The sequence below is a fragment of the Onychomys torridus genome, chromosome X (genome assembly GCF_903995425.1).
Source record: "Onychomys torridus chromosome X, mOncTor1.1, whole genome shotgun sequence".
In the NCBI taxonomy this organism is placed as follows: domain Eukaryota; kingdom Metazoa; phylum Chordata; class Mammalia; order Rodentia; family Cricetidae; genus Onychomys; species Onychomys torridus.
Genome location: NC_050466.1, coordinates 23,493,181 through 23,597,727, shown reverse-complemented (window position 1 = coordinate 23,597,727; position 104,547 = coordinate 23,493,181). Strand labels below are relative to the sequence as shown.

The 104,547-nt window shown below is 40.6% G+C and overlaps 2 protein-coding genes and 1 long non-coding RNA gene across 8 annotated transcripts; 1 reads left to right on the top strand and 2 right to left on the bottom strand.

Annotated features, from left to right (window-relative positions):
* Window positions 1-3,532: 3,532 nt before the first annotated feature.
* Window positions 3,533-5,831, bottom strand: LOC118574303 (cyclin-dependent kinase 11B-like). The gene is given in 3 exon segments (XM_036175140.1): window positions 3,533-3,627; window positions 3,630-3,659; window positions 3,662-5,831. Coding segments are annotated over 3 exon segments (2,295 nt in total).
* Window positions 5,832-43,382: 37,551 nt separating this feature from the next.
* On the bottom strand, window positions 43,383-75,056 carry LOC118573844 (X-linked inhibitor of apoptosis). Of its 6 annotated transcripts, XM_036174298.1 has the most exons (10): window positions 74,868-75,056; window positions 74,454-74,574; window positions 74,144-74,230; window positions 61,436-61,654; window positions 55,976-56,881; window positions 54,729-54,828; window positions 52,706-52,784; window positions 51,399-51,441; window positions 51,004-51,204; window positions 43,383-45,439 (listed from the first exon to the last, which is right to left on the bottom strand). In XM_036174298.1, exons 5-10 carry the CDS (start codon window positions 56,847-56,849, stop codon window positions 45,246-45,248), a joined length of 1,491 nt encoding a protein of 496 aa, XP_036030191.1. In that variant the 5' UTR covers window positions 56,850-56,881; window positions 61,436-61,654; window positions 74,144-74,230; window positions 74,454-74,574; window positions 74,868-75,056; the 3' UTR covers window positions 43,383-45,245. The 6 variants fall into 6 exon arrangements, with proteins under 6 accessions (XP_036030191.1, XP_036030190.1, XP_036030192.1 ...); XM_036174297.1 differs by lacking the exon at window positions 61,436-61,654; XM_036174299.1 differs by lacking the exon at window positions 74,144-74,230.
* On the top strand, window positions 74,874-103,844 carry LOC118573846. Its single transcript, XR_004943679.1, has 5 exons — window positions 74,874-75,159; window positions 76,142-76,305; window positions 91,562-91,659; window positions 94,354-94,490; window positions 103,294-103,844. It is a non-coding gene; the product is annotated as an uncharacterized LOC118573846 (long non-coding RNA).
* The last annotated feature ends 703 nt before the right edge of the window (window positions 103,845-104,547 follow it).

Below are 104,547 nucleotides of genomic sequence, written 5' to 3'. Positions count from 1 at the left end.
TACAGAAGATTGACAACACAGGACGTGCACAAAGGAGAATGTGGCAGAGTCCCCAAAGGAAGGTAACAATTGGGATAGCGTAGTATCCACTAAAGAAATAAAAGACAGAGCACTTGTCCAAGACGGAGTGTGAACAAAGATGTGAAACCCGAATGCCCATCTTCCCCTAGAAGTGTAAGACCTGTAGTTAATTTGGGCAGTGGAGATGCAAGGGCAGGGAACACGGTTAAAAGAACTGGAGGCAATGACACTATACTGGTGGGGACATACACAGCTTTATATGTTGGTGGTGGGAATGTAAACTAGTCAGCCACTACAGGGTAAGTGTGCAGATTTCTCAAAAAAGTTAAAATAGATCCTCCCTATGATCCAGCTCTACTACCCCCTGGGTAGTAGAGCATCACAATGACTCCAAGTCAGCAACATATCAGAGATACTTGAGGAGAGGCAGGTGGGAGGCCCAGTCACCAAGGTTATATACAGCACCGATTCTACTTATCAGTATTAAGTAATTAAAATAACATGGGCTTTACTTGTGTAGAAAAATGGCATGAGAATTATTTTTAGTGCCAGTTTACAAGAAATAGTGACCAAGGGAAGACCTATCAACTCAAACTCACGAACTACTTTTAAAGGTACTATTTTGACACAGACTTTTTTAAAAATAGGGTCTAGTACACCCCAGGCTGCTTCGAATTAACTATGCTTTTGTTCTTACAAAAATGACAATCATAATATACAAATGAAAACATGTTCACCCTTACTAGCTGTCAGAGACATTGCAGATTGTAATTGCATTAAGATTCCATCCCACCCCAATAAGTATGGCAGTTGTTAAGAAAACAACACATGCTTGTGAGTTTGTGGACAATGAGAGGGACTCTTACACACCGAGGGAGGGAATTATAACTCGTCCGGCCACTCTGGAAGTCCATATGGGGGTTCTTGAAACAACTAAAAATAGCTCTACCATGTGGTCCACTTGTAGATTATTACTCAAAGGACCCCAAGTCCACGTCATGGAGATTCTTGCGTATCAATGTCTATTGCAACACTATACATAATAACTACATTATCAAACCAACATAGGTATCCAACAAAAGAGGATAGATACATAAGGAAAATGTGTGTGTTAGATCAAAGACGCTTACCCTGTAAAGGAGATCTGCCACACTTTATTTATCCTAGCTAGAACCTTCCCTAAACTGCTAATCTCCTAGCTTGTAACATCCCCAAGGTAGGGTGGGACAATACGATTAATTTCCTAAGGTACTGCTTTATATCCTATCTAGTGACTTTCCTAATCTGCTAAATTTAGAGACTCATATCCTCCAAACACAGAGACCCCTACGCTGTAGGACAGTGACTCTCAACCTTTCTAATGTTTTGACCCTTTAAATACAGTTCCTCATGTTGTAGTGACTGCCAACCATAAAATTATTTTCGTGAATGGGTCACGACCCACAGGTTGAATGAACACTCTTGTAAAAACTATCGATGTTAAGAACTCCCCCCATTCTGAGAGGTGCTGAGTGACCCCATCCACCTTATTCCAGTTTCCTCCTATTGAGTGGCCAGTGTTATTAAAAGATCCCTTCACCTAAAACCCATCTCAGCACATGTCTCTACTGTACCTGGAAAGAATCTTTATTATTTAAAACTCTGTGTGTGTGTGTGTGTGTGTGTGTGTGTGTGTGTGTGTGTGTGTGTCTTTTTTCAGCTGCAAGAATGATGCTGAATAGTATGCAGGAAATTGGGAGGCAACTAGAGATAATCTCATTAAATAAAATAAGCCAACCTCAGAAAGATGTTTTCTCTCACCGCGGTTCCTAGATCTTATAGTGATACATAAAATAACATGTATATAAGACATGGAAGTGAAAGGAAAACTAACTATGGTGCCTGAGGACTAATGGGAAGAGGAAGGGTGAGAACAGGGAAGAGAGGGGACTGTGCTCAATATGCGATATTGTACAAAAAATGATAATTTTTTTTTGAGCTGAAGATCAAACCCAGGGCCTTGTGCTCTACTACTGAGCTAAATCCCCAACCCAAAAAAGGTATTTTTTAAAAAAGGAAATAGCAATCAATTTGGAAGCAAAATCATATGTTATGCTTAGGCAGCAAAGGTCCTTGTCACCCCAACCCCAAAACAAGCATCTCTTGCCTATTTCCCTACAATACTGCAAGGGATTTGCTTAAAATTAGCACATCCTAGGAACCTCCAGAAAGATTGTTTTGTTAGCACACAGACAAGCTTATAGCTCAAAGGTCATATTAATAACTATGAGAGACACTAAACAGCCACACAGACTACTTGAATTTAAGTGCAGTATTTGTTACACATTAACCACCAACATTAACTAAAATGTTCGAACAGCAGAACCACGGCCGGCATGCTTGCTGTTTGATGATAACACCTCTAATGTTAGACACTAGACATTAATGTGGTAGTGAAGAGAAGGAGTGGCTGTTTGCCAAGTACAAGAGGGCTAGAGATAGACAATACTCATATTATTCTTTTTGGGTTTTTGTGAGGGGGTGTGGTGAGGGTTTCTCTATGTAACAGCCCTAGCTGTCCTGTAGACCAGGCTTGGCCTCGAACTCACAGAGATCCGCCTGCCTCTGCCTCCCGAGTGCTGGGATTACAGGTGTGCGCCACCACCGCCCGGCTTCAATTTTATTCTTTATAACAGCTATTCAGGACATTCCTAGGGAAATGGACAAACTTTGGGTGACTTATAGTGGATTGTATTCCTGTGGTTATGTTAACCGGTATGTTTAGTCTTCAGAAATATGAACTCAAAGGAGACGGGCTATGCATTGTAGTCTCAACTACTCAAGAGGTTGTGGCAGGATCTTGTTTGAGCTCAATAGTTCCAGACCATCCTGGGCAACCTGGTTGCAAAAAAGAAAGGAAGTCAAGTGAGACAACTTAGCCTCTATTTCCCCCATTTCAGAGCCTGAGGTAGGAGGACAGTAAGCCTCCATTTCAGAACAAAATAAGAAAAGGAAATACACCCTGAAGTATGTTTTTTCTTTCTTTCTTTTTTATTTGAACATAAAAACAGGTTATAATTCAAAAGTCCAACACCCTTAAGTATTTAAGGCTAATGGGAGCTTTTTTTTTTTTTTTTTTTTTTGGTTTTTCAAGACAGGGTTTCTCTGTTTAACTTTGTGCATTTCCTGGAACTCACTTGGTAGTCCAGGCTGGCCTTGAACTCACAGAGATCTGCCTGCCTCTGCCTCCCAACTGCTGGGATTAAAGGCGTGTGCCACCACCGCCTGGCTGGGAGCATTATTTCTTTAAGTTACATACAAATGATTCACAAAGAAAGCGTGAATATAATCCTTGTGTATACTTTACATTAGTGCACTGTGGTGATACATTTATTTTTTTTGTGATTTAATTCTACAAATTTACAAGCTGCCCCAAAACAAACAACAACATGGAGAAAACACAAAACAAGGTTGTCCTGATTCAGCAGGTCTGCCTGTCCCACCTAGCTGGCCAGGGTCAGTCAATCTTAACTTAGAACTTGAGGCTGAAGCCAGGGCCGGCAGCTGAGGCTCCCTGGTTGGTGGTGGTGAGGTGGAAGCCCGTCTCCTTCAGGCCATCATCACCAGCTGACTGTAGCCCAGGCCGCCCTCGGGGGGGCCATGAACTCATGCTTCACCCTCTGCTGTTTGCCCTTGGCTGGCCATGTGGGAAACATGGACGGGTCAACGGGGAGGGGAGTCTCTCGGAAATACTCATGCTTGAGGCCATCTTCTGCATTGATCCTCCTCCCAGGATAGTATGTCAGGAACTTGTTCATGAGCTCAAAGCCCTGATCTGATAACAAAGCCCCAAATCGCTGGCGGAGGTTGTTATAGGGATACTCGCTGAAGGTCATCTTCTTTACTGCTGGGAGGTCATTATAGCCAGGCCAGATTTTCTCACTGGGAGTCCCCAGGTCCTTGAAAACCTTGTTGATCTGATCAATCTCTGACTTTCCAGGGAACAGAGGTTTCTGTGTTAGCAGCTCCCCAAAGATACAGCCCACTGACCACATGTCCACAGCTGTAGAGTATTCCTTAGCACCAAGCAGCAGTTCTGGGGCTCGATACCATAGGGTTACAACAACTGGAGTGTAGGCCTTTAGGGGTGAACCATACTCACGAGCCATTCCAAAGTCACCGACCTTGAGAATGCCAGCGTGGCTCAGCAGAAGGTTAGAGGTCTTAAGGTCACGGTGCAGGATCCAATTGTCATGGAGATACTTCACCCCACTCAGCAGCTGGACCATTAAGGTCTTCACCTCCCCTGGCAGAAAGGGCTGCTTCATGGTCTCCATTAGGCTCTTGAGGTCATGCTCAACATAATTCATCACAATGTAGATCTTGTCCATGTTGCTTCCCACAACGATTTCTCTGATAGTGATGATATTGGGGTGCCGGACCTTCAGGATGCTGTTGATCTCCCTCAGTGAGGTGATTGGGAAGCCTTCCTTCGCCTTCTCCATCTTCAGCCGCTTCAGAGCCACAATTTCATCTGTTTTCTTGTCCTTTGCTCTGTAGACTACTCCATAGGTGCCTTCTTCAATTCTGTTCAGGCACTGGAACTCCTCTACACTCCGGCATCCCTGCAGGGCTGGCAGGTACTTGGGCAGCTCCTGTTTTAGCTCAATGGGCGACAGGGCTGGAGAGGCAGGCACATAGTCTCCTTCCATTGGGGCGCTGTTTTATGGGGTCCCCTCACCCACTTCTTCCCCTTCTTCACTGTCCCCAGAATCTCGCGACTCTGGAACAACCATGTTGTGGTGTTCATTTTCTCTCTCTTCATCTTCATTCATTTCTTCATCACTCACTTCTTCCACAGACTGTTCTGAGGCTTCCTCAGAGTTGCTCCCAGTCTCTTCTTCCTCTACTTCCTCTGATTCTACACTGGTGCTGCCTTCTTCCTCTTCTTCTTCCTCCTCAGAACCTGAGCCTGATTCTGCTGATGAAGACTCGGCTGAGCTAATCTTCCTCTCACTGTCACCGATGTCCTGTAGGTCTGACAAAAGGTCTTTTTCTTCTATTTTCTCCTCTCTTACTAGCTTACGGTTGTCTCCCAGCTCAAGGCGCTCTTGAGGTGGCCACAGAGGGCTGCGGCTCCAGTGACCAACCTTTCCTTCATCACTGTAGTCTTCCCTCATGGTCCGGTGATGTGCAGAGACTTCCCTACATGCTTCTCTCTCTTTGTGACATTCTTCTGCCCTCCGTTCCTGCTCCTTTTGTTCCCGCTGTTCCTTCTGTTGCTCCCTCATCTTGCGCTCCCGCTCCCTCTTCCTTTCTAACTGCTCCAGGACGTCCCTTTCTCTCCTGGAATGTTCTCTTGTCATTTTTCTCCTCTTCTGTCTTTCCCATTTTCTGTGAGCTTTATCTTGTTCTTCTCGATGGCGTTTCTGACGTTCATGTTCTCTTCCTTTTTCTTTCACTCTAGCGTGCCTCCCTCCCTCTGCTGAATGGCTACAATGTCTAAGCTTCTTTTTTCTCTTCTCATCTTTTCTGTGATGGGCTTTTTCTTTCTGGGACATTTGCTGGGGTGGTTTAATGGCCAGAGAATTATCTTCCTCTCTTCTGTCTTCCATAGAATCGTTTCTTCTATATGGTAAGTTCCTGATTGTGATTTCCATTCGCTGATCTCTCAGCTCCCCCTCCTCAAGGGAATACCTTTTGGAATCCCAGTCATCAGAAAATTTTAAGCGTTTTATCTCTGCTTCCTCCTTTTGTTCTTTCCTTTGTTTCTTTTCCTGGAGAATTTCTTCTAACAGTTTCATTTTCCAAGAGTCCTTTTCATCACCCATTTGAGTGCTGCTACCACCACCATCGGTCCTGGAGTCAGAGAAGCATATTTGTAATCTAAGAAATAAAGCTTGCCTGAAGATCATAGGACAGAGCCAGGCACAGAGTTAGGCATAGAGATCAGGTAGTGATGGCACACACCTTTAATCCTAGCACTCAGGAAGCAAAGACCTTCTGGATCTCTGAGTTCAAAGCCACCCTGGACTACACGAGATTAATCCAGTTTAAAAGACAAACAGCCAGGCAGTGGTGGTACACACCTTTAATTCCAACACTTGAGATCACACACCTTTAATCCCACTACTTTTCTAGTTGAGGCAGGAAGTTATATGGCTAGGCAGAGAAAGGAATATAAAGCAGAGGAGACAGGAATTAGACCCTTTAGTCAGAGGACTCAGAGGCATTCTGTCTCAGGATTTCTGGAGACCGGATCTTCACATTTTGACTGAGGAGTTGGTGAGATAAGAAGTGGCTGTGGCTTGTTTCCTCAGATCTTTCAGCATTTACTCCAATATCTGGCTCCAGGTTTTTATTATAAGACTGTAGTACGAATCTTCAGTGGTCTTATTAATAAAAACAAATCCGGGGGCCAGCTATTGGGTGAACACTAAAAGATCAGAGAAACACAACAAGCCACAGCTGACCTCACCTAGCCAATGCTTCAGCTGATCTCGTTTCCTCCAACTGGAAGCCTCTGTGTCCTCATCCAAATGGATCTCAGCTGAACTGCTGTTAAAAGCCCAAAAGCTCTAGTTACTGGTCCTCACGCCTTATATATCTTTCTGCTTCTTGCCATCACTTCCTGAGATTAAATACGTGAGTCACCATGCCTGGCTGTTTCCGTTGTGGCTTTGAACTTACAAAGATCCAGATGGATCTCTGCCTCCTGAATGTCAGGATTAAAGGCGTGTGCTACCACTGCCTAAACCTATGTTTAATATGGTGGCTGTTCTGTTCTCTGACTCCCAGATAAGTCTATTGGGGTGCACAATATATCAACCACATAAGATCATTTAGGATCTTGCAACAGTGCACTGGTCTGCAAAGGCCTGCTAGCAGCAGCTCACAAAAGTTGATTGTGAGCCGGGTGGTGGTGGTACATGCTTTTAATCCCAGCACTCGGGAGGCAGAGCCAGGTGGATCTCTGTGAGTTCGAGGCCAGCCTGGTCTACAAGGCAAGTTCTAGGAAAGACGCAAAACTACACAGAGAAACCCTGCCTCAAAAAAAAAAAAAAAGTTGATTGTGCAATTGTCTTCCTAACTCTGGTCCCATGATCTCACAATAATACCCCCATGGAAATCAGCAAGCACAGTGGATCAATGCTACCCATACTATGCATGGCCAATCATTAAAATATTAATAAAATATCCATCTGGGTTCTGATTAGTGGCACATGCTGATAGTCTCTGCACTGAGAAAGCTGAGTAGAATGGATAGCTAGTTCAAAGCCAACCCAAGCTATAAAATGCTATGGGATGTCTTTTTGTATGCTGTTAATATGTGTAGCTCCCATTGGATAATAAATAAATCTGTTTTGGCCTATGGCAAGAAAGCTTACAGCCAGGTGGGAAATCCAAGCAGAGATACAGAAAGAAGAAAGGCCGAGTTGGGAGAGACACCAGCCACCACCACCAAAAGCAACAAGATGCCAGCAGACTGGTGATGCTATGGCCTTGTGGCAACATATAGATGAATAGGAATGGGTTAATTTAAGATGAAAGAGCTAGCTAGTAAGAAGCTAAAGCCATAGGCCATACAGTTTGTAATTAATAAAAGCCTCTGAGTGATTATTTTATAAACAGCTGCAGGACCATTGAGGTGGACCTTGGGCCCGGGCAGGACTGGAGAAACTTCCCACTATAGTAAAGACCCTGTTTCAAATTCAAAACAAAACAACCCACCAGTGTGGCTAAATACACAACTACTAATAGTAATATGCTATCCTCTAATCATCTGGAATTCACTTTGAAATGTATCTTCCCAAGACAGAAAATATATGCATTATTCTAACTTTGTAGTAATTTATCATATAATGGCTCTGTTCAAGCATACTGCTTTCCTTTCAGGCTTCCATTGCTTCATGGGACTTTGAGAAGGCATGCAGAATGAACACATTCTGTCTCTTGTCCCTTCATTCCAGCTCCTAGAACTGTATGGAAGATACACAGAAGAGCATCTAGAGCTGTCCTTCTTACTTTTAGAGAAATTCAACTGTCAAGAAATTAACTTCTCACCAGGTGGTGTTGGCACATGTCTTTAATCCCAGCCTGATCTATAGAGTGAGTTCAGGACAGCCAGGACTGTTACACAGAGAAACCCTGTCTCAAAAACAAGCAAATAAGAATGAACTTCTCATACACAGCATGATGTCCCAGGTAAGAGTTAGAAGCAGCACCCCTCTTCTTTTCCCTAAACCCTTCCAGAACAAATTTTTGCCAGGCACAGTGTCACACCCCTTTAATCCTAGCACTCAGGAGACAGAGACTGATGGATCTCTCAGTTCAAGGCCAAACTGAATATTGAGTTCTAAGGCAGTCAGGGATACACAGCAAGAATCTGTCTCAGAAAAAGAAAGGAAAAGTAAACAACAAAAGAACACATTTTCCAGACTGACTTCAGATACGTGAACATTCCCCTCTGCATCCTGGCAAAACTTAGTATGTTTATTCATGTAATAAATAGGGTTGGAGCAGGGCAGTGGTGGCACAGCCTTCAATCCCAGCACTCGGGAGGCAGAGGCAGGTGGATCTCTGTGAGTTCGAGGCCAGCCTGGTCTACAGAACAAGATACAGGAAAGGCTCAAATCTACACAGGGAAACCCTGTCTTGAAAAAGCCAAAATAAATAAATTAATAAATAAATAAATAGGAACATCTATCTAATATAGTAGATACTCAAAAACATAAAATCCCATAATCAACAAATACTTGTTATAACTAGTAGTTTAGACTCTTTGTTCAAAGATGCTTTTGATTTAGCAAGTTATAAAATCTGCCATGTATTTTCTTGGATTTATTTATTTATTTATTTATTTATTTATTATCAGCTATATACACTACAAATTTTTATCCTAATAGTGAAATGTTTCACTGAAGCTTGCCCAGTGATTTAAACCAAAACCTCAGTCATCCTAGGGTCCCCCCCTGCTATGTAGCCTCCTGGTTCTGTGGGTTGCAGTCTGATTGTTCTTCGCTTTATATCTAGTATCCACTTATGAGTGAGTACATACCATGTTTGTCCTTCTGAGTCTGGATTACCTCACTCATGATGATATTTTCTAGTTCCATCCATTTGCCTGCAAATGTGATGCTGTCATTGTTTTTCTCTGCTGAGTAGTACTCCATTATGTGTATGTACCACATTTTTTAATGGTCTCATAATGGCTACATTCAGGCTCACAAATTATAAGGTATCTTTAAAGGGGGCTAAATGAATTTCAGGAGGCCAATAAATGTTGCACAGAGCCACTCCTGAGAAGTAGGTACTACACCAGCTTGAAGAGGATTGTGAAAATGCAAAGGCTTAGCTGGCAGCTACTGTTAACAAATGGAGGTCAGTGACCTTCAGGGTTATCCTTAATCTCCAAGGTGTCTGGGTGACACATTCTCAAATATACTTGAAAAAACAAATACCAGCTGGGCAGTGGTGGTGGTGCACACCTTTAATCCCAGCACTCGGAAGGTAGAGGCAGGTGGATCGCTGTGAGTTCGAGGCCAGCCTGATCTACAGAGCGAGATCCAGGAGAGGTGCAGAGCTACACAGAGAAACCCTGTCTTGAAAACCCAAGAAAGAAAAAAAAAGAAAAAGCAAATACCATATATTACCTTTACAGTTCCTAGGCTTATGTTAATGCTTGCCAAAACTGGCCATATTGGGCTCTCAATTCCCATTGGCATCAGAAGGGGTGAGTTTTTCAAGAAGGCCCAATAGGTCTCTGCCACGTTGGACTTCAGCAGCAGCCACAGGGCGCACACAGGGCTCAGGAACCCAAAGAGGAACCTCATTGTCCTGAGGAAAGACACAAACAGAACCCTGGGCCCACGCCAACACCAGATCAGGCCCCCTCCAAGTGCCAGTAGAAAGATCCTTCCATCACTTCAGAGGGTGATTTGCAACAGGAGCCCTCCAGTGCTTATCTGCAGTGGATACTCAGTCAAAATCCACCAATACAAAAATTTAAAATATATAAAACAAGGAAAAGAATAGAATGTACCACATTTTCTTAATCCATTCTTCAGTTGACGGGCATCTAGGTTGTTTCCAGGTCCTGGCTATTATGAATAATGCTGCTACGAACATAGTTGAGCATGTATCTTTGTGGTATGATTGAGCATTCCTTGGGTATATGCCCAAGAGTGGTATGGCTGGGTCTTGAGGTAGATGGATTCCCAATTTTCTGAGAAACCTCCATACTGACTTCCACAGTGGTTGTACAAGTTTGCACTTCCACCAACAGTGGAGGAGAAGTGTTCCCTTTGCTCCGCGTCCTCTCCAAGACTAAAGTGGATGGTTTTTTTGACAGAGTGCAGTGGCCTCTCAAATGCCTTGGTGCCAAATTATAAACTTCAATCAGCCTTGGCATACCTACTGAGATTTCATACTTTTAGATTCAAATAAGGCTGTGGAACACTTTGAGACTCAATCTAAAGCCACCTTACAGAATGAAACTCTGAAAGGTGAATCTGTATGTAACACAAGGAGCTAGACAGAGACATAGATGTAGATTGCTAGGAGAAGCAACTGGTCCCTATTTCTTCAGTGCTGAACCTAAGGCCTCACACATTCCAGACAAGCACTCTACCACTGGGATATATCCCCAGCTTTGTCCTTGTTTAAAAATAACATTTTGGGGCCATAAAAATAGTTTAGCAATAAAGGCACTTGCTGCCAAGCCTGACAACCTGAGTTTGATTCCTAAAACTCACATGGTGGAAGGAGAAAACCAGTTCCTACAGCTTGTCCTCTGACCTTCAGGTCCATGATATAGCACATGCATGTGTATGTGTGCACACAACACTAAATAAATAAAAAGTTTTTAAATGACATTTTGATGGGCTGGAGGTTTAGATCAGTAATAGGAGCACGTGCTTACCCGGAGGCTGTGGCGCACACCTTTAATCCCAGCACTCAGGAGGCAGAGGCAGGAGGATCTCTGTGAGTTCGAGGCCAGCCTGGTCTATAGAGTGAGTTCCAGGAAAGGTGCAAAAAGCTACACAGAGAAACCCTGTCTCAAAAAAACCAAACCAAACAAACAACAACAAAAAAACCTTCATTTTTGAGCCAGGAGGAGGATGCAGCCATCACTGAGCAAGACTTGGAACTTATTAAGGGGAGGGAAACAGCGATTTGGCAGCTGGAGGCTGACATTTTGGATGTAGATATTTAAAGATTTAACCATTATGATCCATGACCAAGGAGACCTGATAGATAGCATAGGAGCCAATGTGGAAGCTTAGAGGTCCATGAGAAAGAGCCACTGATCAGCTGCAAAGAGCTGCTTACTATCAGAAAAAAAAAAAATCTCGCAAAAATGTGTATTCTGGGAGTGGTTATCTGGCTTGCTTCTAAATGAGCTGTGGTTGCCTCAGAGCCTTCTCCTGCTGAATTGTTTTCAAGGGCAAGTGCTCCATGGAGTCTTGCCAGAACAAACTGACCTCAGAAGAGAGTGTGTACCAGAGTGTCCTGTGATAATTTAGCTAGAAACTAACTACTAACAAGTCCTTGGAATTAGTGACCCATGGAGACAGTATTTATCATTTATGCATACATTCTATTGATTTATCAGATAAGGAATTAACTTATGTGTGTTTTCCTTTCTCTTGTATTTTGATTGCTTGTATTGTTTATTGCCAGTTCTATTGTGGATATTTTTTTTTAAAGGTGACACTACAGTCTCATAATATTGTTTTTTTTTTCTGTATATACACAAACTTTACCTTTTTATGAGCATCTGAGATAAATTTCTTTCAGGAGCCAGCCTATTGAAGTCTGAGAAACTGTACAATACGCCAGCAATTTTATTTAACATTTTGATTTGAGTTTCCGAGGGGTCTGCTCTTTGTTTTGCAAGATTTTGGCACTATATGTAACTGGGGACTAAGACTCTGCATCTGCGTCTTCAGGGGAAATGAGAAGAACCTGTCTGTCAGAGTGGCCCATTGCCGGGGAGTGTGTAAGTTAAATTGAGGCTGGGTTAAATTGACTTTATTGTCTGCTGGTGCTGTTTACAGACTCCACCCCCACACTAAGTCATCCCACTCTGTTTTATTTTTATTTTTAGCATTTGTTTTTTGTTGCTTTTTTCTCCTTTTCTTTTTCTTTTTTATTTATTTTATTTTATTTTCTATCAATTTGATACAGTACAAATTCTTATCCTAATAGTGAAATGTTTCACTGAAGCTTGCTCAGTGATTGAATCATCCCACTCCTGTTTTAAAGAGGTTCATTTCATTGACATTGTTATAACCAGTGGGCCCCCCTCTTCCACCTGTCTGCATAGAAAGGGAGAATTAGGCACAGCATGATTTTGGAAAGCAAATAGGGATTGTTTGGAATGATTCTGTCTTGTTCGCTTGTGGCTTACATTCCTGGTGAATGATTAATGTTGCTGTCAAAGGCTGTTCCCGAGCCTTGTAAGGGTTGCCTGGCTTTGATAGCAAGATTTTAAAATTTAGACTGAAGTGGGGTTTAAAACTTAGGTCTGTGACCCTATTGATATAGCAAAGAAAAGGTTCATTACATAATACTGGTTTAGTAATGTGAGACTTAGCCTAATTTATGAACAAGAGATCAAACTTGGCATAGTTTTAGACAAAAACAGTTTAATAAAAGGTTGCTGTCTTGTAATATAAATGTTGTCCACTGCCCTTTTTCACAGGCCTAGAAACAGGTAGAGAGAGTGTATAATTGGTTTAGGCATTCAGATAAATGTGAATTGAGTCTGAAAATGTCAGCTCGTCCTTCACTGAATTGGAGGATGTGGCTACTGTTGGTGTATTTATGTTTATTTCCTCTATTCCTCTTAATGTTACTTCATCTTCTTCTGCACTGATGTGATCGGTAGCGAAACAAGGCCAAGTGCATAAGCTCCTTTGCACTTTTGCACCATCCCACCTACTTAATACAAATAAACATTTAAAAGCTTAAAAAAAAAGAGTGCCTGCTTACTGAACACCAATGTGGCAAAATATTAATAAGCAAATAAATAAATAATCCCTTTCACAACATCTTTAGGAAGACTATAAAATTTGAATATGACAAGGTTTCAAAAGAACTCCCAGAAGAAATGTAATGAGGTTAGTAATCTCTTTAAGGTCTCAATCATCAGAGACATCTTAACCAGGGTCTTTATTCCTTTATGAGTTGCTGAAACATTCTTAAGGTTTATAGCCTACCATTTGAAGCAAGTTAAGACCAATAAAACACCCACTTGACAAACTCAGGCTTATTTCCCAAGAAGAAACAACAAAACAGAATTTGAAAAGGCATTCATTTTTACGACTGTTGAGACACAGTGCTCAAAAACCTTTGAAGTACAATGATCAATCGGTATTTTTATACATTATATAAAAATAGTATGCTGATTGACTGGAGGTCAAGATCTAGCCTTCCATCTGCAGGTAGTAGCACATGAAAATCAAAAGGCAATTGAAGATAAGACCAGTGTTTGTTAAGACATCATTACTATATTAAAATAGGATTTTGATGCCCAAGAGGATGGCTGCACACCTTAGAAACACATAAACACTACTGATTTTGAGAAGATTAGAAAAGATGAGACAGTTTCTTTGCCCATTAAAAAATGAAAACAAAGCCATCATTGTAATATGTAATATCTAAAGAACTCTAGAAAGATTCTCATACTCATATGCACATAAGAACATGTGCAGGGGAGCTGGATAGATAGCCCAGCGGTTAAGAGCACTGGCTGCTCTTCTAGAGGACCCAGGTTCAATTCCCAGCACCCACATGGCAGCTCACATCTGTCTGTAACTCCAGTTCTAGTGGACCTGACACCCTCACACCAATGCACATAAGATAAAGTTTAAAAAAATATTCTTTTAAAAAAGAACACGTGCATATGTTCATTGCACTGCTGTCATATTGGAGACCACTTATGTGTTAGTCAAAAAAGTGACTAAATGGACTAAATGGATAGTATAGTGAAAGGAATTGGTGGCACATGTATCACTATGGATAACACTCAGAAATATTAAAAAAGCAAAGTACAGAATACAGGCTAACATATAGTGTTTAATTTTTAATGCCATATGCATGAATTTATATATTTTTCAGTCTTCAAAACAACCTTATGAGGTAGGTATAAACTCCTAGTTTCTAGGAAAAATGAGGTGCGTGATTAATTTCTATAAGGTTATTGAAGTAGTAACATATATAGTATGTACTACCGACCAGGTCTGGTGCCAATGTTTGTTTTCTTCCTCTCTATTGTTTATTGTACAATACTATTTATATAAAGGTCACACCATGTAAAATAGTGTCATTTAAAATTTATGGTTAAATACACGTGTAGTAAAATATGAGAGCATGTATGGAATCGAAGGTATTGAATCCATTATGGTGGCTACTTCTGAGAAAAGGAAATAGAGGAAATGAAAGGGAACAGGAAGTTTTGATTTTTATCTACAGGTTTGATTTCCTTTTGAAAAAGTTCTCCTGTAAATATGGAAAAATTTAAAAATCTAACAATGCTGAATGGTAGGTATATAGAGATGTATAATAATATTCTTTATTTTTTCTTACATCCAATATATCTTATGATTTTTTAAAAGGTATGATTTTGTTTGTTTGTTTTTGAGACAGAGTCTCAGTATGTATCCCTGGAATTTCCTATATAGATCAGGTTGGTCTTGAACACACAGAGATCTACCTGTCTCTGCCTCCCAAATGTTGGGATTAAAGGTATATACCAACATACCCAGCCTAAAAGGTATAATATTAAGCCAGAATATCTGTTTGGATCTCAAATATAATGAACAACTCAGATTGTAATTTAAACATTTATCAAAATGCAAAACAAAGATTCTATGACAGTCAGAAAATCCCTAGTACTTCAGTTGAAATGCACTTGGATATTTAATGAAAGCTCAATGACAGCCTGAGGAAAATCAGATCCTACAGAGAGAAAAAAAGAAAACTTCATATTAAAATCTTTTTTTTTCCTTTGAGACAGGGTTTCTCTGTGTAGCTTTGGTACCTGTCCTGGATCTCACTCTGTAGACCAGGCTGGCCTTGAACTCACAGAGATCTGCCTGGCTCTGCCTCCCGAGTGCTGGGATTAAAGGCATGCGCCACCACTGCCTGGCTTACATTACAATTTTATTAGCATACATTTATGTAAGCACTACACATAAAGTCTCTTGAAAGACCATGTCCAAATTTAAATGAGAAGTCCATACAGGCATTTTGGGATTACTGGAGTACAATATTATTGTTCTATGCATAAATATTCTATTGCATAAAGAAAATCATATCAAGAAAACAGAAGGATTCTGAAAACAGTTCCAAAAGTGCTCCCAACAAATCCCCAACTTCCAGAAACCACACAATTCTACTGAATAATAGGGTACTTGGTGTAGCAACCAATAACATTTTTAATTTAAAGGTCAAACAACTGATTTAATGTGAGTGAGAAGAGAGACAGTTCTACCTCTCTGTTTCCAGACATTTAAGTAGTTACATAAGAAGCCTTAAGTTTAACATACAGTTGCTGCTCCTGCTGAGGCTTCTATTTCACTGCGAGACTGGAGGAATTTAAAAGGGACGCTGAGGATCTTGAAGTGTGACTCAGTAATGGAGCACTTGCCCAGCATGTGCAAGGCCATCCCAAGTACCTATCCGAAGAAAACAAAAACATAATAAAAATTGCTGTTCACAGTTGAGTGAGAAAACATTTTATTCCTTCTTTGTACCTCTTTTAAGTAAAACAGAAAATAGATTTTTATGTCAATATATATTTCCTAAGAACGACAGTCAAGTGAACTCTGGATTTTATAAATATTCATGTGAAAATTTTCCTCCTTTTAACATTTTTGTGCCCTTCCTCTCACATATTTCAATGCGTGTTTTCCCATCCAGAGTAATTATCCCATCCTTTAACCTGAGTGAGAGGAATTTTCCACCTTGAATGCTACTGTGTAGCCACTGTGCCCACAAATTACGTTTCTACTATATTACTTCTCAAGAGTAAGGGTGGAAGCCAGCGGTGGTGGCGCACGCCTTTAATCCCAGCACTTGGGAGGCAGAGGCAGGTGGATCTCTGTGAGTTCGAGGCCAGCCTGGTCTACAAAGCAAGTTCCAGGAAAGACGCAAAGCTACAGAGAAACCCTGTCTCGAAACACCAGAAAAAAAAAAAAAAAGTGAGGGGGGTGAGGAGTGGAGCATGGACCTGGGAAGAGTTAGAGGGAGTAGTAGGAGGTGAATATGATCAAAATACATTGTATGAAATTCTTAAAGAAATAGTAAAAATGTTTTTTTAAAAGAAAGCATATTCTCACAGGAAAAAATGCTGTTATTTACCGGAGTCTCTGCACATTAGTTGGACTTCCAGTATATACATTATTCATTACTCAGCCACACCTGTTGTTACATATCATACCAGCAGGATACAAACCAGATTTGACTTTGACCTGCAATTCTTTTCAGTTCTATATCAAGGTGTTAGCTTGATTTGACTTGAATTACCTCATTATTGACTCACACAGAATATTTTAATTAGAGAAGGTTCCAGTACATGAAACTACAGGCTAGCAGTTTTTTTTTTCCCTTTTACTCTCTCAGGAAAAGAATTCCCTAACAGAATATCAAAGGCTACAAGTCAGATTTCTTATGTCACATTGATCTTGCCCACTGGCCCTTTTTTTTTGCTGTTGGTGGTCAAGTGTGCACTTGTGGTCTGAATACTAAATGTCTCCCGGAAGCTCCTGTGTTTGACCACTGGTTCCCAGCTGCTGCTAGTCTTTTGGAAGGTCCTAGAAGTAGAGCCTTGCTGGAAGGAAGAGCTGAAGGCAGCCTTGAGGCTTGCTGCCTGGCCCTACTTACTGTCTGCATCCTCATGGAGAAACAATGTGACCAGTTACCTCATGCTCTTGCCACCATGTCTCCCTCACCATGGTGGCATCTACCTCTTTTTAAACCATGAAACCCCCACCAAAAAAAAAAAAAAACCACAAAACTTCCTCAATTAAGTTGCCTCTTGTTGGGTATTTGACCACAGCAGCAGCAACAAAAATAACTACTACAGTATTCACAACCTATACTTGTGCTAGGATGTAACTCAGTGGGGGAGTGCGGATGTAGCATATCAGAAGCCCCAGCCTGATAATCCTCAACCCTGCCTAAAATTGAGTGGTGGAGGCGCAGGAGCCTGTGATGCAGTCCTTGCTATACCATCAGTGGAAGCTGAAGGATCAAACTTAAAGCTCATGCTTGGCCTCAGCTGGCTAGTGAAGTAGAATAAATTGTCCTCTGATCTCCTCACATAATCCATTCATGCAGTCCTACCACCATACATCCTCTCTCCCTCTCTCTCTCTCTCTCTCTCACACACACACACACACACACCCCAAACATAAAATAACATTTTAGACCCACATTTTCATTTTAAATAAAGCTGTAGGTGTAGCCCAGGCTGGCTCTGAGTACATTAGGTAGCCAAGGATGACCTTGAACTCCTAATCCTCCTACTTCTACATCCCAAATGGTGGGATTATAGGTATATACCATCACACTTAGTTTTATGTGCTGCTGAAGACAGAGCTTAGGGCTTCATGAATGCCAGACAAACACTCTATCACATCCCCAGTTCCTGTTTCATTTTTTAAAAGATTTCCTGGCCTTGGTGCGGTGTTGCATAGCTTTAATTCCAGCATAGGTGGATCAATGTGAGTTCAAGAGAAGCCTGGTTTACATAGGGAGACCTTGTTTCAAAAAATTCTTTAATTACAATGATTTATGTCAGTGTGTGTGTGTGTGTGTGTGTGTGTGTGTGTGTGTGTGTGTAAGTGAATAGCATGGTGCACATAAGGAGGTCAGACTAGAGAGACCAGTTCTCTCCTTCTACCATATGGGTCCTAGGGGTAAGCATTGTACCCTTTTGCTGTGGATATCGCTCTGTGTAAATAAAGTTCTGATTGGCCAGTGGCCAGGCAGGAAGTATAGGCGGGACAAGAGAGAAGAGAATTCTGGGAAGTAGAAGGCTGGAGAGACACCGCCAGCCGCCGCCATGAGAAGCAACATGTAAAGACACTGGTAAGCCACAAGCCATGTGGCAAAGTATAGACTAACAGAAATGGGTTAATTTAAGATAAAAAAAAGTAGATAACAAGAAGCCTGCCACAGCCATACAGTTTATAAGCAATATAAGTTTCTGTGTGCTTTCTTGGTTGGGTCTGAGTGACTGTGGGACTGGCGGGTAAGAGAGATTTGTCCTGACTGTGGGCCAGGCAGGAAAACTCTAACTACAAATGGCGCCCAACGTGTTGTCAAGAGTTTCCACCTAAAACCTGAGAAAAAAAGATTCTAAACAGGAGCTAAAAACAGCTTCCTAGTTCTCTTTCTTAAGTTAGCGGCAGCCCGCCGGTTTCAGCTACTATGGCGGGTTCCTGGCGTGTGCATCTGACCTGCAGTGCGATGGGAATGAGGAGTCTACAAGCAGCACTTTACTCTGCTGCGTGGTAGATTTAGCCTTTGCTAGTTTAAAAAAAAAAAAAAAGGTTTCTGGGCTATGCGCTGCTTTGATAGAACTGCTTCTGATAGTTGATGGTACACATGGCTCCAGACCCAAAGCTGGCGGTAAACTGTCCCACCACCATGTTGGGAAGCTGAGGTGGGCGGAGCCAGCAGCCACATCAGCGTTTCAGTCTTACAAAGATGGATATTACACAGAGAATCTGGTTTATGTTGTCTTTGGGATTTTTAACTGCAGAAAAAGATTTGATCGTAAAAGATGTTGAGTTAAACAAATATGTGAATTTTAAAGGTACCTTGACTTCAAAATTTGGATATAAGGATATGTTGCTTTGGAAAAGAGTCTCTGCTTTTGTTTCCACAGAAAGCCAGAGGCTGTGGATTTGTTCCAGATTAAGATACATCAGGTTTGATCAGCCAAGACCACCTGAAAGGTCTCTGATGACACCATGGTCCAGATGATCTGATATCCAGAATGGTTTCAAGGCAACTGGCTCAGAGGTTCACCCTAATGGACTACTCTATAATCCTAAAATTTTCTTTGTATCCCCATAAGATACAGCGCCCCCCTCCAGCAGGAAGTAGTAAGAGAAACTACGCCCACATTCCCAAAATTATCAAGCTGGCTTTGGAGATGGAATTGGCTCACTCCTTCTCTAAACCCAGACATATTGCTAAAAGAAATGGTTAAGAGATTCTTGTGTCCCAAATCAGAAGAGCCCTCTGGTGTGGGACAGAGAAAAACCAATATTTTTATTTAAAGCAGGTTGATTATAATGAGATCTCTTTCTAAAGAAGAAAGGGGGATATGATATAGATATAATAGGATGAAAGTGTAGATTAGGGAACTTACTTCTAAAGAGCAACAACTTGTTTAAAATGTTTTACATTGGTTTAGATTTTAGTCTATTGATACAAACTTAAAGTTAATTTTGTTATACTGTGTATATATTTCTACTCTTGTTTAAGGTATTATGTTTGTATAGCTCATTTAAAATTATAATGGATAATTAAAAATAGATTAATAATTAATCATCTGTGATAATCATACTCATAGCCATGTTAGTTAAGTCTTCTGGGTATACATAGAGATATTTCAGATAGATAGGTAATCTTCAAATACTTCAAAGACCTTCAGAATATGGCATTTAAAATATTTTTAAAATTTAGACTTTCTGGACAGTGAGACATGTCTGCTCCTGGCAATGCCAATTTACTTCAGAGAGGAGGATGGGCATTGAAGACACTTCATATGGAGTTTATCTTCACCTTGGCAAAAATAGCCATTTGGGCAAGAAACTGTTCTTGCCTGGACTGCTCGATCAACTGGACATGCAGGACCTATAGAAAGGTGACCACTGAACTTTGCTTGACAAAATGGTCCTTCAGGTTCCTGCTTCTCAGAGGAAACTGCCAGACATTCTACAGGACACTGAGAGAAGTGACCAAGAGACTCTATCCCTGTGGGCTGAAGACAAATGCCCCAACTTTACAAAGGAACATTAGGTGACTGTTTGGGTTGCCAGCTGTCTCTGTCTACCCTGCAAGACTTCCGAAAGTTGCTTGCATCCTTCTCCCGGTTGTCAGGTATATCCTTCTGAGGTCTTTGATGTGGTTGAAGACTAGATAGTTATAATTTCCTCAGTTATGATACAAGATAAGTTAGATATAAAACCTTAGACTCACAAATATAAGATAGATAGGATATCTTCTTTAATATTGTAACTGTAATTCTTGCTTGATAATTGTTTTGTTATATGTAATTGTACTATGTAAAAGTTAAAACCTTCCTTAAAAAAAAAAAGAAAAGGGGAAGTGCTGTGGATATCGCTCTGTGTAAATAAAGTTCTGATTGGCCAGTGGCCAGGCAGGAAGTATAGGCGGGACAAGAGAGAAGAGAATTCTGGGATGTAGAAGGCTGGAGAGACACCGCCAGCCGCCGCCATGAGAAGCAACATGTAAAGACACTGGTAAGCCACACGCCATGTGGCAAAGTATAGATTAGCAGAAATGGGTTAATTTAAGATAAAAAAAGTAGATAACAAGAAGCCTGCCACAGCCATACAGTTTATAAGCAATATAAGTTTCTGTGTGCTTTCTTGGTTGGGTCTGAGAGACTGTGGGACTGGTGGGTGAAAGATATTTGTCCTGACTGGGCCAGGCAGGAACAGCCATACAGTTTATAAGCAATATAAGTTTCTGTGTGCTTTCTTGGTTGGGTCTGAGTGACTGTGGGACTGGCGGGTAAGAGAGATTTGTCCTGACTGTGGGCCAGGCAGGAAAACTCTAACTACACCCTTTTAGCCACTTGACTATACCAGGCTTTTTCTTTTGGGACACCAACAAACTCCCATATCATGATGTAGGGACTTCTTATTACTCAGCCTTAGCTTATGCTCATTTCTGGCTAGCTTTTTCTTTCTTTAACTTAAATTAAACCTGTTTCTCTACATCTACATTTTACCTTGGGGCTTTTTGCCTTTCTTTCTGTATGTCCTACTCTGTGTCTGCTGGCTGGCAGCTGCCTGGCTAACCCTGGGCATCTTCCTCTTTTTCTCCCTTATTCTCTCTTCTCCTTTTTTTCCTCCAATTTGTTCTCTCTGGTCAACAGCCCTGCCTCTCCATCTCCTGCCTAGCTGTTGGCTGTTCAGCTTTTATTAGACCAATCTGGTGCCTTAGGCAGGCAGGGGAGGCAGCAACACATCTTTACATAGTTAAACAAATGCAGCATAAACAAATGTAACACACCTTTACATAGTTAAATTAATGGTCCACAGCATAAACAAATGTAACATATCTTTACAGAGCTGAATATTCCACAACACCTGACCAGGCCTCCTGATTCATTTTTAATAGAAATTTTTATTGAGGTAATTGTAGATTAGCCTACAGCTGTAAGATACAACAAGGAAAATTTGTACATTCTGCCTAGTTTTCCCCCAGTAATAACACTTTGCAAAACTATAATATAATGGGCTAAGGAGATACCTCTGTTGATAAAGTGCTTGCTGTATAAGCTTCAGAATCTGAGTTTGACCACAGAAACCACATCAAAAAGCTATGCATTGCAACATGTGCATATAATCCCAGTGGTGGGAAAGTGGAGACAGCATTTCAAAACAAAAAACAAAAGCAAGGTGGACAGCTCCTGAGAATGACACCTAAGGTAATCTATGGCTTCCATATGCACACCTGTACACACACACACACACACACACACACACACACACACACACACACACAAACCACATAGTATAAAATCAATTAGAATACTGACTGACATTGATAGAATCTACTGGTCTTACATTTCCCTAGCTTTACTTACATGAATCATGTGTATGCACATGTATGTGTGTATTGTGTTGTATTTCATTTTTATATTCTATCACTTTTATATTGATTTTGTATATAATTCATATATCTACCACCTGTCAAGATTCTGAATTGGGCTAAGAATGCAGCTCAAATGTGAGCATACTCTTGCCTGCCATGAGTTCCATGTAGGTGGGACCTGTACAGTTTGAGCACCACAAATAATCTTCTTGTTAAGGGATCATCAGACGAGGAAGGGGACAACAGAGGGTAAGGGGAGTGAATATGATTACAACAGATAATACAGATGTAGATGTAACAGTCGTATTAAATAAGAAACACAGAGCCAAATACAGAGTTAAAAGCCCAAAAGGTCAGAGCAGTAGCTCAGAGCTGATACTAAAAACCTTTCTTACCCTTCACTGTTGCTCTTCCCCTAATAAAGAGACCTAATTCCTGTGTGTCTGTCTTTTTATTGACTTTCTGTTCTGCCTTCTCATTGGTTGTAAACCCAACCACATGACCTCCTCCTCACTGCCTGTTTGTACAGACCTCCAGGTCTTCTATGGTTGGTATTGAGATTAAAGGTGTGTGTCTCCATGCTGGCTGTGTCCTTGAACACACAGTGATCGGGATTAAAGGTGTGCGCTGCCGCCGCCGCCACCACCACCACCGCCACCACTCGGCTTCTGCTATGGCTAGCTATTATCTCTGACCCCCAGGCAACTTTATTTATTAACATACAAATAAAATCACATTTCAGTACAAATAAAATATCACCATATACACATGTATGTAAATGACATTACAAAACCCATTATACATGTAATATGTTATACTTGTAAATTAAACCTGGGTATGATGGCAGACATCTGCAATGCCAGAGATGAGGAGATAGAGAAAGGAACATCCCTGGGGGGTGCTGGCCAGCTGATCTAGCCAAATTGGTGAGCTCCAGGTTGAGACACACACACACACACACAAACACACACACACACACACACACACACACACACACACACACACACATATATATATATATATATATATATATATATATATATATAGAGAGAGAGAGAGAGAGAGAGAGAGAGAGATATGGATAAGGGGCTGAAAAGACATCAGCAGTTAAGAATGCTTATTGCTCTTCCCAGAGGACCAGAGTTTGTGTCCAAACACCCACATTAGGTAGCTCACAAACGCCTGTAATTCCAGCTCCAGGGGATCTGAAACCCTCCTTTGGCATATGCATACACTCACACACATATACATAAATGGATTATTTTGAAAGATATTTGGGTGCAAGATGGCTCCATGAGTAAAGGCACCTGTCATGAAACCCGATGACCTGAGTTTGATCCCTGGGACCCACATTGTAGAAGAAGACAGCCAACTCCTATAGGCTGTCCTCAGACTTCCATATATAAATAAATAAAAGGTAAAAATGTAAGGTGGAAAATGAAAAAGACAACCAATGGTCAATGTCTGGCCTCCACACTCAAACACATACATGAGCACACACATACAATAAAAAAAAAATCTTTAGAAAGAAAAGACAATTTTCCTGCTGCCTTTATTGTTGCTTTTTTTTATAATCACACCCACCTTCCTCCATTCAACCTTCCTTAATCCTCTATTTCTTAATTTCTATTTTTTTTCCAGAGCTGAGGACCGAACCCAGGGCCTTGCACTTGCTAGTCAAGTGCTCTATCACTGAGCAAATCCCCAACCCCCTTATTTTCTATTCTTGAGAAACTTTCAAGTTTTCTCACATGTGAGAAACATTCATAGTCCTTCATCTGAAGAAAAATATTTTGTTTTTATACTTTTATTTGTGTGTATTTGTGTATGTGTGTTACATCTGGTGGCTAGAGAGGACGTTGGAATTCATGGAGGTTGAATTACAGGCAGTTGTGAATGGCTGTGGGTGCTGGGCATTGAACTCAGGTCCTCTTTTCTTTCTTCCTTTCTTCCTTCCTTTCTTTCTTTCTTTCTTTCTTTCTTTCTTTCTTTCTTTCTTTCTTTCTTTTTTTTGAGACAGGGTTTCTCTGTGGTGTTTTGGTGCATGTCCTGGATCTCCCTTTGTAGACCAGGCTGGCCTCCAACTCACAGAGATCCACCTGGCTCTGCCTCCCAAGTGCTGGGATTAAAGGCGTGCACCGCCACCACCCGGCAAGTGAGTGCTTTTAACCACTGAGCCACCTCTCCAGACCTGAAAAATATTTTCTTAAAGCAAATTCAAATAGTAAAGCTGATCAACTCAGGATGCTGTGTCAGTTATAATTTTCTGGAGGAACAGAACTGGCATATGATTTATTAGAATGGTTTACAGGCTGTGGTCTGACCACTTCAACAATGCCTGTCCTTGGATGGAAAAGCCAAGAATCTGGTAGCTGTTCTCAGCTGTTCTACAGTCGACCTTGGAATACCAAAGATGTAGGTATGCCTCAGCAGCAGCGTAGATGAACTTGCCAACCAGAGTGAGGTCAAACAGGCAAAAAGCCAAAGCTTCCTTCTTCCGTGTCCTTTTATGTGGGCTGCCACTAGAAGGTGTGGCCCAGCTTTAAGGTGGGTCTCCTTACCTCAAATGATCCAAGCAAGGAAATCTTTCACAGGTGTGCCCAGATACTTGGGTTTTAGTTGATATCAGAGGGACTAAAGTTGACATCCACAATTAGTCACCACTGACACAGTTCCAGTTGATAATGGTAACTAGAGCCCATTAGCAATGGGAACTGATTCAGGAAGTGGTTTCTAGTTAGGTGTGGTCATAAATCTGTCACCCCAACTTGGAGGATAGAAGCAAACAGATCAGAAGTTCAAGTCCAGCCTCAGCTATGTGGTGGGTATTGTGTTCCCTGAAATATTGTGTGTTCCCCGAAATAAACATATCTGGGGTCAGAGAACAGACAGCCACTAGAACAAAGCCAAAAATGGTGGCTAGAAAATGGGAAGAGTAAGCCATAGCGGAAGTTGGGCGGTAGTGGTACACGCCTTTAATCCCAGCACTTGGGAGGCGGAGCCAGGTGGATCTCTGTGTGTTCAAGGCCACTTTAGAAACAGCTAAACTTGGTGACCCCACGCCTTTAGTCCCAGCAACCCAACCTTTAATCCCAGGGAGTGGGGGCAGAAAGAGAAAGGTATATAAGACGTGAGGACCAGGAACTAAGGAGTAAAGCATGTAGTGAGAAAAGCATGTAGTTAGTTAATAAGCATTTGGTTGGTTAAGCGTTCAGGCTTTGGAGCAACACAGTTCAGCTGAGATTCATGTGGAGGAGGACTCAGAAGCTTCCAGCCTGAGGAAACAGGATCTCCTGAGGAACTACCAAGGTGAGGAAACTGTGGCCTGTTCTGCTTCTCTGATCTTCCAGCATTCACCCCAGTAACTGGCCTCAGGTTTGTTTTTATTAATAAGAACCTTTAAGATTCATGCTACACAGCTACACAGCCAATTCAAGCTCCATGAGACCATGTCTCAAAACACACAAAAAAAGTAGTAGGCTCTATGAAAGGAAACCAGTTTCTTTCCCTCAGATACTTCACACATAACTTGGGGCTGGGGAGAAAGAAAAGAAAGTATTTTGCTTCAGCTATCTTTTTCTTAGTGTAGCCTTGGCTGTCTGGAACTCACTTTGTAGACCAGGCTGGCCTCAAACTCAGAGATCAACCTGCCTCTGCCTCCTGAGTGCTGAGATTAAAGGTGCGCGCCACCACCTCATGGCTTTTGTCCAGGATTCTTGTATCAAAGTTTTTACACTCATTTATTCCAAACAGCTGAAACTTAGCTTAAGGGGAAGGCTTGATGCTTTAGTCATGATTTCCCATTCTATTTCAAATTCTTTGAGGGGACCCAACAATCTAATTAGGAGGGGAGTGTGTTTAGAGAGGGCGTGCTTTCCTGGAATGTAAAGCTGTTACTATGTATCCAAGCATACTAGAAGAAGTAAGCTTCAGAATGTTTTTGCTTGTCCTTAGAAGGAATGCTATTCTTTCGCATTTCTCTGAAGTGGGGAAATAGTAAAAGGTGCTCATGGGAAGGTTTCGTGAGTTCGAGGTCAAACTCTTCCTTTCCTCTGCCTGTTTTGTGGTTCCAGGTCTCCCTTCATAGAGGCACTCATGTTGTCTTAAGTGCCCTCTTTTGTTTTCTGTTTCATGAATTTCAGCCCCTTTCTTTCCCCAGCTCAACAACTCAATATTCTTACTTCAGCATCTCGTTTCTTGTCCTGCTTCGGTGTTATCTACCTAGAAAAATCACTGGCTGTGGGTTTCCACAAAACAAGACTAGAGAAGAAAGAAAAAGGATACAGATAAGCCCAGTCAATAAGCAATGAAGGACACTTGCCATTCTTTTTTAAAGACAAGATGTGTCACCATACTGTTAACTATTTACCCCCAAATACACACAATACATGTAAGTCAGTGTTTAAATACACATATATAGCTTCCCATGTGGACTGACAATGCTCCCTCTAAAAACCAAAGAGCACCTAACAAAAACCTCAGTATCAGCCATGAGAAGCCCTCTTTTTTTTTTTTTAAGCTGAGGATCGAACCCAGGGCCTTGCACTTGCTAGGCAAGTGGAGAAGCCCTCTTTTGAGCTGATGGTCAAGGTTGTCCAAGAGACTCCCCAAGCATTACAGTGCTGTGGATATCGCTCTGTACAAATAAAATGCTGTTTGGCCAGTGGCTAGGCAGGAAGTATAGGCGGGACAAGAGAGAAGAGGATTCTGGGAAGTAGAAGGCTGGAGAAAACACCACCAGCCGCCGCCATGAGAAGCAACATGTAAAGACACTGGTAAGCCACAAGCCATGTGGCAAAGTATAAACTAATAGAAATGGGTTAATTTAAGACAGAAGAAGTAGATAACAAGAAGCCTGCCACAGCCAAACAGTTTGTAAACAATGTAAGTTTCTGTGTGTTTACTTGGTTGGTTCTGAGCAACTGTGGAACTGGCGGGTAAGAGAGATTTGTCCTGACTGGGCCAGGCAGGAAAACTCTTAACTACATTACAGGCTATTGCTATTTCCCTTGGTTGCCCCCCAGAGGTAGATGGTAAGTCCCTACTGTGGAAGATACTATGTACTTCAGGCACAGACCCAGAGGCCCCTGATCTGGAACTGATCTGAAAGCCTCCTCCCTGAGGACTAGTTTTCATGGTACCAGAAGTTACCATGCAAGCTTCCAAAGGAGGGAAGCAACCAAGAGTCCTACCCAGCTATGATGCCTAGGAACCAAAACAATGACCAGCATGGCATGATAAAGGGTGCAGTAGTGGCACACATACCTTGTCAGTAACCAACAGCTCTTTAATTGGACTTAAGACCTGTTCAACAAAGGGGGAATCATGCCTAATACTGGAAACCTAGCCAACTACTCAGGACTAGTGAACTCATGGATTTTGAAGAAGAACCTACAAACACTACTTTAGTAAATCAACATAATCCCTAACTATATTCTAAATATTTGTCCTTATACCCACAGGTAAATGGGAGTATCCACCCCTCATCAGGGAAACTTCTCTTTTCAACATATGAAGACCATTACAGAAAACTGCAATCAATCAAGATGCAGAGTTGTGGAGTCCAGTCCCAACTGATGCATCTACAAAGCACTCCCACACCTAAGGCTAGGGGAACATTGCAGAAGAGGGGGCAGAAAGACTGTACGAGACAAAGAATCAGGGAGTTTGCAGTGCGATTGTTATGCCTAGGAATGGCAGAAGCTACATCCATATGGTCTCACCAACATGACTGCCTAAATGTGAGCTGAACAAGGACAATGACACTGGACATGCTAAAATTAACAGGTAAAAGTCCAGGAGGCCTCAACCCCACACAAAGAATTATAGTCAACCAAGGAATGCTGAGAGTGGGAGAAATAGTATTCCTCAGGGAAGATCACACCAATACCAAGTGGTCAGCCCTGAAAACCTAAATACAACTAACATATAGCGTAAGCAGGCTATATTTATTTAGAAATGTATACATTTTATATACACATACACATATATGTAACAACAACTAGTGAGAAAAGAAGCCATGAATTTTAAAGAGAGCAAGGAGGTTTAAAGATTTTATTTATTTATTATGTATACAGTGTTCTGATTGCATGTATGTCAACAGGCCAGAAGAGGGGACCAGATCTCATTACAGATGGTTGTGAGCCACATGTGGTTGCTGGGAATTGAACTCAGGACCTCTGGAAGAACAGCAGGTGCTCTTAACTGCTGAGCCATCTCTCCAGCCCCCACAAGGAGCTTTATATGGGAGGGTTTGGAGGAAGGAAGGGGAAGGGGGAAATGATGTAATTATATTATAATCTCAAAAAATTTTTAAATGTTTTTTGTTGTTGTTGTTGTTGTTGTTTTGTTTTTCAAGACAGGGTTTCTCTGTGTAGCCTTAGCTGTCCTGGAATTCACTCTGTAGATCAGGCTTGCCTCGAACTCACAGAGATCCACCTGCCTCTGCCTCCCAAGTGCTGGGATTAAAGGTGTGCGCCACCATCACCCGGCTTAAAAAATGATTTTTAAAAAGACAGGGTGTGGTGGTCTTTTTTCAATTTTATTTACTTTCTGCTCTCCTTCACCCCCGCCCCCACCTTTATCTCTCTGATCCACTCCTCCTCCGTTTCCCTTCAGCAAAGAGCAGGCCTCCCAGGGATATGAACCCAACATGACATAACAAATTACAATAAGAGTAGGCACAAACCCCTCTAGCAAGGTTGGATGGGGTCCCAAAAGCAGGCAACAGAGTCAGAGACATCCCTGATTCCACTGTTAGGAGTCCCACAAGAGGACCAAGCTACACAACCATAACATATATGGTCAGACCCATCCAGGCTCCCTGATTGTCACTTCAGTCTCCGAGCCCTATGAGCCCTGGGTAGTTGATTCTGTGGGCTGTGTTCTTGTGGTGCTCTTGACCTCTCTGGCTCCGATGATAAGATGTGCCCTGTAAGTCTCAGGCATTTGAGTACTTGATCCTCAGTAGGTGATTTTTATGGCATCACTGGAAGAAATCTGTCACTGCAATAGGCTTTTAGGTTTCAAAAGACTTGTGCCATTCCCAGTGTGTTCTCTGTCTCCTGCTGGTATGCCTTTCTCTGCCATCATGGACTCTTTGGAATTGTAAGCTCGATTAAATGTTTATAAGCTGCCTTGGTCATGGTGTTTTACCACAGCAATAGTAAAGTAACACACAGGGCTAGCCTGGAATTCACAAAGATCTGCTTGTCTCTGCCTCCCAAGTGCTAGGATTAAAGGCATGAGTCACTATGCCGACTCCTTACAATTTTTAAAATTACATGTATTTATTTGTATATGTGTGGAGGTCAGAGGTCAGCTTGTGGAAATTAGTTCTGTACTTCCACTGTGTTGGTCAGGAGTATCAAACTCATGTCCATAGGCTTGGTCCCAAATGCCTTTACCTGCTGAACCATGGCCCTGGCACACATGAGGTCCCGAGTTTCATCCCTATCACTGAAAAACTAAAAATCACTTAATTTTCCAAAAGAAGACGTCCCTTAGCGTGTCAATGGAGTGATTGAGCTGATCTTTTACATTCTTTGGAGCCTGTTCTCACAGAGCAGATGGATGAGCCAAGTTCAGTGGGAAAACTTAGAAATGAGAAAATTATCTGGAACACTATACTTTGCCAAAGGAAAACAAAAGAATTAATGGTCCTTACTATTACTGTTGTCTTCATTTTATTTTATGGTGTGTGTGTGTGTGTGTGTGTGTGTGTGTGTGTGTGTGTGTGTGTGTAAGGTCTCACTATACAGCCTTGGCTGACCTGGAGTACCCTATGCAATCCAGGCTGGCCTCAAATTTGCAATAATCCTCTTCCTTTAGTCTCCCAAGTGCTGGACCTGCAAGTGTGTGACACCATAAACTGCTACATATTTTTGAAAGGTAGCTGGTATCAGTGGCTAAATAAGGTAGTAGTCACTTGAGAACAGGAAAAGCTACCTGAGCGGTGTTATTTTGAATACCTATTAAAGAGGAAGCAAGTCTGAGACTCACTGCTGTGTGTAATTATGCCCTTTGAAAGCACGAGTCATCCATGGATCTCAAAGTGCATTACCAATCTTAATTATTTTTCATAACACTTCCATGAAACCATTATTCCCTACAGACCAATGAAAAAATGGAGACAGAAAGGTTACGAGGCACCTTCCATCATCATGAATCACTCGCTCAGTTGCTACTATTCCCAATTTGTCATCTGAATTAATGAACCATTTCCAAATGAAGGAGTGTTTTGAACTGTGCTTTAAATGAAATTTGGCTTCGTTTTTGTTTGTTGGTAGTGGTAGGAAGCAAGGGAGGCTTAATTTTTCCTGAGATGAAATGCTGTTTGAATACTTATTATCCAATAGGATGCGTATGGAAATGTGTTTTAAATATTGAAGATGCATGCCAGCACACGTACACAAGTCTATACTGCAATAGCCTGTGTGGGCTTTGTTGTTTTCCACCATTAACCTGACTTAGAAAACAAAACAAAACCACATACACACAATTGTAAGCTCTAAGGTTCAGAATGCTCTTAGATCCCTTAGCTTTGTTTTTAGCAAATTTCCTGCAGTTATTGGGCTACAAAGTCATTTGTGCTGTTTTTCTGGTATAGTGACAGTCTACGGCTTCTTAATCTTTCCCCCCTCATGACCCATGAAAATTTTTTCATGCAAGAAATTTTTATATAACCTTGAGAAACAGGAATATTAAAGAGGTACACAAATCAAATTTTATTGATAGTAAATCATAAAGAAATGTATTAAATAATAATTCTTTGGCATATGTAGAACCTTATCATTTATTAAATTTGCATACTTAGACAGTTGTGCTTATTTGTTTTTACACACAAAAAAGAAAACCCTTGCTGAATATTAATGCTGCAGGACATAAAGTATATTCAACTTTTTCAGAGTTGATTAGTGTTTTGATTTTATAACTTCCATTGCTGATAATGCCATTTCACATAAATATATAGCACAATGTGCCAGAAGTATGTTTAAGGTCATTTTGGAAATTGTTAGAAATGTTTTCCTAATGTCATGGCCTCATGCATTAAATTACTTTCCTGTAACTAAAACTATAGCCTACCCATCCATCCTACTCTCACTATGAGAAACAGTCACAACCAGGCCTATTTCGTTTTTATTTATAAAACTATGTGCATGTGTGTGGTATGCACATGCTAGTTCAGGTATCTTTGGAGGCCACAGGCATCAGACCCCCTGGAGCTGGCATTAGAGGCAACTATGAGATGCCTGATGTGAGTATGAGGGATTGAACTCAGGTTCTTTGCAAGAGCAGTAGACACTCTTAACCATTAAAGCCAGGTCTCCAGTCCTCTGAACAATTTGTTATGCATATCAAGTCAGTAACTCTAACATCTCTTTTTAAAATTAAACATTTTTTCTTTAAAGATTTATTAATCTTTATTTTATTTAAATGAGTGTTTTGCCTGCATGTTTGTCTGTGCACCCTAGGTGTGCTAGGTGTCAGAGGCAACCAGAAGAAGGCCTTGGATCTGCTGAAGTTGTAGTTACAATGATTGTGAGCTGCCATCTGGGTGCAGGAATCAAACTCCAGTCTTCTGGAAGAGCTAACCAATGAGTCATCATTTCAGCGGGGTGGGGGGCATATTAAACGTTCCAACCTAACACAATGCAGAGATCTACTGATTTGATACTTAGATGATAAGGAGCAATGGTAGGAAAATAAGTTTTTATTTAATATAATTATACCATTACATTTCTAAAATAGCAAAAAATTTTCTATGTGCAGTAAAAACACTGAATCATAACCCAGAAGTTTCAAATACAAGTCAAGGTGTTTCATTGGCCTGAACAGTGCAAAACATTCATGCTGTATGTTCAGAAGCAAGGCTGCAGTGGAGTCATGTGATGCAACACAGGTGAACACTCCCCACTTGAATTCATTACACATTCATTTTGAAATAACTTTTGTTGTTGTTGCATAGTCAGAAACACTTCACTGTTGCTAAATCTTTCGTGACTTGTACATTTACTTGTATGATCCCATATGGGATCTTACTCACAGTTGGAGACCCTAATGTCTACAGCACCTTCTCCTTTGATTCTTTTTTCTTTTCTTCTCCCTTCCTTGCGTTCTCCTCTCCTTTCCTTTCCTTCCTTTTCCTTTCCTGTCCCCCCCTTTCCTTCTTTCCTTCCCTCCCCTCCCCTCTCCTTTCCATTTCTGCACAGCACTGCGAATGAAGCCCAGGACTTTGCGTATTCTAAGCACATGCTTTACCTCAGCCCTCTAAGTCTTCTTTTTTTGTATCCTACTTTTCAGAATTTCCAGAAAGCACATAATACACAGTTTGATTTAATAAGATTAAAAGACTAACAATAGTTTCATTAAGATCAGTAGACAAAGTAGCTTAACAAAAAGTGTTTTTAAGTTTTTTTTTTTTTTTTTTTTTTTTTGGTCAGGCATGATGGTTAATGTCTTTAATCCTCAGGTAGAGACAAGTGAATCTCTGTGAGGTTGACGCCTGTCTGCTCTACATACTGAGTTCCAGACTGACATAATGAGACCTTGTTAAAAAAGAGATTTATTTTTATTTATGTGTACATGTACATGACTCTCTCTCTCTCTCTCTCTCTCTCTCTCTCTCTCTCTCTCTCTCTGTGTGTGTGTGTGTGTGTGTGTGTGTGCGCGCGCGCGCGCGCGTGCACACAGATGGCCAGTGGAGATGGAAGTGTACGTCTCCTGGAACTGGAGTTGTACGTGGTTGTAAGCCACCTCATATGGGTGCTAGAAACCAAACTTGGGTGCTCTGGAAGAGCAACAAGAGTTCTTAACCACTGAGCTATCTTTCCAGTCCCAAGGTTGTTTTATTTAAAGATATATTTCAAATAAGGAGCAATCTATGTAAGGCTTGTATAGTTCATTCAGCACTAAAAATGGAGACTACTGGATGAATAGTCTTTTCCTTACGTATCAGCCTAAATCACAAAACCAGCTTGAGAAAATAATTAATTTCTTTCTCTGAAGACCAATATACCTTATTTAATCTTCTTTTCTTTTCTTTTTTAAAGATTTATTTATTTATTATGTATACAGAAGAGGGCACCAGATCTCGTTACACATGGTTGTGAGCCACCATGTGGGTGCTGGGAATTGAACTCAGGACCTCTGGAAGAGCAGTCGGTGCTCTTAACCTCTGAGCCATCTTTCCAGCCCTAATCTTCATTTCTTGAAGGTGGCAACAGGGCTTCCTGAGAAAATTTTCCAGAGAAAATTCATCTTAATCAGATATCCCAAAAGATATAGTGCATATAAAGAGCCTTAGGGCTGGAGTCGCAGCTAAGGGGATACTGTGCTTCCCCAATGTACACAAGAGCACCGGTTCCCAGTCCCAGCACTACCAAAAAGGAAAACTAAAAATAGCCTGGAAGATTCTCAATAAATTCCTCAGGCCTCTTCAAACTTCCATTTTTAAGACAGTGGTAGCAGTCCCCTTTAATCTCAGAGGCAGAGCCAGGCAGATCTCTGTGACTTCAAGGCCAGCCTGATCTAAAGAGCTAGTTCCAGGACAGCCAGAGCTGTTACACAGAGAAACCCTCTCTCAAAAAACCAAACTAAAACAAAAAGACTGGGCATAGTGGGGTGCACTTATAATGCCAGCTACTTTGCTGGCAGAAGAGGAAGAACAGGCTGGCCTACACGGGCAACACAGCGAGACCTTGTCTCAAACGAAACTCCTGTTTTCCCGTTCTTCAGACAGCCCAGCTTTGTGATTCTGAACTCTGCATTGTTTTTCTCCAGCTAGAAGTCTTTTCCTCCAGTACTTTAATGCTCCCTCCTCAGAACACTTCCATCATATCTTCCCCACATTGTTTGAATTAGACAAACCTTTTGGCCTTCAACGCTCTGTGACAGGAAGTGTAGAACACAGCCTACTGGCACAGTTAATGGTTTATGTTTGTTTTAAAAAGATAGACCCACTATGTCAGAGTGCCTGCAATCACTACATTCTGGAGGCAGATGCAGGAGGATTGAGACTTCCAGGCTGGCCAGGGCTACATAGTGCAACCCCCTGTGATGTTTAATCTTCACAGTCTTCCCTAGGGAGACACACTTGAGTGTGTCCAGGAACCTGTTTCCAAAGGGCTTAACTAAGGGGGCAAGGTTTAGCCTAAATGTGAGCGAGAGCATCCTGTGAACTGTGAAAGCAGGACACAGCAAGCTGAGCATCAACACTCCCTTCCCTCTGTCCTGATGGACAACCCCCCCCTCAGTGGTCCCTTCCTTAGTTACTTTTTGACAACAGCAAAAGAAAATGTCCCTACTACAATTTCCCCAAAGCAAACCTTTCTTTCTTAGAAAAATCAGTAGGAATTTTAGAATATGTATTCCTTTTCCACGCTCAGCTTTTAGTTTTCCCATCCCATTCATTTATCCATGTGTTCATTCATTCTTTCACATAATGTTCATTCACTAATTAACCCAGTGTCCAGGAATGACCGACTAGTGGGAACACAGTGACTTTAGGGAGACATGCAGCAACATCCTGACTTCCAGTGTTTGCCTTGTCAGTGTCATAAAATACTCCTCTCCCCTTTTTCTGGTGTTAGGGATGGAAGTCAATGCTTCAAACACATTAGGTAAGCCCTTTGTTTGTCACTGACCTACTTACACTTCCCCTCAGCCTCCATTTCCAAACTCCTTTTTGTTTGTTCTGAGACATAGTCTCAATATGGAGCCTAAGATGGCCTCAAATTCCTGATCCTTTTGCCTGTATCTTTTTAGTGTGCAACCGATGCCAAACATCCCATCCCCTCACCCCCCAAAAATTTGAAATTAGAAATGTACTTACATATTTTGGAATTTGAGTCATTTTATTAAGTCAAGTTTAATCACTTAGACAGGCTAAGCTTTAAAATTAAACCAGGCAGATTAAGGTCTTCACATACCCATTTATCACCTATAATTTGATTTTGTGGCTTGGTATCATATGGCCAGCCAGGTCTTACCATGAAAACAAAACAAAACAAAAATCCATAAGCAGGGCTGGAGAGATGGCTCAGAGGTTAAAAGCATTGCTTGTTCTTCCAGAGGTCCTGAGTTCAATTCCCAGCAACCACATGGTGGCTCAGAACCATCTGTAATGAGATTTGGTGCCCTCTTCTGTCCTACATGGGTATGTGCAGACAGAACACTGTATACATAATAAATAAATAAATAAATCTTTAAAAAAAAGTCCATAAACAAACTGAAGAGCCTGGATTTGGATGCATCGAGGCAGTCGATTTAACTAATTCATGCCAAAAATTAGCTAGAAACAGGTTTACTGCCTATAAGAACAGCGTGACTGGTGACTCACCATATGATTTAGGTGAGTCATATAACCACAAATTACAGAGATGGTACAAATATAATGAGTGAGACACACAATGGCATGGTATTAAGGGGACCAGAGTAAAAGTGAGGGCTCTTGGGTGGTCGAGATGGCTCAGTGGGTAAGGCACTTGTAACCAAGCTTGACCACTTGAGTACAAGCCCTGGATCCCACATGGTGGAGTAGAGAACTGACCTCTCACCTCCACATGTGTTCTGTGGCATGCATACCCACACACATATGAAATAAAGAAACAAACAAATGTAACAGCAGTAAAGGCTCTTATGACTCTTATGAGGTAAGTCACCTAACTTCACTGTGGCTTTTCTTACTACTTTCAAAATTACAAAGAACTGTCCATTTCAGAGGGAAGTTATAAAATGAAGTAGGTAAAGTACTTTGAAATTTAGTTTTAGCGATGTATCAATAAATCCTGCGAGGGGCTGGACTCATGGCTCAGGGGTTAAGAGTGCTGACTCTTCTTCCAGAGTACCCTAGTTCAATTCCCAGCACCCACATGGCAGCTCACACCTGTCTGTAACTCCAGTTTCAGGGGACCCCGACACTCATGGCAAGACCACAAATGCACATAAAAAATAAAATATATTTAAAAAAGAAATCCTGTGAGGACACAAATTAACATGCCTAAATATGTTTTCCATATTCTTATGGTCACATGTTAGAAAAGTGATTTGACTCCTCCAAATTCTTATGTGAGGGTCACTACTGGCTTGTTGTTCTTGTTTTTGTGCTAGGCAAAGTGCTCTACCATTGAACTCTATCCCTACCTCCCTATTTGAAGGTCAATTGAATGTTGTGGTATAAGAACATCATTTTTATGATTTTACACAGCAACAACTGCCCCAACTCCCCCTGAGCCATTACACATTCTTCTGACTTAAGCACAACACATGACCATGTAGAGCGGAAGACAAAGAGAAAATAGATGCGAAACATTTTGAGAGCTATGAAAATGGCCACGAATGCATTTCATCATCCTACATCCCTGATTAATCAGACGCTGGTCCTCAACTGCTTCATTTTGTGTCAAACTAACCTGTAATTAGGTCAACACACTCTAATTAGAGGAATGATTCCTCAGGCTTACAGAGCGTTTATTCCTTTCAACTCCCTTTCATGTCCATTTTCTCATATGGTCTTCCCAATCACACAAGGCAGGAGGAAAAAGAATAGCTATATCCATTATGAATATATTTTGTTATGCTCATTTCATGTAAGTGAAAAAATACTGGTTTATAACTATTGTTAGTACTTGACTTTTCCATTAATTCTTACAGCTCACATAAAATATAACATATCTGAAAAGTTTATAACAGAAAACTAGGAAGTATATTCATTTTAATAATCAAATGAAATGTAGCCGAAAGAAAAACAGGTTTTTCCAGATCTGTTAGGACAAACTCTTAATAATTAACACAAACATTTGCTAATTTTTTTACCAATAAAGCCAAGATGCATGTTTGAATATTCAATGAAAAATATTTTTAGAAAGTTTTTCCCTATTTCAGAAAAGTAATTTAAAAAGACAAAATATTTTATAGGAGGTGGGATTTGGAGTCTATTGTTTTAATAACAGTTCCTTGAAAAACATCAATTGGTGTTCACACACTCTCATGTCTTTCTTTTGCCTCAAGACAATTGCTATTGATCTCACAGAAAGACCCTAATTTCGGGCAAAATAAGTTCCAGTATTTAATGAGCAAATACATTTTCAATGCCTTAGCTAAATATGCAAAACTCTTTATATAAGAAATCCCTAGTAATAATCATCAAGTAATATAACAAAGCTAAAGAAAGAACACTTGTGCTCGAGCACAAAGATAGACAACAGACAGACAGACAGACAGACAGACACACACACACAAACACACACACGAGAAATGAATATACAAAGAAAGTTTATTTTAAAAATGTACATGAGAGGGGCTGGAGAGATGGATCAGAGGTTAAGGACACTGGCTGTTCTTCCAGAGGTCCTGAGTTCAATTCCCAGCAACGACATGGTGGCTCACAACCATCTGTAATGAGATATGGCGCCCTCTTCTGGCCTGCAGGTGTACATGCAAACAGAACACTATATACATAATAAATAAATCTTTAAAAATAAAAAAAAATGTACACAAGGGGCTGGAGAGATAGTTTAGTGGTCAGATCTTCAAGAGAACCCAGGTTCAATTCCCAGCACCCACATGACAGCTCACAACTGTCTGAACTCCAGTTCCAGGGGATCTGGCACCCTCATACAGGCATACATGCAGGCAAAATGCCAATGCACATAAAAATAAATCTTAAAAAAAGAAAAAAATGTACAGAGGTAATTTTCAATGTAAAATACATATTGGGAGTGGGGTGGGGTGTATAGCTCAGTGATAAAGTACTTCCCTAGTTTAAGTGAAGCCCTGTGTTTTATCCTAGGAAATGCTAAGACTCTATCTATCTAAATATGTGCATACATTTTAACAGTAAAAGCTACTGAAATAATGGAGATTTTGAAAGCGAGATATTGTGGTACGTGTATGCCTGTGATCCCTGCTGGCCAGCCTAAGCTTCACTGGACCCTGTCTCAGAAAGAAACTAAATTAGGTTTGGAACAAGACCGCCGATCCAACATACAACATCTCAATTAATTATATCCTAGGTTTTCCTCAGTTTAAATTATTCTCTGGAAAGAACAGAATGATGAAAATCTGATTCTCCTGGGTTTTTATTCTTTATTTGAAACCAATATTCTTCCAATATCTATACAGAAGCCTAAGGTTAATAAGTACAGGCACACACAAAAAACGATTTCTGTTCTGTTGTCATTAATTACGAGTCATTATGTTGCCTTGGAAATCTTATACAAACTAAGACTTAGAATACTAAATAAACTGTCATCTAGACTTACACCTATTGAGACCATTATTTTAGTTACAATATAGACCTACATGATCAGTTTATACAACTCTCATCATCTAAAGACTGAGCACTCTATCTGCTTTCTTTTGTGCCACACTTGAAAAATTTCAGAACTGGAAAAAAATCAGAACTGTTAATTATTATGAATTAGAAAGGCTGACTCCTTCCAACTCTGAAATTCTTTCCTTCCAAATTAACGGCTCACATTTCACTGAAGTGTTGGCTCTGTGGAAGTGCAGATCCGTTCTGTACAATCTCATCCGGTTGCTGTCACCCACCAGCACTTAGAGCTGAGCTTTCAAATCCTTAACTCTTTCATTGCTTGATCAAAGCGTAGTTCTTTAAAATCATATGTGTGTGCCACACATGTGTACAAGCACACATATGTACCCTAGTGTGTAGGGAAGGCAAGAGGAAAATATGCAGAAGTTGTTCCTTTTCTCCCATACTATGGGTTCTGAGGATCACTCATCAGGCTTGTCCGTGCCTTTTACCTGTTCAACAATCTTTCCAGCTCTTGATCGGGGCAGTTGAGAGGCAATAAACAATTTGGGATTATCCTGAATTCAGCACTGAGTTACAATATTACCATTACAAAGTTCAAGTATATACTGTATGCAGGAGAATGTTTTTTGAAAGTGAGCTGGGCATTAGTGGTTCATGCCTAGAGTCTCAGCACTTTTAGAGGCAGCCAAGGCAAAAGGATTGCTAAATTTAAATCCAGCTGGGACTAGAGATTAAGACCCTACCTCAAAGCCGGATCTGTTGGCAAGTCTTTTGTTTGTTTTTTGATAATGACCATGATTTTTGACAGTGATAATATTGTCAAAGATTAACCAGTCCCTGCACAGACGGCCTGAAATACTTTTCTTTTTAAAAACAAGGTCTCATGTAACCTTAGTTGGCCTTGAACTCCTTTTGTCTTTCCCTTCTACATGCTGGGTTTACAGGCATGTGCCCTAACACCTGGCTGGAATAGAATTCTTCATTTAAGAATCTGTATTGTGGATTAGAAGGAACAGGACAACAGTCACTTTAAGTAGCTACTTGTAGATTTCCATCAGACCAAATTGCTCTCACATTCTGAAACTCTGGCCAGTATGTACCCTAACTCATGAAAGTCCCTCATTGCTGCCTGCCTCAGTGGGGCAGTGGGTTTTTTTTTTGTTGTTTTTTTTTTTGGTTTTTTGAGACAGGGTTTCTCTGTGTAGCTTTGCACCTTTTCCTGGAACTCAAGGCTGGCCTTGAACTCAAAAAGATCCACCTGGCTCGCCGCGCCCGCCCCCCCCCCCCAGGATTAAAGGCATGTGCCACCACTGCCCAGCCTTTTTTTTTTTTTTTTTTTTTTTTAAATTATTATATATACAATGTTCGGCCTGCTGGCCAGAAGAGGGCGCCAGATGTCATTGTAGATGGTTGTGAGCCACCATGTGGGTGCTGGGAATTGAACTCAGGACCTCTGGAAGAACAGCCAGTGCTCTTAACCTCTGAGCCATCTCTCCAGCCCAGGGCAGTGGTTCTTAGGATCACTATTTCTTGATTGACCTTTGGTTTTACAGTGACTATATGGTCTTTGAACACAAACAAGCTACTCTCTGAGGAGAATGGTGTTAACTATTTATATTTTAAATTTTTTTCTGGTCTTGGGGATCAAACTTAGGTTCTCATGTATGTTAGACAGATGCTATGCCACTGAGCTACACTTCTGGCCCTATTTTAATATATTTTTAAAAGTTTCATTACTCCTTTTTTTTAATTTTTGGAGAGTTTCTATCTGTGTAGCCCTGGCTGTCCTAGAACTCACACCGGCACCACACTGCCTGGCTCATTACTTTTAATTATGTGTACAATGTATCTCGAAGAGGAGTAGGTGTCTGTGTGTATGTGGTTTAGTGGGTAAGGAAGGGTACCTGCTGCCAAGCCTGATAATATGAGTTCAATCTACATTAGTTGATAGAATTTAGCTTGCATGAAGTCCTGGGTTTGATCCTCAATGCTCCAAATATCAGGCAATCCCAGTACTAGGGAGGTAGGGGAAGAAGGATCAGAAGTTCAAGTTTACTCATCCACATATAGAGTTTACAGCCAGTAGCTTGGGTTGATGCATCAAATCCTTTCTCAACAAAACAAAATCAAATACAAAGAAGATATCATTTTAAAGAATAGTGCTTTATTAAGTCTTAGTCACAGAAAAATAAGCTTTAATCTACAGCAAATGACAGATTATAGAGCAGAAAGCAATTTTCATAAATTTCCATACTGAAAGGTATGCACTAAATGAAAAACAGCCATAAAATTATATTCACAAATATAGTATTCTGTCTCAAAATGCTTAACATAATTATTCACAACACTAACAACAAAACAATTGGTCATTCTGTCAGGTGAAGTATAGTAACAAAAAATGCAAAACCAGAAACTACATTAAAGCCATTATTAACATCAAATTTTAAATGCAAGCTTATTGGTAAGTATTGACAGAGTGATAAACTCACACAGTAATCTTAAATGTCCATTAATAATACATAAGCACATAGCAAATGCCAAACATCTGTACTCACATCTGCAAACTGCAGCCTCTGAATGAGAACTTTACCACTCAAGCATTAATACTACATTATTTAATTTGGAAGTAGTAGGGACTGTCCTACTGTAACAATGATAAAGCACTACTTCCTGTGCAGTGAAAATTAGAGCATAATAGAATGAATTGTTGAAAAATGAACACCTGACACTTCCCAGGACAGGTAGCTGGTGTGGTGAGGGGTTTCTTGACTACAAACTATGTCCCAGGAAAGCATCTACCTCAGCAATAAAGTGAGGGTGGTGGTGTGTGAATGAGCTACTCTCTAAGGTAATTTCTAGCTAATAGTCTGTGATTTCATTAGGTAAGGAAGAAATCTACAGTGTGTTAAATGGTTCAGAGTCAAACTGAAATATTAAAATTGGAATAAGTTGATTGTTTCTATTAGGAAAACTCAACTGAATTTAGTAAGAATATATTTCTATTTAAATATTTTTTAAAAGGATTGGTATATTTTTTATTGCAATTTATAGCTTCATTATAAGAAGCATCCATAGGAATGAGTAATAGTAACTAAAAGTTAATGTCACTTAAGCTCTATGATTATTTTTATGTTATGTGTATGTGTGTATGTTTGCATGTACATGCATGTAGGTGCTCATGGAGGCCGGAAGAGGACACCACATAGCCTGAAGCTGAAGTTACATGCAGTTGTGAGCCACCATGTGGATGCTGGGAACCCTTGGTCCTTTAGAGAAGCAGCAAGTACTCTCAACAGCTGAGTTATCTTTCCAGGCTGTCTTTCAAGCTTTAGTCCAAGGCAAACCCATGGAAGGGTCTAAAAGTTTTAGGATGAAGCTGAGCAGTGGTGGTGCACACCTTTAATCCCAACACCTGGAGGCAGAGACAGGAGGATCTCTGATTTCAAGGCAAGCCTGGTCTACAGAGTGAGTTCCAGTCTACAGAGTGAGTTCCAGGACAGCCAGGGCAACACAGAAAAATCCTGTCTTGGGAAAAAAAGTTTTAGGATAAGAATTAACACTTAGAGCATATAAGAAACATTCTTCTTGAGTTGAGTTCCACCATCTTGGAGAAGATGGTTAAGGTACTACTCTCATAATTTTACAGATGGCTACTTTTTGTTTTTTCTCTTTTGTGTACGTGTCTGGGTGTAGGTGGATACCTGCCATGATGCATGTGTGGAGGGCAGGTGACCCAAAGGATAACCTTTGGGTGTTGGTGGGGCCTCATCTTCCATCTTGTTTAACAGTGTCTCTTTACTAATGCCTAAGCCAAATTAGCTGACCTTGAGCTTCTGGACATTATTCTCCTAGCTGCTTCCTGTCTCATGTAGGCATTCTAGGATTACAGACGCTCATGCTATTGCACCCAGCTTTCCTGTGGGTTCTGGAGATCTGAACTCAGGTTGTGAAGCCTATACAGCCAGTTTATTTCTTCATGAATGGTTACTTTTTTAAAAAGAGAAGATTTGACTAAAATGCTATCTGTCAGATATTTCTCCATTTTCTTATTTCTCCAATAGCAATGACATACAATCTATTTCATGATTTAAGTCTAATGGGAACAATACATGCAGCTAATGCTGGGGTGGTAGTTTCCATTCAGAGAGCTCAAGATAGAAATTTTACCTTACTAAAATTAAAACAGAAAAAAACAAACCACACATTGTAAACAACAAAACAACAAAATGTCATAACAACATAGCCAAATCACATTATATTAACTTACTACACTCACCTCACCTCTACCCCTAACCAAAGCAGGAGGCAAAATCTAGCAGGAGAGGTGTTAATCAGATAAACTGTATTTATTTAATAAATGCCAAACACTCACACAAACTTTTTCAACAACACAGTGAATTACAAATAAAATTAACTATTTATTACAAAATAACTCCAAATTTAACATGACTAATATGTAGCAAAATAGATGGTTACTTCAAAATCCTAGAGTGAACTTTATACAGAAAAGAACATCAACACAGATACTGAGAACTCTTGGGGGTGATTTGCATCTGGTTGTATTTTGACCTTCTAAGTGACCAATCTTTCCCACAGCTCTATTGGAAAGGATCTAGGATTTTGTTTTGTTTGTTTTAGTGTGAGCTCAGACCAACTCTGGTAAGTCTCCAACAATTTGATTAGAGTTGGAGTGCTGTAATTTTAAGAACCTGAAGCAACAGCATTTTCCAAACAATTCTTAAAATAAACTTGTTAGCCACATCAGCTTCATGAATTCAATTTCGCAACTCACGAAGACAAAAAAAGAGGTCTTGCTTAACTCTCAGCATACAAGTTTTAAAAAGAGTTTTGATGAACTGAGGCTCCCATAACAAGAAAAGCCTTATTCGAAAGCAATTCAGTCTTGAATCCTTGGATAACAATTAGATTAAACAAACTACCTACACGACTTGTACCTGAAGTGTTTTAGAAAACATTTTTTTTCTAAATTAATACCTTTATCCCCTTGTAGAATGCTTTAAATGTAAATTTAAATTTTAGTCAGTTTAGATCAAATTCAACTTAATGACTACATAACTGAACCTAAGTAGGAGACAATGCAAAGAACTAAGGATTTTCATGGGAGGGAGGGAGGGAGGGGGGGAGAGATAGAGAGGAGAGAGAGGAGAGAGAGAGGGGAGGGAGAGAGAGAGAGAGACAGAGAGAGACAGAGACAGAGAGAGACAGAGACAGAGACAGAGAGAGACAGACAGACAGATAGACGGGGGTGGGTGGGTGGGGAGCGCAGTCATGTACTTAATTCTGTTAATTTCTATTTAAATTTGCAATTAACCTCACTTACCATAGTAGTCAACAGATGTCAGGAGAACCTAACAATACTCTTTCTCTTAGAAAATACAACAAAAAGTCTAAACTGTAACAGTTTCACTCCCAAACTGTTCACTGTAGTAAAATAGACCAGTCTTTACAAGAGGTCTATCGTGATAATCATTTAAGGTAAATCCTGTGTTCTATGAAGCATTTTAGCTTGATTTTATTCATATTGACTCTTATACAAGTTGTTAAAAAATATTTAAACAACTACTCTTGTCAGTATGTTATTTCCAAGAGGCTTTAAGGATCTTGAGAAAATATTTTTAAAGTATTTACTACCATTACTAGTCAAGAAACAAACAAACATAAAACAGAGACTTAACATTCTGTACTATATACATCTTAATTCACCTAACAGTAAAAACTCACATGAAACTTTTAAGACACAAGATGACATGAGAATCTCAACAAGGAAAGCTGTCACTAACACTACAAGCAGTCTACAAACATGCTTCTACTTTGACTACACAAGCAGACAGATGTTTAAAATACTGGGTTAACAAAGATCTTTTAGTAAAGTGACTTAGGCAGGCTTAAACTAGCAAGGATTAAGGGTGAATCCTTACTAATTAATTGGAAGATCTGAGACATATTTTATATTTCATTTTACAAAATCAGAAATATTTATTTTGAAACAAGATAAGAAGACATGATCTACCAGTCAGAAAACTACCACTCAGAAATATTTTTCATCCACAAAGCAGGTAAAACAAAAATATTTAAACTTCACATTGGCACCAGAAAGGTTAACTGGCCTGCCTTCTTGGATCAGAAAAACTAAAACTGAGTGATAAGTAGTTTTGCAGACATCTGAACATGCCTAAGCCTTTAAATCAGTAAAATATTTTCTAAAAATTCTGATTATATAAAAGTAATACATACCTATATAAACTTCAAACAGAATAAAATGAAAAAAAGAGAGAAGGGCTCCTATAATCCCCCTATAAGACCCATGCCCCCACCCCCCTCAAGAAAAAAAAACATATTTAAGAGTGTGATGCTTATCTTTCCAAATCTCTTTTGTCCTATACAGATATAAAATTCACACACCTTGATTTGGCTCAAACTATACATAGTGTTTTGCCATTTGTATTTTACACTTACTGTATCTTTGTTGTCTTTCCATGTTAGTATATGCTGGTTACATAGTAGTCTACCATTAAATACCTTTTGGGAGATGGCAAAATCACTTGAAAAAAATCATTCACACAAGTACGTTTATAATTTTGAAAGGAAACAGACAGAATCATAAAATACAGAAACAAACATCTAAAGACAATGTTTATCCTCCCACCAGTGTGGAACAGTTCATTCCTTGTTCACAATAAACAAATTAAATGATTGGGTAGATTAACTCAAATCTCCCTGCTTATACAGAACACTCCATTTGTTAAGCTTATCCAAAAGGAATGAAAAACGCAGGTAATTAATTCACTTACACACAGAAATCAAGTCAGTGTACTACAAATACATAAGGTGAAAAGTTACAATATTAAATGCTTCTTTGTCTGAGGTTTCAATTGAGTAAAAAATTGGATAAACAATATAGCTAATAACCTGAAAGAGCTAGAAATTCAAAGTTTAGACTGCAACAGTGCTGGTAACATTTGTTTCCACTTGGAAGCAGATGCTAATGGAATGCAATGCTGATTACTTAAAGTTTGCTCACATCACACATTCAATTAGAATAAGAAGAACATAACATGCCTACTGTGGCTCTGAATTAAGACATAAAAATTTTTTGCTTGAACGTAATGATTGTGTAGCACATGGGACATTTGTCAACTGCTTCGGCACATTGTTTACAAGTGACCAGATGTCCGCAAGGAACAAAAACTACAGCAATATTTTTATCCATGCAGATTTTGCAAAGCTTCTCTTCTTGCAGGCGTCTTAGCTGCTCTTCAGTACTAATGTCTGCACAAAGAGAAAAACAACATATACTAGTTTGGGGGTTTGTTGTTTAAAGTCATTGAAACACTGAACCCTTTCTGTGTGCCAGACATGCAAGTCTTGGGAGACATGAAAATGACTCACACATGGCACGCATTCTTAAGTAGTTTGTATGCTAGTGGGAGAGACTGTGAGCTGCAGCTAGAGAGGGAAGTACAAAGTACAAAGTAGTAAGTACTATAATAAAGTTACATACAAAGTGCTCTGGGGCAAGATGAACAAGTTGTTCTTCTGCCTGGCTGGTTGGGGAAGGCGTCATGAGAAAGAGGTGGACTGTGACATTTAAGCACAGGCAACAATTTGCCAGGCAGAAAAGCAAGGATGAAATAAAAGTGACGTCTCTGAAGGGCACTAGTAAGACAAGGATCCATTTAATGGACACTTCTCCAGTGGGACAAGTAGGATTTGGTGTTTCCATGAGGGCTAAAGAGAGAGAGAGGAACTAAAGTTGGGTTTGCTAATGTGTCAAGGAGACGAGACTCACTTGTTTTTTCCCTTTGGTATGTATGTTGGAGGAGGGGTGTCATTGATGTTGGGTATGGAAGTTGAGGATATTGTATACTGTCCATTGTGCCACATCCCTACCTCTTGTGGCATTTAAAAAAACAAGCTTTCTTTTTAAAAAATCATTTATTGCATTTATTTATATTTGTGTGGGTGTGTATATTGTAGCACATGTGTGAAAGCCAGAGGGCAACTTTCAAGCCCTGCTTCTCTCATTCAACCACATAGGTTCCAGGATCAAACTCCAGCTGGGTCTTCAGGCTTGGAAGCAGTCACGCCATCCCTGCTAGGCTCTTCTACTAACTCTAAAACTTCTAGTGCTAGTCACACTGGCACATGGGAATTACTTTATTTTATATATATCACATCGTATATCATATCATTATGGAAACATTCAAGGCATTTCCCTATTTCACTATGTAGTACCTTTAAAAACAACAAGCCTGGTGTGGTGGTGCATGTCTTCAATCCCAGCACTCAGGAGGCAGAGGCAGGCAGATCTCTGTGAGTGTGAGGCCAGCCTGGTCTACAGAGCGAATTCTGGGACAACCAGGGCTGTTACACAGAGGACACCCTGTCTTGAAAAACCAAAAAACCAACAACCAACCAACCAAACAAACAACAAACAAACAAACAAAAAAACCAGGGTCTCACTATGTGGCCCTGGTTAGCCTGGAATTTAAGAGATCTGCCTGCCTTGCCACCTGAAATGCTAGGATTAAAGGTTTGTGCCAGCATGCCTGGCATCACATCTTTTTATGACATTTAGTGTCCTAGAAGGGAACATTACTTACAAAATATGTTTAGAAAGCAATAGTTTAATTTCATTCAAGTACTTATTGAACACTTACTTAGACACTTGGTATACAATGAATAAATACATACATGTATTTTAGACATCCAATATGCAGACAAGGAGGGAACATAAGTAAACAGGAAACTTTGATACACTACGGTGACTAAGGTATTAAATGAAGGCCCTTCAAGGAAATTACACCTAGCGTGGGTCATACAGAATGTAGAGGAGTTACCTAGAAGAGGGAGGGGCCTTGGAGACCAGAGCAATGACAGAAACTGCTTTAGGTGAAAGAAATGACTTGAAGCATGTTCTAAGAGATAGAACATGACTTATAGGCGCACAGGTAAAAACTGGTCATTGAATCTGAGGGAAAAGAGACCAGTACAGATGACCAGTAAGAACTGACCCTTAAAGATACGGCAAAGCATGGAAGAACTGGGACTAGAGTTAGTATCTCATGTATCCTAGCTGGCCTCAAACTCATTATGTAGCAAAAGATGACCTTGAACTCCTGACCCTCCTGCTTGTACTTCCCAAATTCTGGGATTAAAGGCATACAGTTCATGCTGTGTTGAGACTAGAATCCTGGGCTATCCACATGCCACACAAGCTCTCTCAAGTGAGCTCTATCCTGAGAATATCCCTTTCCTTCTGAAGCAGAGTCTTGCTATGTAACCTGAAATGACCATGAATCTAGGCCAGCTCTTTCTGCTTTAACCTCTAGAGTGTTGGGATTATAATGCCCAGGAATTAATATTCCTCCTGGGTTTGATTGTGATTTCATTTTACAGACCCAATGGAATGAACTCAAATACTGATAGGATCAACTCTACTTTTTCTAGTCAGCCACATACTGAGGATGCCCCTGACTAGTAATTTACCACTGGCAATTGCTTCATACCACAAAGGTGACTATTGTGTTCTACATCCTTGCCTATAGCAGCTTTTTGTTGTTGTTTCTGAATCAGGGTCTCTCTATGCAGATCTGTCTATTCTGGAACTTGCTATAGATATCAGGCTGGCCTTGAACTCACAGAGGTCTTATTGCCTCTGCCTTCTGAGTGTTAGGATTAAAAGCCTGTGTCACCACACTCAGGGCTCTTTCTTCTTGTATTTTTCACAAGGTTCCCTTTGAGATCAGCATGTCCCAGGTACAAAAAAATAAAGGCTTGGTATCTGGATAACATTTGGTGACCCTTTCTAATATTTTTAGTATATTATTTCGAACTTTGGGAGACATGGTCTTGTATGTTGCTCAGACTGGCCTTGAGCTTCTAGGCTGAAGTGATCCTACCACCTTAGCCTCCAAAGCAGCTGAGACTATAGATTGCTGGGACTACTATGCCTTAGCTTAGGAACTTGTGTTTTTTATCTGTTCTTAAATAACATTTGTGTGTGTGTGTGTGTGTGTGTGTGTGTGTGTGTGTGTGTGTGTGTGTATAGAGTACATTTGTGCAGGTACTTGCGGAAAGCACAAGAGGGTGTCAGGTATCCTGGATCCGGAGTTACAGGCAGTTGCAGACACCCTAGCATAGATGCTGGGGACAAAACTTGTGTCCTCTGCTGGAGTACTATAAATTTTTAATCACCAAGCCATCTCTCCAGCCTCTTTCATGTATTTTTAAAAAAAATTTTCCCCTCAGGTATTAAAACAAAATATCATGAGCCATAGGTCTGATTGCTTCTTGCCATGTCTTCCCATAAGACTTTCAGAATCAAGAGATTACTGGCCAAGAAACAAAGGCAATATTGTCGTCCCGACCCCAGAGATTTAGATGAAAACTGGTAACAAAGTCAGGTACAACTCCAAGAGAAGACACTGGAGGAGAATTACGTCATCCATCAATCCTATCAGATGGAGCTGAATATTTTAACCTCTGGAGACTTGGTCATGTTTAAATTGGGGGTCTGGTTTGCTTTTCTGTTTCACAAGAGCTAATTTTTTAAAATAATAAAGCATGAAGAACCTTAAAACAAACTGTGTGTACATGTGTCTATATTTGTGCTTGCTTGTGTACATGAAGGGTAGAGACTTATGTCAGGTATCTTCTCAATTGCTCCTCCACATTATTTTTTGAGACAGTCTCTCTCTGACCCTGGAATTCACCAATTGGCTGGCTGGTCAGGAATCCCTGAGGATCTGCTTGTCTCTCTTCCTCACATCCCTAGTGTTGGGGTTACAGGTGTACCACATCTGGCTTTTAGGTCAGTCTTGAGATCCAAACTTAGGTCCTCATGTTTACAGAACACTTTAACCACTAATAGCTGCCTCCCTATGCCAGAATCTTTAAAAGCATGTTTTATTTGACATTATTTAAAGTATTTTCTTTTGCTGTTTTGTTTTCAACAGAACTTACAATGCTGCTTGGCTAGCCTGAAACTAGTTATCTTATTGCCTCTCCCTCTGAATATGGAGATCAGAAGTGTGGACCACCATCTGGCTTTCTCTATAAAATGTACAGTATTAGGATTTATTTTAATTCAAAGCCTATTTAATAGCATGCCCCCCCCTCATGTTTTCACATATGAAAAGTTGCAGAATACTTTAAAATCAAACTGTTTCAGTTATAAAACTTAGATTCTACACACAATAATAAAAGCCTCTGTTGTTCTTTGTCTAAAACAGTCTAAACCAGATAACAGTGGTGATGTATACCTTTAACCCTACACATGAGAAGCAGAAGCAGGTAGATTGCTGAGAGTTTGAGGCCAGCATTCTTTACAAAGTGAGTTCTAGCACAGCCTGGGCTGTTACAAGGTAAGATCCCATCTCAAACAATCAAAAAATACTTTATCTCGTACAAGGTCTTAGGCTCAATCCCAAGCACCTCATAAACTAGGAATAATGCTGCATGCCTGTAATCCCAGAACTTGGGAGGTGGAGGCAGGAGGAGCAGAAATTCAAGGTCATCCTCAGCTACTAAGCAATTCAAAACCAGCTTCTGTTAGAGACTCTATCTAAAAAACAAACTTAAAATGTGATTCCTGTACAAGATCTTCCAATGTGATACGAACTGAATGTTTGTGTTCCTAACATTTATATGCTCCAGCCTTACTGTTCCACATAGTGATGTTTAGAGGAAGGGCTTTAGGAAGTATAATAATGTGCTATTGAACAATGATTTGGTAAACCAGAAATCATGTATTTGTTCCAGATCACAAGTGAATTGAAAAAAATCCTATCATCTAGTGACGTTTCAGCCAGCCTAATGTTATGGCATAATGCATCACATGTTTGTGATGATGCTGGTATTAACTAACTAGTCATATGAAAACATAGCATACATATCAATACATGATAATGAAAAGAAAAAAAAAACTATGCTACTGGTTCACTTTATTGTTAGAATATACTCCTTCATATAAATATAACTACCATGAAACAATGTCATATCATGTCAGCAGAAGCCTCATGGCACATATCTTATGTTTATAAAGTATCTTGGTTGTATCAAGAAGCCAGATCAAGACAGGTGGTGATAACACACGCCTGTAATGCCAGCACTCAGGAGGCAGAGGCAGGTGGACCTCTGTGAGTTCGAGGCCAGCCTGGTCTACAGAGTTAGTCCAGGCAGATCAAGTAACTGACATATACCATCTATATTTGTATAAGTATATTCGATGACATTCATTCAATGATGAGATTGTTTAACAATGCATTTCTCAGAACATATCTCCATTGTTAAGCAATGTATGAATACAATTAGGTTATATGAAGTCATGAACATGAGAACTCCTGGGGGAATTAATATTCTAGTAAGTAGAGGAAGAAAGACCGGAGAGGCTATAAACTCTACTTTGGGAAGGCAACTAGCTGCAGGAAGACCTAGATTTTGGACTTTTCAGTCTGTGAGAAACAAATGCATTTTGATTAAACTATCTATTCTCTGGTATTTTGCTAAAGTAGCCTCAGAAACACAGCATTGGGGGCATACTTAAAAAAACACTAATATGTTGACTATATATTGAAGTATTTGTAGATGATGATACACAGGATGTCTTATATTTACTTTGAAGTGCTATGGCCAAAAAGATACGAGAAGATGAGAATCAAGATGGGAAAGAGTTGCTTATTATTGAAGCTGATTCATTGTTCTTTCCACTTCTGTGGATGTTTGAAATTTATCATAATCAAAGAGTAAAAAATGTTTCTTCCATGGGGATATTATAAAAGGAAATGAATGGGCTGCAAAGTTGTTCCTTTCATTTTAAAGGAAATCCATACCTTTGTGCAATGAGGTCTGGCTTGCCTCATCCTGTGCAGTATCTTTCTGAGCACTCACTAGATCTGCAATCAGAACCTCAAGTGACAGATAGCTGCTCCCAGACGTTTGGATTTTTTCTTCCATTGTTCTCTTAATGTCCCGGAAACTAAATCCCATTCGTATAGCTTCTTGTACCATAGGATTCTGGAAGATGGCATCATCTGAAATCAAAGTTGGATGGAGAAAGAACACAGCTAAAGGCCGCACCACCACTGCCCAGCACACCTGGCTTTCTAGTAACATCTTCACCACAGAAATATATGCTAAAAAAAAAATTTATAGCAACTTCATTAAACATACCATAATAATTTGGCCACAAAACTAAATACAGATTTATTTTAATAAGCATATTTACCAATTTTTTTAGTTAGTGAAGGTGTTTTTTCCGCAGTTCTTACCTAAAATAGAAATATGAATGGTAAGAATTCACTTTAGTAGAAAGCAATTATCTCAATTTGAAAAGTTAATAAACTTAAAAGAAATTAGCTTTATTCTAATTTAAAACATGACTATTCACAAGAGCATAGCCTGAGGGAACAGAAGGAAGTTAAGACTATTTAATCCAACATCACTACCTTACAGACAAGAAGCTGAGGGCCAATGAGATCAAATGACTTCCTGAGGGGAAACAAACACAAACTAAACTACAAAACTAATGGTAGTGTCAACTCTAGACTCCCATTTCAATCCAGGATGCTGCCCACAACTAATGCTTTGACTACCCTTTGTCCTATGTATCTACTCAGATACATTTTTATGGTTTTTTTTTTGTCCCGGCCTTGTTTATGATAGCCAGATAAGGTATAACTGATGTATATCTCCAGCCTTCTTTTTGCAATCTTAAGTACTATGTGCTAAAAGTAACTAAAGAGTTGGCTCAGCAGTTGAGAACACTTGCTGCTCTTGCAGAAGACCAGAGTTCAGTTCCCAGAATCCATATTGGGTAGCTCACTACTGCCTGTAACTGTAACACCAGCTCTAGGGATCGCCCTCTTCTGTTTTCCTCAGGTACCTGCACAACACACACACACACACACACACACACACACACACACACACACACACACACACGCAAAATCAACCAACCAACCAACCAATCAATCTTTTTTTTTTTTAGATAGGCTCCCCATGGAGCACTGACTAGCCTCAACCTAGTTTCTATTCATTCATTCATTTTTCCCGGAGCTGGGGACCGAACCCAGGGCCTTGCACTTGCTAGGCAAGCCCTGTACCACTGAACTAAATCCCCAAACACCAATCAATCTTTTTTAAAGGTGAAAATTGCCAAGCATGATGGCAGATTCCTTTAATCTCAACACTCAAGAGGCAAAGGCAGGCACATCTCAGGTTTACAAGGCCGGCCTGGTCTACAGTGTGAGATGCTGTTCATTACACAAAAGCCTAATTTCTGAAGGCTAAATGATTTCAGTATTTTAAGTTCTTTACATACACCCATTCTGACCACAGCAATACATTGTTTTACTCTGATCTTTTCAAAAATTTGCTTCCGAGTTAAGATGTAGAAACTTTTTTCAAGTCCTCTCCTTTAAAGTTTACTACACATCAATTATAGTAGTATACCATGCATTTTACTAGAAGAAATCATTAGAAAAACAAATAGTACAGATTTTGAAAAGATATATTACACAACAGGCAACTTACCAAAGATTCCCCAAGTGAATGGGTTAAATGAATATTATTTATATATTCTTGCCCCTTCTCATCCAACAGATATTTACACCTAAAAGATGAAAGAAAATGAAACTCTACTAGTTAATAACTTAGTGAAGTATTAGTAAAGCCCATCTCTAGTATATAAATTCTATTAACTATCTTTTGGGAGCAGAGAGATGGCATTTTCTGACAAATCTGAATTTGGCCTGAACTCAATCCCAGGAATTCACATAGTGGAAGAAGAGAACAGACTCCTGCAAGCTGTCCACTTGTGCACTATGGGATGTGAGGTGCCCCCCAGGCAATAAAGAAATAAATGTAACTTTAAAACGTACCTTTTCATTGTTATTATCTTTTTGTACGTAGTACTAGGGACTAAACTCAAGGCCATGTGCATGTTAAACAAGCATTCCATCACTATATATGTCTAATCAGTTCTAAACCCCTTCCTTTGGTCTCAAACTTGCTATGAAGCCAAAGATGACCTTGGACTTCTAATCCTCCTGCATACATATCTCAAGTGCTGGGATTATAGTCAGGAATAGGCATAAATCACTCTAGTCTTTTAAAAAATACATCTTTTCATTTGAGATAGGGTCTTGATAAATTGCCCAGGCTGGCCTTGATTGTGCTTTCTAACCTAAATAGGCCTTGAAATCCCCCATCTTATCAGACTCCCAAGTAGCTGAGATTAAAGGCCTCAGCTTCACTGTTTCTAGGGAGCCACAAAGCAAACTGCTACCCAATTCCTTATCCAGTTGTCATTTCAAGGCTAAAATAATGCTCCTATTATTCATGTTAATAATATCAATTTTAGAACTTTCAAATTTCAAGCAAGAGTTACTAAATTAGGAACCAATTTTGGTGGCATATGCCTGTAATCCCAGCACTTGGGACACTGAGTCAGGAAGACTGATATGAAAACTAGGCTAACCTAGGGTATATAGCCATATCCTGTCCCCACCAAAAATCATAGTTATTAGCTAGGTATGGTGGCAAACACCTGGAATATATGCACTTAGAGGGTTAAGCCAATCAAATCAAAAATTTAGCACCATCGTTGGCTACATAATGAATGCTTGCTAGTCTGAGCTCCAAGAGACTCTGTCTCAAAAAAGAAACAAACAAATAAGACAGGCATGGTACCACACCTCTGTAATACTCAAGAGGCAAACCTGGAGGACTGCCATAATTTTTAAGTCTAGCCTGGTCTACATAGGAAGTTGCAGGCCAGTTAAGGCAACATAACAAGACTGTATTTCAAAACACACACACACACCCACACACACATACACACCCACACACACACACACACACCCGAGATCCACCTGCCTCTGCCTCATGAGTGCTGTGATTAAAGCGATGCATCACTAGCACCCAGCCAACACTGACATTTTTCAAAAGTTCAAATTGGTAAATCTTTTTTTAAACCAATACTGAACACTTAAATATATAGTAGAAACTCATACAACTTATACAGCTGAGTACTTTATTTTACAAATGACAAAGGAACTGAAACAAGAGAGTTTCAAGATGAAGGCCAGGCTGGAAGACATTGTGAATTTCTGGCCAACCTGAGCTAATGTGAAATCTTGTTTCAAATTAAAACCAAACAAAACACAAATAGTTAATAATATACATTATGACACTTCTTCAGGACTTCTCATGGCACCATAGGTGTAGGCCAATCTCCAAAGAGCCTACTTCTAAATAAAAAGTGTATATTTCTTTGTATAGTATACTAAATAAAAAGTAGACATTTTTGTAATTTGGTGTTTAGAAATGGAACCATCTAAGTATCATATGATATATGAACAGTGAGTGTTTTGGTTACCAGAAGTCTTAGGCGGTTTTTTTTTCCCCTACAAAGTAGGTGACCCCATTTCTATAAACCTGGTGTGAATTTCCAGCCATAATGAAGGCAAAAATAGTTGAGGTGAAAAGTAATTCAAATCTTTCCATGCACAATGTCCAACATTCCTATTACTGAATGAACAATTAAGAATCTTACCCTGGATACCACTTAGCATGCTGTTCCCAAGGGTCTTCACTTGGCTTCCAATCTGTGAGCCCTCCTCCACAGTGAAAGCACTTCACTTTATCACCTTCACCTAAGGAAATATACAAGTGCATGTAAACGTTTTCAGAAAAATGCCCACTCAAACATTTAAGGGGTATCTAAGTTACATAAAATCTCATGGCTTAAAAGAAGACATTCACATTCCATCTAGATACAATTTTTATCATTTGAGGGGAAACATATTCTAAATTCACAGTCTCAACATGAGGGGCTTTGTAGAAGACAACGAAAATAAAATCAAATTTTTATGTTAAAAACTACAATTGTTACATTCTTTCTAGTGTATGTCATTTGGGCTATTACCATTTCACTTACTTCATCAAACTGAAATTTGTCAAGTTATATTCCAAATGTTAAAAACAATAAAATTCAGCATAAATTACAAAATAAGTGTCTTTAACAACAGAGCTCTCTGACATGAAACAGACCTTTAAGATTACTATGTTATAAAAATGATAAGATTTGAAATAATTAATATTTTGGTATTACTCAATCTTAAGATAAATGGGCCAGGCATGTAGATAGAAAATATTCCTAGAAACCACCAAACTACTGGATATTCTTGAGACATCTACAGGAACTGTTTCAAAAATACTCTGAAGTAGCAAGGCATAATACAGGGTGGCTTTCAAATATGTAGTGTATGTTTTAAAGGTAGATGTTAATTTTTGTTTGGTTGGTTTTTTGAGAGAGGGTAGCATGATGTACCCCAAACTGCTCTCAAACTCATCTTCCTATGGACTGCTGGAATTACAGCCTGATGTCAATTTACCACGAACCAAACTAAATTCTCTGTTAACTCTTTTTATAGGGTTACAGTGAAGCTTAGAGAAAAATCCATGTAGTAAGTATTTTAGCACACAGAGTAGATGTTCAATGAATGATAGCTATTATTTTTAGAACCATTTTCTATCAGGAATCGATTCTATCTTTTTTCTCTCAACTCAACCCCCAGAACAATTATTTGAACACAGATCTGACTCATAGTAGCACAGCATTTTAATATAAATTCAATAGTTACATTAAAGATGTAACATATGAGTTCAGAGAATGATACTGAGGATAAGCAATCCTAAAAACTTAGGCCTAAATACTTATCAGTTTGGAAGACTAAAGGCAATGACTTTCTCTTGGGGAACCCTGTAACAGGTGGAAAGTAATTTACTGGTTAAATTTACCTAAAGCATAAAATCCAGCTCTTGCAAGCTGCTCCTTGTTAACTGAGTATATCCAGGTTCCAAAAGTAATGATCCGTGCTTCATAATCTGCCATGGCTGGATTTCTTGGAGAATTTGTTGAATTTGGGAAATTCCTATCAGAACTCACATCAGATTCACTTCGAACATTACCATTCCGGCCCAAAACAAAGAAGCAATTAGGAAAGTGTCTCCTGTGTTCTGACCAGGCACGATCACAGGGTTCCCAATTTTTCAGTTTTCCACCACAACAAAAACACTGCACTTGATCATCAATCCCTGTGTAGTAGAGGCCAGCACTAGCTAACTCTCTGGGGGTTAAATGGGCATAGTCTGGCCAGTTCTGAAATGACTTCAGTCTGGCTTCTTCACTACACATGGCAGGGTTCCTTGGGTATATGGTATCTGAAATATCTACAACCTGTCCAGTTCTCAGAAGATAATCTGCATGAGTCTCAGATGGCCTGTTAAGAGCAAGATGACTTCTGTTTCCCACATAGTTTTCAGCTTTGTACTGGCCATTTTGGATACCAGGATTTGTAGACTGTGTGGCACTGTTTTCAAAATAAAAACCATTGATAAATCTGCAATTTGGGGATATTTTCCTGTGTCTTCCAACAGCTGAGTCTCCATACTGCCATCTATCTACTGTCGCGTGACAACTAAAGCACTGCACAGTGTCCCCTTCACCAGTGTAAAGAAACCCTGCTCGTGCCAATGTTGATGCTGAGACAGGACTACTACTCGGAAAGGTAGCAAACGTTTTTAATCTAGTAAACTCTTCTACAAATTCTTCATCCTTATTGGTGTCTGCAGGCACACAAGTTCTAGATCCTTCAAAACTGTTAAAAGTCATCTTCTCTTGAAAATAAGACTTGTCCACCTTTTCTAAAAAGAGAACATTGCATTAGGACATCCAACACACATAACATAAGGAATATATTTCTGATACTAACCACTAATACATTAGCCAGTGATAACATAAAAACAATGGCACAATCACTAATACACATTTTAATTCTAAACACTAGAGCCTTACAGTACCAAACTACTTGAGTTTTAAAATCTGGTGCTTTTGTTTTTTTCTTTTTTTCAGTGTTAGGGCTACATATAATGCCAAACACATGCTCTAACACAGAACTATACTCCCAGCCTGTTTCTCTCTTATTTCTTGTAGTCTTGGATATCCATCTCAGGGCCTTTTGCATTTTAGGCAAATGCTCTCTACAAATGAACCTCAATCTCAGTCCCATTTTCTCTTTTAATGGAAAACAATATGTAAACAAACAGAGCAGAATTACTAATCTTAAGTACTCATTTTATATAAATATGGAAACTATGACACAGAAAAATTATAAATATTAAACATGTGGAGTCATTAATTAGGAAAAACATGAAAGTAGCATAAAATATGCAGATTATTAAAGGCTATGTATAATTGTTATAATGAATCATTTCATATTCAAGGCATCAAAGTTTAATTTTTACTATTTAAAAAGAAATGAATGTTTAGAATGTTCATGGATTAATTTAAAATACAGTTTTACTTTCTTGCTTAGCAAAAAACAAGTACTCTGGTGGACGCCATGCCCAAGAGTATATAGGAAGCAAAAATTGAACTTACTGCATTTTCAAAAAAAGAGGACAAAGTTGGAGCGGGTCTGAGAAGAGTTAGGGAGGTAGGTGACTATGATCAAAATGCAATGTATAAAATTCTCAAAGAACGAATACAAACATTAAACAAAGTAGTCACAATATTAGTTCCAGCATGCGAAGGATATCAAATGGTTCTCATTTTCATGTATACAGTCCACTTTTGCTGGAACTAGACCATTCCTTACTTTATGTACACATACACACACACTCCCCCCCTCACACACACTTCTGCTTCCACAACGCACTTGGACATCTCTCCAGCCCCTAAATGGAGCCTCTTTAAAAGACAGCGCTGGGGTTTAGAGTGGCGGCTCAGCAGTTAGGAGCACTTATTGCTCTTGCAGAGGACCTGAGTTCCATTCCCAGCATCTATATCCACATCAGGCTGCTCACAATCACATGTAACTTCAGCTTCACGGGATCCAATGACTCTGATCTCCTTGGGCACCTACACTCATGTGCACACACCCACAAATACACATAATTAAAAATAAAAAAGTTTCAAAACCAACTAGACAATGATGGGGATGTTGCTAATATAGTAGAGGACTTAGCTAATCCTGGGTTTAATCCTTAGCACTACATAAACTAGGTGTGGTGGTATACCAATAATCTCAGAACTCGAGGTGGAAGTAAGAGGATCAGAATTTCAAGGTCATTCTCAGCTAAATAACAAGTTTAGGCCAGTCTGTGATATACAATCTCAAAAACAAACAAGTAGAGTCAGCTCTGACACAGGATTTAGCAGTCTCACCATTGGGCATACTGCACATATAGTACATATTGCACATTTATTACAGTACTATTTCTATGTGGAATCAGCTTTAGGTGACCATTATTGAATAGACAAAGAAAATGTATTATATGTATACAATATAACATTTAGCCTTAAAAAGATTAAAATTCTACCATTGGCAAAAACATGAATAGAACTGGATAAAATTATGTGAAGTAACATGAAGAAACATGTCAGGTACCTTATGTGGAAGCTAAAAGTTTAATGGGTACAAGGGTGTAGTTAAACAGAAGTAACTTATTTTTCTTCCTTTTAGTTTGGAGTCAGAGTTTCACTACATAATCCAGACTGGCCTCATATTTCCTACTTAAGCCTCCAGAGTCTTGGGATTACAGGCATGTACCACCAAGCACTGCAGGACAGGGAATTTTCCTGTTTCATGTATGGGGGTGAATGTGCAAGTGCAGGCCTGTTCATGTGGACGCCCCGATTTCTCTTCCATATAATTTGTTAACACAAGGTCTCTAAATCAAACCTAGGCCTCATTGATAATGTCTAGTCTGTTAGCCAGCTTGCCCTGGAGACCCTGTCTCCTCCTGGAATTAGGGGTTTGCCACCATGCCCACACCTAGCATTTATCTGGGCATTGAGAATCAAAACTCAGGTCCTCATACTTGCATACCATATGGTTTAGCTACTGAGCCATCTACTCAGCCCTGATTACTAATATTCTGTAATATACTAGAAAAACCATGGTTGAAAATAATTAACCAGATATTTTAAAATAGTTAACAGGCAAGTTCTAAATATTCTCAATGCAAAGAAAATAAATGCCTGACATGAGAGACAATAAATGGTTAGTCTGATCTGAGTTAATGCATATTTCCCACATAGTGAAACATGTGACACTATATCACATACACTTATAATTACCGTGTCACTTAAAAATATATTTTAAGGGCTGAAGAGATGGTTCAGCAGTTAAGAGCACTGGTTGCTCTTTTAGAGAACCAGGGTTCATTTTCCAGCACCCACATGGCAGCTCATAGTTGTTGGTAACTCCATTTCCAGGGGATCCTACACCATCATACATACATACATACATACAGGCAAAATACGAATACACATGAAATAAAAATAAATCATTTTAGGGCTAGAGAGATAGCTCAGAGGTTAAGAGCACTGGCAACTCCCAGCAACCACATGGTGGCTCACAACCATCTGAAATGAGATCTGGCGCCCTCTTCTGGCACGCAGGCAGAACACTGTATACATAATAAAAATAAATAAATCTTTAAACAAATAAATCATTTTAAATATATGTATTTTAAAGAATATATTCACCAGGCGGTGGTGGAGCACACCTTTAATCCCAGCACTTGGGAGGCAGAGCCAGGCGGATCTCTGGGCTACCAAGTGAGTTCCAGGAAAAGGCGCAAAGCTACACAGGGAAACCCTGTCTCGAAAAACCAAAAAAAAAAAAAAAAAAAAAAAAGAATATATTGAATATATTCAGGGGGCTGAGGCAGGGGACACTGAATTAAAGACAAGACCAGCCTGTGCTACAGAGACCCTTCTGAAAGCGCGCACACGCACACGCACGCGCACACACACACACACACACACACACACACACACACACCCCTCAGAATGGTCATGATGTCATGTTTGCTTCTAGACATAAATTTTTGGGACCTTGGAAAGACTTATGCAGAACTTTGGGCATTATGTTAGCACACTATGTCATAGAACATCAGTTTCCTTTTGAGTAATATTAAAAAGATGATAAACTTTAGACTTATGTGGCCTTGCCAATTTTTGCTAGTATTCATATATCCCTTAAGGGCTAACTTTTATCTATCTCTGAGCAATTTTTTGGAATACAATTTTAGATACTTTTGACTAGCATTTTCCAGATGTTTGAAAACATTCTGACAATACATTCAAAGTTCTTTGTTGGCTCAGCATAAGCTAGATGATTAAATAAGAGATTCAAAGAAACAAAAGGCTAACTGATAAGCTAGTGAGAAAAAAATTAATACAGAAATACGTAAAATTTTATATATTTTTTTAAATTGTTGCATAACTAAGGAAAATGAATAAATGATTTAGAATGAAGTCACATAAAGGCGAACTTCCAGTTTAAAAACCTTGGGATTTTAGTTAATTGCAAATTCATTACAAGCCAACATTACATGGCCGCTAAAAACCTTAGCCTTCAGACTTTGTTAGTGTACAGATGTGGAACATTCGCATCCAATTCAACTGCATCGTGAATATGACCTCCAGTTCCAAACACTTTTAGGATGAACACTGACCAATTGTCACGTCCTCAGAAGAGCAATCAAGACAGTATCGGATGAGGGCTAGCTGCAAGAGCCAACACTATTTATCCTAAGAGGAGGGAGGCTTGGCATGTGCAACTAAGGCCAATGCATACTCTTACTATAGTGTACTGAGTTTTTGCATTTTAAAATATACACATTGGGCTGGAGAGATGGCACAGTGGTTAAGAGCACTGACTGCTTTTCCAGAGGACCCAGGTTCAATTCCCAGCACCCACGTGGCAGCTCACAACTGTCTGTCATTCTAGGACAACATCCTCACACAGTCATATATACAGGCAATAAATAAATATAAATAAAAAAATTAAAATACACACACACACACACACACACACACACACACACACACACACACGGGTATATGCCACAGTACATGTGTGGAGGTCAGGGGACAACTCTCAGGACCCAGTTTTCTCCTTCAATCCACCATGTGGCTCCAAAGATAAAAATCAGGTCATCAGGTTTGACAGCAAGTGCTTTTACCTGATGAACCCTCTGGCTGGCTCATAACCAATAATACATTTAGCCCTGTATATGAATCAACTTTAAAACAAGCAAGTGCAGTAGAAATGAGTTGGGTTGCCTTGGAGATTATGAGTCCTTCCCATCAGTAAAGAGACTTCAGTGTACAATGGAAGACTAGGCATTTTCAAATCAGTTATTATCCTGATGAATGATCAACATAAACAAAATCATGAAACTCACCTTCCCTAAGATAATGTTTCTTTTCTTGGGATAATCAAAACATATAAAATTAAAGATCTAGTCTTATTTCACAGTGGTAGAAATTTTGTGACGTTCAATTATTCATCCCATTCCAGATACGTGAAGCTCTGTCATTCTATGGGAGCATCTCTCTGGGAAGCTTTGAAGAGGAGACTTCAAAAGTGGATATAGTGGCCTGTAATCCTGGCATTCTGGAGTCTAGGGCAGGAAGACGATGAGCTCAAGGTGAGTTTGAGACCTTGCCTCAAAAAAATAAAAGGAGACTTCACTTTTTCAGGGACTAATTCCATGCTGTTGGTTTAGGTTACAGAGGTTTGAAAAGCAGGTATTTGAATGAATGCTACATGTACATTATAAGATGTAGAAGGAGGCCAAACTAGAGTTATCAGAGAAGCTGAAAGTGAAAGACAAGTGACAGTAATCAAGAGAAACCTGTGTTCTAAAGATGGCTTGGCAGCTAAAAGTGCTTATTCCACAAAGTGTGAGCCTGAGTTAAATCCTGATAACTGATACAAAGGTAAAGGGCGGAAACAACGCTGCAAAGTTGCACTTGACCTCTAAACATGCACTTTGTGTGTGTGTCTCTCTCTCTCACATATGTGAGTGCAATACACACATACACACACACACACACACACACACACACACACACACACACACACACAGAGGAAACTTGGTTGGATGTGAAAACAGAAAAAAAAGATGTGAGGAGCAACAGAGTATGCTGAGATAACTGAAGGCTTCTCTGTATTGGTATATTCCGGTGTTGTACTGGGGAACCAGAAATGGAGAGAAGCAGAGAGCACGATGTCCAAGAAACCTTTGTCAAAGGGGGGAAGGCAGTCAAAAATCTTGAGGGAAAAAAGGATTGGAGAAAATTGTACCATGGAAGTCAATGAAACAGCAAGGAATGGTACATATGCTTTTATGATGGATTTGAAAGATATAGTTTGTTTAAAACACACATGTAATTCTGTAATTAATGGCACATGCCTGTAATCCTAGCACTTGGGAGGTAGAGGCAGAAGTTCAAGTGCAGCCTGTTACATGGTGAGTTCAAAGTCAGCTGGTTTCACAAGATCCTGTCTCCCCCTGAAAAAAGTAAAATACACATGTGTACACAGACAGACACACACATCTTAGTCAGCTCTGTGAAGAAAACTATGGGCAGGTGCTAAGAATAGAGAATTGTTAACCTGGAGAGCAAAAAGGAAGTAGGTTGAGACATGCAGAAACAAAAAAACCAGCCAATTTACTATATTTTCCCTCTTAGATTTTTATTAAGAGATGTAGAATAAAGGTTATTTCAATAGGACAAAGGATATAAAATAGGAGATAAACCAGACTGCTACCATATTAAAGCATACTAATGATCAAAACACAGAATGTAATATTCAATGAATTAAAAATATGTTCAGCTGGGCAGTGGTGACGCACACCTTTAATCCCAGCATTTGGGAGGCAGAGTCCGGCGGATCTCTCAGGCAGGTCTGTCTATACAGTGAGATCCAGGACAGGCACCAAAACAATACAAAGAAACCCTGTCTCGAAAAACCAAAACACAACAACAAAAAAAGCTGCTTTGTTCAATAACAGTATCGCAGTGGCAGTATCAGAACTGATGAAGTTTATTAGGACATAGGACTAAAGTGTCAGCACTTGGGAGGGAAGACAGAGGTCAGGAGGATATCTGTGAGTTCGAGGCCAGCCTGATCTACATAGTGAGTTCCAGGACAGCCAGGGCTACAACTGTCTCAGAAAAAAAGAAATGTTATACTGGCAAGATTACAAATGATCTTTAGCTCAAGAAAAATAAAACTTTAGTATTATCATTTGATTCAGGATAAATTATACTTTTTTTCCTTACAAATACTAGTATTATCACCTAAAATTTGTCAAGTTGCCCTTACATGTTGGGCCAGGTGCCCACCAAGTTGTGAGAGGCAGAGAGCAAAAGTAGATTGCTCAGCCCCCACAAAGAAAGGCAGCATAGCTGTGCTAACACAGCAGTGAAACTCCAGGCTAGATACCAATTGCATCTTCAGGCACATACATCTGGGGGCTCATGGGTTACAGGTGCTTATAAGCCTCCTATCACTCCTAAGGGTGTACTGAGCTTCAATTGTGGTTGTGGAGTTCAAAAACAAGGTCAGCATCAAATTTCATTAAAAAAAAAAAAAAAGCAAAACCTGCAATTTTTAAGGAGTTTGTGGATTACTGTAAAATGTTCACAAGAGACCTGTTAACATTTTAGTAGGTCATGCAAACATCCAGGAAGACTTATAATGTATATAATAACAACTACCCTAAAGGTGTTTCAATAGCTAACCTGCTGTTTAGGATTTTTATAGAGGAATGGAGAAGCAGTAAACAGTGACTTTGATGTAATCATGTTGTTTAGACAATAAAAATGCTTTAACTTGATGAGGGAGATAGCTCATCAGGTAAAATCATTTGCCACGCCAAGTGTGAGAGCTTGAGTTTGAACCCCTAGAAACCATATAAAAGTGGGGCAAACAAGAAAAGAGCATCTACAATGCCAGGATTCCTATTGGGAGACAGAAGGTGGAGACAGAGGCATCCCTGGAAACTCAGGAACCAGCCATCCTGGCACGCAGAGTGGAAAAACAAGAGAACCTATCTCAAACAAGGTGAAAGGAGAGGACCAAGGTTGCCTTCTGACCTCTACTCATGTGCTACAGGATGCATGCACGCACATCTATACATGAATTTGAGTGTAGCCTGACCTATACAAAGCCCTATGTCAAATAAACAAAAAAGGATGATGACAATGATGAAAATCACATTATCATAGAAAATAGTGGTATGCTACTGGCTAAAGTTGTTCCTACAGCTGAAGAACAAATTCAGTTTTAAGGTATGTTTTCCCCCTCAAAGTAAGTGAGCTCAGCATGTGGTGTAGGCACAGAATGTGAGACACATGCTCCCAATAAAAAACTCTCAGAAGGTACAACAATTATAACATTATGAAACAACTAATTGTCTTCAAAGTGCGGATATCACAGGAGTTGTAAATTAGCTTTTATGAGCTTTTACAGAAGGTGTGGTAGCTCACACTTGTAATCCCAGCATGCAAGAGGCTGAAGCAGGAGGACCAGTCCTGGGATGCACATTGACTTCTAGGACAGCCACGGACAGACAGCAAGACTGTCTCAAATAAACAAAAGTGGCTGTAGCTTAGTTGTAGAGCACTTATGTAGCATGTTTGAGGCCCTATGTTCTATCCCCAGTACTTCCCAAAAAATAAGTAAATAAAAAAGTTTTTAAAAAGGAGGAAAGAATGGGGACTGGAGAGATGGCTTAACCACTGACTGCTCTTCCAGAGGTTCTAAGTTCAATTCCCAGCACGCACATGGAGGCCAACAACTCCCGTTCCAGGGGACCCAACACCCTTACACAGACATAAATTTAAGCAATACAATTATGCACATAAAATAAAAATAAATAATTTTTTAAAGGAGGAAAGAAAAATAAAACAACAAAAGAGTTAAACCTTGGGGCTGGAGAGATGGCTCAGCAGTTAAGAGCACTGGCTGCTCTTCTAGAGGTCCTGGGTTCAGTTCCCAGCATCCACATGGCAGCTCACAACTGTCTGTAACTCCGGTTCCAAGGAATCTGACACCTTCACACAGACATACATGCAGGAAAAATGCCAATGCACATAAAATAAATAAATGAATAAATCTTTTTAAAGAATTGAAGCCAGGCGATGGTGGCGCACACCTTTAATCCCAGCACTCGGGAGGCAGAGGCAGGTGGATCTCTTTGAGTTTGAGGCCAGCCTGGTCTCCAAAGCGAGTTTCAGGACAGGCGCAAAGCTACACAGAGAAAACCTGCCTTGAAAAACCAAAAAAGTGAATTTCACTGCCTCCATTAATGAGACTCCTTTAATAACTGTGTCCTTATTTCCAGTCTTAGAGAATTCCCCTTGAGTATGTCTATTTGCATATGACAATCACCTTACACATGCTAGGCAAGTAATCAAGACTGAATTATATCCTCACTTCTTAGGTTTTAAAACCTTTACTTACTGTCAAAGAATTATTATTTTGTGTATATGCTTGTGGGAAAAGCATATGCAATCCATGCCATGTGTATAGAGGTCAAAGAACAACTCTGTAGAATTAGTTCTCTCCCACTTTTACATGGGTTCTGGATATTGAACTCAGTTTGTCAAGCTGGCATGGCAAGTGCTTTACTTGATGAGCCATCTCTGAGACATCTATCATTCAATTGACAGACTGACCTTGAACCTGCTTTGTAGTACAGACAAGCTACTGAACGTAATCCTCCTTCTTAGCCTTCTAAATGCTAGGATTACATACAGGCCTGGAGCATCATGCCAAGCTTCCAGTGTGCATTTGTTTTGTGGGGGCAAGGAGAGTTGAAACAAGGTTTTATTATACAGCCTAGGTTTATTTGGAGCTGGCAATGAACTCATTATCCTCCTGCCTCAACCTTCCATGAGCTGGGATGTACAACTATGCCCAACACTTTTAAATTTTTTTAATGAATTCCAGTAGCATAATGTTTTAGACACAAAATCTACCAACAGAAAAATACATATATGTATGAAAATGCCACAATGAAACCCATCACTTTGTATGGTAATTTAGATTTTAATTTAATTTTAAAAAAGAGAATGCATTGTGCTGGCAAAATGGGTCAGTGGGTAGAGGCAATCTCCACCAAGCCTGACCACCTGAGTTCAATCCCTGGGACCAACACAGTAGGAGAGAACAAACTCCCAAAGGTTTTCCTCTAACTTTCAAATGAGTGACATGACATGTGGGTATGTACACACACATACTCTCTAAATAAATGTAATTTTAAAAGGGAGTATCTTGTCTAAACTTGTTTATATTCTGTTTGCTTTTCACAACAATATTAAATGGTCTTAAGCAGAAATGGATCTTGTATCAGTCAGTAACCTCTTTTAATCCATTCTGTTTTTTACCAATAACGGTTTTTAAGGAAAGATATGAATTCATTCATAATTCTATAAGAAAAGGAAAGACATAAATTCACTCACAATTCTATAAGACGAACATGCCAACAGAATCAGAATATTTGCAAATAGGAACTATAAAGATCAGCAAATGTATGTAAAAGCATTAAATCTCATTTGTAATCAAAATAACAAATAATTACATGTTGCTATTTTTATCCTATTTAGCAGAGATCACTATTACAAGCCAATATGACCCATAAACATGGGAAGGTATAGGACAACAGACAAAACCTGATATATTACACTTAGGGAAATAAAACCAGTGGCTAATGTAGGGTTTTATTGCTGTGAAAAGACACCATGACCACTGTAACTCTTATGAAGGAAAACATTTAATTGAGGCTGGCTTACAGTTTCAGAGGTCTAGTCCATTGTCATTATGGCAGGAAGCATGGAGGCACACAGGCAGTCATGGTGCTGGAGAAGGAGCTGAGAGTTCTACATCCTGATCCACAGGCAACAGGAAGTGCACGGTAACACTGGGCACAGCTTGAGCATACAGGAGACCTCAATGCCCACTCCACAGTAGGAGGTAGGGTTTATCCTGTCTAGATTTTATTTTTATTTAATTAATTTTACTTTTTTTTAAGGAAGGGTTTCATGAAAATCTGGTTTAAAATTTACTATGTAGCTGGGTGGTAGTGGTGGCTCACACCTTTAATCCCAGCCCTTGTGAGGCAGAGGCAGGCGGATCTCTGTGAGTTTGAGGACTGCCTGGTCTACAGACCAAGTTCCAGAATAGGCTCCAAAACTACACAGAGAAACCCTGTCTTGAAAAAAAAAGTACTATATATCCTGGGCTGGCCTAGAACTCCCAATCCTCCTCCTTTCATCTACTAAGTACTTGTATTACTGGCATGCACCACCAAGCCTAGGTTTTAGCTAAAAAACTGGGCAAAGAGGGGTTGGGGATTTAGCTCAGTGGTAGAGAGCTTGCCTAGCAAGCGCAAGGCCCTGGGTTCGATCCTCAGCTATGGCAAAACAAAAAACAAAAAATAAAACAAAACAAAAAACTGGGCAAGTAATCTACCTCAGTAACAATACATACTTTTTAAAGTATGTATTTAATGTTCTCAAGTACCAAACACTACCTTGCAATTTTTATTTTCCTTAATACCATATTATAACTAAATGCTTAGGTGCAGGAAAATATCTACTCAAATCCAGAAAACTTGCTTAAAAGAAATGAGGAATTGCCTTCATTTAAGCATAGGTTTGTGCAATCCTCTATCTCGTCCTTTCTTTCTTCTTCTTCTTTTTTTAACCATGTTTCCTTTCATAATAACTACAACTTGTCTGTATACCTTAAAATTTCATTAGGATGTTTTGGTATGTGATATCTGATTTAACTTACAGAACATACTTATTACAGCTTTCATGTATAAAATGGACAAACTGTGTTCTAACTGGTGGTTGATTATCAGACCTAACATGACAAATGAAAGACAAAAAAAATCAAACTCATTTATTGTGATTAATATAGTTCTAAAGAAGTTACCATAACTATTATTGGCAGAATCTATTGAAATATAAGAAAATGCGAAGCTTCCTAACCTTTCTATGCTTGAAATATGTTGACCACATAGAAATGCACAGTGAGTGGCCTGTCTTATTCACACACCCCCCACCCCAGACAGGGTTTCCCTGTGTAGTTTTGGTGCCTGTCCTGGATCTCGCTCTGTAGACCAGGCTAGCCTCAAACTCAGAGATCCCTCAACTCTGCCTCCGGAGTGCTGGGATTAAAGGCTTGTGCCACTGCTGCCCAGTGTCTTTTTTTCACTTCCGAGAAAGGGTTTTATTATGTATCCAAGGCTGCCCATGAACTGAAGGTCTTCCTTTCTCTACTCATAATTAATAATGGAATTACAGGAGTGTCCCATCCTGGTCAGGCTCTATGTTCTGAGGTCAATAAAATGGTTGTAGATACAGAAAAATTTAAATTACGGGTTGGGGATTTAGCTCAGTGGTAGAGCACTTGCCTAGCAAGCACAAGGCCCTGGGTTCGATCCTCAACTCCAAAAAATAAATTAAAAAATTAAAAAAATTAAAAATAAAATTAAATTATACACGTAAGTATAGATGTCATGGAATGCATAGTAGCACCACCTTTTCTCCATTTAACCAAATACTCTTAAACAGAGCCAGGCAGATCTCTGTGAGTTCAAGGCCAGCCTGGGCTACCAAGTGAGTTCCAGAAAAGGCCCAAAGATACAAAGAGAAACCCTGTCTCAAAAAACAAAACAAAACAAAAAATCCAATTCCAGCTGGGCAGTAATGGCGCATGCCTTCAGGCAGATCTCTGTGAGTTCAAGGCCAGCCTAGTCTACAAGAGTTCCAGAATAGCCAGGGCTACACAGAGAAACTTTGTCCTGAAACCAAAATCCAACAAAACAAAAAAGAATTGAAGTCCCATCTGGGCTACATAGCAGACCTTACCTCAAAATGTTAAAAAAAAAAAAAAGTGCTCTTAACTGATGAACATTGGGTTAATAATTATTTTTTTTACCAAGAACTACATGTAATATGATAGGCAATGACTTTTTTGTTTCTTTTTGAGACAAGGTCTCATGCAGCTCTGGCTGGCCCAGAACTCACTTTATAGACCAGGCTGACCTCAAACTCGGGAGATACTCCTGCCTCTGCCTCCTGAGTGCTGGGATTAAAGATGTGCATCACCATATAGGGCTTTATGAAAGTCAGACTCTATGTATTGATATTTGACATTACCTCTACAACTGTTTTCCCAGAAAGAGTTTGTGAGCTCTCACAAATTCTCTTCATCTCAAACCCAGAAACTCATTTCTTCCTTTTTAGGTCCTATTCTGCACCTACCACAGAAAACAAAACAGGCCAGCAACTGCCATTTATACTTCCAAAAAATTCAAACTCAGATACTTATCACAAGAAGTTTACAATGAAATGCCAGGGGGCTGGGAGTAATTCTAGCACTTAGGAGGCAGGAGCAGGAGGATTTCTGTGCATTTAAGGCCAACTGGGACTACAAAGAGACTCCGAATCTCAAAACACCAACAAGTGCAACAGTAATAATAAAAAGTACGTCAAATTAAATGAAAGGAAGCTGGGTGTGGCAGCATCCGTCTATAATCTTAGCACTCAGGAAACTGAAGCCTAAATAAGGCAAGGGGAGGGTTCTAGGTGACCCTGAAGATACATATCAGGATCCCATCTATCTCCAAAAAATAAAGTATGAACCACAAGTTACTAAAGTTTCTATTTCTACCTTATTATTTTCTTGTCTCTTTAAAATGTAACTGATACACCGGACAGTGGGGGCACACGCCTGTAATCCCAGCACTCGGGAGGCAGAGGCAGGTGGATCTCTGTGAGTTCGAGGCCAGCCTGGTCTACAGGGCTAGTCCAGGACAGCTCCAAAGCTACAGAGAAACCCTGTCTCAAAAAAACAAAAAAAAAAAAACAAAAACAAAAAACAAAACAAAACAAAAAAAAAAACCCTGATATTATTATAAGGCTTTAAAAAAATTGCATGGTCTCACTGTTGCTGGGCTATTCTTAAAATCCCAAGCTCAAGAGATCCTTCTACAAAAATCAAAAACAAAAACAAAAACAAACAAACAAAACAAAACCCTGAACCAGATCCTTCTGCTTAAGCCTCCAGAGTAGCTGGCAGGATATAAATGTACCAGTCAAAGCTACACAGCAAACTTTGCCACAAAATGAAAAATAAAAAATTAGAGCCAGGTGGTGGCACTCGCCTTTAATCCCAGCACTCAGGAGGCAGGGGCAGGTGGATCTCTGTGAGTTCAAGGTCAGTCAAGTCTACAAACCAAGTTCCAAGACAGCCAGGGCTACACAGAGAAACCCTGAGTAATAACAATAATAATAATATGAAATAATTAAAAATATTATTGAATCTGAATCTTTGAATTAAGGAGCTCAAATCCGTACAGATAAAAAGGTTATCAAACAAAAATTACATTTTTGAAAGACTTTTTTGGACCTAGGAATCACAATAAAATCCTGAGAAATAAAGTACTGAATAACTGGGCCCTTAGTTTTCTGTCTTACTTTAAACTTCATAAATTTTCTAGAACATGTTCTTTTAATTTAAAATATTCCAAACACCCCTTTTATGTTTTGAATTAAATAAAATAAACATATTTTTGTGAAAAAGAAAATAAACATGGAGACACTAAGAGTCACAATCCCAAAGCATAGTGGAAATAAAGACAAGACCATCCTCCCTCGCTAAACCGAACAATTCAGGATATTTTCCACTGTATATAATTATTTAAGTTCAGTACTAATTTCTCATTTTCTAACACAGTTTGTCTCCTTGAATCGACATGTACAATGACCTTAAACGCTAGTAGGTTACATAATACTATTAACAGATTACCCCAGAGATAAAATTTAAGAATTGACAGCTTATGATAATCTTACTGCCTCAAAATAACAAGAGCACTTTACCATATTCAACTTTCAGTACTTTTGAGATGAGAGGTCTCAATATGCAGCCCAAGCTGGCTTGGAGCATGTTACCCTGTTGTCTCGCTTTCCCAAGTACAAAAATTACAAATGTATATCACTGTATGTGTTATTTATTCATCTTTAGAACCCTAACACAAAGTGCAAATTCTTGGCACATATTAGGTACCCAATAAATGTTTGTTTTCTTTTTTCTTTTTTTAAAGATTTATTTATTTATTATGTATACAGTGTCCTGCCTACATGTATGCCTGCAGGCCAGAAGAGGGCACCAGATCTCATTACGGATGGTTGTGAGCCACCATGTGGGTGCTGGGACTTGAACTCAGGTCCTCTGGAAGAACAGCTAGTGCTCTTAACCGCTGAGCCATCTCTCCAGCCCAAATGTTTGTTTTCTAAAACATAGTCTTTTCCCTCCTGCTAGCACTTGCTACTAGACTTAACTATTAAATCAAGCAAAAACAGTGAACTCTCACTATGTCACATTTACAGTCTCCAATCATTAAATACAGAGGATATGCTAAATAAATTAATGTACACAAGAAAAGTTAAGGGGAACATTTATGTTATAAACAGTTTAACTCTGAGCAATTCATTTTTTTCATCTTTGGATCCTTATCAGCCTATCTGTAAACAAGAAAACACAGGGGCGTGTTCCGTCTTACCTTTTTTTTAAGTTCTAGGGACTGACTATGGCACCTAGTGAATATTATGCAAACATTCTGTACTGAATTACAACCCTCAAACCCTTTGAAGTTTTTAGCCTCAACCCAAAACATTTACTATTACTAAAACTGTAAAGTGCACGAGGATTGGTAAAGATGGCACAAAAAGCAAACACCAAATGATGCCATGCAATATAAAAATTTTATTGTGATTCTTTTTGTCCAGAGTCTGATGTATCCCAAGCTGGCTTTGAACTCTTGATCCTCTCTGTTCCTACCAAATGTAGAGTGTGTGCCCGGATTCTGATGGTTTATTTGACCATTTTATGTGTATGGGTGTTTTGCATGCAGTGCTCATCGAGGCCAAAAGGGAGCGTTGAATCCCATGGGACTGGAATTACAGATGGCATGGCTGTGAGATAGCATGTTGAGTGCTGGGAATAGAACCCAGGTCCTCTGGAAGAGCAGTCAGGGAGCTTAAACATTGAGCCATCTCTCCAATCCAACTTGTTTTTGAAGCAGGGTCTCACTACATAGCCCAGGCTGAACTTGAATTTGCAGTTCTCCATTGACTCCAGTGCTGTGATTAAGCCACCAAATCTGCCTTTCTTTCCCTTTTTTTCTATTGGTATATATTCATTGGCCAAAACAATGGCTTATGTTATATTTTCACAAATTATATAATGTACTCTGGTCAAATTTTAACCTTTCCTTTGAGATGTTAAAAAAAAAATCAAACCTCCGGCAGTGGCGGCACACACCTTTAATCCCAGCACTCAGGGAGGCAGAGGCAGGTGGATCTCTGTGAGTTCAAGGCCAGCCAGGTCTACCAAGTGAGTTCCAGGAAAGGTGCAAAGCTATACAGAGAAACCTTGTCTGGAAAAACCCAAAAGAAACACACACACACACACACACACACACACACAAACCAAACCAAACCCAACCCAGAGCCCTGTACATGGTAAGCAAGCATTCACTATACCAGACTAAGCTACATATCCCAATACAATCTTTACATTCTTAATCTTTTTTAAAAATAATCATTATCTAGAAAGACCCTGTGATTCAGATTTATATACATGTCAAATTTGATATCTGAATTCTATAGTTTGCTACACTATTTGATAATCAGGAAGCTTACCATATTTCCTAAAAACAGAGACTAACCTTTTTACCATTTCACATGAATGGGGGAACAATAAGTGAAAACCGAAAGAGAAACACAAATATCCAAATAATCAAGTCTGTCTGTTAAGACAACATAAGCCACATGGGATTTTACAGTATAAATCATCGATATGTAAATAGATATAATAATAAATACCAATTCCAAATATCTATGTGTGCTTCAAAACTTTTAAGTAATAAAATCAAAACTTGTTTATAGTAAAACATTCAAACATACATTTAAGGCACAGGAGAAAAGTAAAGTGAAGTTTTCCGTCGCTCTTCTTCAGAAGTGACCAGGGTTACTTATTTTCCTGTATAGCTTTCAAGGATCCATGTGACCCAATCCAAGTCCACAAAAACTTATGTTTTTGTGTCTGTAAGTATAACTCTGTCTTGCCTAAGATGTTTTTCATTCTTAAGTAATGGAGGAAAACAAACAAGGCACAATCTTTACATGTATGTTCGGTACACACATGTTCAGTACACTGAAAATGGTGCAGACACCATCACAAAGTAGTTGTGTGCTGTACAGAAAGGTTAAACACAATAGCCTTCGATTTTGTGTTTAGAGGTTATAGGAAGCAGCAGGAGTGAGGTGGTCAGGGAGCCACAGAACCTGACTTCTCATCTAACTAGCCATGTAACCTTAGGCAAGTCAGGAAACCTTGAGCCTTAATTTCTGCTTTGTAAAACAAAAGGATTGGGCTAAACTCCTTCCCAACTCTAAAATGGTATAATTAATTCTAAGATGGCCGGCTCTTAACAGTGTTCTCTTTAACTGGCTACAAAAAAAAAAAAAAAAAAGTATTCAGGAGAAAATGAGAAGAGCGAAGAAATACTACAGTAATCTCCAGTCTTACTAGAGTAAATTCCTATGGCTCGATCATTATCAGGGTATAGCTGTGATGACAAAGTAGTGACATAATTGTACTTGAAGGCAAAGTAATAGATTATTAAAATCTAATGGGTTTGTTTTTCCCAAAGTTTCGACTAAAACGTTCTTCTTTTTGGAGATGGAGAGCGACACTGCTTAGTTCCAGCAATCACTACTCCCCTCCCTTCAAAGAATAACACCCCCACAATTCAACTGTGGAGTTCAAATACTGAAACCGAAAGTCAATTTGACATTTTTCTTTCAGAAATAATGCTGGGGAAGTGACCAAAGGTGGCAAGAATGACCAGCTATTTCCTCCTCTGGAAGCTCTTGGGCCCTCAGTCTTTTGGTTTCACGCACCCTTGCCAGAAACCAGAAACACACTATTCCTGCCCCATACTCGCCACAGGCATGTATTGGGGGGGGGGGGGTTAGGGAGGTTGATCCTATTTTTTTTTTAATTATTTAACTAGATTTACCTTAGGTGTCACGAAGTTTAAGGAGGCTGACCCGAAGGCTTGAAGCCAGCCACCCTACACTCGGCTTCCAGGGGCAATCCCGGGAACCTAGGACAAGGAGCCCGGTCCAGCATTCCCCGCGGGCGGGCGCGGCCTTCCCGCCCAACTAGGCAGAGCTAGCCCAAGCGGAAGGGAGGGGAAAGAGGAGGGCGGGGAGGAGAAGGGAGGAGGGAGGAAAGGGAGGAGGGAGAAGAGGGAGGGGAAGGGAAGGGAGGGGAGAGGAGAGGAGAGGAGGAGGGGAAGGCGGGAAACCCACAAGAGCTGTACCCACCGCGCCAAGTAAGCCCGTCCAAACCGCCGTGGGCGACCGTTCCCGAGGGGGAGGGTCCCGGAGGAGGGGCAGCCCGAGCCGGATCAGGAAAACACAACTCCGCGGGGCGGCGGGCCGCGGCCTAGGAGAAGGAAACGGAAGTCACTATGGCTCCCTCCCTCGGCCGCCACAGGCCGGACCGTCCCCTCGGAGAGAACTCAGAGACCGGAACCAAGTGCGTCCACGTCAGGGCTTAAAAAAAAAAAAAAAAAAAAAAAAAAAGCCACCGGGTGCTGTCTGCCAGCTTCCTGGGCCAGCCCAGCCATTGGCCTTAGGCCATGTCCTTCCCACCTCCCCCCCCCCGGGGGGGGGGGAGCTCAGCTCCCGCCCGACAAAGCCCCTCCTTCTTTCCCTCTCCGCCATCTTCCGACCTACCGCTCGGGCCCGGGTGGCCCTCGGTTAGCGTCGCGCCTGCTCGGGGGAGCACCTACGTCCCACCGCTTCCCGGAGCCGGAAGGGGGCATCCAGAAAAAAACCCAGTCCTCCTCATTATGCAGCCCGACCCCCTTCCCCAGCTCCAAGCCAGAGCCTGACCCAGCGGCTGCACATGCGCACAGGTCACCTCGCAGTCCCCGCCCAACTCAAGCGTTTCCTCTTAGCATCCAGGACTTTTTTTTCCCCCCACGGCCTTTATCTAGACTTTAGGGTGAGGCGTAGGGGAATACAGGTAAGAGGGTTAAAAACCGAGGGAGAAGGGTCAGAACATAGTGGGTTCTTACTGGATATCAAGGACTAGGTGTATATCGTCCTTTTTGTTATTTTTGAAAACCCTGAAAGGCAGGACACCCCTATTAAACTCCTTCTCTGGGGGAAACTGAGACCCAGAGAAGTTAGTTATCCCAGTATCACCCACCGGAAAAAAAGAGAACTGAGAATCTGTTGTTTCCAAATAGAGAAAGATGAAAGGCATAACAAGGAAGGGAGACAAGAAAGAGTGAGAGATGTTTGATTTGTGAAGAGACAAAAAAATTAATAGAGCAAAGATGGAGAAGAAACACAAAAAGTCTGTACACAAAATGATGATCATGCCCACAGGTTACTCAGATATGTCTGTATGGTTGTCAGAGAGATATGAATTTAGGTTTCAGGAATTTGGACTCTTAGTGGCTAGTGTAGTAAGAGTCTGAATATCATTTCAAAGGAGATCATGAGTACCATCTGCCTGGTTAAATAATGCTGCCCTTGATGAAAAGGAACTTGGAAAAGAAGAAAAATATTTTTGATCCTTACACTTTGGCTAACTTAATATTTCTTCAGATGCCATCTTTTTTTTAAATTTTAAATTATTACATTGATTTAGTGTGTGAGGTCAGAGGACAACTTGGGGAGTCCATTCTCTCCCAGCATGTGGGTTTCAGGGGTGAATTCAGATCCTCAAGCTTGGTGGCAAAACCTTTCTCCCCAGAGTCAACTGTGTGCTAGGCCCTGGTGTGGTCTTAGAGCCCCAAGAATTAGATCTGACCTATTGCAATAATAGTAATTGCAAGCAAAGCCTGGGGATGTAACTCATTGGTGGACCACTTGTCTAGCAAGGTCTGGGACTCAAACCTCATCACTGCCAACAAAAGAAAACTGCAAGAAAATATTTCTCTTATTTCTCAGAGCACTCTTAAATATATAAATCAGTAACCCCCCTTTTTTTTCTTTAGACGGGAGTCTTACCAAGCCACTTGCAAATTCATCAAGAGAAGGATCAGGAGTTCAAGGTCATCTTCAGTTGCAAGTGTGACCCCAGCCTAAGATGCATGGAACCCTGTGTCAAAACAAAACAAAACCAGAAATTCACCTCAAGCTACCCTCCTTCGTCTTTATAGTAAGTTGGTCCATCATCATCATCTCATTTTAAAGATTCTGAAATCAATGGTGCTAGTCTTTGTTAGCCAATCCTGGATCTTTCTGCTCACAGGTCATCTGCCCGACCGTCACCCAGGCTGATTTCTCTGGTCTTAGGCTTGTCGTTCCACCGCTCCCCCACCCCCCAGCTTGCTTGAGGCTGAGTTAAATCCTTTCATTCTGACTTCAAGATGAGAGTAAATCCCCTTAGCCTTGAGTTCACTCACCCCTAGGATAATGTCTAGTGGCTTCTAAGAAAACTATTGAGCTGTGCCCTGGCTCTTGCCAGTTGAAACTAGTTGAACAGAAGCAGAACCTTCTCTACTTCCCTCACCTGAAGATTGTATTTTCTCATTTTCTGTTATTCTTTGAATTTAAAGTGTTTTGTAGAATCTTTATTATTGCTGATTGGGGCTTTTCGTTATTTGTTTTTTTGAGACAGGGTTTCACTATATAGCCCAGGCTGTCTCCATGTAAGGCCAAGCCAGCCTGAAATTGCAGGCAACCGCTGTGTCACCTAGCTAGTACTGTTTGGGTTTTTTGAATCAAGGCCTCATGTATCTTATGTTGGCTGCAAACTTGCTATGTAGCCTAGGATGACCTTGAATTCCTGATCTTCTTGCCTCTGAGTGTTGAGATTGTCCCACCAGGTCTGGCATTATTCTGTGAGACCTTGTGCTATGAGCCCAGCCAGACAAGGCTGCCAAAACCTCCTGAGTGTTGAGATTATGAGCTTGAGCAACTACCCCAACCAGTGAACGTTTTTTATTGTAAGATGTACGTGAATTTACATTTTAGCCATTTTATTTCAACCACTCTATGGTTGAGGAGAAGGATTTCATTGTAAGTGTGTGGGAGGGTTCAGCCAGAGGCATCTGGAAGGGTCAGGACTGAACTAGGCCACAAGAGCGGGGAGCAGGAGAGGAAGAGAAGAGAAGGAAGAAAAGGGGCAAGGGGATACAGAGAGGAGCCGAGGACCAAGACTACTCATGGCCCCAAATGGCAGCTTTATATAGGAATGAGGAGGTGGGGGAAGGGAAGCACGGTCTAGCCTGGGCTGGAGAGGTTGAGGGTAGGGCCGGGCTGAGAAGTGCTGGGAGGAGCCACGGGTGCTGAGTGAGCCTTGGCTTGGCTGGGATCTGACAGTGAGTACATAGTTCAGTGGCATTGAGAACATTCCTGTAATTGTGCAACCGTCACGACTGTCCATCATTGATGTGGGTGCCTTGTCACTGTGCACAGTGCCTATGGCACACAATAGAGCTGCTTGTATAAAAGTCTCATCTCTCCTATGGTGTAAGCTCATTTATGGGAAGATCGCTGTCCAAATCATTGTCGGAAAACCCTTGAAGTCATCTCTTATGAATTCTAAATGTATTCACGGGGGGGGGGGGGGGGCAGAAGCCATGTCACGTGTGTGGAGGTCAGAGGACAGCTTGCTAGAGTTCTGGGGATCAAACTCCAGTCATCAGGCTTGTCAGCAAGTCCCTGTATGCACTGCTCCCTCTCTCTAGGGCCTTTTTTGATTTTTGAAGACAGAGTCTTATGTATCCTGGACTTACTACATAGCTGAAACTTGTATTCTTTATTATTAAGGCCTGTGTGAGAGAGATGTGTGGAGGTGAGAGGGCGTATTTCAGTAGTTCTCCACTTTCACCATTGGTTCCATGAATCAGATTCAGAGAAATGTTTTTACCTGCTGAGCCATCTTGTAGACCCAACCTTGAACTTCCCTTCTCCACCTTCCTGTGGCTGTGATTATAGGTGTGCGCCACCATGCCCACTTTATGCTGTGCTGGTGAACGTGGGGCTCTGTGCATCCTAGGTAAGCCCTCGCCCCACCGCTGCAGTTCCCAACACCTGGACACATCTCTGGTTTCTCTCATCTGACATCCAACCCATCAGCAAAGCTTACCATTGCTATCTTCAAAATATGTCCAGGGTACCAGTTCTCATCAGCTTCAGCACCACTTCATCAAGCCTGTCTCCCGGCCTGCAGTAGCTTCCTCATTGGCCTTCTCAGTTCCCTCTCCACTTCATTTCCATAGCAACCAGTAATGCATGGAAACCACAGGACAGATCATTTTCCTGCTCAGATCCCTTCACTGGCTCTCCACTTCCCCCCCCTCCCCCCAAAAGAAAGAAAACCTCCAAAGGTTCTGGTGTCAGCTACCAGACGGCGTCCAACAGTCTTCATCTGTCACTAGTCACCACTAGTCATGTGCTTGCATGTGTTTCTTCTGCACAGAATTAGTTACTGGCCTGTGTGACTGATAGAATACAGAAGTGGTGGTGAGTGACATTTAAAGTGAGGGCATAAAAGGTTGTGGTTTCTGCCTGCCTCTCTTGCATTGATTGCTATGGAGTAACCCAGGCATGTTTGAGTATTCAAACAGAAAGTGACACTAGCTGTGATGGTTCATGGCTGTAATCCCAACACTCAGGAGGCCAAGGCAAGAGGATTATGAATCTGAAGCAAGCCTAGTCTACATAGTAAGACTTTTATTCAAGAAAGAAAATAGATTGTTGTCACATGCCTGTAGTCTAGTGCTTGGAGGTAGAGGTGGAGGCAGGAAGACCAGGATTTCAAGGTCACCTTTAGCTGCATAGGGAGCAAGCCTGGACTTCATATCTCAAACCCCACCCAAAAAAGAGAAAGTAAAAAAGGAAGGAAGGGCAAGAAACCAGGCGACCCAGCCCAGTATCTAAACTAATGAGAAAATGAATTCTACCCCTTTCCCATCTTTCCTACCACTGGACCAGCAAGCTGCCACACCTTGCTGACCATGTGAATAAGACACTTTGAAGAGGCTACTTCAGGCCTAAGATTACGATACCTACAATCTCTTGTGAACTGGCATGTAGCTCAGTTGCTAGAGTGAGTGCTTGCCCAGCATGCATGAAGCTGTGGCTCAGCTCCAGCACCACATAAACCTAGGGTGGTGGTACATACCTGTAACTCCAGCACTTGGGAGGTGTGGGCAGGAAGATCAGAAGTTCAAGGTTATTCTCAGACATAGTGAATTCAAAGCTAGCTTGGGATACGTGAGCCCCCCCCCCCTTTTTTGTTTTTCAAGACAGGGTTTCTCTGTGTAGCTTTGCGCCTTTCCTGGATCTTGCTCTGTAGACTAGGCTGGCCTCGAACTCACAAAGATCTGCCTGCCTCTGCCTCCCAAGTGCTGGGATTAAAGGTATGTGCCACCACTGCCCAGCTGAGACCCTGTCTTAAAAAAATAAATCAATAAAACTAAAATCACCTGTCTTAGGGTTTCTATTGCTGTGAAAAGACACCATGGCCAGGAAAAGATTTAATGAAGGGGCTTGCTTACAGTTTCAGAGGTTCACGCCATTATCAGCATGGCGGGGGGGGGGGGGGGGGGGGGGAGCATGGCAGCATGCAGGCAGCTGTGGTGCTAGAGGAATAGCGAAAATCAGGAAGTGGTCTTAGACACTGGGCAATAGGTATCCTGGAAAACCTCAAAACCCACCCCCACAGTGACACACTTCCTCCAGCAAGACCACACCCACTCCAACAAAGGCACACTTCCTAGTAGTACCACTCCCTATTAGATTGTGGGGGCTAATTACTTTCAAACTACCACATCCCCCATAAAACTATATAACCTATTGAGAACCAAAGCTGGAACTATCCAGATAAACCTCTCTCCTGAATTTGTGTGCATTTTTTTCCCTTTCTTTTGTATGTGGGTCAGACAACTTGAGATGAAGAGCTATGGTGATTAGATTTTTGTTCATTTGACACAAGGTAGAGTCATCTGGGAAGATGAGAACCTTGTTTGAAAAAATACCTCCATCCTATTAACATATAGACAACTCTGTGTGGTATTTTTTTGATTAATGATGTGGGAGGGCCTAGCCCACTGTGGGTGTTTGCTACCCCAAGGCAGATGGGCCTGGGTTGTATAAAAAAGCATATTGAGCAAGCCATGAGAACAAGCCAGTAAGTAACATTCCTTTAATGGTTTCTTCTTCAGTTCTTATCTCCAGGTGCCTGCCTTGAGTTTCTAGCCTGACTTCCTTCCATGATAAACTGTAAACTGTAAGTTTAAAGAAACTCATTTTTGCTTAGTTGGCACCTTCTCCAAAATGCCTGCAGTGACCACATTTCGAATGTCTAAAGTTGGACATGTACCAGTGGTCTAACAATGGAGAGACCCCGGGACTGTTCCCAAGAATGAAAATAAAATAATTGCTCCTCCCAGTGCGTTCATCCTTGTTCACCAACTCTATATTTTCAATTATTTCCTTTTCAATTTTTTTTTTTTGAGACAGGGTGTCACTCCATAGTCCAGGCTGGCCTAACTTGCTATGTAGACCAGGCTGGCCTCAAACTCACAGAGATCCATCTGCCTCTACCTCTCAAGTCCTGGGATTAAAAGTGTGTGCCAACACCATCAGCTATTTTTCCTTTTTAATATTTTTATACTTAGTTTAAAAAATAATAAATCTTTTTCTTTTTCCCTTTTGGTTTTGATTTTTTGAGACAGGGTTTCTCTGTGTAGCCTTGGCTATCCTGAAAGAGTCTCTATAGACCAGGCTGGCCTTGAACTCACAGAGGTCCATCTGCCTCTGCCTCCTGAGTGATGGAATTAAAAGCATGCACCACCACAGCCTGGCTCAAAATAATAGGTTTTATTAAGATATTTTCATACTCAAAATATCATGTGTCTTGCTCATATTTCTCCTACTATTTTTATCCATCTCCTGCATTTCTGATATACTATATAGTTATCTTATTTTCTCTTTTAAATATATTTATTTTTATTTTTAATTATGTGTATATATAACTTTATGTGTGAGGGAGTATGTGCATATGAGTGTAGGTTCCCATAGACACCAGAAGAGGACATCAGATCTATTGGAACTAGTTTACAGGCCTCCCAGTGTGAATGCTGGGAATTGAACTGAGGTCCTCTGGAAGAGCAGTACCTGCTCTTAACCACTGAGACATCTCTCCAGCCATTTCTTTTGTTTTTGTTCTTGATAGAATATCTTTTATTTATTCTTTGACAATTTGATGTATGTAAACAATGCATTTTGATCATATGTACCCAAATTCCCCTCTCCCACTCCCCATAGGAACTCCTAATTCCTCCTTCCCACTCCTTCTTAGGCAACCTCAACATGCCCCCCCATTCCATGGCCCCTCAGCTATTTTCTTGTCTTTTTTTATTATTTTATGTGTATTAATGTTTTGCTGAAATATGTTTGTTCAGTATGAGCATTCCTGGTGCCTGCAGGGGCCAGAAAAATGGGCTTTGGATCCACTGGAACTGAACTTACAGATGGTTGTAAGCTACCATGTAGGCACTGGGAATCGAATCCAGGTCCTCTGGAAGAGCAGCCAATGCTCTTAACCACTGAGCCATCTCTCCAGACATCATTTATTTATTTATTTTTACTATATATTTCTTCCATCCCTGCTAGAATAAAACCTTCAAGAAGAGAAGGATGAGGAGCTAGGCATGGTCCTGCACTTCTGTAACCCCAGCATTTAAGAGAATGTGTCAAGAAGAGCAAGAGTTTGAGGCTAGCTCCACTACATAGATGAAGATAAAGCAGGGACTGGAGAGAGGACTCAGGCTCAACATGCTTTGTTTTTGCAGAGGACCTTCATAATTTCCCAGTGCTCACACCGTGATTCAGAACCATCTGTAACTCCAGTTGCTGGTGATCCGATGTCCTCTGCTTGAACTTTCTTCACATAGTACACATGAACTCTTGCAGGCTCACATACAATTAAGAAGAAAAGAAAGGAAGGAAGGAAGGAAGGAAGGAAGGAAGGAAGGAAGGAAGGAAGGAAAGGAAGGAAGGAAGGAAGGAAGGAAGGAAAAAACATTCCAAAGAGTAGAGACCTTTCTGTTGTTCACAGATATAGTCCAAGTACTCACAACATCTGACATGGTATGTGTTCAGCAGATAATTGCGGAATGGATGAACAAGCATTTCATGACTGTTTTAGACCCTTGGTAAATAGTAAGTTGTCCACTGGGAGATATGATCCTACAAAAGTATAATGTCTAGGTTCTATGTGCAGGGACCCATAGAAATGTTAAATTAGAAAAAGACATCTCTTGAGACCTTATCCTTACCTGTGCAAGGATATTTGCTTGGGATTTTTCTAAGCTAAGGAAAATATTGTAGAAAAGTGTACAAGACTGCAACCAGTGAAAAAGCAACAGTGTCCAAACTTAGGCGTGATGGCGCAAACCTATAATCTTAGTATTCTGGAGGTAAAGCCAGGAGAGTCACAAGTTCAAGGCCATCTATGGCTACATAGTGAGTTTTAAGCCAGTCTGAGATACTTGAGACCCTAACTCAAAACAAACAAGAAACAGAACTCTGCCAATGGCCCTCTAAATGATTCCAACAGAAAAGTAGTGTGCTGCCATATAGTAGGAGAAAAAACAGATGGCATGAGGATTCATAGGAAGAGAGGAAAAGATAAAAGATAGAATTAAGTACAAACATAAGCATTTGCTTTGAATAGGAGAAAGGACACACCTTCGGAGACTAAAATGCATTAGGTGTGGATAAATAGATGTGAATATTTGACAGTAGTCACCACACCTCAATGGCAAGGAGATTTTATCAGAAGTGAAATTCATAGTTAATCTGCTGAGGGTAATCACAATGGTTTGGCATTGGACCTTTTTTGTAAGAAGTTCTAAGATAGAGCTCAAATATAGTAGATCGAAAGTAGAACTGCTTAGATTGAAGGGTTGTAGGTGGGGTGAGCCTAGGCTTTGCCCTTAGGGCTATTGTCTTGTACAGGAAGGGGTACGTACCTGCCAAGGATCACCCTGGTATCAGTCAGAGGATGGCCTTCTTGAAGATCATTCCTGGTAATCAATTGGCATCTACTTGCAGCATCTGCTTTTCTGCCCTCTGCCCCCCTCCTTCCCTCCTCTTTCTCTCTTTCTGTCTTTCTTTCTTTCTCTCTCTCTCTCTCTCTCTCTCTCTCTCTCTCTCTCCTCTCTTTCACTCTCCCCTTCTCTCTCTCTTTCTCTCTTAACAAGGTCCCGTACTGTAGCCAAGACTGGTTTGGAACCCCTGGGACTCGTCCTGCTTCGGCTTCCTGAGTTGCTGGGATTATAGGTGTGGACCAGTCACACCCAGTTATCTCCTGACTTTTGCTCTGGTTTCTGCATAGTCCCTCACTTCCTGCAACTGTAACTTCCTCTCTCTGTGTAGTCAAAAGCTGACAAAGCAGCTCTCTCTCTTTAGCCCTCCCTTTCCTTTCTCCACCCTCATCTTCCAGGGAAGGGCTCATACAGTTTGGGGTGGGGCCAAAAGAGCACACAGTCATCTCCAACTAAGGGAAAAGTCCATCCAAGCTTTCTACATACTAGTCCAGACCTACGGCTATCTATACTCAGTCTCTTCAGAGTTCAAAGAGACAACAATCCAAAACCAGCCAATGTCAGGGAATTGTCCCTGTGTCTTTGGATTGGGGGAAGGCACAACCTTCTGGAGTTAAGGTCCAAGAGGGAAGCTGGCTTGTCAGAGGGTCAATATAAATAATGTTTAGCTATAAGAAATATGAACCAGAAGCCAAAGAACTGAAGGGATTCCTATGTTAAATGTAGATAGTTGCAGTTAGTGTTTGCTGAATGTTCACCACGGTCTAAGTATTCTTTTTGTCTGTCTTTTTGTTCTAATTTTATTATGTTTGTGTGTGTGCATATGGGTGTGTGTGTGCAACGCTCTGAGTTTGGACGTCAGAAGATAATTTTCACCTGTTGATTCTCTTCTTCCATCTTGAAATCTGGGAACTGAACTCAGACCATCAGCTTCACTGAGCCATTTTGTTGGCCCTCAGAATTTTAAAAAGGGCTGAAGATAGAACTTGGTGATCAGTGCTTATCTAGCACACGCAAGGTCCTGTGTTCAATCCCTAGTACTTGGGGTGGGGAGCAGGGTAGGGAGAAAAACCTGACTGCACCAGAATCAACTGGAAAGGACCGAGGAACTACATTTCTCTCCAGAACCTAGCCAACAGTGATCAAATATGAATCATGTCCTGGAATTAGGAGTTTCCCAACAATCTGCAAGTGATTCTGACTCACCACCAGGTTTCAGAATAACTGGTCTATAAATTAAAGTTTAGATCCTTTACTGAGCTCAGACATCTCTCCCCCAATTTATATGCTGGATCCCTGTATCCTAGTACTTCAGAATGTGACTATATTTAAAGAAAGGGCCTTTGAGCCGGGCAGTGGTGGCGCACGCCTTTAATCCCAGCACTCAGAGGCAGAGGCAGACAGATTTCTGTGAGTTCGAGGCCAGCCTGGGCTACCAAGTGAGTTCTAGGAAAGGTGCAAAGCTACACAGAGAAACCCTGTCTCGGGGAAAAAAACAAACCCACAAACAACAACAGCATCAGTGAGGCACATACACAGTGAGCATATGAGTGTCTAGGAAGAAGGTGGCCATGTGAAGCCAAGGACAGAGAGGCCTTAGAAGAAAGTGAACTTGCTCATGCCTGATCTTGGGTTTTGTCCTTCAAAAACAACAGAAAGACTTGTAGCCTTCTGACCTGGGACCAAACACATTTGTTAGGGCAGGTCAGATGGACTAGGACAAATTTTCTTGGATCTGGCCCTGAAGAGTTCCCTGAGCCTCTGTCAGTCTGTCCGTCCTCCCCCACTCAGCCAACTTCTCCAGTCATCTCCAGTATTCTGTTCTGTAAAAGGTATTAGCAAATATGCCTCTCTAGGGTTCTGTCAAACCAAATGTGATCTTTGTTAACATACCTTTCATGATGTCTGTGAAGAAAGGCTCTATCACGACAGGAATAGTGACCACGGCCATGAGATTTTGCAGCGGAGGAAGGAAGTTAGGCTCAGCTTCAAACAGCAAGGAAGGACAGGAATTTGGAGCCAAAGGAAAGGACAGGGGTCAACAAATGGAAAAATACCAAGAGGAAATGTCAAATCTAGGGAAGTTCTTGCTGGAGGCAGCCCAGAGTGAGGAGCACAGAACGAGGAATTTGATCAGATATGGAGGGTGGTGGTTGCTAGAGGCTCAGATTCTTTGTAAAACTGGACTGACTGGACTTAGGACTCAACCCAGTGTCGGAGAGGAGCCAGACCCCAGGTGGGTTAAGGAGGGAGCCTTTGTCACTATGTAAGACAATTAACATAGTATGAGAACAGTAAGCACACAGAAGCCATTAACTACCACTCCAGTGTACAAGGTATTTTGTTCCATTTCTATGCCTGACTGTGTTCTGATTTGTTAAATGCTTCTGTCCCACTGCTTTATTTACCCAATTCTTAGTTGTCCTTCAAGACGGAAGGCTTACCAAATTGTGGTGCTTAACACTTATAATCTCATCACAGGAGTATCAAGAGTTCAGAGCCACAGCACAGCTTAATCCCAGCACTCAGGAGGCGGAGTCAGGTGGATCTCTGTGAGTTCTGAGGCCAGCCTGGTCTACAGAGTAAGTTCCAGGACAGTCAGAACTACATAATGTGACCCTGTCTGAAAAAAAAAAAAAGCAGAATGACACAAAAAATGCTCATAGCCAGCCTTGGCTATATAGATATAGTAAGTTTGAGGCCAGCCTGGGCTACATGAGATCCTTTATTAAAAAAACATTACTGCCAGGTGGTGATGGCACATGCCTTTAATCCTACCGGGGAGGGGGGGGATGTCGATCTGTGTGAGCTGGAGGCCAGCCTGGTCTACAGAGTGAGTCCCTGAACAGCCAGGACTGTTTCCCTGTCTCGAAAACAAAACCAAACAAAAAACAAAACTTACTGCTGAAGTCTGCTGTAGCCTGCTTTGATCTGTGTCGGGGCCCCTCATGTTGGCTCCATCAGAGAGCAGTCACTGCAGGGGTGGGCCTAGGTGGATGAGTGGTAGAGGGCTTTGGGTAGACGGAACCTGCATGCTTGCCTTTCTTCTAGGACTAGGATTTGAACATGAATAAAAAGAATCCTAGGAGGCCGGGGTGTTGGTGGCGATGGTGGTGGCAGTGGCGGCAGCGCACGCCTGTAATCAAAGCACTTGGAGGCAGAGCCAGGCGGATCTTTGTGAGTTCAAGGCCAGCCTGGTCTACCGAGTGAGATCCAGGAAAGGCGCAAAGCTACACAGAGAAACACTGTTTGGGGGGGGAGGGATCCTGGGGATGAAGATATACTTTAGTTGGTAGTTGTACCAGCGTCATATACAGCAGTTATGGGCCATCCCAGAATTTAGGAGGTGGACACAGGAAGATGAAAAATTCAAGGCAAGCCTGGGCTGTGAAGCCTTGTCTCATAAAACAGAACAACAAAACAGAACAAAAGACAACTAAGGCCTAAGTGCTTTCCATGGGGCTGGAGAGCTAGCTCAGCATTTAAGAGTACTTCTCTTGTAGAGGAGCTGAGTTCAGTTTCCAGAATTCACAGTGACTCACAATCCTCTTAACTCCAGTCCCAGGTGTTCTGACTCCCTATTCTGACCTTCACGGGCACTGCATGCACACGGTGTGCACATACACACACACACACACACACACACACAAAACACTCATAAATATAAATAAAAGTAAACATTTAGAAAGTGCTGTCCATGCAAGCTTGATGATTTGTATTCAGTCCTCAGTCTGATCTCAAAGTAGATGGAAAGGACTGACTCCCCAAACTGCCCTCTGACCTAAACACACACACATTATTATTATTATTATTATTATTATTATTATTATTATTTTACTTTGAGACAAGGTGTCTCTAAGTTGCCCAGGTTCTACCTTTGTGGTTCAGCCTCCCAAGTAGCTGAGAGCACAGGTGTATACCACCAGACTTGACTGGCTAATGGTGCAGTCAGGTTTTTGGAACACTTCTGTGGAGAAGAATATCATCAAAAGAATTCATGGATTCATGCTTTGTTTGATTGTATTTTATGTTTTCTTGAGACAGACCATGCTCTAGCTTGTGATCCATCAGCTTCAGCCTCCCAAGTGCTAGCATTGTAAGCCTGGGTCATCAAAAAAAATTTTAAATCAAAGTTGGCTTTTAGAAAATCACTGTGATAGCATAATATAATGAAAGGAGGGAAGAGATAGAAGGAATTTAGGAAACTATTGCAGTAACTCTGGAAACAAGGAAGTTCCCAGCAGAGACAGTAGCAATTTGTCTAAAAGACATGTTGTCAAGCTAAGCATGATGAAGCTTGCCTATAGTTCCAGCACTTGGCAGCCTATAGCAAAAGGATAGTGAGGGGGTTTTATGTTTTGTTTTGTTTTGTGTTTTTTTCTTTTCTTTTCTTTTTTTTTTAAGACAGGGTTTCTCTGTGGAACAATCCTGGCTGTCCTGGAACTCTAGACCAGGCTGGCCTCGAACTCAGAGATCCGCCTGCCTCTGCCTCTGGAATGCTGGGATTAAAGGCGTGTGCCACCACCTGGCAGGATAGTGAGTTTAAGGCCAGCCTGAGTTATGTATTAAGTTCCAGGTCAGCCTGGGCTATATAGCAAGACTCTGTTTCAAAAACAAAAAACAAACAACAAACAAACAAATAATCTTAATAGTAAAAAAGAAAACAACTCAATTACAAAATATAAAAAATACCTAATAGAAGCTGGGCGGTGTTTATCCCAGCACTCGGGAGGCAGAGGCAGGCAGATCTCTGTGAGTTCAAGGCCAGCCTGGGCTACAGAATGAGTTCCAGGAAATGCACAAAGCTACAGAGAAACCCTGTCTCGAAAAACCAAAAAAAAAAAAAAAAAAAGAAAGAAAGAAAAGAAAAAACCTAAATAGAAGTTTCTCAAAAGAAGACAGAAGAATGACTAAAGAAAGGCACAAGTCTTTTTAGTCCCAGCACTTGGGAAGTAGAGGCAGGAGAATATCTTTGAGTTTGAAGGTAGCCTTGTCTACATAGTGAATTCCAGGATACCCAGGGCTACATAGTAAGACCCTGTCTCAAAAACATGGCTAAAAGTAGATGGAAAAACTTCATACCACTAATCATCAGGAAAATGCAATCAGAACCATAATGAGATATCACTTCATACCGGTAAGAATGGTTGTTTTAAAAAATATCAAGGGCTGGGGCTGGGGCTTAGTTGAGTGCTTGCTTAGCCCAAAGCCCTGGATTCAATCTCTGGCATTTCATAAAACTGGGCATGGTGACATGCTAGTAATGCCCTTGCTAGGGTAGTGTAGGCATGAGAATCAGGAGTTCAAGGTCATCCTCAGCTACATAGTAAGCTTGAGGCTAGCCAAAGATACATGAGACCCTTTTTCAAAACAAATCCAGTTTAACAATCAATGATGGGGATGTAGAGAAGAGAACCTTCTTACACAGTTGGTATAAATGTTATCTTGTACAGTCATTATGGAAAACAATGTGGAAGCGTAGTCACTTATGCCTGCAATGCCAGCATTTGTGAGGTTGAGACAGAAGGATGGCTACAAGTTTAAGGCCAGCCAAGGTTGCATAATCAGCTTCAGGCCCACTAAATCTGCTGGATTAAAACTTTATCTAATGAAAGAAGAAGCAGTATGTGTAGCTGAAGTTTTCCTGTGTCCTGCCTGGTCTGCAGCCACTCAGACCCAAGTAAACACATAGAGACTTATATTACTTAAAACTGCTCAGCCATTTGCTCAGGCTTCCTACTGACTAGCTCTTACAATTAAACTCAGCCCATTTCTGTTAATCTCTATGTCGCCACGTTTTTCCATGTCTTTACCTGTGTGCCATTACATGCTGCTCCCTTGATGGCAGGCCGGGGTCTCTTCACTCAGCCTTCTTCTTCCCAGAATTTTCCACTCTGCTTATCCTGCCTCTTCTGTCTGCTTGGGTACTGGGTACTGGGTACTGGGTACAGTATTTTATTTATCAACCAATCAGAGCAACACATATTCACAGCATACAGAACATCCCACAACAAGTATTAAAGTTCCTAACATGCCAGGTGTTGTGACTTTAATCCAGCAGACAGATGACTGAGTTCAAGGCCAGCCTGGTCTACATAGTGAATTCCCAAAGAGTCAGAGCTATGTTGAGAGACCCTGTCTCAAGAGAACAACAAAAAGGAAGTCCCTAACAGAATTTAAAGTATAACTACTATGTGATCTAGCAGTTACACTACTGGTATATATTCAATGAAAATGAAATCAGTTATGATGAAAACTCACCTGTACTCCATGTTCACATTAACTGTAGCAATATTCATAATTACCAAGAAACAGAAATAACCTGAGTGTTCATCAACTGATGCTTGGATAAAAAGATGTGATTTGTGATGTGGGTGGAACTGGAGATAATTATGTTACGTGAAATAAGCCACACAGAGAAGACAGAATTGATATCATAGAAGTAGATAGAATGGTAGTTAGCAGAGAAGGGAGAGATTGAGGGACTGAGAAGGATAGAGAAAGGTTAATCAGTGGGTAATTAAGTTGCATTTGGATAAGAATAAAATCTTCTGGTGTGTCAGACATGGTGACATGCCTTAATTCCAGCACTCTGGATGCTGAAGTAGATATATCCTTGTGCATTAGAGGCCAGCTGGAGCTACATAAACAGGCTTTTAAAAGTTTTCACCAAAAAAAGTGAAACTGATAGGAGATATAGATAGTTTAACCTGATTTAAATATATATATGATGTATTTAACCGTCACTTGATGCTCAATAGATATGCATGATTTTTACGCTCTTATATATCAGTTAAAAAGAGATTTAGCTGGGTGTCAGGCATGTGCCAGTAGTCCTGACTCTCACGAGGTTGAAGCAGGGGATTGCCTAGGCTCAGGAGCTCAAGGCCAACTCAGGTAACAGCAATATCCAGTCTCTGAATAAAAGACTGAAGTTATTGGTGAGTGGTAGAGTCCTTGCCTAGCATATGTGGAGCCCTGAGTTCAACCCCTAGTTCTATAAAATGTAAAGATATTTTGTTTTTATTCTGTTTATTTTATTTTGCCATGCAGCCCCGACTAGCCTAGTACTTGCTATATAGACCAGCCTGGCCTCAAACTTTCAGTGATCCTCCTGCCTCACATACCTCCCAAGTGCTAAGATTACATACATGCAGCACCATACTTGAGTTTTTGTTTGTTTTTATTTCTTTTGAGATAAGGTTTCATATAGACCAGGGTGGCGTCTAATGCAAATTAAGTATGTAACCTTTAATGAACTTGAACTCCTGATCCTTCTGCCTCTACCTCCCAAGGGCTGGGATTACAGGCTTGCACCAGCACTCCTTGCCTAATACTTAAACAATGTATTACTATTGAAAAAGTAAATCAGCTGGGCATAGTTGGGCATGCTTATAATAGCACTTGGCAATTGTGTGTGAGGCAAGAGGATCAGAAGTTCAAGGTTCTCCTCAATACATAGGAAGTTTGAGGATAGCCTGGGCTACATAAAATTACCTTTAAAGAAGCAAAAATAAGCTGAGCATAGTAGCACATGCCTTTAATCCCAGCAGGCAGGAGGCAGAGGCAGGCAGATTTCTTGAGTTTGAGGCCAGGCTGGTCTACAGAGTGAGTTCAAGGACAGCCAGAGCTACATAATAAAGAAACCCTGTCTCAAAAAACCTAAAATAATAATAATAATAGCCAGAAACTTTATATAAATTACCTTTAATTTTAATTCATTTTCCATTATACTTACCTCATTGAATTTTATCTTAATGTAACATGATTTTATGCTTTAAAAATTTATGGATTGAGCCAGGAGGTGGTGGCGCATGCCTTTAATCCCAGCACTAGGGAGGCAGAGGCAGGTGGATCTTTGTGAGTTCGAGGCGAGCCTGGGCTACCAAGTGAGTTCCAGGAAAGGTGCAAAGCTACACAGAGAAACCCTGTCTCAAAACAAACAAACAAAAAATTTATGGATTGAATTATTTCTTCCCCAAATTTATTTGTTGACACCATAATTCCCATTGGATGTTAGGATATAAGGCCTTTGTACAATAATTAGATTTAAATGAAAGGCCTGAGAGTGTGTTGTGGAGGGAGTGTCTTATATTGGGATTGGTGCCCTTGTAAAAAGAGATCTTTGTGGGGATCCTTAGTAGGGACACAGGGATAAGAAGACTGTGCACAGTCAAGAAGAGCACGTTTACCTGACCCTGTTTGTGTTCATTCCTTTGGCCTGTTCCTCTAACCTCTTCAACTATGGGAAAACAACTGTCCTTTGTTTTAGTTACCCAGTCTATAATATTTGGTTATGGCAACGAGAGTGAGGAAAATCTTTTACTGATCACTTCTCACATTTCTTTTCAGATCAAATGAATATAAAATGATTCTTTAAGAACATCATGGTAATACACACCTGAAATCTCAGCACTTGGAATGTGGACAAAGAGAATCAGGAACCCAAGGTAATCATCATCTGCACTGGACTACATTAGAACTCCTGAAATAAGAGTACTTTAGAAAATATGAGCAGGGCCTGGAGAGATGGCTCAGTGATTAAGAACACTGACTGCTGTTCCAGAGGTCCTGAGTTCTGTTTTCAGTACCCACATGGCAGCTTACAATCTGATGCCCTCTTCTGATCTGCTGGCATACATGCATACAAATTGCCTATATACATTAAAAATAATAAATTAGAAAAAGTAAATTATTAGCAAGCATAAGTTTTAACTATTAGACATTTTTTCTTTATAAATATGAATGGTTGAGTACTACTTTTGGTTAGAATATGACAGAATTCAGCATCAATTCTATTTCTTTTTTTTTTTTTTTTTTTTTTTTGAGCTGAGGATCAAACCCAGGGCCTTGCAAAGCGCTCTACCACTGAGCTAAATCCCCAACATTATCATTATTTCTTAGTTTTTTAAAGTGTGTGTGTGTGTGTGTGTGTGTGTGTGTGTGTTGGTGCCCATAAAGTAAAGGGCACTGCATTTCTTGAAGCTGGGGCAGTTGTGAACTGCCTCTGCCCCATTTGGTCCTCTGAGAAACCAGTAAGCGCTCTTATTTTTTTCCAAACACAGGGCCTCATTATGTAGCTTTGGCTGTCTTGAAACTCACTCTGTAGACCTGGCTGGCCTCAAACTCACAGAGATCCACCCAAGTACTGGGACTAAAGGCATGCAGTACTATGCCTCTCGTCTAGTAAGTGCTCTTAACCACTGCTCCCAGACTTCTTTCTTTCTGTCTTTTTATTTTTTTCACCTTTTAAAAATGTATTTATTTTTATTTCATGAGCATTAGTGTTTTGCCTGCATGTATGTCTGTGTGAAGGTGTTAGGTCCCCTGGAACTGGAGCTACAGACGGTTGTGAGCTGCCATGTGGATGCTGGGAATTGAACCTAGGCACTCTGGAAGAGCATCTCTCGAGCCCTCTTTTTATTTTCAAAAAAGACTTACTTATTTTTATTATATGTGTATGAATGTTTTACCTGGATGTATGTCTGTGGACCACATGCATGCCTGTTACCTGTGGAGAGCAGACGTGGGCCTTGAATCCTCTCAACTGAAATTACAGGTGGTTGTGAGCTGCCATGTGGGTGCTGGGAATTAAACCTGGGTCCTCTAGAAGAGCAGCCAGTGCTCTTAACCACTGAGCCATCTCTCCAGCTCCCACTTTTATTTCTGTTTTTATAGACGTCAATACTCCAATACAGAAGAAAATGAGAATAGAGTGTTGTGCAGGCAATGCAATTTAATTATGTGAACTCTTCAGAAGTCTTCTGGCAAAAAAAAAGAAAACATAAAAAATGCATAGTGATGTATCAGCAATGTTATTTTGTAATCTATTTACTTGATTAGACTTTCGTTAAATTTGTTGAAAGCAAATGATTAGAAACCACTGAAATTGAAAAAATATTTGTCACTCATTACCTAGAGTTATTTGTTTGTTTTTCAGTTTCTAGGAACTATATCAATAAGCTTATTAAATGACCAATAGTTGTATTTATCTATTCTTTTACTTAGAGGATGGTTAATTCACTTGATATATTCAGATAGTCTTGGAAAATAAACTATTGTTAATTTGAAGCAATCTTTATCAGTTTAGCGTTTAAAATTAAATGCTCCTATCTTCCCTTGTGCTTTGAATATGTTTTCATTAATGCCTCAGAACTGCTTGTTTACATTCATTAATTTATGGAAATAGTACACCATATAATCTCATTGGCAGAATCAGTCCTACAGTGTTCAAAAAACCCTGTGAAGTGAGATTTACATTGTTTTTTACAAACTTTACTTTTAATTCAAATGAAAGCATATTAATATAGTGTTTGTAAACAACTATTGCTGTCTCATTTGTGAAGCCTATTTTCATTAAATTTTACTTATTTTTAAATTAATTTGAAATATTATGTAGTATTTTATGTGTATGAGTGTTTGGCCTGCATGTACACCATGTATGTGCATGGCCTGTGGGGGTCAGAAGAAGATGTGGGGTTCCCTGGAGTTATAGATAGTTACTAGCTGACATGTGGGTGCTGGGAATTGAACCTGGGTCCTCTGAAAGAGCAGTCAGTGCTCTTAACCTCTAAGCAATCTCTCCAGCCCCTTTCTTTCTTTTTTTTATGTGTGTACAAGTACCATGTCTTATGGTGGTCAGAAGACAGCCTTCAGGAGTCAGTTCTTTCCTTCCACTGTTTGGGTACTGGGGATGGAACTCAGGTTGTCAGGTTTGGTAGCAGGCACCTTTGTGTGCCTAAGCCGTCTCTCCAGCTGTCATTTCTGACTTCTAAGATGTGGCATAGTCTTGCTGTGAAGTTATCGCCTGAAATAAGGCTCTGCCATCTTCAGTATTTCCTACTCTAACTCTATTTACTTTCTTTTTTCCCTGTGGAACTACCTCTCTGGAACAGAAAAAGACACGAGACTGTGGACACGGAAGGACTTTCTCGGCATCAGTACTATTTGTCCATTGTCCCTTTGATATGTTATTGTGAAACAGTTTAAACAAATGGAGAAGTTGGCGGGCTGGCCTTGAACTCTTGAGCCTCCTGCCTCATGTTTGCAAATGCTAGGATTAAGGACATTCGCCACTAGGCCTGACAGCAAGTACACTTTGAACATCAATATATTGATTTGCTCCTTTGTTTGCTTTGTCATAGGCTTTCTGTCTGATTCAAGTGTGATTTAAGAGATTTCACATGATTCCACTTTGGGGAAAGGATGCAGGCACACTTGTGAAAAGAAGCATGGGAAAGGAAACGGAGAATGAGGATGCCACCACACAGGCACTCTTGAGGTATTTCCACTTTAGGCATGAACAAACATGGAAAAGGGGGGTGGGGGCTGGGGATGTAGCTCAATTGGTAGAGCACTTGCATAGCATACACAGCGTACTGGGTTCTATGCCCAGTACCTTATAAAGACATGCACAGCAGCACCTGCCTATTAGTCATCCTCAGCTGTGTAGCTAGTTCAAGGTCAGCCTGTGCTACATGAAACTGTCTTCAAACAAATAAACAAAACTGCTGTGGATATCACTCTGTATAAATAAAATGCTGATTGGCCAGTAGCCAGGCAGGAAGTATAGGTAGGACAAGCAGAGAAGAAAATTCTGGGAAGTGGAAGGCAGAGAGAGAGAGACATGGCCAGCTGCCGCCATGACAAGAAGGATGTAAGGTACTGGTAAACCACAAGCCACGTGGCAACTTATAGATTAATAGAAATGGGTTAATTTAAGATAGAAGAAACAGATAACAAGAAGCCTGCCAGGGCCATACAGTTTGTAAACAATATAAGTTTCTGTGTGCTTACTTGGTTGGGTTTGAGCAACTGTGGGACTTGCGGGTAAGAGAGATTTGTCCTGACTGTGAGCCAGACAGGAAAAATCTAACTACACAAAACCCCCAACAGAGTAGACAAGGAAATTGAGGATATGAAAATAAAGTTCCTTAAAGTTATCTATATCTGCTTTGCTGTGTTGGTTTGTTTGCTTGCTTGCATGCTTTTGTTATTGTCCTTTGAAACAGGACCTCGTGGTGCCAGGCTGGCCTTGAACTCACTATATACATACTCAAGGATAACCATGAGCATCTGGTCTTCCTGTTTCCATTTCCCAAATGTTGGAACTGCCAGTGTGTGCCATCATACCCATTTTTTGTTTAGATTTTTTTTATCATGAATTTTATTTTATTTTTTTACATGTTATTTTTATTTTGATGGAGACTTAGATTTCCTTACTTGCCATCTGTTTGACGTGGGTTTTTTTATTATTATATTTGTGTTTTAATTTTACACATCAGCCATGGGTTCCCCTGTCCTCCCCCCTCCCGCCCCCATCCCCACCTTCCCTCCATCCCCTCCCCTCTATTCCCATCTCCTCCAGGGCCAAGACTCCCCTGGGGATTCATTTAAACCTGGTGGATTCAGTACAGGCAGGTCCAGTCCCCTCCTTCCAGGCTGAGCAAAGTGTCCCTGTGTAAGCCCAAGGTTCCAAACAGCCAGCTTATGCACTAAGGACAGGTCCTGGTCCCACAGCCTGGGTGCCTCCCACACAGTTCAGGCTATTCTATTGTCTCACTTATCCAGAGGGCCTGATCCAGCTGGGGGCTCCACAGACTTTGGTTCATAATTCATGTGCTTCCATTTGTTTGGCTATTTGTCCCTGTGCTGTTTCGAATCTTGGGCTCAACAATTCACGCCCTTACAGTCCCTCCTCTTTCTCGACAATCGGACACCTGGAGCTCCACCTTGGGCCTGGATGAGGATCTCTGCATCCACTTCCATCAGTTATTGGATGAGAGTTCCAGCTCAACTGATAGGGTGTTTGGCCATCTGATCACCAGACTAGGTCAGATCAGGCTTTCTCTCGACCACTGCCAGCAGTCTACAGAGGATATATCATTGTGGATTTTTGGGGACCTCTCCAGCACTCTGCCTATTCCTGTTCTCATGTGGTCTTCATTTATCATGGTCTGTTATTCCTCGTTCTCCCTTTCTGTTCTTGATCCAGCTGGGATCTCCTGCTCCCCTAAGCTCTCTTTCCCTAGAATCTTGCCCTTCATTACTCCCACTGTCATCCAGGTTGTTCATGTAGATCTCATCCATATCTCTGTCATTGGGTGATCCCTGAGTCTTTCCTAGGGTCCCGTTTTCTAGGTAGCCTCCCTGGAGTTGTGTAGCAGTCTAGTCATCTTTGTTTTGCATCTAGTATCCTCCTATGAGTGAGTACATACCATGTTTGTCCTTCTGAGTCTGAGTTACCTCACTCAGGATGATTTTTTCTAGATCCATCCATTTGCCTGCAAACCTCATGATGTCATTGTTTTTCTCTGCTGAGTAGTACTCCATTGTGTATATGTACCATATTTTCTTTATCCATTCTTCAGTTGAAGGGCATCTAGGTTGTTTCCAGGTTCTGGCTATTACAAACAATGCTGATATGAACATAGATGAGCAAATGCCCTTGTGGTATGATTGAGCATTCCTTGGGTATATGCCCAAGAGTGCTACAGCTGGGTCTTGGGGGAGATGGATTCCCAATTTTCTAAGGAAGCACCATATTGATTTCCAAAGTGGCTGTACAAGCTTGCATTCCCACCAGCAGTGGAGGAGAGTTCCCCTTGCTCCAAATCCTCTCCAGCATAAGCTGTCTTCTGTGTTTTTGATCTTAGCCACTGTGACAGGTGTAAGGTGGTATCTCATAGTCGTTTTGATTTGCATTTCCTGGATAATTAGGGATGTTGAGCAATTCCTTAAATGTCTTTCAGCCATTTGAACTTCCTCTGTTGAGAATTCTCTGTTTAGTTCTATAGCCCATTTCTTAATTGGACTGTTGGGCATTTTGATGTCTAATTTCTTGAGTTCTTTATATATTCTGGATATCAGCTCTCTGTCAGATGTGGGGATGGTGAAGACCTTTTCCCATTCTGTAGGCTGTTGCTTTGTCCTATTGACCGTGTCCTTTGCTCTATAAAAGCTTCTCAGTTTCAACAGGTCCCATTGATTGATTGTTTCTCTAGATTTTTTTAATATTTATTTCTTTTGCACACATGGAGGTCCAAGAACAAGTGTTGTAGGCTCTTCTCTCCTTTCACTGTGTAGGACTCAGTAATGGGACTCAGGCTGTCAGGCTTCTCAGCAATCTCTCATAACTTGCTGAAGAAACTCTCCAGCCCCAGTTGTATGCAGTTTGGGCAATCAAATGGATGGCCTTGTGCACTCTAGGTGTGCACTGTGCCAGCTGAGCTGCATCCCCAGATAGTGTGTCCCCCCACTCCCCCATAATGTCTTATGTAACACAGTCTAGTCTTGAACTATGTAACTGTGGCTGTCTTTCAACTCCTTATCCTCCTGCCTGCTCCCTAGTGGTAGGAATATTGATACATGTCACGATACTAGGCTAAGCCATCTATATACTTGAACACCTTAGAAAGTCTTCAGATATCCTTAAGGAATATGAAGAATATGCCTCAGACATTAAGACCCTGGTCTTAAATAAGATAAACTATAAAATGTAAATAGAAAATAATTATGGATTTGACTGCATTAAAAATTTAAAATTCTGCATAAGAAAAATATATAAACAAAGTAAAAGGACAAGATATGTTCAACATGTTAGAGACTCATAATCAGCATCTAGAATAAGGGCTTCAAATACTGAAAACGTTAAAATACAAATAAACCAATCAAAAGTGAGCAAAGTGTATGGGTAGAAAAACACAGACTGAAATATGCCTACCATAAAATGTGTTCAGGCTTACTAGTAAGCAGGGAAATGCAAATAAAAACAATAATCAGAAGAGAAAGGAAAGTATACATCCACAAAGAATGAGGGCATGGGTCAACCAGATGACTCAGTGGATAAAAGAGCTTGCTGCCTAGCCTGATGACCAGAGTTTAATCCCTGAAATGATCATGGTGGAAGGAGACCCTTACAAGTTGGCCTCTGATCTCCACATGCAGGCAATCTGTGGTGTACACATACCCATACATATGAAAACCTGTGAAATAAGTGAATTTTTATCAGAAGAATGGTAAACAGCTTCATTTATAATAGCTAAAAACTAAAAGTAGAACAATGCCCATCACTGGAAAAACTGGATGAACCAACTGGAATATTCATGTAGTGGGATTCTATTCAACAATAAAGATGAACAAATTCCTCATAGATGTGACAACTTGGACAAATCTCAAAAAACTTTACACTGAATGGGAGAAACTATCCACAAAACAGTATCCAGAACAGGAAAAACCAGTATATTATCTAAAATATTTTCTAGAAAAATGAAAGTAGATAGTGCATGCCTATAATCCCAGTGTTCAACAAGCCTTGAAGACCAGGAAGGAGTTCAAGGTTAGTTTTAACTTCAGAATAAGTTCCAGGCCAATCTGGGCTACAGGAGATACTTTCTGAAGAAAACAAAAAAGGGTGTGGGGGTGACTCAGCAGCTGAGTACATACTGCTCATGCAGAGGACCTGAGTTTGGTTCCCAGCATTTAAAATGGGTGGCTCACAACTGTTTGTAACTGTAGCTCCAGAGGATCTGATACCCTCTTCTGGCTTCCTTGGGCACGTACATGCACATACTCGCACTCAGATACATACATACATATATACATATAAAACTAAAATAATAAAGATAAATATATTTAAAAAGCTAAAATAAAAATAAAATAGTGGTTGCCCAATGGAAGTTGAGTTAGTGATGGGCACATGTATGTGTGTGTGTGTGTGTGTGTGTGTGTGTGTGTGTGTGTGTATGGTATAGCTGTATATATAATGGGATATATAGAGAACTATTGATATATATTATGTATTTAATAGTATATAGACAGAATATCTCATATAGCTCAGGCTGGCCTCGTTGTGTAAAATAGGATGACTTTAAATTCCTGATCCTCCTGCTCTATACCTTGCCTGCTGGATTATAGGCTTGCTCTACCACATCTGGCTTTTTGTTGGTTTGGAACAAGATCTGAAGGTATAGACCAGGCTGGCCTTGAACTTGTGAACTTCCTGCCTCAGCCTCTGGAATACTGAAATTGCAGGTGTAAATCACTACACCCAGCTTTATCTTATACTTACATTTGGAGATAAAGTAAACTAGTGTTTGGTATAGTGGCACATTCCTGTATGTAGGATTCTAGCACTCAGGTGGCAGTAGGTTCCAGGCTAGCCAGACCTACATAGTGAAACCCTGTCTTAATGGGAAAAGGGGGCTGAGAATGTAGCCCAATTGGTAGAGTGCTTGCCTAACATTCACAAAACCATGGGTTCCAACCCTAGCATAGTATAAACAGGGAATAGTGGTGCACACCTGTAATCCTAACACTTGGGAGGCACAGATTGAAGGATCAGAAGTTCAAGATTATCCTTTGCTATGTAGCTAGTTTGAGGCCAGCCTGGGTATGTGAAATCCTGTGTCAAAACAATACAAATAATCCACCATGGTGTTTATAATTTACTTTGAATTATCTAATAAAATTAGATAGACTGAATTGTGTGTAGTGTGGTTGCATATAAAAGCAAGTAAGACAAAATACTTGCATTCATGTTTTATGTATGTCTAAATTTTGTTTTGTTTTTTGAGACAGGGTTTCTCTGTAGCTTTGGAGCCTGTCCTGGACTAGTTCTGTAGACCAGACTGGCCTCGAACTCACAGAGATCCACCTGCCTCTGCCTCCCAAGTGCTGGAATTACAGGTGTGCGCCACCACCACCCAGCCTGTCTAAAATTTGTATAGCTTATAAAATATTGAAAGAAGAAGTGATGAGATAGGAACTCACATCATTGGAGTGGCAGAAACAAAAACCAACAGTACAAAGCATTGATGGTACAATGAAATGGTGCAGTGGCAAAGCTCTCTTGGAGAGTAATTTAGCAATAAATAGTGAAGCTGAAGGTGTCCAAATTTTATGGTTCACAAACTGCATCTCAGAATATAGCCCACAGTTTCATGTGCTCAAAGAAATATGCACAGAACTATTTATTGCAATGTGGTTTTCTCCATTGACACTAATTTCCAAACATTTCAAGATGGTCTTGGTGCTGTACAGTTGTCATAGCAGCACATTGTGAGTACAAGCTGAAGGAGTTTAAGGACATCCTGAGCTGTATAGCAAGTTGGAAGCTGAGCTAGCCCTTTGTGAGAACCTACCTCATAAAACCTAAACAAAATTCCTGCCCAAAACATTTAATATATTTATTTATTCATTTGTTTATTTATTTACTTGTGTGTATGTATATGTGTAGCTGAAGTTTTCCTGTGTCCTGCCTGGTCAGGACAAATCTCTCTCACCTGCCAGTCCTGCAGCCTTTTATAAAATAATCACAAGAGCTAGTCAGTGGTAGACCTGAGCTAATATCTGAGCATTTTAATTAATATATGCCTCTGTGCATTTACTTGGGTCTGAGTAGCTGCGGGACTGGCACGAGAGAGAAATTTTCCTGACCGAGAGCCAGGTGGGACCAGGAAAACTTTTAGCTACATGTGTGTGTGTGTGTGTGTGTGTGTGTGTGTGTGTGTGTGTGTACACGTGCACTGTTCATGGCTCTGACTTTTTCTATTTTTTTTTTGAGCTGAGGATTGAACCCAGGGCCCTGCACTTGCTAGGCAAGCGCTCTACCACTGAGCTAAATCCCCAGCCCACTTTTTCTATTTTTTAAGCTTTGAAATCTATCTATCTCTATATCCATCCATCCATCCATCCATCCATCCATATTTTGGGGGGGGGGATGTTGGGGTTTAGCTCAGTGGTAGAGCGCTCGCTTAGCAAGCACAAGGCCCTTGGTTCAATCCTCAGCTCCACCAAAAAAAAAAAAAAAAAGAAATTTTTGTTGTTGTTGTTGTTGTTTTTTTTTTTTTTTTTTTTTTTTAGTTTTTCGAGACAGGGTTTCTCTGTGGTGTAGCTTTCCTGGAACTCACTTGGTGTCCAGGCTGGCCTTGAACTCACAGAGATCTGCCTGGCTCTGCCTCCCGAGTGCTGGGATTAAAGGCGTGAGCCACCACCACCTGGCTATCCGTCCATATTTTATTTTCACACATCACACTAACACACAGTCTCTCACAGATAAATGAATATATGTATCTATATAAAATCTAGGAACCATAAATCATAGAAAACCTGAAATTTGTCTGAGATTGTCTTAATTCACTTCATATATTCTCTAGTTGTATCTATTTCCTGCAAAAGAAATAATTTTAGTAGTCAGAGAGATGGGTCAGTTGTTAAGAGAGCTGCTTGTTCTTGAAAAGGACTTGAGTTCAGTTCCCAGCACCCATGTCTGGCTGCTCAGAACCTCCTATAACTTCAACTCGAGGGGTCTGTCGACTTTTTGCCTCTGAGGGCACTTGTACTCTTTTGTACCTGCCCCCATATAGACACATATACACATGCATAATTATAAATTAAAAATAAGAGCTAGAGAGATTGCTCAATGTTTAAGAGCATTTGCTGTTCTTGTAGAGGGCCAGGATTCAGTTCCCAGCATTGCATGGTCATTCACAAATAACTGTAACTCCAGTTCTTGGTGATCTGACACCCTCTTCTGACCTCCAGAGGCACCAGGTACACATTATGTAGACATACATTCCTGCCGAAAAACACTCACTCACATAAAGTAAAATGAAAATGAATATAACAAATTTAAAAGTAAGAATAAATCTTTTAAAATAATCTAGATACAAAAGTATTAGAAAATAGATCATAGACCTATGCAATTTGTAAAAAAAAAAAAAATAACGAGAGAAAATCTTGATGGCCCTTAGGTATGCTTTTGACTTTTTACTTATATTCTTTTGAGATTTTTTTTTTTCTGGAGCTGAGGACTGAACCCAGGGCCTTGTGCATGCTAGGCAAATGCTCTACCACTGAGCTAAATCCCCAACCCTGAGATTTATTTTTTAATGTATGTTGATGTTTCACCTACATGTATGTGCACCATGTGCATGCAGTGACCACAGAAGCAAGAAGAGAGCATTGGATTACTTTGGAACAGACCATAGTAAGCTAGCTCCAATATGGGTGCTCAGAATCAAATGTAGCCCTTCTGGAAGAGCAATCAGTGTTCTTAACTGCTGAGCCATCTCTCCAGCCCTGCTACTGACTTTTTAGATAGAAAGCAATAATCCTTGAAAGGTCTAATTGGTAAGCTGGATTTCATGGAAGCTAACATGTCTGTTCTGACTGGGTCTGGTGTCACGGGGTTGTAATCCCAGCTGCTTAGAAGCCTGAGGCAGGAGGATCAGAATTTCAGGTCCTTCTTGAGCAATTTAGGGAGACCCTGTCTTGAAACAAAAAATGAAAAGAGGGGTTGGGGATTTAGCTCAGTGGTAGAGCGCTTGCCTAGCAAGTGCAAGGCCCTGGGTTCGATCCTCAACTCTGGCAAAAAAAAAAAAAAAAAAAAAAGCTGTGATATAGCTTGTTGGCAAATTGAGGGTACTTGCCTAGCATTTGCAAAGCCCTAGGTTCAATCCCAGTGCTTCAATAAACAAGACAAAACCCCTTCTGTTCTGTAACAGTGTCAAGATGACAAATTGAAGAGAAGGAATTATTTTCAAAGGCACATGAGATAGAGAGAGAGAAAAAAGAGGAAAAGAGACTTAACCAAATTATACAATGGATTCAGAAATGGAGGCAGATGGATTTCCCTGAGTTCCAGCCCAGCCAGGACTACATAGTAAGGCCCTGTCTCAAAAAAGAAAAGAAAAGTTAAAAATCGGTAGGGTGAGACTAAAAGCTCAACTCCAAATGGACCAAAGACCTGAGGGATACCTAACCAAGGAAGAGCTCACATGCCCAATAAGGGTAGAAAGACATTCTACTTTATATGTAGTGCAAATTAAAACAACCATTAAATATGACTGCCCACATTTTAGGTTCATAGGGGTTGCTTTTTTGTTTTGTTTTGTTTTTTGGTGGGGGAGCAGGAAAGGTAGCTGTTTGGTCCCTGGGACTCTGATGAGTAAAGCCTAGGAGTTAGAGACCTAATCTGCCCGTCTGGAGATCAGGGCTTACCTGTTCTCAGTTGGTGTAGTGTAGGCTTATGATTCTGATGATCTGGTTCGGTGGCTGGGCGGCACCTTCTTTTGTGTTCTCAGGTCATGTTTTGTCATTCGTCAACTCCTCAACTGATCTTGTTTCCTCGGACTGCAGATTTTAGGATTCTGAGTCCTCTCCCAAATGGATCTCAGGTGAGCAGGTTATTTAGTAGGGTAGTCTCACCAACACTTCCAAGTTGTTGGGTTTCACGGGATCGGCAGCTGGGCCTTGGGTTGGCCTCAGACAGAGTGTTCTGACTGCCCACATTTAAAAATGGTCAAAATCCAGAGCATGGACAACATCAAATACCAGCAAAGATGTGGGGTAGTATGGACTTTATTTTACTGCTGATAGGAATGTGGAATAGTGCAGGGCTTTGAAGACTGGAAGTTTTGTTACCTGTGGTTGGGATCTGGGCCAAGTGATTCAGGTCCTTGGCGTCTTATTCAAAGAATTGGGAATAAGGGCTCAAAAAGATTTGCAAAAGAAGCAAGACAATTTTGTTTTGAGCAAAGCAGTAATACACACTAAAGAAAGATATCCACTGTCAACATTGATATGGTGGGGGCTGGTTCTGAGAAGGTTCAGTATTAAGAACACTTGCTGCTCTTGCACAAGACCAGGGTTTGGTTCCCAGCACCCACAAGGTAGCTCACAGCTGTTTTAACTCCTGTTCCAGGGGATCTGATGCCCTCTTCTGGCCTCCAAGGGCACTGTGTGCGTGTGGTGCACATACATAAATGTAGGCAAAACACACACATAAAATTAAAAATACATTTTAAAAAGGATGACATCAGGCCACATGGGTGAGGAAACTCAAGGGCCCCAATTATTGTTCAGGGCTTCCTTTTATGGGGCTGAAGAGAAGCAAGAGTTGGTTACTAAGGAACATAGTTTGGGTGACTAATTTGAATGATAGATTAGGGTCTATAATCATTTTTCTACTGTGTATGTCCCTTCCCAAAATGCATCCTATTTCGATTATATGCACACCTCATTATACATAGGTATACTATTGTAAATAGTGGATTCTCCCTAAAATGTTACTAGAAGACACAGTTTTGCTTTACATGAACCCAAAACCAGTTCAGACTGGATTAACCCTTCTACCTAGATATGCTTAGAATACACTTGAATAGAAATTGTCCAAATGTGTTGTTGCCTGGGGGCGGAAAACTTATGCCATTGTTGAGAAATAGGAGTGTATGTGGTCTGATGCAGAAGTCAGGGTTGAGTTCTGAGGGTACTAGATCCCTTGTTTGGATAGGTATGTGGGTGCATACTCTGTGCAGGTGAAGGAGCTAGGGTTGCCA

Coding starts and splice junctions, on each gene's coding strand:
- LOC118573844 (XM_036174298.1), bottom strand. CDS start 56,849: ATGACTTTTAACAGTTTTGAAGGATCTAGAACTTGTGTGCCTGCAGAC. Junction 52,785..54,728: donor CATGCTAAGTGGTATCCAGG/GTAAGATTCTTA, acceptor TTCATCTTTTAG/GTGTAAATATCTGTTGGATG. Junction 51,442..52,705: donor ATTCACTTGGGGAATCTTTG/GTAAGTTGCCTG, acceptor TTTCTATTTTAG/GTAAGAACTGCGGAAAAAAC.